General features: G+C 37.4%; 9 protein-coding genes across 9 annotated transcripts; 3 read left to right on the top strand and 6 right to left on the bottom strand.

Moving 5' to 3' along the window:
* Positions 1 to 3729: 3729 nt before the first annotated feature.
* On the bottom strand, positions 3730 to 7685 carry LOC139497406 (PE-PGRS family protein PE_PGRS5-like). The gene is made up of 9 exons (XM_071285621.1): positions 7681 to 7685; positions 7155 to 7345; positions 6897 to 7079; positions 6531 to 6686; positions 6060 to 6239; positions 5451 to 5549; positions 4758 to 4898; positions 4512 to 4643; positions 3730 to 3950 (listed from the first exon to the last, which is right to left on the bottom strand). The coding sequence occupies exons 1-9, from the start codon at positions 7683 to 7685 to the stop codon at positions 3730 to 3732; spliced, it is 1308 nt and encodes a 435-aa protein (XP_071141722.1).
* LOC139497405 (mucin-2-like) lies at positions 7685 to 20389 on the top strand (the record flags this gene model as incomplete). Its single annotated transcript, XM_071285620.1, has 18 exons — positions 7685 to 7859; positions 7998 to 8105; positions 9924 to 10013; positions 10383 to 10652; positions 10749 to 10880; positions 11835 to 11942; positions 13107 to 13382; positions 13455 to 13817; positions 14460 to 14621; positions 15312 to 15608; positions 16194 to 16355; positions 16506 to 16829; positions 17466 to 18319; positions 18662 to 18991; positions 19201 to 19210; positions 19245 to 19388; positions 19623 to 19966; positions 20222 to 20389. Coding segments are annotated over 18 exons (4317 nt in total), but the record flags the coding sequence as incomplete, so codon positions are not given.
* A 313-nt stretch (positions 20390 to 20702) lies between these two features.
* LOC139497404 (collagen alpha-2(I) chain-like) lies at positions 20703 to 23891 on the bottom strand. The gene is made up of 9 exons (XM_071285619.1): positions 23872 to 23891; positions 23409 to 23833; positions 23154 to 23279; positions 22815 to 23006; positions 22302 to 22739; positions 22050 to 22175; positions 21510 to 21692; positions 21058 to 21323; positions 20703 to 20729 (listed from the first exon to the last, which is right to left on the bottom strand). The coding sequence occupies exons 1-9, from the start codon at positions 23889 to 23891 to the stop codon at positions 20703 to 20705; spliced, it is 1803 nt and encodes a 600-aa protein (XP_071141720.1).
* On the top strand, positions 23891 to 25231 carry LOC139497403 (putative uncharacterized protein ENSP00000383309; the record flags this gene model as incomplete). Its single annotated transcript, XM_071285617.1, has 3 exons — positions 23891 to 24002; positions 24342 to 24638; positions 24789 to 25231. Coding segments are annotated over 3 exons (852 nt in total), but the record flags the coding sequence as incomplete, so codon positions are not given.
* Positions 25232 to 25247: 16 nt separating this feature from the next.
* On the bottom strand, positions 25248 to 40202 carry LOC139497402 (uncharacterized PE-PGRS family protein PE_PGRS54-like). The gene is made up of 31 exons (XM_071285616.1): positions 40186 to 40202; positions 39430 to 39449; positions 39105 to 39398; positions 38730 to 38855; positions 37716 to 38612; positions 37446 to 37586; positions 36948 to 37103; positions 36594 to 36779; positions 35985 to 36191; positions 35589 to 35924; positions 35199 to 35432; positions 34518 to 34757; positions 34293 to 34457; positions 34068 to 34193; positions 33528 to 33869; positions 32847 to 33356; positions 31785 to 32489; positions 31530 to 31736; positions 31191 to 31382; positions 30678 to 31115; positions 30426 to 30551; positions 29886 to 30068; positions 29439 to 29699; positions 28980 to 29105; positions 28278 to 28460; positions 27831 to 28091; positions 27399 to 27686; positions 27033 to 27257; positions 25755 to 26612; positions 25309 to 25439; positions 25248 to 25274 (listed from the first exon to the last, which is right to left on the bottom strand). The coding sequence occupies exons 1-31, from the start codon at positions 40200 to 40202 to the stop codon at positions 25248 to 25250; spliced, it is 8208 nt and encodes a 2735-aa protein (XP_071141717.1).
* Positions 40203 to 40438: 236 nt separating this feature from the next.
* On the top strand, positions 40439 to 41986 carry LOC139497401 (mucin-7-like; the record flags this gene model as incomplete). Its single annotated transcript, XM_071285615.1, has 3 exons — positions 40439 to 40513; positions 40988 to 41206; positions 41663 to 41986. Coding segments are annotated over 3 exons (618 nt in total), but the record flags the coding sequence as incomplete, so codon positions are not given.
* On the bottom strand, positions 41985 to 46545 carry LOC139497400 (collagen alpha-2(I) chain-like). Its single transcript, XM_071285614.1, has 12 exons — positions 46509 to 46545; positions 45771 to 46004; positions 45012 to 45179; positions 44736 to 44885; positions 44514 to 44690; positions 43974 to 44369; positions 43764 to 43931; positions 43461 to 43589; positions 43080 to 43208; positions 42378 to 42896; positions 42022 to 42179; positions 41985 to 41990 (listed from the first exon to the last, which is right to left on the bottom strand). Exons 1-12 carry the CDS (start codon positions 46543 to 46545, stop codon positions 41985 to 41987), a joined length of 2271 nt encoding a protein of 756 aa, XP_071141715.1.
* A 31044-nt stretch (positions 46546 to 77589) lies between these two features.
* Positions 77590 to 87711, bottom strand: LOC139499657 (collagen alpha-1(I) chain-like). The gene is made up of 7 exons (XM_071288411.1): positions 87608 to 87711; positions 85547 to 85578; positions 84717 to 84792; positions 82932 to 82952; positions 81791 to 81823; positions 79976 to 80794; positions 77590 to 77691 (listed from the first exon to the last, which is right to left on the bottom strand). The coding sequence occupies exons 1-7, from the start codon at positions 87690 to 87692 to the stop codon at positions 77675 to 77677; spliced, it is 1083 nt and encodes a 360-aa protein (XP_071144512.1). The 5' UTR covers positions 87693 to 87711; the 3' UTR covers positions 77590 to 77674.
* A 23385-nt stretch (positions 87712 to 111096) lies between these two features.
* Positions 111097 to 115902, bottom strand: LOC139497399 (collagen alpha-2(I) chain-like). The gene is made up of 4 exons (XM_071285613.1): positions 115818 to 115902; positions 113170 to 113190; positions 112249 to 112290; positions 111097 to 111617 (listed from the first exon to the last, which is right to left on the bottom strand). Exons 1-4 carry the CDS (start codon positions 115900 to 115902, stop codon positions 111097 to 111099), a joined length of 669 nt encoding a protein of 222 aa, XP_071141714.1.
* Positions 115903 to 121896: the final 5994 nt, after the last annotated feature.

Below are 121896 nucleotides of genomic sequence, written 5' to 3'. Positions count from 1 at the left end.
TCTAAATAACGTTTGTACACAGGCAAAATTTGCTAACATGAATTTCACGTGAATCTCGCATGAAATTCACATGAAAAATGTCACGTGAGATTCATCTCAATCGAGCTTATACATGAAACTCACGTGAAAATTTGTATGTGAATATTTATTTTAAAAATTCTTGTGAATTTCATTTAAAAAAAATTAACGTGATTTTCATGTGAAACTCGCATGAGTTTCACATGAGATTCACATGAAACTCACAAAAACTGATTTCACGTGAGTTTCACGTATAAGATCGTTTGAGGTGAAATTCATGTGAATTTCACGTGAGATTCATATGAATTAAATTTCACGTGAAATTGGTGTGAGTGAAATTTGCCTGTGTACTGTTTAAAAAGTATCAGCTTAATATGAAATGGTCAATGCTATCCTTAATGCGCATTTTGATGAAATAATAGTCGGGTAATGCGGAGTGGTTAATGATCCTGCAGGTGAATTTAAGCACCTATTCAATTGCATGGTCAATATCATCTTTGAGTTTGTTTTTGCACTCATAATATGAAATGGTTAATGGTAGTACAAAATTATAAGCATGATATCTTTTTTCCTAATAATATTTAGTGGTATATTGTTACTGGTTTTTGGTACTTATAACTGGTATTATTCCACTGTTTATACATGTTGATAGTTTTAATCAATATTTGATTGGTTGAGACTATCCCACGTGTCATTGAACAAATCCTCATATCTCCCTCAGGCACAGGAAATAAATGAATAATGTTCTAAGCTAGCACCAAGACAATATATAGCGCAAATAGTTATTCTACCGAATTTGGGAGGATTATAGACGAATTTTTAGAACATAGAATGATGAGTAAAGTCTTTAGAAAAATAAACAAATTAAAATTTAAGAAAGAAAAAGACGAAACAATTCAATACAAATAAAAGAGAATGCTGGTGATAATGATAAAGATAAATAGTAAAAATAATATAAACCAAAAATATCTGAAATAACGGTAGCACAAAGAGGACAATTATCGAAAAGAATGAAAGATATATAAATAAAGAATACCTAATCCCAACTCAATCTAACACCTCTCATATACATACACAAATAAAATATAGGGGAAAAATCGCCGTTTAAAATTCTAAGGAATTCTTTGTACTATTTTCAAAAGCGTTTAACAAAACTTTTTTGTTGGTAAATTTAACCCTTTACAACGGAAAGCCTGATAATGTCGTGATGTTTTGTTCATGGTACAGATAGAGGAAAGTACTAATAAAAGATTAGAGTCTAAAAATACATACAGACTGCATATACAATGATAATTCTAAATGTAAACCAATATATAAAAGTAGCACTCTGGGTAATTGAACAATATACGCCATTGTAAAGATACACATTCTTTGAGAATGTTGTGCATTTGCTTTTACATCGTACCTGTTGTACAACATCGAGGGCCCTCATGGGGTTTTTGATTATGTGATTACTTGGCCGTTTTTTTAATGATTATTTGATTATTAAGCCAAATATTTCATGATTATTTGATTTCCTAGGACTGTATTTTTAGTTTATGATTATTTGATTACTAAAGATAAGCAAATATTTAATGATTATGTGATTATATTGGCCAAAAAATGGTGATTATGTGATTACTAGGACCCCCCCCCCCCCATGAGGGGCCTCAACATCATGGGTATTATCTCAGCGCACGTTATAGTCTTTCAAATAATCATTTAAAGTAAGGTTGGAGTCAAAAATGGGCAATACCATAGAGAAGAGAGGGCCAAAAATATAAAAAGGAGAAATATGGTGTGCATAAATACAAGGAATATCAATAGGCAGTAAAGGAAAAAAAGGGGGAGGGAATAACATATGTCTCGTGTTGCCGGTCATTTGTGTGTAAGTACTCTTAATTCTGTATATTCTCCTTTGCATTCGAGGCAAAAAAAATCATCCAATTAAAATGATGTTTGTTGTCAGTGTCAACTAAGTCAAGAAAGCATACTTTTATATAACGAACATCTAATTCTACATCACCACTAATACTATGAATGTGTAAATTTTAAAACAATATGGATTTTCTATTTTCAGGAATAGAAGTACCTGGTCCTCCTGGGAAACAGGGAGTTGAAGGTAAGACGTACTGTAAATTCATTAAAAATTAATATGTAATACCGGATAGGTAAGACGTACTGTAGATTCAATAAAATTAATATGTAATACCGGATAGGTAAGACGTACTGTAGATTCAATAAAATTAATATGTAATACCGGATAAGTAAGACGTACTGTAGATTCAATGATAATTATCACCGGTAACAACAATGTCAAACGAATATACAAGTTTTTGCTAGTTTAAAAGATTTCTGAATTTCGAGTTATATAGATGTATGGAAAAATAACGTCCAATTTTGAATTATTCATTCAGTAGCTATATAGATGTATTATCATCGAAATTTTAAATGCTGCATGAAAGCATTCAAATGTTTTTAAATACAGACAAATAAGCAATCCGAGTAACTGGTATTTCCTAACTTAGCTACTGTTTCCTATCTATTTACTAGTATGTTTGACATTTTATAGGAAAGAGAGGATATCCTGGTCGAGCTGGATCTCCTGGATCAAAAGGACTTAAAGGAAACCCTGGAAAAATAGGACGTGCTGGACCCCGAGGGTTCAGGGGGTTTCTAGGGGCATATGGCCAGAAGGGTGATTCTGGAAAAACTGGTAAAACTGGAAGAAAAGGACCTGCTGGACCATCTGGATCAATCGGACCCATTGGACACTCTGGTCCCCCAGGACATGATGGAGCACAGGGACCACCCGGTAATGATGGTATCCAGGGAGAACAAGGAGGAAAGGGACCTGCTGGAGAAACCGGATCCGCTGGAGCAACGGGTCCATCTGGACCGTCTGGTCCGACTGGACCTCCGGGAACAAAAGGAGAAATGGGATATAGAGGACACAGGGGAACAAAAGGAGATGCTGGTCGCACAGGAGATCGAGGAAACAGTGGACATCGTGGAGAATCTGGACACACAGGGCCACCTGGACCCACTGGTCCTAAGGGCGATACTGGTCTGACAGGATCTTGTGGTATTTAAATTTAGAATATTTGTAGTGCGGTATGCAATGGTATTTAATAGTATAATGTTATCATAGAATTCTATTATTACAAAATATTATAATCTTATGATTACTAAATTTGTTTTAATTGTTTTATCCAAGTTTATGTTGTTGTTCTGATATTAAAGTAATATGTCTCGATATCTTAAACTCTATCATAATGTTTGTTTTAATGATGCTTCTTCCAACAAAAGTTTTAAAAGAAATAGACGTCCGGATTCTAATGACTAATCACTTTACAATTCTACTTTAAACGTCAACTTCTTTTTATTGTAAATTGAAATTGTTAAGTATCTAGCTAATAATTCAATATATCAAGTTTAACAAATAGATTACACTTAACGCTCTATCATTTCTTAACAAGAACAGTAAATTGCTGACGAGCTTTCTTTCATTATACAATATTGATTTTAAATCGTTTTTTTTTTTAAATAATGCCGTTGTTTTAACCTTTTCTATACCATCTGACAAGTTATTAAAATCTGATAACAAGCCTTTTTCCAAACTGTTATAAATAGAAAGATTAAAATATATAAACAAAAATTAAGGTTCCGTCTGCTTGGTTTCCAGATATAAACCATTGAACATTTTGCTGAAAGTATTCACCGTAGTTTTTCTTACATTAAACACTGGCATATATTTTGTTTAACTTTTCTTTTAGAACCACCTGCTGATACAACCCCGTCAGAACCACCATCTCCTACAACACTATCAGAACCACCATCTGCTACTACATCATCAGGGCCACCATCTGCTACAAGACCATCAGGATCACCATCTGCTACAACACCATCAGGACCACCATCTGCTACAACACCATCAGGACCACCATCTGCTACTACAACATCAGAACCACCATCTGCTACAACACCGTCAGGACCACCATCTGCTACAACATCATCAGGACCACAATCTGCTACAACACCATCAGGACCACCATCTGCTACTACATCATCAGGACCACCATCTGCTACAACACCATCAGGATCACCATCTGCTACAACACCATCTGCTACAACACCATCAGGACCACCATCTGCTACAACACCATCAGGACCACCATCTGCTACAACAACATCAGGACCACCATCTGCTACAACAACATCAGAACCACCATCTGCTACAACAACATCTGGTACTACATCATTAGGACCACCTACTGCTACTACAACATCAGAAACATCATCTGCTACAACACCATTAGGACCACCATCTGCTACAACAACATCAGGACCACCATCTGCTACAACAACATCAGGACCACCATCTTCTACAACACTGTCAGGACCACCATCTGCTACAACACCATCAGGACCACCTACTGCTACTACAACATCAGAATCATCATCTGGTACAACACCATCAGGACCACCATCTGCTACAACAACATCAGAACCACCTTCTGCTACAACAACATCTGGTACTACATCATTACGACCACCTACTGCTACTACAACAACAGAAACATCATCTGCTACAACACCATCAGGACCACCATCTGCTACAACAACATCAGGACCACCATCTGCTACTACAACATCAGGACCACTTTCTTCTACAACACTGTCAGGACCACCATCTGCTACAACACCATCAGGACCACCTACTGCTACTACAACATCAGAATCATCATCTGGTACAACACCATCAGGACCACCATCTGCTACAACAACATCAGAACCACCATCTGCTACAACAACATCTGGTACTACATCAATAGGATCACCTACTGCTACTACAACATCAGAAACATCATCTGCTACAACACCATCAGGACCACCATCTGCTACAACAACATCAGGACCACCATCTGCTACTACAACATCAGGACCACCATCTTCTACAACACTGTCAGGACCACCATCTGCTACAACACCATCAGGACCACCTACTGCTACTACAACATCAGAATCATCATCTGGTACAACACCATCAGGACCACCATCTGCTACAACAACATCAGAACCACCTTCTGCTACAACAACATCTGGTACTACATCATTAGGACCACCTACTGCTACTACAACATCAGAAACATCATCTGCTACAACACCATCAGGACCACCATCTGCTACAACAACATCAGGACCACCATCTGCTACTACAACATCAGGACCACCATCTTCTACAACACTGTCAGGACCACCATCTGCTTCAACACCATCAGGACCACCTACTGCTACTACAACATCAGAATCATCATCTGGTACAACACCATCAGGACCACCATCTGCTACAACAACATCAGAACCACCATCTGCTACAACAACATCTGGTACTACATCATTAGGACCACCTACTGCTACTACAACATCAGAAACATCATCTGCTACAAAACCATCAGGACCACCATCTGCTACAACAACATCAGGACCACGATCTGCTACTACACCATCAGGACCACCTAGTTCTACAACACCATCAGGACAACCATCTGCTACAACACCATCAGGACCATCATCTGCTACTACATCATCAGGACCACCATCTGCTACAACAACATCAGGACCACCATCTGCTACAACAACAACAGGACCACCATCTGCTACAACAACATCAGAACCACCATCTGCTACAACAACATCTGGTACTACATCATTAGGACCACCTACTGCTACTACAACATCAGAAACATCATCTGCTACAACACCATCAGGACCACCATCTGCTACAACAACATCAGGACCACCATCTGCTACTTCAACATCAGGACCACCATCATCTACAACACTGTCAGGACCACCATCTGCTACAACACCATCAGGACCACCATCTGCTACAACACCATCAGGATCACCATCTGCTACAACAACATCAGGACCACCATCTGCTACTACAACATCAGGACCACCATCTTCTAAAACACTGTCAGGACCACCATCTGCTACAAGACCATCAGGACCACCTACTGCTACTACAACATCAGAACCATCATCTGGTACAACACCATCAGGACCACCATCTTCTACAACACTGTCAGGACCACCATCTGCTACAACACCATCAGGACCATCAACTGCTACAACATCATCAGGACCACCTAGTTCTACAATACCATCAGGACAACCATCTGCTACAACATCATCAGGACCACCATCTACTACAACACCATCAGGACCACCATCTGCTACAACAACATCACGACCACCATCTGCTACAACTACATCAGGACCACCATCTGCTACAACACCATCAGGACCACCATCTGCTACAACAACATCAGGACCACCATCTGCTACTACAACATCAGGACCACCATCTTCTAAAACACTGTCAGGACCACCATCTGCTACAAGACCATCAGGACCACCTACTGCTACTACAACATCAGAACCATCATCTGGTACAACACCATCAGGACCACCATCTGCTACAACAACATCAGAACCACCATCTGCTACAACAACATCAGGACCACCATCTGCTACAACAACATCAGGACCACCATCTGCTACAACAACATCAGAACCACCATCTGCTACAACAACATCTAGTACTACATCATTAGGACCACCTACTGCTACTACAACATCAGAAACATCATCTGCTACAACAACATCAGGACCACCATCTGCTACAACAACATCAGGACCACCATCTGCTACTACAACATCAGGACCACCATCTTCTAAAACACTGTCAGGACCACCATCTGCTACAAGACCATCAGGACCACCTACTGCTACTACAACATCAGAACCATCATCTGGTACAACACCATCAGGACCACCATCTGCTACAACAACATCAGAACCACCATCTGCTACAACAACATCAGGACCACCATCTGCTACAACAACATCAGGACCACCATCTGCTACAACAACATCAGAACCACCATCTGCTACAACAACATCTAGTACTACATCATTAGGACCACCTACTGCTACTACAACATCAGAAACATCATCTGCTACTACACCATCAGGACCACCTAGTTCTACAACACCATCAGGACAACCATCTGCTACAACACCATCAGGACCATCATCTGCTACTACATCATCAGGACCACCATCTGCTACAACAACATCAGGACCACCATCTGCTACAACAACATCAGGACCACCATCTGCTACAACAACATCAGAACCACCCTCTGCTACAACAACATCTAGTACTACATCATTAGGACCACCTACTGCTACTACAACATCAGAAACATCATCTGCTACAACAACATCAGGACCACCATCTGCTACTTCAACATCAGGACCACCATCTTCTACAACACTGTCAGGACCAACATCTGCTACAAGACCATCAGGACCACCTACTGCTACTACAACATCAGAACCATCATCTGGTACAACACCATCAGGACCACCATCTGCTACAACAACATCAGAACCATCATCTGCTACAACAACATCAGGACCACCATCTGTTACAACAACATCAGAACCACCATCTGCTACAACACCATCAGGACCATCATCTGCTACTACATCATCAGGACCACCATCTGCTACAACAACATCAGGACCACCATCTGCTACAACAACATCAGGACCACCATCTGCTACAACAACATCAGAACCACCATCTGCTACAACAACATCTAGTACTACATCATTAGGACCACCTACTGCTACTACAACATCAGAAACATCATCTGCTACAACAACATCAGGACCACCATCTGCTACTTCAACATCACCATCTTCTACAACACTGTCAGGACCACCATCTGCTACAAGACCATCAGGACCACCTACTGCTACTACAACATCAGAACCATCATCTGGTACAACACCATCAGGACCACCATCTGCTACAACAACATCAGAACCATCATCTGCTACAACAACATCAGGACCACCATCTGTTACAACAACATCAGAACCACCATCTGCTACAACAACATCTGGTACTACATCATCAGGACCACCTACTGCTACTACAACATCAGAAACATCATCTGCTACAACAACATCAGGACCACCATCTGTTACAACAACATCAAGACCACCATCTGCTACAACAACATCTGGTACTACATCATTAGGACCACCTACTGCTACTACAACATCAGAAACATCATCTGCTACAACACCATCAGGACCACCATCTGCTACAACAACATCAGGACCACCATCTGCTACAACAACATCAGGACCACCATCTTCTACAACACTGTCAGGACCACCATCTGCTACAACACCATCAGGACCACCTACTGCTACTACAACATCAGAATCATCATCTGGTACAACACCATCAGGACCACCATCTGCTACAACAACATCAGAACCACCTTCTGCTACAACAACATCTGGTACTACATCATTAGGACCACCTACTGCTACTACAACAACAGAAACATCATCTGCTACAACACCATCAGGACCACCATCTGCTACAACAACATCAGGACCACCATCTGCTACTACAACATCAGGACCACTTTCTTCTACAACACTGTCAGGACCACCATCTGCTACAACACCATCAGGACCACCTACTGCTACTACAACATCAGAATCATCATCTGGTACAACACCATCAGGACCACCATCTGCTACAACAACATCAGAACCACCATCTGCTACAACAACATCTGGTACTACATCAATAGGATCACCTACTGCTACTACAACATCAGAAACATCATCTGCTACAACACCATCAGGACCACCATCTGCTACAACAACATCAGGACCACCATCTGCTACTACAACATCAGGACCACCATCTTCTACAACACTGTCAGGACCACCATCTGCTACAACACCATCAGGACCACCTACTGCTACTACAACATCAGAATCATCATCTGGTACAACACCATCAGGACCACCATCTGCTACAACAACATCAGAACCACCTTCTGCTACAACAACATCTGGTACTACATCATTAGGACCACCGTCTGCTACTACAACATCAGAAACATCATCTGCTACAACACCATCAGGACCACCATCTGCTACAACAACATCAGGACCACCATCTGCTACTACAACATCAGGACCACCATCTTCTACAACACTGTCAGGACCACCATCTGCTTCAACACCATCAGGACCACCTACTGCTACTACAACATCAGAATCATCATCTGGTACAACACCATCAGGACCACCATCTGCTACAACAACATCAGAACCACCATCTGCTACAACAACATCTGGTACTACATCATTAGGACCACCTACTGCTACTACAACATCAGAAACATCATCTGCTACAAAACCATCAGGACCACCATCTGCTACAACAACATCAGGACCACGATCTGCTACTACACCATCAGGACCACCTAGTTCTACAACACCATCAGGACAACCATCTGCTACAACACCATCAGGACCATCATCTGCTACTACATCATCAGGACCACCATCTGCTACAACAACATCAGGACCACCATCTGCTACAACAACAACAGGACCACCATCTGCTACAACAACATCAGAACCACCATCTGCTACAACAACATCTGGTACTACATCATTAGGACCACCTACTGCTACTACAACATCAGAAACATCATCTGCTACAACACCATCAGGACCACCATCTGCTACAACAACATCAGGACCACCATCTGCTACTTCAACATCAGGACCACCATCATCTACAACACTGTCAGGACCACCATCTGCTACAACACCATCAGGACCACCATCTGCTACAACACCATCAGGATCACCATCTGCTACAACAACATCAGGACCACCATCTGCTACTACAACATCAGGACCACCATCTTCTAAAACACTGTCAGGACCACCATCTGCTACAAGACCATCAGGACCACCTACTGCTACTACAACATCAGAACCATCATCTGGTACAACACCATCAGGACCACCATCTTCTACAACACTGTCAGGACCACCATCTGCTACAACACCATCAGGACCATCAACTGCTACAACATCATCAGGACCACCTAGTTCTACAATACCATCAGGACAACCATCTGCTACAACATCATCAGGACCACCATCTACTACAACACCATCAGGACCACCATCTGCTACTACAACATCACGACCACCATCTGCTACAACTACATCAGGACCACCATCTGCTACAACACCATCAGGACCACCATCTGCTACAACAACATCAGGACCACCATCTTCTAAAACACTGTCAGGACCACCATCTGCTACAAGACCATCAGGACCACCTACTGCTACTACAACATCAGAACCATCATCTGGTACAACACCATCAGGACCACCATCTGCTACAACAACATCAGAACCACCATCTGCTACAACAACATCAGGACCACCATCTGCTACAACAACATCAGGACCACCATCTGCTACAACAACATCAGAACCACCATCTGCTACAACAACATCTAGTACTACATCATTAGGACCACCTACTGCTACTACAACATCAGAAACATCATCTGCTACAACAACATCAGGACCACCATCTGCTACAACAACATCAGGACCACCATCTGCTACTACAACATCAGGACCACCATATTCTAAAACACTGTCAGGACCACCATCTGCTACAAGACCATCAGGACCACCTACTGCTACTACAACATCAGAACCATCATCTGGTACAACACCATCAGGACCACCATCTGCTACAACAACATCAGAACCACCATCTGCTACAACAACATCAGGACCACCATCTGCTACAACAACATCAGGACCACCATCTGCTACAACAACATCAGAACCACCATCTGCTACAACAACATCTAGTACTACATCATTAGGACCACCTACTGCTACTACAACATCAGAAACATCATCTGCTACTACACCATCAGGACCACCTAGTTCTACAACACCATCAGGACAACCATCTGCTACAACACCATCAGGACCATCATCTGCTACTACATCATCAGGACCACCATCTGCTACAACAACATCAGGACCACCATCTGCTACAACAACATCAGGACCACCATCTGCTACAACAACATCAGAACCACCATCTGCTACAACAACATCTAGTACTACATCATTAGGACCACCTACTGCTACTACAACATCAGAAACATCATCTGCTACAACAACATCAGGACCACCATCTGCTACTTCAACATCAGGACCACCATCTTCTACAACACTGTCAGGACCACCATCTGCTACAAGACCATCAGGACCACCTACTGCTACTACAACATCAGAACCATCATCTGGTACAACACCATCAGGACCACCATCTGCTACAACAACATCAGAACCATCATCTGCTACAACAACATCAGGACCACCATCTGTTACAACAACATCAGAACCACCATCTGCTACAACACCATCAGGACCATCATCTGCTACTACATCATCAGGACCACCATCTGCTACAACAACATCAGGACCACCATCTGCTACAACAACATCAGGACCACCATCTGCTACAACAACATCAGAACCACCATCTGCTACAACAACATCTAGTACTACATCATTAGGACCACCTACTGCTACTACAACATCAGAAACATCATCTGCTACAACAACATCAGGACCACCATCTGCTACTTCAACATCAGGACCACCATCTTCTACAACACTGTCAGGACCACCATCTGCTACAAGACCATCAGGACCACCTACTGCTACTACAACATCAGAACCATCATCTGGTACAACACCATCAGGACCACCATCTGCTACAACAACATCAGAACCATCATCTGCTACAACAACATCAGGACCACCATCTGTTACAACAACATCAGAACCACCATCTGCTACAACAACATCTGGTACTACATCATCAGGACCACCTACTGCTACTACAACATCAGAAACATCATCTGCTACAACAACATCAGGACCACCATCTGTTACAACAACATCAAGACCACCATCTGCTACAACAACATCTGGTACTACATCATTAGGACCACCTACTGCTACTACAACATCAGAAACATCATCTGCTACAACACCATCAGGACCACCATCTGCTACAACAACATCAGGACCACCATCTGCTACTACAATATCAGGACCACCATCTTCTACAACACTGTCAGGACCACCATCTGCTACAACACCATCAGAACCACCTACTGCTACTACAACATCAGAATCATCATCTGGTACAACACCATCAGGACCACCATCTGCTACAAAAACATCAGAACCACCATCTGCTACAACAACATCTGGTACTACATCATTAGGACCACCTACTGCTACTACAACATCAGAAACATCATCTGCTACAACACCATCAGAACCACCATCTGCAACAACAACATCAGGACCACCATCTGCTACTACAACATCAGGACCACCATCTTCTACAACACTGTCAGGGCCACCATCTGCTACAACACCATCAGGACCACCTACTGCTACTACAACATCAGAACCATCATCTGGTACAACAACATCAGGACTACCTAGTTCTACAACAATATCAGGACAACCATCTACTACAACACCATCAGGACCACCATCTGCTACAACACCATCAGGACCACCATCTGCTACTACAACATCAGGACCAACATCTTCTACAACACTGTCAGTACCACCATCTGCTACAACACCATCAGGACCACCAACTGCTACAACATCATCAGGACCACCTAGTTCTACAACATCATCAGGACAACCATCTGCTACAACATCATCAGGACCACCATCTGCTACAACACCATCAGGACCACCATCTACTACTACAACATCACGACCACCATCTGCTACAACACCGTCAGGACCGCCATCTGCTACAACACCATCAGGACCATCATCTGCTACTACATCATCAGGACCACCATCCGCTACAACAACATCAGAACCACCATCTGCTACAACAACATCAGGATCACCATCTGCTACAACACGATCAGGACCACCATCTGCTACAACACCATCAGGACCACCATCTGCTACAACACCATCAGGACCACGATCTGCTACTACACCATCAGGACCATCATCTGCTACTACATCATCAGGACCACCATTTGCTACAACAACATCAGGACCACCATCTGCTACAACAACATCAGGACCACTATCTGCTACAACAACATCAGAACCACCATCTGCTACAACAACATCTGGTACTACATCATTAGGACCACCTACTGCTACTACAACATCAGAAACATCACGACCAACATCTGCTACAACACCGTCAGGACCACCATCTGCTACAACACCATCAGGACCATCATCTGCTACAACAACATCAGGACCACCATCTGCTACAACACCATCAGGACCACCATCTGCTACAACACCATCAGGACCACCATCTGATACAACACCATCAGGACCACGATCTGCTACTACACCATCAGGACCACCTAGTTCTACAACACCATCAGGACAACCATCTGCTACAACACAATCAGGACCATCATCTGCTACTACATCATCAGGACCACCATCTGCTACAACAACATCAGGACCACCATCTGCTACAACACCATCAGGACCACGATCTGCTACTACACCATCAGGACTACCTAGTTCTACAACACCATCAGGACAACAATCTGCTACAACACCATCAGGACAACAATCTGCTACAACACCATCAGGACCATCATCTGCTATAACAACATCTGGTACTACATCATTAGGACCACCATCTGCTACAACAACATCTGGTACTACATCATTAGGACCACCTACTGCTTCTACAACATCAGAAACATCATCTGCTACAACACCATCAGGACCACCATCTGCTACAACAACATCAGGACCACGATCTGCTACTACACCATCAGGACCACCTAGTTCTACAACACCATCAGGACAACAATCTGCTACAACACCATCAGGACCATCATCTGCTACTACATCATCAGGACCACCATCTGCTACAACAACATCAGGACCACCATCTGCTACAACAACATCAGGACCACCATCTGCTACAACAACATCAGAACCACCATCTGCTACAACAACATCTGGTACTACATCATTAGGACCACCTACTGCTACTACAACATCAGAAACATCATCTGCTACAACACCATCAGGACCACCATCTGCTACAACAACATCAGGACCACCATCTGCTACTTCAACATCAGGACCACCATCTTCTACAACACTGTCAGGACCACCATCTGCTACAAGACCATCAGGACCACCTACTGCTACTACAACATCAGAACCATCATCTGGTACAACACCATCAGGACCACCATCTGCTACAACAACATCAGAACCACCATCTGCTACAACAACATCAGGACCACCATCTGTTACAACAACATCAGAACCACCATCTGCTACAACAACATCTGGTACTACATCATTAGGACCACCTACTGCTACTACAACATCAGAAACATCATCTGCTACAACACCATCAGGATCACCATCTGCTACAACAACATCAGGACCACCATCTGCTACTACAACATCAGGACCACCATCTTCTACAACACTGTCAGGACCACCATCTGCTACAACACCATCAGGACCACCTACTGCTATTTCAACATCAGAACCATCATCTGGTACAACACCATCAGGACCACCATCTGCTACAAAAACATCAAAACCACCATCTGCTACAACAACATCTGGTACTACATCATTAGGACCACCTACTGCTACTACAACATCAGAAACATCATCTGCTACAACACCATCAGGACCACCATCTGCTACAACAACATCAGGACCACCATCTGCTACTACAACATCAGGACCACCATCTTCTACAACACTGTCAGGACCACCATCTGCTACAACACCATCAGGACCACCTACTGCTACTACAACATCAGAACCATCATCTGGTACAACAACAGCAGGACTACCTAGTTCTACAACAATATCAGGACAACCATCTACTACAACATCATCAGGACCACCATCTGCTACAACACCATCAGGACCATCATCTGCTACTACAACATCAGGACCAATATCTTCTACAACACTGTCAGGACCACCATCTGCTACAACACCATCAGGACCACCAACTGCTACAACATCATCAGGACCACCTAGTTCTACAACACCATCAGGACAACCATCTGCTACAACATCATCAGGACTACCATCTGCTACAACACCATCAGGACCACCATCTGCTACTACAACATCACGACCACCATCTGCTACAACACCGTCAGGACCACCATCTGCTACAACACCATCAGGACCATTATCTGCTACAACACCATCAGGACCACCATCTGCTACAACAACATCAGGACCACCATCTGCTACAACAACATCAGGACCACCATCTGCTACAACACCATCAGGACTACCATCTGCTACAACACCATCAGGACCACCATCTGCTACAACACCATCAGGACCACGATCTGCTACTACACCATCAGCACCACCTAGTTCTACAACACCATCAGGACAACCATCTGCTACTACAACATCAGGACCACCACCTTCTACAACACTGTCAGGACCACCATCTGCTACAACACCATCAGGACCACCTACTGCTATTTCAACATCAGAACCATCATCTGGTACAACACCATCAGGACCACCATCTGCTACAAAAACATCAAAGCCACCATCTGCTACACCAACATCTGGTACTACATCATTAGGACCACCTACTGCTACTACAACATCAGGACCACCATCTGCTACAACAACATCAGGACCACCATCTGCTACAACAACATCAGAACCACCATCTGCTACAACAACATCTGGTACTACATCATTAGGACCACCTACTGCTACTACAACATCAGAAACATCATCTGCTACAACACCATCAGGACCACCATCTGCTACAACAACATCAGGACCACCACCTGCTACTTCAACATCAGGACCACCATCTTCTACAACACTGTCAGGACCACCATCTGCTACAAGACCATCAGGACCACCTACTGCTACTACAACATCAGAACCATCATCTGGTACAACACCATCAGGACCACCATCTGCTACAACAACATCAGAACCACCATCTGCTACAACAACATCAGGACCACCATCTGTTACAACAACATCAGAACCACCATCTGCTACAACAACATCTGGTACTACATCATTAGGACCACCTACTGCTACTACAACATCAGAAACATCATCTGCTACAACACCATCAGGATCACCATCTGCTACAACAACATCAGGACCACCATCTGCTACTACAACATCAGGACCACCATCTTCTACAACACTGTCAGGACCACCATCTGCTACAACACCATCAGGACCACCTACTGCTATTTCAACATCAGAACCATCATCTGGTACAACACCATCAGGACCACCATCTGCTACAAAAACATCAAAACCACCATCTGCTACAACAACATCTGGTACTACATCATTAGGACCACCTACTGCTACTACAACATCAGAAACATCATCTTCTACAACACTGTCAGGACCACCATCTGCTACAAGACCATCAGGACCACCTACTGCTACTACAACATCAGAACCATCATCTGGTACAACACCATCAGGACCACCATCTGCTACAACAACATCAGAACCACCATCTGCTACAACAACATCAGGACCACCATCTGTTACAACAACATCAGAAACATCATCTGCTACAACACCATCAGGATCACCATCTGCTACAACAACATCAGGACCACCATCTGCTACTACAACATCAGGACCACCATCTTCTACAACACTGTCAGGACCACCATCTGCTACAACACCATCAGGACCACCTACTGCTATTTCAACATCAGAACCATCATCTGGTACAACACCATCAGGACCACCATCTACTACAAAAACATCAAAACCACCATCTGCTACAACAACATCTGGTACTACATCATTAGGACCACCTACTGCTACTACAACATCAGAAACATCATCTGCTACAACACCATCAGGACCACCATCTGCTACAACAACATCAGGACCACCATCTGCTACTACAACATCAGGACCACCATCTTCTACAACACTGTCAGGACCACCATCTGCTACAACACCATCAGGACCACCTACTACTACTACAACATCAGAACCATCATCTGGTACAACAACAGCAGGACTACCTAGTTCTACAACAATATCAGGACAACCATCTACTACAACATCATCAGGACCACCATCTGCTACAACACCATCAGGACCATCATCTGCTACTACAACATCAGGACCAATATCTTCTACAACACTGTCAGGACCACCATCTGCTACAACACCATCAGGACCACCAACTGCTACAACATCATCAGGACCACCTAGTTCTACAACACCATCAGGACAACCATCTGCTACAACATCATCAGGACTACCATCTGCTACAACACCATCAGGACCACCATCTGCTACTACAACATCACGACCACCATCTGCTACAACACCGTCAGGACCACCATCTGCTACAACACCATCAGGACCATCATCTGCTACAACACCATCAGGACCACCATCTGCTACAACACCATCAGGACTACCATCTGCTACAACAGCATCAGGACCACCATCTGCTACAACACCATCAGGACCACGATCTGCTACTACACCATCAGGACCACCTAGTTCTACAACACCATCAGGACAACCATCTGCTACTACAACATCAGGACCACCTCCTTCTACAACACCATCTGCTACAACACCATCAGGACCACCTACTGCTATTTCAACATCAGAACCATCATCTGGTACAACACCATCAGGACCACCATCTGCTACAAAAACATCAAAGCCACCATCTGCTACACCAACATCTGGTACTACATCATTCGGACCACCTACTGCTACTACAACATCAGAAACATCATCTGCTACAACACCATCAGGACCACCATCTGCTTCAACAACATCAGGACCACCATCTGCTACTACAACATCAGGACCACCATCTTCTACAACACCATCAGGACCACGATCTGCTACTACGCCATCAGGACCACCCAGTTCTACAACACCATCAGGACAACAATCTACTACAACACCATCAGGACCATCATCTGCTACAACAACATCTGGTACTACATCATTAGGACCACCATCTGCTACAACAACATCTGGTACTAGATCATTAGGACCACCTACTGCTTCTACAACATCAGAAACATCATCTGCTACAACACCATCAGGACCACCATCTGCTACAACAACATCAGGACCACGATCTGCTACTACACCATCAGGACCACCTAGTTCTACAACACCATCAGGACAACAATCTGCTACAACATCATCAGGACCATCATCTGCTACTACATCATCAGGACCACCATCTGCTACAACAACATCAGGACCACCATCTGCTACAACAACATCAGGACCACCATCTGCTACAACAACATCAGAACCACCATCTGCTACAACAACATCTGGTACTACATCATTAGGACCACCTACTGCTACTACAACATTAGAAACATCATCTGCTACAACACCATCAGGACCACCATCTGCTACAACAACATCAGGACCACCATCTTCTACAGCACTGTCAGGACCACCATCTGCTACAAGACCATCAGGACCACCTACTGCTACTACAACATCAGAACCATCATCTGGTACAACACCATCAGGACCACCATCTGCTACAACAACATCAGAACCACCATCTGCTACAACAACATCAGGACCACCATCTGTTACAACAACATCAGAACCACCATCTGCTACAACAACATCTGGTACTACATCATTAGGACCACCTACTGCTACTACAACATCAGAAACATCATCTGCTACAACACCATCAGGATCACCATCTGCTACAACAACATCAGGACCACCATCTGCTACTACATCATCAGGACCGCCATCTTCTACAACACTGTCAGGACCACCATCTGCTACAACACCATTAGGACCACCTACTGCTATTTCAACATCAGAACCATCATCTGGTACAACGCCATCAGGACCACCATCTGCTACAAAAACATCAAAACCACCATCTGCTACAACAACATCTGGTACTACATCATTAGGACCACCTACTGCTACTACAACATCAGAAACATCATCTGCTACAACACCATCAGGACCACCATCTGCTACAACAACATCAGGACCACCATCTGCTACTACAACATCAGGACCACCATCTTCTACAACACTGTCAGGACCACCATCTGCTACAACACCATCAGGACCACCTACTGCTACTACAACATCAGAACCATCATCTGGTACAACAACAGCAGGACTACCTAGTTCTACAACAGTATCAGGACAACAATCTACTACAACATCATCAGAACCACCATCTGCTACAACACCATCAGGACCATCATCTGCTACTACAACATCAGGACCAACATCTTCTACAACACTATCAGGACCACCATCTCCTACAACACCATCAGGACCACCAACTGCTACAACATCATCAGGACCACCTAGTTCTACAACACCATCAGGACAACCATCTGCTACAACATCATCAGGACTACCATCTGCTACAACACCATCAGGACCACCATCTGCTACTACAACATCACGACCACCATCTGCTACAACACCGTCAGGACCACCATCTGCTACAACACCATCAGGACCATCATCTGCTACAACACCATCAGGACCACCATCTGCTACAACAACATCAGGACCACCATCTGCTACAACACCATCAGGACCACCATCTGCTACAACACCATCAGGACCACCATCTGCTACAACACCATCAGGACCACGATCTGCTACTACACCATCAGGACCACCTAGTTCTACAACACCATCAGGACAACCATCTGCTACTACAACATCAGGACCACCATCTTCTACAACACTGTCAGGACCACCATATGATACAACACCATCAGGACCACCTACTGCTATTTCAACATCAGAACCATCATTTGGTACAACACCATCAGGACCACCATCTGCTACAAAAACATCAAAACCACCATCTGCTACAACAACATCTGGTACTACATCATTAGGACCACCTACTGCTACTACAACATCAGAAACATCATCTGCTACAACACCATCAGGACCACCATCTGCTACAACAACATCAGGACCACCATCTGCTACTACAACATCAGGACCATCATCTTCTACAACACTGTCAGGACCACCATCTGCTACAACACAATCAGGACCACCTACTGCTACTACAACATCAGAACCATCATCTGGTACAACAACAGCAGGACTACCTAGTTCTACAACAATATCAGGACAACCATCTACTACAACATCATCAGGACCACCATCTGCTACAACACCATCAGGACCATCATCTGCTACTACAACATCAGGACCAACATCTTCTACAACACTGTCAGGACCACCATCTGCTACAACACCATCAGGACCACCAACTGCTACAACATCATCAGGACCACCTAGTTCTACAACACCATCAGGACAACCATCTGCTACAACATCATCAGGACTACCATCTGCTACAACACCATCAGGACCACCATCTGCTACTACAACATCACGACCACCATCTGCTACAACACCGTCAGGACCACCATCTGCTACAACACCATCAGGACCATCATCTGCTACTACATCATCAGGACCACCATCTGCTACAACAACATCAGGACCACCATCTGCTACAACAACATCAGGACCACCATCTGCTACAACACCATCAGGACCACCATCTGCTACAACACCATCAGGACCACCATCTGCTACAACACCATCAGGACCACGATCTGCTACTACACCATCAGGACCACCTAGTTCTACAACACCATCAGGACAACCATCTGCTACAACACCATCAGGACCATCATCTGCTACTACATCATCAGGACCACCAACTGCTACAACATCATCAGGACCACCTAGTTCTACAACACCATCAGGACAACCATCTGCTACAACATCATCAGGACTACCATCTGCTACAACACCATCAGGACCACCATCTGCTACTACAACATCACGACCACCATCTGCTACAACACCGTCAGGACCACCATCTGCTACAACACCATCAGGACCATCATCTGCTACAACACCATCAGGACCACCATCTGCTACAACAACATCAGGACCACCATCTGCTACAACAACATCAGGACCACCATCTGCTACAACACCATCAGGACCACCATCTGCTACAACACCATCAGGACCACCATCTGCTACAACACCATCAGGACCACGATCTGCTACTACACCATCAGGACCACCTAGTTCTACAACACCATCAGGACAACCATCTGCTACTACAACATCAGGACCACCATCTTCTACAACACTGTCAGGACCACCATATGATACAACACCATCAGGACCACCTACTGCTATTTCAACATCAGAACCATCATCTGGTACAACACCATCAGGACCACCATCTGCTACAAAAACATCAAAACCACCATCTGCTACAACAACATCTGGTACTACATCATTAGGACCACCTACTGCTACTACAACATCAGAAACATCATCTGCTACAACACCATCAGGACCACCATCTGCTACAACAACATCAGGACCACCATCTGCTACTACAACATCAGGACCATCATCTTCTACAACACTGTCAGGACCACCATCTGCTACAACACAATCAGGACCACCTACTGCTACTACAACATCAGAACCATCATCTGGTACAACAACAGCAGGACTACCTAGTTCTACAACAATATCAGGACAACCATCTACTACAACATCATCAGGACCACCATCTGCTACAACACCATCAGGACCATCATCTGCTACTACAACATCAGGACCAACATCTTCTACAACACTGTCAGGACCACCATCTGCTACAACACCATCAGGACCACCAACTGCTACAACATCATCAGGACCACCTAGTTCTACAACACCATCAGGACAACCATCTGCTACAACATCATCAGGACTACCATCTGCTACAACACCATCAGGACCACCATCTGCTACTACAACATCACGACCACCATCTGCTACAACACCGTCAGGACCACCATCTGCTACAACACCATCAGGACCATCATCTGCTACTACATCATCAGGACCACCATCTGCTACAACAACATCAGGACCACCATCTGCTACAACAACATCAGGACCACCATCTGCTACAACACCATCAGGACCACCATCTGCTACAACACCATCAGGACCACCATCTGCTACAACACCATCAGGACCACGATCTGCTACTACACCATCAGGACCACCTAGTTCTACAACACCATCAGGACAACCATCTGCTACAACACCATCAGGACCATCATCTGCTACTACATCATCAGGACCACCATTTGCTACAACAACATCAGGACCACCATCTGCTACAACAACATCAGGACCACTATCTGCTACAACAACATCAGAACCACAATCTGCTACAACAACATCTGGTACTACATCATTAGGACCACCTACTGCTACTACAACATCAGAAACATCACGACCGCCATCTGCTACAACACCGTCAGGACCACCATCTGCTACACCATCAGGACCATCATCTGCTACAACAACATCAGGACCACCTTCTGCTACAACAACATTTGGTACTACATCATTAAGACCACCTACTGCTACTACAATATCAGAACCATCATCTGGTACAACACCATCAGGACCACCTTCTGCTACAACAACATTTGGTACTACATCATTAAGACCACCTACTGCTACTACAACATCAGAACCATCATCTGGTACAACACCATCAGGACCACCATCTGCTACAACAACATCAGAACCACCATATGATACTACAACATCAGGACCACCTAGTTCTACAACAATACCAGGACCACCATCTGCTACAACACCATCAAGACCACCATCTGCTACAACACCATCAGGACCACCATCTGCTACTACAACATCAGGACCACCATCTTCTACAACACTGTCAGGACCACCATCTGCTACTACAACATCAGAACCATCATCTGGTACAACAACAGCAGGACTACCTAGTTCTACAACAATATCAGGACAACCATCTACTACAACATCATCAGGACCACCATCTGCTACAACACCATCAGGACCACCATCTGCTACTACAACATCACGACCACCATCTGCTACAACACCGTCAGGACCACCATCTGCTACAACACCATCAGGACCATCATCTGCTACTACATCATCAGGACCACCATCTGCTACAACAACATCAGGACCACCATCTGCTACAACAACATCAGGACCACCATCTGCTACAACACCATCAGGACCACCATCTGCTACAACACCATCAGGACCACCATCTGCTACAACACCATCAGGACCACGATCTGCTACTACACCATCAGGACCACCTAGTTTTACAACACCATCAGGACAACCATCTGCTACAACACCATCAGGACCATCATCTGCTACTACATCATCAGGACCACCATTTGCTACAACAACATCAGGACCACCATCTGCTACAACAACATCAGGACCACTATCTGCTACAACAACATCAGAACCACCATCTGCTACAACAACATCTGGTACTACATCATTAGGACCACCTACTGCTACTACAACATCAGAAACATCACGACCGCCATCTGCTACAACACCGTCAGGACCACCATCTGCTACACCATCAGGACCATCATCTGCTACAACAACATCAGGACCACCTTCTGCTACAACAACATTTGGTACTACATCATTAAGACCACCTACTGCTACTACAACATCAGAACCATCATCTGGTACAACACCATCAGGACCACCTTCTGCTACAACAACATTTAGTACTACATCATTAAGACCACCTACTGCTACTACAACATCAGAACCATCATCTGGTACAACACCATCAGAACCACCATCTGCTACAACAACATCAGAACCACCATCTGATACTACAACATCAGGACCACCTAGTTCTACAACATCAGGACCACTTAGTTCTACAACAATACCAGGACCACCATCTGCTACAACACAATCAAGACCACCATCTGCTACAACACCATCAGGACCACCATCTGCTACTACAACATCAGGACCACCATCTTCTACAACACTGTCAGGACCACCATCTGCTACTACAACATCAGAACCATCATCTGGTACAACAACAGCAGGACTACCTAGTTCTACAACAATATCAGGACAACCATCTACTACAACATCATCAGGACCACCATCTGCTACAACACAATCAGGACCATCATCTGCTACTACAACATCAGGACCAACATCTTCTACAACACTGTCAGGACCACCATCTGCTACAACACCATCAGGACCACCAACTGCTACAACATCATCAGGACCACCTAGTTCTACAACACCATCAGGACAACCATCTGCTACAACATCATCAGGACTACCATCTGCTACAACACCATCAGGACCACCATCTGCTACTACAACATCACGACCACCATCTGCTACAACACCGTCAGGACCACCATCTGCTACAACACCATCAGGACCATCATCTGCTACTACATCATCAGGACCACCATCTGCTACAATACCATCAGGATCACCATCTGCTACAACAACATCAGGACCACCATCTGCTACTACAACATCAGGACCACCATCTTCTACAACACTGTCAGGACCACCATCTGCTACAACACCATCAGGACCACCTACTGCTATTTCAACATCAGAACCATCATCTGGTACAACACCATCAGGACCACCATCTGCTACAAAAACATCAAAACCACCATCTGCTACAACAACATCTGGTACTACATCATTAGGACCACCTACTGCTACTACAACATCAGAAACATCATCTTCTACAACACTGTCAGGACCACCATCTGCTACAAGACCATCAGGACCACCTACTGCTACTACAACATCAGAACCATCATCTGGTACAACACCATCAGGACCACCATCTGCTACAACAACATCAGAACCACCATCTGCTACAACAACATCAGGACCACCATCTGTTACAACAACATCAGAAACATCATCTGCTACAACACCATCAGGATCACCATCTGCTACAACAACATCAGGACCACCATCTGCTACTACAACATCAGGACCACCATCTTCTACAACACTGTCAGGACCACCATCTGCTACAACACCATCAGGACCACCTACTGCTATTTCAACATCAGAACCATCATCTGGTACAACACCATCAGGACCACCATCTGCTACAAAAACATCAAAACCACCATCTGCTACAACAACATCTGGTACTACATCATTAGGACCACCTACTGCTACTACAACATCAGAAACATCATCTGCTACAACACCATCAGGACCACCATCTGCTACAACAACATCAGGACCACCATCTGCTACTACAACATCAGGACCACCATCTTCTACAACACTGTCAGGACCACCATCTGCTACAACACCATCAGGACCACCTACTGCTACTACAACATCAGAACCATCATCTGGTACAACAACAGCAGGACTACCTAGTTCTACAACAATATCAGGACAACCATCTACTACAACATCATCAGGACCACCATCTGCTACAACACCATCAGGACCATCATCTGCTACTACAACATCAGGACCAATATCTTCTACAACACTGTCAGGACCACCATCTGCTACAACACCATCAGGACCACCAACTGCTACAACATCATCAGGACCACCTAGTTCTACAACACCATCAGGACAACCATCTGCTACAACATCATCAGGACTACCATCTGCTACAACACCATCAGGACCACCATCTGCTACTACAACATCACGACCACCATCTGCTACAACACCGTCAGGACCACCATCTGCTACAACACCATCAGGACCATCATCTGCTACAACACCATCAGGACCACCATCTGCTACAACACCATCTGGACTACCATCTGCTACAACACCATCAGGACCACCATCTGCTACAACACCATCAGGACCACGATCTGCTACTACACCATCAGGACCACCTAGTTCTACAACACCATCAGGACAACCATCTGCTACTACAACATCAGGACCACCTCCTTCTACAACACTGTCAGGACCACCATCTGCTACAACACCATCAGGACCACCTTCTGCTATTTCAACATCAGAACCATCATCTGGTACAACACCATCAGGACCACCATCTGCTACAAAAACATCAAAGCCACCATCTGCTACACCAACATCTGGTACTACATCATTAGGACCACCTACTGCTACTACAACATCAGAAACATCATCTGCTACAACACCATCAGGACCACCATCTGCTTCAACAACATCAGGACCACCATCTGCTACTACAACATCAGGACCACCATCTTCTACAACACCATCAGGACCACGATCTGCTACTACGCCATCAGGACCACCCAGTTCTACAACACCATCAGGACAACAATCTACTACAACACCATCAGGACCATCATCTGCTACAACAACATCTGGTACTACATCATTAGGACCACCATCTGCTACAACAACATCTGGTACTAGATCATTAGGACCACCTACTGCTTCTACAACATCAGAAACATCATCTGCTACAACACCATCAGGACCACCATCTGCTACAACAACATCAGGACCACGATCTGCTACTACACCATCAGGACCACCTAGTTCTACAACACCATCAGGACAACAATCTGCTACAACATCATCAGGACCATCATCTGCTACTACATCATCAGGACCACCATCTGCTACAACAACATCAGGACCACCATCTGCTACAACAACATCAGGACCACCATCTGCTACAACAACATCAGAACCACCATCTGCTACAACAACATCTGGTACTACATCATTAGGACCACCTACTGCTACTACAACATTAGAAACATCATCTGCTACAACACCATCAGGACCACCATCTGCTACAACAACATCAGGACCACCATCTTCTACAGCACTGTCAGGACCACCATCTGCTACAAGACCATCAGGACCACCTACTGCTACTACAACATCAGAACCATCATCTGGTACAACACCATCAGGACCACCATCTGCTACAACAACATCAGAACCACCATCTGCTACAACAACATCAGGACCACCATCTGTTACAACAACATCAGAACCACCATCTGCTACAACAACATCTGGTACTACATCATTAGGACCACCTACTGCTACTACAACATCAGAAACATCATCTGCTACAACACCATCAGGATCACCATCTGCTACAACAACATCAGGACCACCATCTGCTACTACATCATCAGGACCGCCATCTTCTACAACACTGTCAGGACCACCATCTGCTACAACACCATTAGGACCACCTACTGCTATTTCAACATCAGAACCATCATCTGGTACAACACCATCAGGACCACCATCTGCTACAAAAACATCAAAACCACCATCTGCTACAACAACATCTGGTACTACATCATTAGGACCACCTACTGCTACTACAACATCAAAAACATCATCTGCTACAACACCATCAGGACCACCATCTGCTACAACAACATCAGGACCACCATCTGCTACTACAACATCAGGACCACCATCTTCTACAACACTGTCAGGACCACCATCTGCTACAACACCATCAGGACCACCTACTGCTACTACAACATCAGAACCATCATCTGGTACAACAACAGCAGGACTACCTAGTTCTACAACAGTATCAGGACAACAATCTACTACAACATCATCAGAACCACCATCTGCTACAACACCATCAGGACCATCATCTGCTACTACAACATCAGGTCCAACATCTTCTACAACACTATCAGGACCACCATCTCCTACAACACCATCAGGACCACCAACTGCTACAACATCATCAGGACCACCTAGTTCTACAACACCATCAGGACAACCATCTGCTACAACATCATCAGGACTACCATCTGCTACAACACCATCAGGACCACCATCTGCTACTACAACATCACGACCACCATCTGCTACAACACCATCAGGACCACCATCTGCTACAACACCATCAGGACCATCATCTGCTACAACACCATCAGGACCACCATCTGCTACAACACCATCAGGACCACGATCTGCTACTACACCATCAGGACCACCTAGTTCTACAACACCATCAGGACAACCATCTGCTACTACAACATCAGGACCACCATCTTCTACAACACTGTCAGGACCACCATATGATACAACACCATCAGGACCACCTACTGCTATTTCAACATCAGAACCATCATCTGGTACAACACCATCAGGACCACCATCTGCTACAAAAACATCAAAACCACCATCTGCTACAACAACATCTGGTACTACATCATTAGGACCACCTACTGCTACTACAACATCAGAAACATCATCTGCTACAACACCATCAGGACCACCATCTGCTACAACAACATCAGGACCACCATCTGCTACTACAACATCAGGACCATCATCTTCTACAACACTGTCAGGACCACCATCTGCTACAACACAATCAGGACCACCTACTGCTACTACAACATCAGAATCATCATCTGGTACAACAACAGCAGGACTACCTAGTTCTACAACAATATCAGGACAACCATCTACTACAACATCATCAGGACCACCATCTGCTACAACACCATCAGGACCATCATCTGCTACTACAACATCAGGACCAACATCTTCTACAACACTGTCAGGACCACCATCTGCTACAACACCATCAGGACCACCAACTGCTACAACATCATCAGGACCACCTAGTTCTACAACACCATCAGGACAACCATCTGCTACAACATCATCAGGACTACCATCTGCTACAACACCATCAGGACCACCATCTGCTACTACAACATCACGACCACCATCTGCTACAACACCGTCAGGACCACCATCTGCTACAACACCATCAGGACCATCATCTGCTACTACATCATCAGGACCACCATCTGCTACAACAACATCAGGACCACCATCTGCTACAACAACATCAGGACCACCATCTGCTACAACACCATCAGGACCACCATCTGCTACAACACCATCAGGACCACCATCTGCTACAACACCATCAGGACCATCATCTGCTACTACATCATCAGGACCACCATCTGCTACAACAACATCAGGACCACCATCTGCTACAACAACATCAGGACCACCATCTGCTACAACACCATCAGGACCACCATCTGCTACAACACCATCAGGACCACCATCTGCTACAACACCATCAGGACCACGATCTGCTACTACACCATCAGGACCACCTAGTTCTACAACACCATCAGGACAACCATCTGCTACAACATCATCAGGACCATCATCTGCTACTACATCATCAGGACCACCAACTGCTACAACATCATCAGGACCACCTAGTTCTACAACACCATCAGGACAACCATCTGCTACAACATCATCAGGACTACCATCTGCTACAACACCATCAGGACCACCATCTGCTACTACAACATCACGACCACCATCTGCTACAACACCGTCAGGACCACCATCTGCTACAACACCATCAGGACCATCATCTGCTACAACACCATCAGGACCACCATCTGCTACAACAACATCAGGACCACCATCTGCTACAACAACATCAGGACCACCATCTGCTACAACACCATCAGGACCACCATCTGCTACAACACCATCAGGACCACCATCTGCTACAACACCATCAGGACCACGATCTGCTACTACACCATCAGGACCACCTAGTTCTACAACACCATCAGGACAACCATCTGCTACTACAACATCAGGACCACCATCTTCTACAACACTGTCAGGACCACCATATGATACAACACCATCAGGACCACCTACTGCTATTTCAACATCAGAACCATCATCTGGTACAACACCATCAGGACCACCATCTGCTACAAAAACATCAAAACCACCATCTGCTACAACAACATCTGGTACTACATCATTAGGACCACCTACTGCTACTACAACATCAGAAACATCATCTGCTACAACACCATCAGGACCACCATCTGCTACAACAACATCAGGACCACCATCTGCTACTACAACATCAGGACCATCATCTTCTACAACACTGTCAGGACCACCATCTGCTACAACACAATCAGGACCACCTACTGCTACTACAACATCAGAACCATCATCTGGTACAACAACAGCAGGACTACCTAGTTCTACAACAATATCAGGACAACCATCTACTACAACATCATCAGGACCACCATCTGCTACAACACCATCAGGAATATCATCTGCTACTACAACATCAGGACCAACATCTTCTACAACACTGTCAGGACCACCATCTGCTACAACACCATCAGGACCACCAACTGCTACAACATCATCAGGACCACCTAGTTCTACAACACCATCAGGACAACCATCTGCTACAACATCATCAGGACTACCATCTGCTACAACACCATCAGGACCACCATCTGCTACTACAACATCACGACCACCATCTGCTACAACACCGTCAGGACCACCATCTGCTACAACACCATCAGGACCATCATCTGCTACTACATCATCAGGACCACCATCTGCTACAACAACATCAGGACCACCATCTGCTACAACAACATCAGGACCACCATCTGCTACAACACCATCAGGACCACCATCTGCTACAACACCATCAGGACCACCATCTGCTACAACACCATCAGGACCACGATCTGCTACTACACCATCAGGACCACCTAGTTCTACAACACCATCAGGACAACCATCTGCTACAACACCATCAGGACCATCATCTGCTACTACATCATCAGGACCACCATTTGCTACAACAACATCAGGACCACCATTTGCTACAACAACATCAGGACCACTATCTGCTACAACAACATCAGAACCACAATCTGCTACAACAACATCTGGTACTACATCATTAGGACCACCTACTGCTACTACAACATCAGAAACATCACGACCGCCATCTGCTACAACACCGTCAGGACCACCATCTGCTACACCATCAGGACCATCATCTGCTACAACAACATCAGGACCACCTTCTGCTACAACAACATTTGGTACTACATCATTAAGACCACCTACTGCTACTACAATATCAGAACCATCATCTGGTACAACACCATCAGGACCACCTTCTGCTACAACAACATTTGGTACTACATCATTAAGACCACCTACTGCTACTACAACATCAGAACCATCATCTGGTACAACACCATCAGGACCACCATCTGCTACAACAACATCAGAACCACCATATGATACTACAACATCAGGACCACCTAGTTCTACAACAATACCAGGACCACCATCTGCTACAACACCATCAAGACCACCATCTGCTACAACACCATCAGGACCACCATCTGCTACTACAACATCAGGACCACCATCTTCTACAACACTGTCAGGACCACCATCTGCTACTACAACATCAGAACCATCATCTGGTACAACAACAGCAGGACTACCTAGTTCTACAACAATATCAGGACAACCATCTACTACAACATCATCAGGACCACCATCTGCTACAACACCATCAGGACCACCATCTGCTACTACAACATCACGACCACCATCTGCTACAACACCGTCAGGACCACCATCTGCTACAACACCATCAGGACCATCATCTGCTACTACATCATCAGGACCACCATCTGCTACAACAACATCAGGACCACCATCTGCTACAACAACATCAGGACCACCATCTGCTACAACACCATCAGGACCACCATCTGCTACAACACCATCAGGACCACCATCTGCTACAACACCATCAGGACCACGATCTGCTACTACACCATCAGGACCACCTAGTTCTACAACACCATCAGGACAACCATCTGCTACACTACCATCAGGACCATCATCTGCTACTACATCATCAGGACCACCATTTGCTACAACAACATCAGGACCACCATCTGCTACAACAACATCAGGACCACTATCTGCTACAACAACATCAGAACCACCATCTGCTACAACAACATCTGGTACTACATCATTAGGACCACCTACTGCTACTACAACATCAGAAACATCACGACCGCCATCTGCTACAACACCGTCAGGACCACCATCTGCTACACCATCAGGACCATCATCTGCTACAACAACATCAGGACCACCTTCTGCTACAACAACATTTGGTACTACATCATTAAGACCACCTACTGCTACTACAACATCAGAACCATCATCTGGTACAACACCATCAGGACCACCTTCTGCTACAACAACATTTAGTACTACATCATTAAGACCACCTACTGCTACTACAACATCAGAACCATCATCTGGTACAACACCATCAGGACCACCATCTGCTACAACAACATCAGAACCACCATCTGATACTACAACATCAGGACCACCTAGTTCTACAACATCAGGACCAGCTAGTTCTACAACAATACCAGGACCACCATCTGCTACAACACAATCAAGACCACCATCTGCTACAACACCATCAGGACCACCATCTGCTACTACAACATCAGGACCACCATCTTCTACAACACTGTCAGGACCACCATCTGCTACTACAACATCAGAACCATCATCTGGTACAACAACAGCAGGACTACCTAGTTCTACAACAATATCAGGACAACCATCTACTACAACATCATCAGGACCACCATCTGCTACAACACAATCAGGACCATCATCTGCTACTACAACATCAGGACCAACATCTTCTACAACACTGTCAGGACCACCATCTGCTACAACACCATCAGGACCACCAACTGCTACAACATCATCAGGACCACCTAGTTCTACAACACCATCAGGACAACCATCTGCTACAACATCATCAGGACTACCATCTGCTACAACACCATCAGGACCACCATCTGCTACTACAACATCACGACCACCATCTGCTACAACACCGTCAGGACCACCATCTGCTACAACACCATCAGGACCATCATCTGCTACTACATCATCAGGACCACCATCTGCTACAACAACATCAGGACCATCATCTGCTACAACAACATCAGGACCGACATCTGCTACAACACCATCAGGACCACCATCTGCTACAACAACATCAGGACCACCATCTGCTACAACACCATCAGGACCACGATCTGCTACTACACCATCAGGACCACCTAGTTCTACAACACCATCAGGACAACCATCTGCTACAACACCATCAGGACCATCATCTGCTACTACATCATCAGGACCACCATTTGCTACAACAACATCAGGACCACCATCTGCTACAACATCAGAAACATCACAACCGCCATCTGCTACAACACCGTCAAGACCACCATCTGCTACACCATCAGGACCATCATCTGCTACAACAACATCAGGACCACCTTCTGCTACAACAACATTTGGTACTACATCATTAAGACCACCTACTGCTACTACAACATCAGAACCATCATCTGGTACAACACCATCAGGACCACCTTCTGCTACAACAACATTTGGTACTACATCATTAAGACCACCTACTGCTACTACAACATCAGAACCATCATCTGGTACAACACCATCAGGACCACCATCTGCTACAACAACATCAGAACCAACATCTGATACTACAACATCAGGACCACCTAGTTCTACAACAATACCAGGACCACCATCTGCTACAACACCATCAAGACCACCATCTGCTACCACACCATCAGGACCACCATCTGCTACTACAACATCAGGACCACCATCTTCTACAACACTGTCAGGACCACCATCTGCTACAACACCATCAGGACCACAATCTGCTACTACAACATCAGAACCATCATCTGGTACAACAACAGCAGGACTACCTAGTTCTACAACAATATCAGGACAACCATCTACTACAACATCATCAGGACCACCATCTGCTACAACACCATCAGGACCATCATCTGCTACTACAACATCAGACCCAACATCTTCTACAACACTGTCAGGACCACCATCTGCTACAACACCATTAGGACCACCAACTGCTACAACATCATCAGGACCACCTAGTTCTACAACACCATCAGGACAACCATCTGCTACAACATCATCAGGACTACCATCTGCTACAACACCATCAGGACCACCATCTGCTACTACAACATCACGACCACCATCTGCTACAACACCGTCAGGACCACCATCTGCTACAACACCATCAGGACCATCATCTGCTACTACATCATCAGGACCACCATCTGCTACAACAACATCAGGACCACCATCTGCTACACCAACATCAGGACCACCATCTGCTACAACACCATTAGGACCACCATCTGCTACAACACCATCAGGACCACCATCTGCTACAACACCATCAGGACCACGATCTGCTACTACACCATCAGGACCACCTAGTTCTACAACACCATCAGGACAACTATCTGCTACAACACCATCAGGACCATCATCTGCTACTACATCATCAGGACCACCATTTTCTACAACAACATCAGGACCACCATCTGCTACAACAACATCAGGACCACTATCTGCTACAACAACATCAGAACCACCATCTGCTACAACAACATCTGGTACAACATCATTAGGACCACCTACTGCTACTACAACATCAGAAACATCACGACCGCCATCTGCTACAACACCGTCAAGACCACCATCTGCTACACCATCAGGACCATCATCTGCTACAACAACATCAGGACCACCTTCTGCTACAACAACATTTGGTACTACATCATTAGGACCACCTACTGCTACTACAACATCAGAACCATCATCTGGTACAACACCATCAGGACCACCTTCTGCTACAACAACATTTGGTACTACATCATTAAGACCACCTACTGCTACTACAATATCAGAACCATCATCTGGTACAACACCATCAGGACCACCATCTGCTACAACAACATCAGAACCTCCATCTGATACTACAACATCAGGACCACCTAGTTCTACAACAATACCAGGACCACCATCTGCTACAACACCATCAAGACCACCATCTGCTACAACACCATCAGGACCACCATCTGCTACTACAACATCAGGACCACCATCTTCTACAACACTGTCAGGACCACCATCTGCTACAACACCATCAGGACCATCAACTGCTACAACATCATCAGGACCACCTAGTTCTACAACACCATCAGGACAACCATCTGCTACAACATCATCAGGACCACCATCTGCTACAACACCATCAGGACCACCATCTGCTACTACAACATCACGACCACCATCTGCTACAACACCGTCAGGACCACCATCTGCTACAACACCATCAGGACCATCATCTGCTACAACACCATCAAGACCACCATCTGCTACAACACCATCAGGACCACCATCTGCTACTACAACATCAGGACCACCATCTTCTACAACACTGTCAGGACCACCATCTGCTACAACACCATCAGGACCATCAACTGCTACAACATCATCAGGACCACCTAGTTCTACAACACCATCAGGACAACCATCGGCTACAACATCATCAGTACCACCATCTACTACAACACCATCAGGACCACCATCTGCTACTACAACATCACGACCATCATCTGGTACAACACCGTCAGGATCACCATCTGCTACAACACCGTCAGGACCATCATCTGCTACTACATCATCAGGACCACCATCTGCTACAACACCATCAGGACCACCATCTGCTACTACAACATCACGACCACCATCTGCTACAACACCGTCAGGACCACCATCTGCTACAACACCATCAGGACCATCATCTGCTACTACATCATCAGGACCACCATCTGCTACAACAACATCAGGACCACCATCTGCTACAACAACATCAGAACCACCATCTGCTACAACAACATCTGGTACTACATCATTAGGACCACCTTCTGCTACTACAACATCAGAAACATCATCTGCTACAACACCATCAGGACCACCATCTGCTACAACAACATCAGGACCACCATCTGCTACTACAACATCAGGACACCCATCTTCTACAACACTGTCAGGACCACCATCTGCTACAACACCATCAGGACCACCTACTGCAACTACAACATCAGGATCATCATCTGGTACAACACCATCAGGACCACCATCTGCTACAACAAAATCAGAACCACCATCTGCTACAACAACATCTGGTACTACATCATTAGGACCACCTACTGCTACTACAACATCAGAAACATCATCTGCTACAACACCATCAGGACCACCATCTGCTACAACAACATCAGGACCACGATCTGCTACTACACCATCAGGACCACCTAGTTCTACAACACCATCAGGACAACCATCTGCTACAACACCATCAGGACCATCATCTGCTACTACATCATCAGGCCCACCATCTGCTACAACAACATCAGGACCACCATCTGCTACAGCAACATCAGAACCACCATCTGCTACAACAACATCTGGTACTACATCATTAGGACCACCTACTGCTACTACAACATCAGAAACATCATCTGCTACAACACCATCAGGACCACCATCTGCTACAACAACATCAGGACCACCATCTGCTACTTCAACATCAGGACCACCATCTTCTACAACACTGTCAGGGCCACCATCTGCTACAAGACCATCAGGACCACCTACTGCTACTACAACATCAGAACCATCATCTGGTACAACACCATCAGGACCACCATCTGTTACAACAACATCAGAACCACCATCTGCTACAACAACATCTGGTACTACATCATTAGGACCACCTACTGCTACTACAACATCAAAAACATCATCTGCTACAACACCATCAGGACCACCATCTGCTACAACAACATCAGGACCACCATCTGCTACTACAACATCAGGACCACCATCTTCTACAACACTGTCAGGACCACCATCTGCTACAACACCCTCAGGAACACCTACTGCTACTTCAACATCAGAACCATCATCTGGTACAACACCATCAGGACCACCATCTGCTACAAAAACATCAGAACCACCATCTGCTACAACAACATCTGGTACTACATCATTAGGACCACCTACTGCTACTACAACATCAGAAACATCATCTGCTACAACACCATCAGGACCACCATCTGCTACAACAACATCAGGACCACCATCTGCTACTACAACATCAGGACCACCATCTTCTACAACACTGTCAGGACCACCATCTGCTACAACACCATCAGGACCACCTACTGCTACTACAACATCAGAACCATCATCTGGTACAACAACATCAGGACTACCTAGTTCTACAACAATATCAGGACAACCATCTACTACAACACCATCAGGACCACCATCTGCTACAACACCATCAGGACCATCATCTGCTACTACAACATCAGGACCAACATCTTCTACAACACTGTCAGGACCACCATCTGCTACAACACCATCAGGACCACCAACTGCTACAACATCATCAGGACCACCTAGTTCTACAACACCATCAGGACAACCATCTGCTACAACATCATCAGGACCACCATCTGCTACAACACCATCAGGACCACAATCTGCTACTACAACATCACGACCACCATCTGCTACAACACCGTCAGGACCACCATCTGCTACAACACCATCAGGACCATCATCTGCTACTACATCATCAGGACCACCATCTGCTACAACAACATCAGGACCACCATCTGCTACAACAATATCAAGACCACCATCTGCTACAACACCATCAGGACCACCATCTGCTACAACACCATCAGGACCACCATCTGCTACAACATCATCAGGACCACGATCTGCTACTACACCATCAGGACCACCTAGTTCTACAACACCATCAGGACAACCATCTGCTACAACACCATCAGGACCATCATCTGCTACTACATCATCAGGACCACCATTTGCTACAACAACATCAGGACCACCATCTGCTACAACAACATCAGGACCACTATCTGCTACAACAACATCAGAACCACCATCTGCTACAACAACATCTGGTACTACATCATTAGGACCACCTACTGCTACTACAACATCAGAAACATCACGACCAACATCTGCTACAACACCGTCAGGACCACCATCTGCTACAACACCATCAGGACCATCATCTGCTACTACATCATCAGGACCACCATCTGCTACAACAACATCAGGACAACCTTCTGCTACAACAACATTTGGTACTACATCATTAAGACCACCTACTGCTACTACAACATCAGAACCATCATCTGGTACAACACCATCAGGACCACCTTCTGCTACAACAATATTTGGTACTACATCATTAAGACCACCTACTGCTACTACAACATCAGAACCATCATCTGGTACAACACCATCAGGACCACCATCTGCTACAACAACATCAGAACCACCATCTGATACTACAACATCAGGACCACCTAGTTCTACAACAATACCAGGACCACCATCTTCTACAACACTGTCAGGACCACCATCTGCTACAACACCATCAGGACCACCTACTGCTACTACAACATCAGAACCATCATCTGGTACAACAACATCAGGACTACCTAGTTCTACAACAATATCAGGACAACCATCTACTACAACACTATCAGGACCACCATCTGCTACAACACCATCAGGACCATCATCTGCTACTACAACATCAGGACCAACATCTTCTACAACACTGTCAGGACCACCATCTGCTACAACACCATCAGGACCACCAACTGCAACAACATCATCAGGACCACCTAGTTCTACAACACCATCAGGACAACCATCTGCTACAACATCATCAGGACCACCATCTGCTACAACACAATCAGGACCACAATCTGCTACTACAACATCACGACCACCATCTGCTACAACACCGTCAGGACCACCATCTGCTACAACACCATCAGGACCATCATCTGCTACTACATCATCAGGACCACCATCTGCTACAACAACATCAGGACCACCATCTGCTACAACAACATCAGGACCACCATCTGCTACAACACCATCAGGACCACCATCTGCTACAACACCATCAGGACCACCATCTGCTACAACACCATCAGGACCACGATCTGCTACTACACCATCAGGACCACCTAGTTCTACAACACCATCAGGACAACCATCTGCTACAACACCATCAGGACCATCATCTGCTACTACATCATCAGGACCACCATTTGCTACAACAACATCAGGACCACCATCTTCTACAACAACATCAGGACCACTATCTGCTACAACAACATCAGAACCACCATCTGCTACAACAACATCTGGTACTACATCATTAGGACCACCTACTGCTACTACAACATCAGAAACATCACGACCACCATCTGCTACAACACCGTCAGGACCACCATCTGCTACAACACCATCAGGACCATCATCTGCTACTACATCATCAGGACCACCATCTGCTACAACAACATCAGGACCACCTTCTGCTACAACAACATTTGGTACTACATCATTAAGACCACCTACTGCTACTACAACATCAGAACCATCATCTGGTACAACACCATCAGGACCACCTTCTGCTACAACAATATTTGGTACTACATCATTAAGACCACCTACTGCTACTACAACATCAGAACCATCATCTGGTACAACACCATCAGGACCACCATCTGCTACAACAACATCAGAACCACCATCTGATACTACAACATCAGGACCACCTAGTTCTACAACAATACCAGGACCACCATCTACTACAACACCATCAGGACCACCATCTGCTACAACACCATCAAGACCACCATCTGCTACAACACCATCAGGACCACCATCTGCTACTACAACATCACGACCACCATCTTCTACAACACTGACAGGACCACCATCTGCTACAACACCATCAGGACCATCAACTGCTACAACATCATCAGGACCACCTAGTTCTACAACACCATCAGGACAACCATCTGCTACAACATCATCAGTACCACCATCTACTACAACACCATCAGGACCACCATCTGCTACTACAACATCACGACCACCATCTGCTACAACACCGTCAGGATCACCATCTGCTACAACACCATCAGCACCATCATCTGCTACTACATCATCAGGACCACCATCTGCTACAACGCCATCAGGACCACCATCTGCTACTACAACATCACGACCACCATCTGCTACAACACCGTCAGGACCACCATCTGCTACAACACCATCAGGACCATCATCTGCTACTACATCATCAGGACCACCATCTGCTACAACAACATCAGGACCACCATCTGCTACAACAACATCAGGACCACCATCTGCTACAACACCATCAGGACCACAATCTGCTACAACACCATCAGGACCACCATCTGCTACAACACCATCAGGACCACGATCTGCTACTACACCATCAGGACCACCTAGTTCTACAACACCATCAGGACAACCATCTGCTACAACACCATCAGGACCATCATCTGCTACTACATCATCAGGACCACCATCTGCTACAACAACATCAGGACCACCATCTGCTACAACACCATCAGGACCACGATCTGCTACTACACCATCAGGACCACCTAGTTCTACAACACCATCAGGACAACCATCTGCTACAACACCATCAGGACCATCATCTGCTACTACATCATCAGGACCACCATCTGCTACAACAACATCAGGACCACCATCTACTACAACAACATCAGGACCACCATCTGCTACAACAACATCAGAACCACCATCTGCTACAACAAGATCTGGTACTACATCATTAGGACCACCTACTGCTACTACAACATCAGAAACATCATCTGCTACAACACCATCAGGACCACCATCTGCTACAACAACATCAGGACCACCATCTGCTACTACAACATCAGGACCACCATCTTCTACAACACTGTCAGGACCACCATCTGCTACAAGACCATCAGGACCATCATCTGGTACAACACCATCAGGACCACCATCTGCTACAACAAGATCAGAACCACCATCTGCTACAACAACATCAGGACCACCATCTGCTACAACAACATCAGAACCACCATCTGCTACAACAACATCTGGTACTACATCATTAGCACCACCTGCTGCTACTACAACATCAGAAACATCATCTGCTACAACACCATCAGGACCACCATCTGCTACAACAACATTAGAACCACCATCTGCTACTACAACATCAGGACCACCATCTTCTACAACACTGTCAGGACCACCATCTGCTACAACACCATCAGGACCACCTACTGCTACTACAACATCAGAACCATCATCTGGTACAACACCATCAGGACCACCATCTGCTACAACAACATCAGAACCACCATCTGCTACTACAACATCAGTACCACCTAGTTCTACAACAATATCAGGACAACCATCTACTACAACACCATCAGGACCACCATCTGCTACAACACCATCAGGACCACCATCTGCTACTACAACATCAGGACCACCATCTTCTACAACACTGTCAGTACCACCATCTGCTACAACACCATCAGGACCACCAACTGCTACAACATCATCAGGACCACCTAGTTCTACAACACCATCAGGACAACCATCTGCTACAACATTATCAGGACCACCATCTGCTACTACAACATCACGACCATCATCTGCTACAACACCGTCAGGACCACCATCTGCTACAACACCATCAGGACCATCATCTGCTACTACATCATCAGGACCACCATCTGCAACAACAACATCAGGACCACCATCTGCTACTACACCATCAGGACCACCTAGTTCTACAACACCATCAGGACAACCATCTGCTACAACACCATCAGGACCACCATCTGCTACAACACCATCAGGACCACCATCTGCTACAACACCACCAGGACCACCAACTGCTACAACACCATCAGAACCACCATCTGGTACTCCACCATTAGGACCACCAACTGCAACTACAACATCAGAACCACCATCTGCTACAACACCATCAGGACCACCATCTGCTACAATAGCATCAGAACCACCATCTGCTACTACACCATCAGGACCAACTAGTTCTACAACACTATCAGGACAACCACCTGCTACAACACCATCAGGACCACCATCTGCTACAACACCATCAGGACCACTATCTGGTACTACACCATTAGGACCACCAACTGCTACTACAACATCAGAACCACCATCTGCTACAACATCATCAGGACCACCATCTGCTACAACAACATCAGAACCACCATCTGCTACTACAACATCAGGACCATCAACTGCTACAACATCATCAGGACCACCTAGTTCTACAACACCATCAGGACAACCATCTGCTACAACATCATCAGTACCACCATCTACTACAACACCATCAGGACCACCATCTGCTACTACAACATCACGACCACCATCTGCTACAACACCGTCAGGATCACCATCTGCTACAACACCATCAGGACCATCATCTGCTACTACATCATCAGGACCACCATCTGCTACAACGCCATCAGGACCACCATCTGCTACTACAACATCACGACCACCATCTGCTACAACACCGTCAGGACCACCATCTGCTACAACACCATCAGGACCATCATCTGCTACAACATCATCAGGACCACCATCTGCTACAACAACATCAGGACCACCATCTGCTACAACAACATCAGGACCACCATCTGCTACAACACCATCAGGACCACAATCTGCTACAACACCATCAGGACCACCATCTGCTACAACACCATCAGGACCACGATCTGCTACTACACCATCAGGACCACCTAGTTCTACAACACCATCAGGACAACCATCTGCTACAACACCATCAGGACCATCATCTGCTACTACATCATCAGGACCACCATCTGCTACAACAACATCAGGACCACCATCTGCTACAACATCATCAGGACCACGATCTGCTACTACACCATCAGGACCACCTAGTTCTACAACACCATCGGGACAACCATCTGCTACAACACCATCAGGACCATCATCTGCTACTACATCATCAGGACCACCATCTGCTACAACAACATCAGGACCACCATCTGCTACAACAACATCAGGACCACCATCTGCTACAACAACATCAGAACCACCATCTGCTAAAACAAGATCTGGTACTACATCATTAGGACCAACTTCTGCTACTACAACATCAGAAACATCATCTGCTACAACACCATCAGGACCACCATCTGCTACAACAACATCAGGACCACCATCTGCTACTACAACATCAGGACCACCATCTTCTACAACACTGTCAGGACCACCATCTGCTACAAGACCATCAGGACCATCATCTGGTACAACACCACCAGGACCACCATCTGCTACAACAAGATCAGAACCACCATCTGCTACAACAACATCAGGACCACCATCTGCTACAACAACATCAGAACCACCATCTGCTACAACAACATCTGGTACTACATCATTAGCACCACCTGCTGCTACTACAACATCAGAAACATCATCTGCTACAACACCATCAGGACCACCATCTGCTACAACAACATCAGAACCACCATCTGCTACAACAACATCAGGACCACCATCTTCTACAACACTGTCAGGACCACCATCTGCTACAACACCATCAGGACCACCTACTGCTACTACAACATCAGAACCATCATCTGGTACAACACCATCAGGACCACCATCTGCTACAACAACATCAGAACCACCATCTGCTACTACAACATCAGGACCACCATCTTCTACAACACTGTCAGGACCACCATCTGCTACAACACCATCAGGACCACCTACTGCTACTACAACATCAGAACCATCATCTGGTACAACACCATCAGGACAACCATCTACTACAACACCATCAGGACCACCATCTGCTACAACACCATCAGGACCACCATCTGCTACTACAACATCAGGACCACCATCTTCTACAACACTGTCAGTACCACCATCTGCTACAACACCATCAGGACCACCAACTGCTACAACATCATCAGGACCACCTAGTTCTACAACACCATCAGGACAACCATCTGCTACAACATCATCAGGACCACCATCTGCTACTACAACATCACGACCATCATCTGCTACAACACCGTCAGGACCACCATCTGCTACAACACCATCAGGACCATCATCTGCTACTACATCATCAGGCCCACCATCTGCAACAACAACATCAGGACCACCATCTGCTACAACAACATCAGGACCACCATCTGCTACTACACCATCAGGACCACCTAGTTCTACAACACCATCAGGACAACCATCTGCTACAACACCATCAGGACCACCATCTGCTACAACACCATCAGGACCACCATCTGCTACAACACCACCAGGACCACCAACTGCTACAACACCATCAGAACCACCATCTGGTACTCCATCATTAGGACCACCAACTGCAACTACAACATCAGAACCACCATCTGCTACAACACCATCAGGACCACCATCTGCTACAATAGCATCAGAACCACCATCTGCTACTACACCATCAGGACCAACTAGTTCTACAACACTATCAGGACAACCACCTGCTACAACACCATCAGGACCACCATCTGCTACAACACCATCAGGACCACTATCTGGTACTACACCATTAGGACCACCAACTGCTACTACAACATCAGAACCACCATCTGCTACAACATCATCAGGACCACCATCTGCTACAACACCAGCAGAACCACCATCTGCTACTATATCATCAGGACCACCATCTGCTACAACACCATCAGGACCGCCATATGCTACAACAACATCAGAACCACCATCTGCTACTACACCATCAGGACCACCATCTGCTACAACACCATCAGGACCGCCATATGCTACAACAACATCAGGACCACCATCTGCTACAACACCATCAGGGCCATCAACTGCTACAACATCATCAGGACCACCTCGTTCTACAACATCATCAGGACCACCATCTGCTACAACACCATCAGAACCACCATCTGCTACTACAACATCACGACCACCATCTGCTACAACACCATCAGGACCATCATCTGCTACTACAACATCACGACCACCATCTGCTACAACACCATCAGGACCACCATCTGCTACAACATCATCAGGACCATCAACTGCTACAAAATCATCAGGACCACCTAGTTCTACAACACCATCAGGACCAAGATCTGCTACAACACCATCAGGACCACCATCTGCTACTACAACATCACGACCACCATCTGCTACAACACCATCAGGACCACCATCTGCTACAACATCATCAGGACCATCATCTGCTACTACATCATCAGGACCACCATCTGCTACAACAACATCAGGACCACCATCTGCTACAACTACATCAGGACCACCATCTGCTACAACACCATCAGGGCCACCATCTGCTTCAACACCATCAGGACCACCATCTGCTACAACACCATCAGGACCACGATCTGCTACTACACCATCAGGACCACCTAGTTCTACAACACCATCAGGAAAACCATCTGCTACAACACCATCAGGACCATCATCTGCTACTACATCATCAGGACCACCATCTGCTACAACAACATCAGGACCACCATCTGCTACAACAACATCAGGACCACCATCTGCTACAACAACATCAGAACCACCATCTGCTACAACAACATCTGGTACTACATCATTAGGACCACCTACTGCTACTACAACATCAGAACCATCATCTGGTACAACACCATCAGGACCACCATCTGCTACAACAACATCTGAACCACCTAGTTCTACAACAATATCAGGACCACCATCTACTACAACACCATCAGGACCACCATCTGCTACAACACCATCAAGACCACCATCTGCTACAACACCATCAGGACCACCATCTGCTACTACAACATCAGGACCACCATCTTCTACAACACTGTCAGGACCACCATCTGCTACAACACCATCAGGACCATCAACTGCTACAACATCATCAGGACCACCTAGTTCTACAACACCATCAGGACAACCATCTGCTACAACATCATCAGGACCACCATCTGCTACAACACCATCAGGACCACAATCTGCTACTACAACATCACGACCACCATCTGCTACAACACCGTCAGGACCACCATCTGCTACAACATCATCAGGACCATCATCTGCTACTACATCATCAGGACCACCATCTACTACAACAACACCAGGACCACCATCTGCTACAACTACATCAGGACCACCATCTGCTACAACACCATCGGGACCACCATCTGCTTCAACACCATCAGGACCACCATCTGCTACAACACCATCAGGACCACGATCTGCTACTACACCATCAGGACCACCTAGTTCTACAACACCATCAGGACAACCATTAAAATTACATTGTTAGGCAATCTATAATGTTATTTGTGTAATTGAATTAATCTCTGTACTGATTAATCCACACTCCCATAGATTTGTACGTCATGTGCTGCTATTTATAGGCACTTATATATATATATGAAATACTGCACAATGTTTCACAGATTATAAGAAAACGAATTCTAACTTTCCGTCTGATGTGTTTATATTTACACACAATGATATAAAGTATCAGTTGTATGTGTATGAAAACAAATAATCGTTGCTATTGCAAAAAAAGACTACAACCATAACCGCTAATCTTACAGCCATAATATACCAACAGAGCTGAGTATTTCGACAGCTAAACAGCAAACCAAGGACCGTGACCAACCGATTAGTAGTTGTACTTCAATTGAAATTTCGAAAAGGGAATCTCGTGAACTATTCGATTATTTTATATACATGACAAAGAAAACGGTTGCTATTAAATGATTTCTATTGATAAAAACCTTTATCGTTGTGCGTTAAACCATCCGTTATGGTCATCTTTATATGAGTTTTTTTCCAAGTACTAGTATATAACTTATTATGTAAATAAGCAGGTGGAGATCTATAACATGTTATGCTTTCATGTTCTTAGCAATAGTTATACACATGAAAGACATATCAAGAAGGCAAACTACACGGCCACGTCCACTCTTTGTTTTTTTTATAGATGTATTTTTATTTATATATATATATCTTACCTCCTATACATGTCTAGGAATATGATTGGTTAAAAGCGTCCTCGTTGAAACCGTGTATATTTAATATTAGGTTAGTTGGGAGGCGGGGCTTATTTCATACACGGTTAGTAGTGGAGTTACGTCCCTTTATATTCCATATAAGGTAATAAGGAGGCGGGGCTTATTAAATACACGGTTAGTAGTGGTATTACGTCCCTTTAGAAAAACAAAACAGAACTGAGAAAAAATCTTAAAGGTTTCAACAGACGACGAAAATGACGATAAAGTGAAATAAATTCATAAAACACATTTAAATCTAACAAGTTGTCGTTGTTGGCATCTGTTTTTGTAGGATCAAAGGAAGTAGTTTCTTAATCATGTTAATGCGAACTGTATTGAAGAATTGCTCATTTTGATAGGTCACTTGTCTAAATTTTACACGTTAAGATAGTCGGTAAGATAAATTCGTTACATAGTGTGCTAGTGACGTAATACGGTATATATGGGGTCAGTAAATTCCATATGAGGATTCGAGCTTCGCTCTCATCCCATATGGAATTTACTGACCACATATATACCGTATAAGGTCACTAGGAGACTTTGTAACTAATAATATGTAATCATTTGATGAATTGAGCCTTTTTCAACTGATTTTAATAGTTTGTTCTTATGGTGTAGCGTCACAGCACTGTCCAAAGTTAGGGAAGGGTTGGGACCCGCTCACATGTTTAACCCCGCTGATTTCTGTATATATATATATATATATATATGTGCCTTTCCTAAGTCAGGAGATTGTAATTCCGTGGTTGTCGTTTTATTGCTGTGTTTCATATTTGTTTTTCGTTCGTAATTTTGTACATTAATTAGGCCGTTTGTTTTCTCGTTTTAATAGTTTTACATTTGTCATTTGGGAGCCTTTCATAGCGGAATATTCGGTATGGGTTTTGCTCGTTGTTAAAGACAGTGCGGTAAACTATAGTTGTTAATTTCTATGCATTTGGTCTCCTTTGAAGAGCTGTATCAATGGCTATCATACCACATCTATTTTATAAAATTATATCTAGACTAATTAAAAGATGGGCCATGTCAAATCTCGACTCATTGTAACATGTCTTTACAAATTGTGATCGACTACATACAAAAGCATACACTAAGATTCAAAGAAAAAAGAACCCCAGAAAATACGCTATAGAACTGGACAATCTAATAAAACAAATAGCAGGATAAAGATGAGGGAATGGTGATGCTGGGAAAGACAAAAAACAACAAGAAGATGAAAGAAGCTTGATCAATACAATAAATACCGTGATAATTTTTTCTCTATTAACAATTTGAACGTGTATAGTTGGGTCCCATTAAGATATACAATTGAACTAAAGATTGAAAGAATCACAAACTTAAATACGTAGGGAGCTATATCACAATAAGTGACCAACCAAGTAAAGCCAAATCAATGTATGGTAAACTTTACTATTTCTGAAAATATCAAAACGGTGTCTTTTCTTTTGACAGAACTCAAACAGTAAGCAGAAAATTGTTCTAAGAATGCAGCATTTATGATTTCATAAATTTAGATAAAAATTCTGCGTGCAAAGGTTTAACCGAATTAATAAATTGTAATTAATCAATGGCATTCTGAAAAAAAATATATCCATAACACACATAAATATACAAATCAGACAAAAACGGTAATTTCTGAAAATATAAAAATGTGCCTTTTTTTTATGCAATTCACGCATTAAACTATTAGTTGAAAATTGAACATTTAATGTAGCATTTACGATTTACAAATTATGACAAAACGTCATGCGGGAATTGGGTTTAGCGGTTTTTTGAAGCCACTTCGAAAAAAAAACTAAAGAAAAATCAAAAACACACAGAAATTTACAAAAAACAACATACAAAACTAAGTTTGAACAAAATGAACCCCAATAAAAACCCAATATTTCACGATTTACAAATGATAAATGTATGAACAGAAACACAAAACTCCTAGGTCAGTCCATAAGAACTGACAAACCGAGATCAACTACACCCACAACGGAACAAATCATAAATTTGTTACAGATATTTTCAGAAGAATGTGATAAAAAAAGAAACTGAAGATGGAAATGTAAATGGGGAATATGTCAAAGATACAGCAACTCAACCAAAGATATTTAGTCGTGGTTTAAGTGTTAATAAAAGAGAAAAAAACTAATCGAAGTATCGATTTAGACATATTTAAATTTCAATAAACAGTAGTGAATTTGTGATCATTTGTAACTTTGAAAAATAAGTTATTCAAATGATAGAAATAACGTTGATCTTATTTAAATGTTCTATACACAACATAGCCCGGAAAATGAGGATATAAAATTGAGAATGGAAATGGGGAATGTGCCAAAGAGACAACAACCCGACCATAGAAAAAAACAACAGCAGAAGGTCACCAACAGGTCTTCAATGTAGCGAGCAATTCCCGCACCCGGAGGCGTTCTTCAACTGGCCCCTAAACAAATATATACTAGTTCAGTGATAATGAACGCCATACTAATTTCCAAGTTGTACACAAGAAACTAAAGTTAAAATAATACAAGACTAACAAAGGCCAGAGGCTCCTGACTTGGGACAGGCGCAAAAATGCGGCGGGGTTAAACATGTTTGAGAGATCTCAACCCTCCCCCTATACCTCTAGCCAATGTAGAAAAGTAAACGCATAACAATACGCACATTAAAATTCAGTTCAAGAGAAGTCCGAGTCTGATGTCAGAAGATGTAACCTAAGAAAATAAACAAAATGACAATAATACATAAATAACAACAGACTATACTAGCAGTCACCTGACATGCCAGCTCCAGACTTCAATTAAACTGACTGAAAGATTATGATTTCATCATATGAACATCAGGCACAATCCTTCCCGTTACATATATGAGAAGAACATAACCCGTGTCATGCCAACAACTGGTTTTTGAATAAATGTGTTTAGTTCCGATGCAAAGACCCTATAAGTGAATCAATATTAACGCCAAAATATGCAATCTTTAATGACCTGACAACAGTATCGTAACTATATCCCTTCTTAATAAGTCTATTCAAAGGTTTTGTTAGTTTTTAAGGTGAATACTGACACCTTTGTGCTATATAAAGAATATTTCCATAAAAAATTGGATGTGAAATACCTGAACGTATAAGAAGTCTGCATGTTGAGCTATATTTACGAATGATGTCCTTATACCGATGATAAAATTAAGTAAATGTTTTGACTAGTTTGTGATATCGAAAACCCTGGTGTAATAATTTTTCAGTAATACATAAATTTCTCTCGTTAAAATCTAAAACATTGTTACATACACGAGCGAATCGTACAAGTTGAGATATATAAACACCGTAAGATGGTGACAAGGGAACGTCACCATCTAAAAATGGATAATTAACGATAGGAAATGAAAAATCATCTCTTTTATCATAAATTTTAGTATTCAGCTTTCCGTTAGTGATATAGATATCAAGATCGAGGAAAGGGCAGTGGTCATTGTTAGTATTAGCTTTATTTAAAGTAAGTTCAACAGGATAAATTTCTTTAATATACATACTGAAGTCGTCATTATTGAGAGCCAACATATCATCCAAATATCTAAAAGTATTATTAAATTTGTTTATCAGATGTTGTTTCGATGGGTCTTTGCTTATTTTTGTCATAAATTGTAACTCATAGCAATACAAAAACAGGTCAGCAATAAGTGGTGCACAGTTCGTCCCCATTGGAATTCCGATAATCTGACGATATACGGAATCCCAAAAGCGAACAAAAATGTTATCTAGTAAAAATTCAAGGGCATATATAGTATCAAAGCATGTCCAATTGACATAGTTTTTTTGTTTATTGCTACTAAAAAATGACCTAAAAGAGTTTGAACATATATATTCACATTCTGACTTTTTAAATGCCCATTTAATTAGGTGTGTGAATTTTTTCTTAATGAGAATGTGAGGCAATGTGGTATACAGGGTAGAAAAATCAAAACTTTGAACAGATTTAAAATCACCAATATAAGCATGCAATTTATCAAGTACTTCCAACGAGTTTTTGACACTCCAAAAGTAATTAATTCCACTATTTTCGAAGGCCTTATTTGAACAATTTATTATCAGGTTTTTAATTGTACCAAGTGTGCTGGAAGAAGAATAGACAATTAAGTAGTGGAACAATAGCTTGAAGACGAAATAAATCTATATTTGTAAGGTGTTTTGTGTAGCTTCGGAAGCCAGTACATAGTAGGGACTTTCATAGTATTTGCGTGATACATCTGTGAGCTTATTCAAACGACATTTTTTTTAAAGCCAGCAAACAAAAAAACAGGCAGACAACCAGTTATTTTATCCATGAAAGGTACAAAAAGACAGATGGATGCTACCAAAGGGTTTATGAAAATTTATTAAGTCACAATCTACGTATGGTTACCGGTGATATCAAAAACTGAATGTAAACGTTTAAGGGTCATAACCTTTATCAGCTCATTGGATGTAGTTCAGTTTTGCTATCAATAAAGTTTTCGGAACACAATTCATGATTCTACATAAGTTTAGAATATGTCTTTATAGTTCTGCATCGCACAAGTTTTTTCCCTTAACCTATGCCAAGACAGGAATTTACAGTTGCTATCAACTTGTTTGTTGTGTTTGATGTTTTGATTTTGCCATTTGATAAGGTTTATATGGACATGCTTGAAACCATGGTTTATGCTTATATACGTACAGTCAATCACAATGTTTATATGTTTTCAAACCACGCCTCATTTGGGGAGATATATATAATGTTCATAGATAATTTTGTTTACGTACAGGTTCCCAGATATGATCTCTACGTTTCATCTCATAAAGACATAAAAGAGGGACGAAAGATACCAAAGGGACAGTCAAACTCATAAAACTAAAACAAACTGACAACGCCATGGCTAAAAATGAAAAAGACAAACAGAAAAACAATAGTACACATGACACAACATAGAAAACTAAAGAATAAACAACACGAACCCCACCAAAAACTAGGGGTGATCTCAGGTGCTCCGGAAGGGTAAGCAGATCCTGCTCCACATGCGGCACCCGTCGTGTTGCTTATGTGATAACAAATCCGGTAAATAGTCTAATTCGGTCGGTAACTGTTGAATGTTACCAGTAAATTTACATAATAATACAGTCAAATGAAATCTGTGGACAACAAACCTTAAGTCAAGGTAAGGGTAGTACAGAATTTATAGTGCAAGTTCTTACTCTTAAAAGTTCGGGGCAACTGAGGAAAACAAAAACATGTATCTATTAACAAAATAAAGTTCGGGCATATAAACGTTAAAAATATAACTCACAGCACTATAAATAGATAGTAGCGCATATGAACTTTTCACACTATGATTATGATGCAGTTTCAGCCGTAAAAGGAGTTCCTATAGAAAATTATTTACAGAAATACAACTTAAAGGGATGAGACTGTTAACCAAGTTCTGATATAAACCATTCTTTAAATTGTCTCCTCTGTAAACTTCATTCTCCAAGGCAAACGTACCAATCAGATTGAATAACTATTTATAAAAAGTGAAATAACAAAAATAAAAACTGTAAGATAAAATTCAAAACGGCAATCATTTATCAAATGGCAAAAATCAAAACATAAATAACACCAAACGATTGATAAACAACTGTCATATTCATGTCTTGGTACAGGTAAAAGGAAAATCAGCAAAAGAGGGACGACAGATACCAATGGGACACATAGCCCGGCCCCCCTCCTTTCGTGTGAAAAGTTTGGTTGATTTTATAGGGAATCACTGAAGCATGACTGGAGCGGGCCCCCCTTAGGTCAGTCAGCGCCCCCCGGTAAAGTTCTAGATCCGCCACTTGGACATGCAAACACGTAGAAATTTAAACACTAAGAAACACAAACCACATCACAAGGTGGATCTCAGGTGCTCTGGAAAGGTAAAACGATCCTGCTCTACATGTGGTACCCTCGTGTTGCTAATGTTAGTTCAACCCCGGTAGCAAGTCTTATTCTGTAGGTCACATTCGTGGAAAGGGGCGGGATTTTAGTTCTGTCGTTAGGAACATATCTGCTTTCATTTGTGAAACAGATATTCATTACGTTGAACCAACTCGTGATGGCATCCGTAACATTTACAAGTTGTTAATTTAACTTCAACATTAGGAGTTCTTGTTTTAATAGCTTCTTTATGAGAAACAATTAAAAACTCTATCATGATTGGAAATACAAGCCCGGGAATATCGTAACAATCGGGTAATATTTACTCGGTATGCAGGCGCTGCTGGAATGTTGCTACAAACATTTCTTCCACAAATTTGTAGATTTAAAATCGATGTGCTGATATTTTTAGAAAAACTTTGAATATAAAATTTATTTTCAGCCGTCTTAGACATGTCACTTGTTTAGACGTATTTATCAAAATCTCTATTTCTATGACGATCATATGGTACAGATATCTTAGCTCATCTGCAATCAATCATCCATAATCATGCCTAACTTATCATGTCTAACTTATCGTGCCTAACATATCGTACCTAACTTATCCTGCCTAACTTATCCTGCCTTATTTATCGTGCCTAACTTATCGTGCCTAACTTATCATGTCTAACTTATTAGCCTAACTTATCATGCCCAACTTATCAATCATGCCTAACTTATCGTACCTAACTTATCATTCCTAACTTATCATGTCTTACTTATCATGCCTAATTTAAAATACCTAACTTATCGTGCCTAACTTATCGTGCCTAACTTATCGTGCTTAACTTATTAGCCTTACTTATCCTGAATTACTTATCCTGTCTAAATTATCATGCCTTACTTATCATGCCTAACTTATCGTGCCTAACTTACCATGCCTAACATATCGTGCCCAACTTATCGTGCCTCACTTATCATGCCTAACATTTCTTGCCTACCTTCTCATACCTAACTTATCGTGTCTAACTGATCATACATAACTTATCATGCCTAACTTATCGTGCCTAACTTATCGTGCCTAACTTATTGTGCCTACCTTATTAGCCTAACTTATCCTGCCTAACTTATCATGTCTAACTTATCATGTCTAACTTATCGTGCCTAACTTATCGTGCCTAACTTATTAGTCTTACTTATTGTTCCTTAATTATTAGGCCTAAGTTAGTATGCCTAACTCGTCGTGCCCAACGTATCTTGCCTAACTTATCATGCTTAACATATCGTGCCTACCTTATCGTACATAACTTATCGTCAACCTCATAAATCGAAAATAAACTGACAACGCCATGGCTAAAAATAAAAAAAGACAAACAGACAAACAATAGTACACATGACACAACATATAAAACTAAAGAATAAGCAACACGTTATCTCAGGTGCTCCGGAAGGGTAAGCAGTTCCTCCACATGTGGCACCCGTCGTGTTACATGTGTTACTCATGTTATCACAAATCCGGTAAATAATCTAATTCGGTGGGTCACATTCATGAAAGGAGAGGGATTGTAGTAACGACGTCAGGAACATATCCGATAGCATCTGTGAAACGATTATTCCATAACGGTCAACCAACTCGTGATGGCGTCCGTAAAATTTACGAAGGGATGATTTCAACTTCAACATTTGGAACTCTTGGTTTAATAGCTTCCTTGTGAGTAGCAACCCTCTATCAAGAAAATCATGATAGGAAACACAAGCACGGGAATATCGTATCAATTGGGAGATGTATACCCCGTATGCAGATGCTGCTGGAATGTTGCTACTTAGAAAGTTCACAATTGGAAAGCTGAAATCTTCTCTTTTATCGTAAAATTTTGTTTTCAGCCGACCCTCATTGTCAATTTCTAGATGTAAGTCAATATATTAGTCCGACTTAACTGTATCTGTGGTATCCTTTATCTCTAATTCGATTGAATAGATGCGTTCAACATAATCACCAAATTTTGAATTATTTAGTGAGAGAACATACTTATCATGCTTATTTTATCATGCCTAACATATCACGTGGGTGTTACAACTCTATATACTACTGACTCGAAAAGGTAACACTATGCAATAGAAAGCTGAATGTAAACGTTGTTCAGTCTATGTGGTCTAAAGCGATGGACACAGTGCCGGTGGTGTTGTCTCTATATCCAAATCGATTTCCATGATTAAAATCGTCACCAGGAGAAATTATATATTAATCATTTTTTATAAGAAATACTACATTCCTTTTACTCAATTCCAAACAATAATGAGAATTAGACTATTTGCCAAGTTTGAAATAATATGAGAAATACGACGGGTGTCACATGTAGAGCATGATCTGCTTCCCCTTCCGGATCACTTGAGATCACCCCCAGGGTTCGTGATGCTTGGTATTTAGTTTTCTATGTTGTGTCTTGTTTTCTATCTATAGGTTTGAATGTCCCTCTGGTATATTTTTCACCTCTTCTATCTAAAGTATTTGGCTTTAGTTTATATGATAATGACCTATTTCTTGACATTTGTAATGACAAAAGTAAGCCAGAAAATTGCTCAATATGCTCTGTATTATAAGAATGATTTGTGAGTTCATTTACCACGTTTACTGACATTTGACAACCGCTTTCCTCATTATTTTAACGAGTTCATTTACAAGTTCAGGAGCTTTACTTTTGGAAATCTGAATGCAAGTACAAATACTAATCGTTTTGGTCGCGGTCCGCTGTTTCGCTAGCGAATAACAAAACTCTGTTGGTTTTTATCCATAATTTATGAGTGGTCAAGATTCGATTATTCAAAACACTTTTTTTTACAATAGCAACAATTATTCGCTTATCTGAGCATCTAACTGATATCTTATATCTGTAACCATCTTAAATAATTATAATCATATCAGACGTAAGGTGAGATGAAATCGTTTTTCTGTAATCTGTGATAAATTGTGTACATGTAGTATTATATTGAAAAACGCGTTTTTTGTTAATTCTTAAAAAGAAGGCAGACAATCATACATTGGAAGTTCTTCAATAGAATTGTATAAAAATGCAAAATAAAACCAATTAACATCATTAAAAATATTCATTGAAACACGAGAAATCATTCAGACACATGTATATAAAGGCAACAGTAGTTTAACGCTGTTCCTAAGTTATAAATCGATTAAGTGAAAAACGATTACGGGTCACAAACCGAATCCGGATCGTATAACATATAAAGCGTATTGAATTATGAAAAAAAAGAATATTGTTAATGAAACAACCATGACAAAATCCCAAACTGTACGTATAGTCGGCTGTTAAAGACCCTTCATAAAAAATATTAAATCACTCAATGGCAATTGCAAAATCTTATGACCTTATTTATAAGAAAACCATTTACGAAAAAAATAATATGACAGGCATAATCCAACGGCAATCACTCAGCTACAGTCTTTTGACTTGGGACAGGCACATATAGAATGTGACGTAGTTAGACCAGTGGCATACAAGCCTGTACAGGTATTCTTTTACTGTATTGGTAACTGACTTGACACTTATACAATTGTTATCAGTAAAAATGGGAAAACAGAAAATAAATAGATAATAAAAAGTTGACTTTTATTTTATTTCATGCTACATCAATTGATACTGTCAATACATTTTTTAAAGACTGAAGAAACTCGGAACTACTTTCATGGAACTACTTTCATGGAACTACTTTTATGGAACTACTTTCATGGAACTACTTTCATGGAACTACTTTTATGGAACTACTTTCATGGAACTACTTTCATTGATCTGTATCCGTGCCTTCATTTTTGTCTCCATGTCTTGTCGATTTTTTACCTGTTTAAAACAAAAACAAAATGATTGTATAATTGTAATCTTCAGCTACCAGATATAGTTGTATAAGATTGAATACCAAATTATAATTACAGGTCAATACATTACACAAAGTGTTTAAAATACTCTAATAAAAAATATCGCAAATAAAAGTTTAAGTGTATAAAGGTATCATTTCCTTATTATTGTATTTTGATATTCTCATATCATCTATATAACCTCTTGTGAGTTCCACAATTTTTTTCGAATAATCAATTTGTTTGATCTACAGTTCATGGTGTATTCAGCTCAAAAGGACGCAAGTACTATCGTAATGAATCAAAATGTTTTTACTTTTTTGTGATATATTTTTTTGTGTGTAACGAAACCAGTACTTAAAAGTTGGTCATGAATAGGAAAGTAACGAAACCAGTACTTAAGAAGTTTGGGGTGAACAGTAAAGTACAGAAACCAGTACTTAAGAAGTTTGTGGTGAACAGTAAAGTACAGAAACCAGTACTTAAGAAGTTTGGGGTGAACAGTAAAGTACAGAAACCAGTACTTAAGAAGTTTTGGGTGAACAGTAAAGTACAGAAACCAGTACTAAAGATGTTGGTGGTGAACAGTAAAGTACAGAAACCAGTACTTAAGAAGTTTGGGGTGAACAGTAAAGTACAGAAACCAGTACTTAAGAAGTTTGGGGTGAACAGTAAAGTACCGAGACCAGTACTGAAAAAGTTGGTGATGAACAGTAAAAAGGTTTTTTAATTAGTTCATTTGCAACATGTCAATGAAAAACATGAATAACGGTATAAAAACACAATAAAAAGGGAACAAAATTAATATTGAATTGAAATTGACAAATAAAGCACGTCAGCATTCGATGAAACTGGTTGAGAAATAATATTGTATTACGGTTAATCAATTTGTAGCACGTCAACATTTGATTAAACTGGTTGAGAAATGATATTGTATTACGGTAGATCCATTTGTAGCACGTCAGCATTCGATTAAACTGGGTGAGATATGATATTGTATTGCGGTAAAGCCATTTGTTTAACTTTTTTTATTGATAAACAGGTGATTTAATAGTAGCGAGAAGCTTAATATGTATATAACAATAAGAAGAAGTTTGCGTTTAAAATAAAATTATTTAGTACCCTGCTACCAGTATTCGGACTTCTATTACTTTTTATAATCTTGTTGAGTTACATTTTTGTTGAAAGACAATATTTACAAAAAGACAAAACAGTTGAAGCTATCAAAGTGAATTACATCTTTTAAAAAACAAAATCAGAAACTTGGAAAAAAAAATAATCAAATTTGAAATAGAGAATTATTGTGGTTTATCAAATGATTATAAAATTTGGATCAAAGTATTTTTATAACCACACATTTAAAGCATGTGCCTACAGCACTGCAAATATTCAAAATTTTAAATACCCCCAGATCCTGTCGAACCAGTTTCTCATTTTGGACCAGTGGGTCCAGTGGCTCTGTTCGTTCATTTTCTCCACTGTTTCCTTGATCTTCTTTGCGACCAGACTTTCCTTTTTTTCTCCTTTGGTCCTGTTAGTCACATATCTCCTTTTGGTCCTTGAAGTCCAGTCCGACCAGATGGTCCAAATGGCCCTATGTCTCCATCGCTTCCAGCTTCTCCAGCAGGTCCTGTTTCTCCTTGTTCTCCCGGGATACCATCGCCACCGGTTGGTCCCTGTGATCCATCCGTTCCATCATTACCACGGGCTCCATCCATTCCTCTTAATCCAGTTAATCCAGCAGATCCTCTTTCACCAGTTTTACCATTTCCCCAGGATTTCCTTTTTCATCTTTTGATCCTGGAGACCCATTGAACCCTTGAGATCCGGCACGTCCGGTTTTTCCAGGGTCTCCTCAGGCTCTACCTCCTTTTGATCCAGGAGATCCAGCTCGGCCAGGATATCCTCTCATTCCTACAAAATTTCAAACATAAATGGAAGGAAGGATTTGGGAAATACTTTACTTGGATTACTTATTTGTTTATGTTTATTGACAGGCATTTGAATACTTTCATTCAGACTTCCAAATTTTTAAGATAACAAATATTGGTAATACATAAATGAACGAATGATTCAAAATTAGATGTTATTTTGTCTCATATATAACTATACATTTTGAAATCATTAAAACTACCAATCTTCTAGATTATTAAAAAAGAATCGGATAGGCGATGTTCAAAAAAATAATATAAACTTTAACTTTCGTTATATTGATAACAATCGAAACACATGTTTACACAAAACATATTTCCAGTATAACATATTAATTTATAATGAATTATAATACAGTACGTCTTACTTTTAACACCCTGTTTCCCAGGAGGACCAGGTACTTCTATTTCTATAAATAGACAATTAAAATTGTTTTTGTGTTCTTATATTAATTATTAACATTATCATTTTTAATGCATCGACATTTACACCTTTATGGACAGTTTATCCATGTCACTGTATATTAAAAAACTTAAATTTTAAACTATGCTTTGTCGACTTGAAACTGACAAAATCTCTTTTGTATATTTTTTGCCCTCTTTTCTCTCTTGTTTTGTCAATTTTTGACACCGGCCTTACTATTTAATGATTACAGCAGTATTTAGACATGTTAGACGAGACACAAACAAGACCTAGTGATACACATAACCAATTGCAAGGATCAATATATGTTTTCTAGTCATACAGTTTCAGTCCTGCAACAACATATAAAAAAGAAGATGTGGTATGATTGCCAATGGGATAACTGTCCACAAGATACCAAAACGACACAGAAATTAACAACTATATGTCACCGTACGGCCTTCAACAATGAGCAAAGCCCATACCGCATAGTCGGCTATAAAAGGCCCCGAAATGACAATGTAAAACAATTCAAACGAGAAAACTAACGGCCTTATTTATATACAAAAAATGAACGAAAAACAAATTGATAACACATAAACAAACGACAACCACTGAATTACAGGCTCCTAACTTTGGACAGACACCTACATAAATAATGTGGCGGGGTTAAACATGTTATCAGGACACCCCCTAACCTGGGACAGTGATATAACAATGCAATCATAAGAACGAACTATGAACATGCATGCTTTTCGTTACGATATAAAGCGATGTCATCATATTAAGATAAGGTTATAAAAAGTAATAACCAAAATACCACATCCCAACAAAAATCAAAACTTTTCACTAAACGTTAAAGATTTATCCGAGTACTCGAGTACTCGAGTACTTGCGAGTATCATGACCGATTACTTGTGTTAAATTTCAGATCTTTTGACATCTCTAATTTTAATCTGAGATTGATTTCTCATCTTTTTATTTTGTTTTCATTTAAGATGACTGTTGAATGTTACGGTTATTTTTTTTTCAGAATCTTATCTTTTATAACTGCTTTCCTCTATATGTACCATGAACATAACATCAAGACATTTGTAGGCTTTCCGTTTTTCGGGATAAAGCTATCCAATAACAACATTTTGTTGAACGCTTTGAAAATAGTACCAGGAATTAATTAGATTTTAAAACGGTCACTCAATTGCTATGTTGAGACTGTATAAATGTAAATTACAAAGGTTTTATAATAACTCACCAACGACTTCATATGGTTCATCTGTAAAAATAAACAATAAACACAATTCACGTAAATGTTGGAATATTTCTTGATTCAACGCAGTCATCATTTTAATCATTTCTGTAAAAAGTTACTCAAATGTTACTTTTTATGTTACTAAATTGGAATTGAAATGATCTACCGCATTAGACTTATCAATGAGTCTAAATTTATATCTCTGTGCACTAAGTGGGGCGAGTTAGCATACTTTTTAGCTCACCTGGCCCAAAGGGCCAAGTGAGCTTTTCCCATCACTTTGCGTCCGTCGTCCGTCGTCGTCCGTCGTCGTTGTTAACTTTTACAAAAATCTTCTCCTCTGAAACTTCTGGGCCAAATTGAAACAAACTTGGCCACAATCATCATTGGGGTATGTAGTTTCAAAAATGTGTCCGGTGACCAGGCCTACCAACCAAAGCATTTAGAGCAAATCTGACATGGGGTAAAACTGTTTATCAGGTCAAGATCTATCTGCCCTGACATTTCAGATGAATCGGACATTCCGTTGTTGAGTTGCTGCCCCTGAATTGGTAATTTTAAGGAAATTTTGCTGTTTTTGGTTATTATCTTGAATGTTATTATAGATAGACATAAACTGTAAACAGCAATAATGTTCAGTAAAGTAAGATTTACAAATAAGTCAACGTGACCGAAATGGTCAGTTGACCCCTTTAGGAGTTTTTGCCCTATATTGTCAATTTTTAACCATTTTTCGTAAATCTTGGTTATCATTTACAAAAATCTTCTCCTCTGACACTACTGGGCCAAATTAATACAAACTTGGCCACAATCATCTTTGGGTATCTAATTTAAAAAATGTGTCCGGTGACCTGGCCATCAAATCAAAATGGCCACCACAGCTAAAAATAGAACAGAGGGGTAAAATGCAGTTTTTGGCTTATAACTCAAAAACCAAAGCATTTAGAGCAAATCTGACAGGGAAAAATTGTTTGTCAGGTCAACATCTATCTGCCCTAAAATTTTCAGATGAATCAGATAACCTGTTTTTGGGTTGCTGCCCCTGAATCGGTAATTTTAAGGAAATTTTGCTTATTTTGGTTTTTATCTTGAATATTATTATAGATAGAGATAAACTGTAAACAGCAATAATGTTCAGCAAAGTAAGATTTACAAATAAGTTAAATGACCGAAATGGTCAATTGACCCCTAAGAAGTTATTGTCCTTTATAGTAAGTTTTTAACAATTTTCATAAAATTTGTAAATTTTATTAACATTTACCACTGAAACTACTGGGCCAAGTTCATTATAGATAGAGATAATTGTAAGCAGCAAGACTGTTTAGTAAAGTAAGATGTACAAACACAATTTTGTCATGAATCCATCTGCTTCCTTTGTTTAATATTAACATAGACCAAGGTGAGCGACACAGGCTCTTTAGAGCCTCTAGTTTTCAGTTTTTACCCCTTTTCGTAAATAAGTGAGTTGTCAGACTGATTGTTAAATTTGATTTTACACTTTTTTAAAAGTGGTGTTAGTCTGTAGACACGAGTAGGGCGATCTAGTGTGCGCCGCTTGGTCAGTGGGACGAGTTTACATTGTTTCATATTCAATCATCGTGTTCGGGGGCCATAAAGGGTTTACATTATATAGTCATATATAAAGTATATTATAATGGTTGTGTAGCGTTTAAAACTAAAGGAGTAGGTTCAGTAAGACCCCTTTTTGGCCCCAAAATATAGCAGTTTTACAAAATTGGGAAAATGTAATCGTTAAGCTATTTGTTGGAAAGAAGAATGATTCTGCTACATAAATATGGGCTGATTTTGACAATACAATGCACATATACCCAGTATTAGCATCATTAAGTCATGCTAATTTACTGAAATCTTCACAATTTTAGCATTTCAGTTATTTTTTAGACGATTTCCGTCTGAAATGAAAGTGGCCGTATTCGTGTTCATTCATAATATTGAAATGTAAGTTGTATTTGATGATAATACATGATATATATAAAGGTTGAGGATGAACACGGATGCGGCCACTTTCGTTTTTGACAAAAACCATCTGAAAAATTACGATTTTTGGCATATTTAATAGATTTTTCATATTTAAGCTTGCATAGGAGCGTTTTTAATGACTTAATCAGTTAAAATCTGTCACATAAACTAATGGAATCAATTTAAATAGTCACTTAAATGTTTAAAAAGTGTCTAAAATATTTCGTTAGGTAAACTTGAAAATTGAGGCCAAAATCGGCCCTTACCGGACCTACTCCTTTCATGAATTGTAAATGGTTTTTCGTCTAAACTAAAACAGCTGGGATTTTACAGAAATCACTTTATGTCATACAATGTTCTTGATCAGGTAATAATCAATTATGATAAACATACAGTTTTACCCTTAACCTTTAAACATACTTTTAGTAAAATTTATCTTACAAATGTTGTAATTAGATCTTTTAATAGTTGACATTAACAAAAGTATCGATTTTGTCTACAGCAAATTAAAACTTTGTTATTTTTTCCAAACGATGTGTATAAATCTACGTTCATTTTTCTATATAAAGGTTAACTCCTTACTAGCATACAGAATGTCGATACTTTTATTTTTTGCATTGAATAAGCCTTTTCTTCTTCGACTGTCCATGACGTTAAAATACTAAATCTCTAGAATGTGTTTTAGTTGATTTTAGTCTATTATGTATGCATTTTATTATTAATTGTTGTTGGCTTTTAACTAGCTTTCAGTGACTGCGTATACTCTCAAATCGTACTTTTGTGTTATTTGACCTGGAATGTTTTTTTGTTATTTAATGTTTATTTATTCAAGATTATATCTCGTCTTTCTATTTGTAATACTTTGATAAGTGTTTAGTATGCCTATGAATTTTCACTTCTGATCTAGTACTATAAACAGCAAAATTATTTATTTTGTAAAATATATTTTGGTTCTCCATTTATACTGTATACCTTACAACAAAATTATTTTCATTTTCTTGTGTACATTATTCTATTTAGTGGCAAAGTTATTTGTTCAAAATCATGGTTGACTTTCTGAAATCACTTAAAATCTCACAGTGGTATACGAATGTTGCCTTAATTTATTCATCCCTTATCTTTTCGATTTTTTATCAACATTGTGTCATACATCATATATATTTGTTCAGTGTATGTTCACTTGTGTTGATATGTCTTTTGATTGAGTTTCAATTGATGATTCAATAGGTAAGGGTGAAGGTTGGTACCTATTAAAACGTTTACAGGTAAAAAAAAATCCCCCCTTTAATGCGTTTCCCTCGGTTTTAGTTTGTTATCCCGATTTTGTTTTTTGTCCATGGATTTATGAGTTTTGAACAGCGGTATACTACTGTTGCCTTTATTTACACCCGCTGCATATGTATGCACATGTCCTAAGTCAGGAACCTGATGTTCATAAGTGTTTCTCGTTTGTCGTAGATAAACTCATCATAGATACCAGGATTAAAATTTTATATTAACACCAGACGCACGTTTCGTCTACAAAAGACTCATCAGTGACGCTCGAAGCAAAAATGTTTAAAAGGCCAAATAATAAACCGTTAAAAGCTGATCTTAAAATTCCCCCCTTTAACTGGTTTTGGGAGAAGTTAAAGTTGTAGCTACCGAATAATAATAGAATCAATGGTTATAAAGAAAATCATTGATATTGTTTTTTGAGTCGATCACCCTTGGGACAAAAAGGTATATCAAGATACACATAGACCGAGATTAGTGACACAGGAACTTTAATATTTTTTTGGCACAAATAAAATTATTTGATGGATGAAAAAAAAAATGTGTTATCTTAATGTAAAATAAGAAGATGTGGTATTATTTCCAACAAAACAACTTGACATTTTTGTTTGTTGTGGGTTTTGTTGGGTTTGTTTTGTTTTTCGTTCTGTATTGCAAGAGAGTCTCAAGAAAGCTTAGTTATCTACGTTATCGTCGTTAGACCAAAATATTCAACGTCAAGATGCATAATAAAACAATAAACGAAAAACGAGACAGACCCAAACCAACCATCATATAGACTGCAAGTGTGGGGGTATAGCTATATTTAGAACCAAGTTCACTCCAACATTATTTTTTTACAGAAAATCACTGTACCAAGTCATGAATATAACAGTTGTTATCCATTTGTTTGCTGTGTTTGAGCTTTTTATTTTGACATTTGATTTGGGACTTTCCGTTTTGAATTTTTTCATGAAATACTTTGCTAGTTTTTTATTTTATTAATATACATTATCTTAAAAACAAATTCTAAACGTTTTTTTTTCTATTCAAAATCTTAAAATGGATATACTGACATAATGTATACATTTGTAATGAAAGATGTATGTCGTTATCAAATATAACCCAGATACTTATGTAAGCATCTTTGTAGACATAACTCTTTTAATAAAAATATTCAAAAATTTAAAAAGGACATTTGTGTCAGTTATAATATACAACTAGAAAGAGAATATCAAAGCACAACGTGCTGTTATTTTCGTTAATTTTGTGAAACATTGTTTCTTCTCTTTTACGTCAAAATGAGGTCTAGTTTTTATATTCATTTTCGAATCACCAATATTACCTTTTAAAACTGTTGTGAGCTGAAAAACATGCGGTTTTGTTTCTTAAACTTTAAAAGACATTACATATGTTTGAAACATTTAAACACATTTAACGTGCATGTATATGCAATCAAAGCGTAATTTCATTATTTTATGGATCATTTAATACTTTTGAATAGAAATATATATATATATTTTGGGTTTTGTTTATTTCTATTCATTTATATATTTTTATTACAAGGTTATTTGTTTAATGTCCCACACATTTCATCGGACATTATTCTATATTTTTTCAGCCGTAATTGATAATAACAAAATAGCAGCTTTTACAAACTATTTCTACTCTTTTACCTAAAAAAAATGTCTTGTTTTTATATTAATTTTCGAATCACCAATATTAATGTATAAGCAAAGTTCTATTAGAATATATAAGGCAACTCAAAAAAAAATTACAAGAAATTTTTCCAGACGTAAATTCACATAAATATGCAATTACCTGTACTACTAAGTATCTAACGTGCTATAAGTCTATAAAAATTTGAAATGATAAAAAATTAAACGCCGAGATAAATTCGACGTTTGCAGCAAAACCGAATTCTCCAAACAATTAATTCTACAAATAACAAAAATAGTTGAGGAATGACAAAAAACATTAACTGTCAATTACACATGACGAGAGACTTCAACTAACAAGGTGCTAGGATTTGAATGACACTTGACAAAAGCATCAACTGACATGGTGCCTGGATTTGAATGACACATGACGAAAGACATGAACTGACAGGGTGCCTGGATTACAATGACACATGATGAAAAGACATCAACTGACAAGGTGCCTGGATTTGATTGACACATGACAAATGACATTCACAGACAAAGTGCCAGGACTTAAAGACACATGACGAAAGACATCAACTGACAAAGTGTCTGGATTTGATTGATACATTACGAACGACATCAACTGACAAGGTGCCTGGATTTGATTGACACATGACGAAAGACATAAACTGACATGGTGTCTAGATTTGAATGACACATGACGAAAGACATCAGCTGACAAGGTGCCATGATTTGAATGACATATAACGATAGACATCCACTGACATGGTGCCTGGATTTGATTGACACATTACGAAAAACATCAACTGACAAGGAGCCTGGATTTGATTGACACAAGACGAACGACATTCACAGACAAGATGCCAGGATTTCAATGACACATGACGAAAGACATCAACTGACAAGGTGCCAGGATTTGATTGACATATGACGAACGACATTCACAGACAAGGTGCCAGGATTTGAATGACACATGACGAAAGACATCAACTGACAAGGAGCCTGGATTTGATTGACACAAGACGAACGACATTCACAGACAAGATGCCAGGATTTCAATGACACATGACGAAAGACATCAACTGACAAGGTGCCAGGATTTGATTGACATATGACGAACGACATTCACAGACAAGGTGCCAGGGTTTGAATGACACATGACAAAAGACATCAACTGACAAGGTGTCTAGATTTGAATGACACATATATATAACGAAAGACATTTATAGACATGGTTTCTTGATTTGAACAGAACATGACGAATGACAATTCAATAACAAAAAAATCCATGAAACAACTCAAAAACAAAAATAAATAGATGGAATTATTCACAATTGTGTAAATGTCTGTACTATATACCAAGTTATAAATAGTTTCCACTCTTTTGATGGCAAAAATTGGGAATAATAAAAAAAAAAACGCTCGTCATTTGCAGCAAAACCAAATTCTTCAAATAACTCTGAGACATGACAAACGACATTCATTTGACGAGGTTCCTGGGATTTGAACAGAACATGATATGACAAAAGACACCAAATGACAAGGTTCTGGGATTTGAACAGAGCATTACATGATAAAAGATACCAAATGACAAGGTTCCGGGATTTGAACAGAACATAACATGACAAAAGACACCAAATGACAAGGTTCCGGGATTTGAACAGAATATAACATGACAAAGGACACCAAATGACAAGGTACCTGTTTTTGACCAGAACATTACATGACAATAGACACCAAATGACAAGGTTGTGGGATCTGGACAGAACATTACTGAATGGATTTTTCATGTTATGGAGGGGTATTTGCGAAAAATACCAGTCAAAGGACTGTGAAATTTCCCTAGCCGCTAGATATGTGTATATCTCTTACAGTTTTCGGTTTTACTCAATCAATATATTTTAACTTTGTTGTCTTAGTTAACAAAATATGTTGTCTTAGTGGAACATGAAAGTTAAATATTGAAGTAGGTCGTTATAATAATATTCCTAGAGAAAATCGTTTATGTGAATGTTGTAAAATGTGTGTTATTGAAGATGAATATCATTTTGTTCTTGTTTGTCCAGCTTATAGATCTGTACGAACCCAATTTTTACCAAAGTATTATTGTTCTTGGCCTAATGATCGAAAACTACTTAATATACTACAAGCTTCTAGTAAGTCTCTTACGATTAAATTATGTAATTATGTAAAAGCTGCATGGAATATACGATCAAATATAGTCTCATAACTTTATATGTCATGTCATTGTATTATACTATTGTTCTCTGCTGTCTATTCATGTTTTATATTATGTAATATATGTTGTTAATTTTGCCATATCATGTCTATGCTTCTGCAATAAAGATTCATTCATTCATTCATTCATTCAATCGTGATGAGTGAGAAAGATTCCGAATAATTTTGTCGGAAACAGGCTCATGAGGGTAAAAACGAATATCCAAAATGGAGGAGCGGTGAAAAAAGCCAAATTCTTTTGAAATGAGGAAAAAAGTCAGAATATGCAAAAGTACACTGGTTCTCAACCAATCAAAATGCAGCATTCTTACATAAGGTGTAATTAATTACAAAATACACCAACTGATAACGTTTCGGGATTGGAATAGAACATTACACAAAACATCAATTGACAATGTTCCTAGATCTGGCCGAATCATGACACGGCAAAAGACATCCACTGTCAAGTTTCTAGGATTTATGCGGAACATAACATGACAAAAGCACCAAATGACAAGGTTTTTGAATTTATACGGAACATAACATGACAAAAGACACCAAATGACAAGGTTCTGGGATTTATACGGAACATAACATGACAAAAGGCACAAATAACAAGGTTCTGGGATTTATACAGAACATAACATGACAAAAGACACAAATAACAAGGTTCTGGGATTTTGGATTTGAACCGAACATGACATCACAAAAGACACCAAATGACAAGTTTCCTTGATTTGAACAGAACAATACATGACGAAAGACACCAAATTGTAAGGTACCTGGATTTGAACGGAACATTACATGACGAAAGACACCAAATGACAAGGTACCCAGATTTGAACGGAACATGAAATGACAAAAGACACAAAATGACAAGGTTCTGGGATTTGAACGGAACATTACATGACGAAAGACACCAAATGACAAGGTACGTGGGTTTGAACGGAATATAACATGACAAAAGACACCAAATGACAAGGTACGAGGATTTGAACGGAACATAACATGACAAAAGACACTAAATGACAAGTTTCGTGGGTTTGAACGGAACATAACATGACAAATGACACCAAATGACAAGGTTCTGGGATTTGAACGGAACATTATATGACAAAAGACACCAAATGACAAGGTACGAGGATTTGAACGGAACATTACATGACAAAAGACACCAAATTACAAGGTACACGAATTTGAACAGAACATAACATGACAAAAGACTCCAAATGACAAGGTTCTTGGATTTATACGGAGCATTACATGACAAAAGACACCAAATGACAAGGTTCCTGGATTTGAAGGAACATTACATGACAAAAGACACCAAATGACAAGGTTCTGGGATTTGAACGGAACATAACATGACAAAAGACACCAAATGACAAGGTTCTTGGATTTATTCGGAACATTACATGACAAAAGACACCAAATGACAAGGTTCTTGGATTTATATAGAACATAACTTGACAAAAGACACCAAATGACAAGGTTCTGTGATTTATACGGAGCATTACATAACAAAAGACACCAAATGACAAGGTTCTGGGATTTATACGGGACATTACATGACAAAAGACACCAAATGACAAGGTTCTGGGATTTATACGGGACATTACATGACAAAAAGCATCAAATGCCAAAGTTCCGAGATTTGAACAGAACAAGACATGACAAAAGACCAGGTTAATGACAATGACGGAACATTATGTCAATGATTGAACAAATATCAAATATAAATAAAAGTTTTGTACAATGAGGTAGTATAATTCAGAATAATATATATATACTTAAGGTATAGAACTGCTTATTCCGCTTAATCAGGAAAGTGGTGCATATTTCATACGAAATGGTTTCTACATATAAAAGTAACACTTGGAATATTTATAATATTAGATCATTTTTGTACGAAATCAAGACTTTATGACCTAGAATTACTGTTGAACCCTGGTTGAATGTTCATTTTTATCAATGAAAAGGTAATATGAAATTGAATTAGAAGAGCATATTTTCTGTTTTTTGTTGTCCCTTTTATACACTTAAGGTGGTATGGGTGTCTTCCTCCATCTGGGATCGTAAAAAACAGAGAACCAAAGGTCTAGATTTTCCACCAAGTTAGCAAAATTTGATGCAGGAATGCATAGGTTTAAAGAACTGATTTATAGGAATATAACTTATAAATATTAATATTTTTGCAAATGTTAACTATTTTTGGTTGTTTTTAGTTTTTTTTAAATTGGCTTTTTTAAGGGGAGGTAACTCTAAAACAGTGCATTTTCTGAAGGATTCTACATGGAATTTTCCTATTTTGTAGTTTAGCCGGAAAAAACGTACGGTGACCCTAACTTTTCTTTTGATATTCTCAAAGCATTGTCTGAAAGCTATCTTTTCCTATAGTATTTAACAATTTTATCATTTTGTTTAGTTTTTAATCACAAAATGGTGTTTTTCCTGTATAATCCATACATAATGTGTCATTTTGTCCCGTCCTGTAGCTTGAGAAAATGAGCGGTGACCTATTATTTTTATTATATTTTTCGACATATATCAATAGATACTACGTTTTGGCAAAGTATGAACAAATTCTATCATTTTTATTTTAGACTCCCATACCACTTAAGATAAAATTGTAACTCTAACATCGAAAGCATATTAAATTAATCTTCTTTCATACCAATAAGTGTGTGTATGTGTATCTAAATATTTTACACATCTTATTAATTTGTAATACAGCACTTGGTGTTTGTGGACCACCATACACTTAATAGTAATATGAAAGTGAAAAGAAAATAAATTAAAGACCTGTTACAAATGAGTCTGCATATACATGTAGGTCCAATAATCTACTTGACATGCTACTACTATCTTAATCAAACGTGGTTTTTTCATCAGTTGATAAAGCTTTTTTTTATAGGAAATGTTTTAATGATTATTTGAATAAAAAAATGTATTTGATACATATACATGATATAGTATGTGTAATACGGTTTACATCTTTGTAGTCGATTATTTTTGTTATTGTTTTTAACAGGAAGATAAAAGTATAAATAAATAAACTATTTACAAAGAGATATGTCTTGATTGTTGAAATAAAATTCGGAAAACAACAATCTAACGGACAGCAACAATGTATTTTATTCAGTCACCGGACAATGATCTTATGCACATGTCATCAATAGTGTGGACAAACACAGATACACAAAAAGCAATGCAATTTCATAGAACATATTTATTGAAAGTAGCTCTTATCAATCTAACTTCAGCAGAAAACTTAACATTAAAACTTGATTCAAAGTTTCTGGACCATGACTTTTGGGACAGGGCATCAAATAGTCGTCAAACTCGTATTTGTTCTATATAGCAATACAAATTTATATTACCTATAACTGATCTATATCTATTCGCCGGAAGTTCAATACCAATGTTTCGCTTTTCGTAAATTTAGTCGAAGACGAGACAAAAACGATATAAACATCCGTTCGTACTTTACCAATAACTCGTTTATTTTGTTCTATAATAATAATAAAAAAAAAAAAATATAAAAGAATGGGTCATCCATCAAGCTACAGGTTTATGAACAAAAAATGAACTATTAACAAATATGTAACACATCAACAACCATTTAATTACAGGCTCCTGACTTGGGACAGGCATATATTTACAAAATGTGGCGGTGTAATACATGTTAGCGGGATCCAAACCCTCCCCTCACCTGGAACAGTGGTGTAATAGACATTTGCGGAAACTGACATACACCTACGATTAGGATTACAATTACACTTACAGCTAGTTTTTAAATCTTGGGCTTTCTCAAAGTGTAAAAATAAACCGTCGACCCAAAACAATGTAACGATAGTGATGTTTTTCTGTAGTTAAACAACGATTTTCATGGAATTGTAATATAGAGTTCACTGACGACGCAGGGGTCGATCCAGCCATTTTCAAAAGGGAATTTCAACCCAAGATAAGGGGGTTCCGTGATCTCACACTGCGACGTTGATCATTTAAACACAAAGTTTATACGCAAATCCATTCTATTGAATGTAAGGGATAAAATATGCACAAGAGTAGCAGGCGAGAAGAAATTGTTAAAAAAATCACAATCTAGTTAAGTCGGCAAGGCAACAGTTGCGGATACAAAGTTGTAATCGTGCATAATAAAAACGACACCAACATTACTATTTCAAGTGAAACAGTTTGTACAGTATCCTCTGAACAATATTTTTGCTGGTTTTCGTATACTAAGTATTGCATTAAAAGTACCCTGTTTCGCGAGGAGAATCTATTGCTCCTGCTGATAATATATATCATACATCTATCTACACCTTCGGTCCTTATAAATCCTTGTCTTTAAATTTTCGGCTTTGTGCGGTCCTGATGGTAAATCGAGAAAATCGCTTCGGACACATGCAATTTTAACGTGTTGCTTACATCTTTTTTTTATAGACGACACCATTTGCTATTTTGTATCCGTATTGTTGGTTTGTTTTTGTATTTCGAGGTGACCCCTTGTTTTTGTTACCTGTAATCGTAAGTCTAAAGTGTAATCCTAGGTATAGACCTAGTCTCCGCAAATTTCTAATAGTACAATATAAGAGCGAACTACACAAATCAGTTGAAAAGGTTTAACTCATCAGATGGATACATATAGAAATACATCAAACTAAAATATAGAATTGACGAGGCCGGGTACTTGTATATCCAAATACCAATAAGACACTTAGTACTGATACAAGTTTGCGTGTTTTGTTAGTTTGTCCAGTTTCATGAAGTGTTGTTCTGTTATTTATAGTGTATGCTTTTGTACGTAGTAAATCACGATTTGTAAAACCAGCCGAAATCTGATAAAACCAATCCTTCAAATTGACTAGATTGCCTTCTTTTTGGTGTATTTCACATGTGTAATTCATTCTAGTACATGAAAGTATAAGGTGTTACAGATCTTCATCTACTGATTTACATAATGTTCATTATATTTAAAACTAGGCAAAACCAAACACAAACATATCATAGCAGATGGTTTCAAGCACAATGAAAAAGGTTGTGACAACTAGAAATCTGACATCAGAAATCAATTCCATATAAACATTAATTAAAAAAAAATATGAACATATCCATGAAAAACTGACCAATCGACAATATAAACTACATTGCATTGTGGGTAACGTCTGGTTTACTATTACTGTACAAACGTGAAACAGGGTTGAAACTCGTGTTTTCATAATGAATATCAGAATGTCATTTCTATTTTTTTTTTTTTATTTTAGCTGAATGTCATAAATGTTATAAAGAGAAGCGATATAGATTTCGAAGGGTTAAATATTTCGCATTGGTGTCTTGACATGGCTTTGTTTGGACTTGTTTGTTTGTTTTTTGGCCTTGAATGTTTGTCCCTAATATTTTATTAACTGTGCATTTGCATTCAGATATCGCAGATCAAATTTATTCGTTTATAGTGTATTAATGTACGTTTTTTGATTGAGTTAAGCCTGCCAATTGATATTTTGTCGTGTGTTTTTCTATGTTGTGATGTTATGTTATTGTTTCAGAAAAAGGGAGAAGGTTTGGATTCATTAAAACGTTTATTCCCGCTGCAAATATTTGCACCTGTCCTAAGTCAGGAATCTGATGTATAGTAGTTGTCGTTTGTTTATGTAATTTATACGTTGCTCTCGTTTCTCGTTTTTTTTAAATTTTATATAGATTAGACCGTTGGTTTTCCCGTTTGAATGGTTTTACACTAGTAATTTAGGGGCCCTTTATTGCTTGTTGTTCGGTGAGAGCCAATGCTCTGTGTTGAAGGCCGTACATTGACCTATAATGGTTTACCTTTTTAAATTGTTCTTTGGATAGAGAGTTGTCTCATTGGCACTCACACCACATCTTCCTATATCTATATACCACATTAATCATAATCTAGAATACGCATTCACAGATTTTTTTATGTTATGTTCAATGCATGTGGTTACACTAGAATAAGTTATGTTTAATGCACGTGGAAATACAAGAATGTTCTATATTCAATGCATGTGGTAACACGAGAATGTGCTATATTCAATTCATGTGGTAACACTAGAATGTGTTATGTTCAATACATGTGGTAACACTAGAATGTGATATGTTCAATGAACATGGTAAAACTAGAATTTGCTATGTTCAATGCATGTGGTAACACTAGAATGTGCTATTTTAATGCATGTGGTAGCACTAGAATGTGCTATGTTTTATGCAGGTGTTAACAATTGAATGTGCTATGTTCAATACAAGTGGTAACGCTAGAATGTGATATGGCTAATGTACATGGTTAAACTAGAATGTGATATGTTTAATGCATGTGGTAACACTAGAATGTGCTATATTAAATGCATGTGGCAGCACTAGAATGTGCTATGTTTCATGCAGGTGTTAACAATTGAATGTGCTATGTTCAATACAAGTGGTAACGCTAGAATGTGATATGTTCATTGGATGTGGAAACAATTGAATGTGCTATGTTCAATTCATGTACACACGCTGGAATGTGCTGTATTCAATGCAAGTAGACTCGCTAGAATGTGCTATATTTTATGCAGTTGGTAACACAAGAATGTCATATGGTCAATGTACCTAGTAACTCTAGAATGTGCTATGTTAAATGCATGAGGTAACACTAGAATGTGCTATGTTCTATGCATGTGGGAACACTAGAATGTGCTATGTTCAATACATATAGTTACACTTGAATGTGATATGTTCAATGGACATGGTAAAACTAAAATTAGCTATGTTTAATGCATGTCGTAACTCTAGAATGTGCTATATTAAATGCATGTGGTAACACTAGAATGTGCTATGTTTTATGCATGTGTTAACAAATTGAATGTGCTATGTTCAATACAAGTGGTAACGCTAGAATTTGATATATTCATTGTATGTGGTAACAATTGAATGTGCTATGTTTTATGCATGTGGTAGCACTAGACTGTTATGTGTTCAAGGCATGTAGTAACACTATAATGTGTTATGTTCAATGCATGTGGTTACACTAGAATGTTCTATATTCGATCCATGTGGTAACGCTAGAATGTATAATGTTCAATGCATGTTGTAACACTAGAAAGTGATATGTTCAATGCATGTGGTAACTCTAGAATTTGCTATGTTTAATGCATTTGGTAACACTTTAATGTGATTTTTCTATGCATGTGGTAACACTAGTATGTGCTATGTTTAAAACATATGGTAACACTAGATCAGCTATGTTCTATGGATGTGGTTACGCTAGAAAACATCTTATATTTACCACAGATTGTTGTGTTTGTCGTAAAAACAATCCCGTTCCCGTTTCTCAAATGTTGCGGTCATCTCAATACTAGAATTAATGACAAACCAGACGATTTTATTTTTGAAATTATCAATTTCCACAACATTAGTAGCAATGTACCAACTTAACCTGCATATGGTTTACACATTTCCCATCTTATTCGGTATTCAAGAGCTTGCAGCAATTAATCAGACTTCGTAAAATGTCACCAGTGTCTGAGAAGAAAGTGGACGACCCATGGGTATGTCAAAGAACTTCTCGTCCCTTCTTTTAAAAAGTTCATCGGAAGGAATCAATATCTTGTTGATAGATTCCGTATCATCTTCACATATAATACACGATAGTCGTGAAGTATAGATTCTGGATACCGACATTGTTTATCACCTTAATGACATGTTATAGTACAGTGAAACTTGTTAAAACCAAACCTCTGCGGGACTTAGGATTTTGTTCGGTTTAGGCCGATATTGGGTTTAATTAGGTTCACAACGCATTCAATTTGATATTACGATACTTAAGAACATGTTTGGTTTATACAGGTTTTCGGTTGATGCAGGATTCGGTTTAGCCAGGTTTCACTGTATTCTGTTATTTGTCTTTATGAATATTTCTTTTACTGTTCAGTCTGTTTTTAACTGTGATAGGCTCTGTACTTCTACATCCCGTCAATGTGTTATTGTTCTATGATATTTTTTGTATTTTTATCTTTCATTTTTGCTAATATGCTTTGTCTATATGCCTTTTTGAGTTTCGTTTTTACGACGTCAGGGTGTTATTGTATCATGGTAAATGTTTGTTTACATATTTGTTTGTTTTCAAATTGATTAATATGATAAAACAATGTTGACTGCTGTACCCCTTTATTCATATTTTTAATGATTATGTCTGTTTGGTTTTTTTCACACATCGCTGTCAGTATAACGCAATTGTATGCAACTGTTATACAAGTAAGAGGTTTAGCTAGTTATAAAACCATGTTTAATCAACCAATGTCTACTGAAGTCAGGAATATGTCAGTTGTTGTCCATTCGTTTGATGTGTTTGGTTTTTTGATTTTGTCATTTGATTAGGGACTTTCCGTTTTTGTAATTTTACTGTCTAAGAGATTAGACCATTTACCGTTTTGTTTTATATAATATTAGCATCACGACGGTTGACACATGTGTAGCAAGATCTGCTTACGCTGCCGGAGAACCTGAAATTCCCCTGTTTTCGGTTGAGTTTGTGTTGCTTAGTCTTTAGTGGTGTGTACTTGTCTGTTTGTGTTTTTAATTTTTTAGACATTGCGTTGTCAGTTCATTTTCGATCTATGAGTTCGAATGAACCTCTAGTATATTTTGCTCTTCCTTTGTCTGCAGCATTTGGCTTTAGTTTATATCACAATGACCCATTTGTTGACATTTGTAATGACCGGACGAAGGTCAGAAAACAGCTTAATATCCTCTGTGTCTTAAGAATGATTTGGAAGGTGATTCACCATTTTTAAGGATATTTGACAACCGCTTTCCTCATTTTGTTAACGATTTACAAGTTCATGAGCTTCACTTTTGGAAATCTGAATGCAAGTACAAATACCAATCGTTTTTGTCGCGGTCCGCCGTTTCGCTAGTGAATAACAAAACTCTGTTGGTAGTTATCCATAATTTATGAGTGGTCAAGATTCGATTATTCAAAACACTTTGTTTTTACAAAAAGCAACAATTATACGCTTATCTGAGCTGGTAACTGATATTTTATACCTGTAGGTTGCATTTCTGTAAATATTGACAATGCAATTTCCCATAGGAACTCTTTTTACGGCTAAAACTGTACCACTTTTACTATGAAGTTTTGAAAAAAATCTTATCCTAGAATTGAAAGTACATATGCACCACATTTTTTTTCAAAGGTCAAAATATAGGGCTGTGCGGCATATTTTCAACGTTTAAATGCCCTGAACTTCTCAGGGTTTAAACTAACACTAATTTTCTTAACTACCCCTACCTCGAATGAAAAGTTACCACATATATCAATGTGAACAATATGCACATGTTAATTTACTGGTAACATTCCCAAGTGATGTCTCTCTGAGATGGAACACAGAGAGCATAACTGGGAACCAGTATGTAAACACAATTAATTTTCTATGAATATTCAAGATCTCCCCAAAAGAGGCGTGTTTTGAGAAACAGCTGTATTTACAAAGTGCAACCTAGACCCATCTTAAATTATTATAATCACATCAGACGTAAAGGTGAGATGAAATCGTTTTTCGGTAATCTGTAATAAATTGTGTAGTATTTTACTGAAAAACGCGTGTTCTCGTCAATTCTTAAACAGACAGCAGACAATCATACATTGTAACTTCTTCAATAGATCTGTCATTAACCGGTTCAAAAAGTAGTTATGGAAAAACAATTATTTTACATAACCATTAAATAAGGTGTACTTGACCATTGTATGGAAATAGTTAGCTAAATCCGCCCGGAATATCAATTCTATGTATCCAACACGCTTTCCTGGATTACATTTCATCAGGAATATCAACACCGAATATTTGAAGGCTTTTAAAAAATTGCAAAGTAAGACCAGACAACACCATAGAAATTATACAATGAAAGACGAGAAATCATTAAGATGACATGTGTGTATAAAGGCAACAGTAGTATACACACATATAACGTATAGAGAACTGTCAATGAGACAACTATAAACCAATTTCAAATGAAGAGCAAATTATAGGCAATTTAAGGCTAATCACGGCCTCCAATAATGAGAAAATCCCGTACTGATAGTCGGCTTTGAAAAACTCTCCACAGAAAATATTAAAACACTGAATATTGCAAAATGGTATGGCCTTATTTATAAGAAAACAATTTACGAAAAACTCATATGACTGACATAAACCAACGACAATCACTCAACAGGCTTTTTAACTTGGGACAATCACATATACAATGTGGCGTAGTTAGACCAGTGGCATACATTGTTACAAGCCTGAACAGGTATTCCTTTAATATATTTTTAACTGACTTTACACTGATACAATTGTTATCAGTATAAATGGGAAAACAGAAAATAGATAAAAGTTGACTTTTATTTCATTTCATGCTACATCAATTGATACTGTCAGCAAACTTTTTTTTAAGACTGAAGAAACTCGGTACTATGCGGAATCGTCACCTGTTTAAAACAAAAACAAAATAATTGAATTATTGGAATCTTCAGCTAACAGACATAGTTTCATAAGATAGAATTCCAAATTATAATTACAGGTCAATACATTCCACATAGTGTTCATATACTCGGATAAAAAAATATCGCAAATAAAAGTTTAAGGGGGCTCGCGGGTCTAAATCATTTTTTTTTTATTTAATATAAGATTTCGCTAATTTTTTCTATAAATGAACTTTATCTTATACCTAATAGAAAAATAAAATAAAAAAGAGGGGTCACAGATCATTTACGCTCACAAGAAGCATCCATTTTTGTAAAAGTACTTTTTTTCTGTTGAACTAATAGGAGAAAAAGAGGTAATATAAAATAAAAAAAGAACTTAATTACAGAAATCGTTTAATTTTACAATTATTTAGTTAATGTATAGCTTATTTGAAAACAATAATAAAAAATATATGTCACCGATGAGTAAAAAAAAGATATTCCAATTTTAATGCCAAAAAAATAGCATTTTTGCATCAAAGGGAGATAATTTGGAGCGTTTTCAATGATTTTAACATTTTAAAAGTCATCTAGGGCCAAACCGAATCGATTTTTTTGTTAATTTTTGTATCATTTCTTAAAGTAATAACAAATAGTGTAATAAATAAAATTTGTAATGAAAAAACAAATATTTTATTTTTTGCTGAAATTTTTGTACCCTCGAGCCTCCTTAAGTGTGTAAGGGTATCATTTCCTTATTATGGTATTTTGATATTCTCATATCATAGTGAGTTACACAAATACTATTTCGAATAATCAATTCGTTTGATCTTCAGTTCATGGTGTATTAATCTCAAAAGGTTGCACGTACTTTCGTAATGAATCATAGTGTTTCTACCTTTTTGTGATATGGTTTCCACAAATTTTTTTTAGAACCAAGCGTCATTGATGGTTCCACTCTAGACCAGATGCCCGTGTGTAACAAAACAAGTTTTAAAAAGTTGGTCGTGAATAGGGAAGTAACGAAACCAGTACTTAAGAAGTTCGGGGTAAACAGTAAAGTACAGAAACCAGTACTTTTGTGGTGAACAGTAAAGTACAGAAACCAGTACTTTTGTGGTGAACAGTAAAGTACCGAAACCAGTACTTTTGTGGTGAACAGTAAAGTACCGAAACCAGTACTGTTGTGGTGAACAGTAAAGTACGGAAACCAGTACTTAAGAAGTTGGTAGTGAACAGTAAAGTACAGAACCCAGTACTTAAAAAGTTGGTAGTGAACAGTAAAGTACAGAACCCAGTTCTTAAAAGTTTGGGGTGAACAGTAAAGTACCGAGACCAGTACTTACAAAGTTGGTGGTGAACAGTAAAGAAGCTCTTTAAGTAGTTAATTTGCCACATGGTAAGGAAAAACATGAATAACGGTACAAGAACACTATAAGAATAAGGAACGAAATCAATATTGAATTGAAATTGACAAATAAAGCCCGTCAGCATTCGATTAAATTGGTTGAGATATGATATTGTATTACGGTAAATCCATTTGTAGCACGTCAGCATTCGATTAAACTGGCTGAGATATGATATTGTTTTACGATAAATCCAATTGTAGCACGTCAGCATTTGATTAAACTGGTTGAGATATGATATTGTTTTACGGTAAATCCATTTGTAGCACGTCAGCATTCGATTAAACTGGTTGAGATATGATATTGTATTACGGTAAATCCATTTGTAGCACGTCAGCATTCGATTAAACTGGTTGAGATATGATATTGTATTACGGTTAATCCAATTGTGGCACGTCAGCATTCGATTCAACTGATTGTGAAATGATATAGTATTACGGAAATCCAATTGTAGCACGTTAGCATTCAATTAAACTGGTTGAGAAATGATATTGTAATTTTTATAATCCATTTGTTTCACTTTTTTAGTGATGAACAGGTGCTTAACAATAGTGAGAAGCTTAATACGTATATTACAATAAGAAGTTGGCGTTTAAAATAAAGTTATTGAGTACCTAGCTACTAGTATTCGGACTTCTATTTATTTTTATAATGTTGATGAGTTACATTTTTGTTGAAAGACAATATTGACAAAACGACGAAGGAGTTAAAAGATCTTAAAACTATCAAAGTGAATACTTCTTAAAACAAAATCAGAAACATGGAAGAAAAAAAATGAAATTTAAAATAGAGATAAATTGTGGTTTGTCATATGATTATAAAATTTGGATCAAAGTATTTATATAATCACACATTTAAAAGCATGTGCCTACGGCACAACAAATATTTAAAATTTTAAATACCCCTATGTCCTGTTGAACCAGTTTCTCCTTTTGGACCAGTTGGTCCAGGTGGCCCTGTTTGTCCAGATTCACCATCCATTCCATCAATACCACGGGCTCCTGGTTGTCCCTGGATACCATCACCACCTGTTGCTCCTATTGCTCCATCCATTCCTTTTTGTCCAGTTGGTCCAGCAGGTCCTGTTTGTCCTTGTTGTCCCTGGATACCGTCAGCACCTGTTGCTCCTATTGCTCCATCCATTCCATCATTACCACGGGCTCCTGGTTGTCCCTGGATACCATCACCACCTGTTGCTCCTATTGCTCCATCCATTCCTTTTTGTCCAGTTGGTCCAGCAGGTCCTGTTTGTCCTGGTTGTCCCTGGATACCGTCAGCACCTGTTGCTCCTATTGCTCCATCCATTCCATCATTACCACGGGCTCCTGGTTGTCCCTGGATACCATCACCACCTGTTGCTCCTATTGCTCCATCCATTCCATCATTACCACGGGCTCCTGGTTGTCCCTGGATACCATCACCACCTGTTGCTCCTATTGCTCCATCCATTCCTTTTTGTCCAGTTGGTCCAGCAGGTCCTGTTTGTCCTGGTTGTCCCTGGATACCATCACCACCTGTTGCTCCTATTGCTCCATCCATTCCATCATTACCACGGGCTCCTGGTTGTCCCTGGATACCATCACCACCTGTTGCTCCTATTGCTCCATCTATTCCTTTTTGTCCAGTTGGTCCAGAAGGTCCTCTTTCACCAGTTTTACCTTTTATTCCTGGAGACCCATTGAAACCTTGAGATCCAGTTCGACCAGGATATCCTCTCATTCCTACAAAATTTCGAACATAAATGGAATGAAAACATTTGCCTGGATTTAGAAATACCGGTTACTTGGATGACTTATTTGTTTATCTTTATTGACAGACATTTGAATACTTTTATTCAGCCTATCAAATTTATAATACATAAATTAACGAATGATTCAAAATTAGTCATTAAATTTTCTCATATATAACTTTACATTCAGAAATCTTAAAAACTAGTGATTATCTTTTGGATAGGGTGGATTCTAAAAATAATATAGACATATATTTACAGTCTATAGATACATTTATTGCACTGTGTGCCTAAATTATTTGTAAGTATGGAATATTTGATGTGTTAATGAATTAATGTGTATTTTTTGTTGTTTTGGAGAAGACGTTACTAAGTTGTAAAACTTTTGTGCGATCTAATACTCATTTTGAATAATAAGATTTGTTTAAACTAAACTTAGATTGGGTTTTTTTCATGGCAACTATTTATGGGTGTTGATGATGTTTAATTCGTTATTTGTACGTAACGCACGTCTGGCGTATTAATTTGTTTTATTTAACCTAGTACCTTTCGTTGGCGATTATTCGTATGTTTCTCTGTCCTATATTTACTTTTTTTTGTATTGTAGTCCTGTCATGTATTGTTGTCATTTTAATGTTATAATTAACATTGCCATTAAAGCGGGAGGTTCAAACCTCCATTCTTTTCTTAAAATGCCCTGTACCAAGTCAGGACAATGGCCATTGTTATATTATAGTTCGTTTCTGTGTGTGTTTAATGTTAATGTCGTGTTTCTGTTGTGTCGTAGTTCTCTTGTATTTGATGCGTTTCCCCAGGTTTTAGTTTGTAACTCGGATTTGTTTTTTCTCTATCGATTTATGAATTTCGAACGACGGTATACTACTGTTACCCATATTTGCTTTAGTTTCTATAGAAAGAAACATTAGTATATTCGTTTGACATTGTGGGTTCTGGTGATAATTCTCAATGAACCTACAGTACGTCTTACCCTGTTTACCAGGAGGACCAGGTACCCCTATTTCTGAAAATAGACAATTTAAATTTATATTTGTGTTCTTTTGGGAACCTTAGACGAGATAAAGCAACTATTATTCAAAAGCGTTGGGTTGCCTTATCGAAAATACAATTCATAACCACCAGCATTGAACGAGACCACAAAAAAAACTAACCCTAAATGGATTTTTTTCGGGCGTATTTAACTTTTTAAATGAAGGAGAAATTATAAAAAAAAGTATGCTTCTATTTGTATTTTGGATGGCATCACGAGTACTATGGTACTACATACTCTCTGAGATGACCAAGTACTCGGATATTTGTTCGGATTTGATAAATATTATATTTCTCATTATGTTAAGACTCACGTTAGTAAGTTGCCTTTGCAAAATCCTTCGAAATACTAACAAAATGTATCTATTTACAACGTTTAAGATTAATATGTGTTGTAACTTTGTCTCAGGTTTATCTGTATTTGGAAAATGTGTTTTAGCAATACAATCATAGTCCGTTCCTTCCGAGAAGATTTTGTCTAGTGCAGGACATGTTGAAACAAAACTTAGAAATCGACTTTCATCTGAAGTTGTTGTCAGATCATCATATTTCTAAACAAGAACATAATGAAAGTGCACTTCGTTGGACCTCATACCTAAATGATTTGACATGTGTAATAGTGTTTGTACACGGATAAACATTTTCATGAAATAACTACTTAAAAGCCGAATACTTACTTTGGTTTATTAGTCAAGAATTCTTTGTAAACGTGATTGGTATTAAATATATATTTGATGTTAAAATATATATTGGAAAGTTAATGTATTGTTAAATACATTAACTGAATAATGTTTCTTATAATTAATTGGAATTGCAATATTTTTTTGACAAATTATGAGACGTGATATAAAAAATTCTAACTCCAAATGAACAGATGTCTATTAAGTCGAAATACATGAAATTATTGATTTTTTTTAATTAGTAGGGTTTTCTATTGTTCAGAACATAGTTAACCAATTACATCGTTTTATTGAACGCTTTTGTCAATAGTACCCTGAATTCATTAGAGTTCTAACACGGCGAATCAATTGCTATGTTAGTACTGTTTGTTTGTACACTACAAAGGTTTTATAATAACTCACCAACGACTTCATATGGTTCATCTGTAAAAATAAACAATAATACAATTCACTTAATGTTTGTTTATTTCTTGATTCACAGCAGTCCCCTTTTTAATCATTTCTATGTGGTTTTTATGTTACTAAATTGAAATTGAAATGAGCTATCGAATGAGACTCATAAATGAATTTATACTAACATGTGCAATATGTGTATATTTGGAGCAGGATATCATTACTCGGCAGCTGAGATCAACCGAGTTTGTTGGGGAGAGGGGGCATAGTCTTCAGTTTTTCTACATTGTGTTATGAATAATATGAATAATTGTGATTTTCTTTTTTAATTGGTTTTTCCATTGATTTGTCAGCCTTTTTTCATACTCATAAGTGTGAATTAATCTTTTTTTATCTTTCGTCTCTTTATCATATATTCTATCACATTGAAATTAGAGAACATTGGTAGGTGCACTTTACTTCAGATGTATTTTTACTGGTATATATGTCCAACAACCACGTGATTGTTTGCTGTTTGATTTATGCCCAATAGGTATGTACAATGACGAACGTCCAACGAGATGATATTTTGAACTGTCATTGAAAAGTGCGGGAAAATTTGAACAGAACAATCATTAATAAAATTGAGAATGGGAATGGAGAAGCTGCAACGTTTTTTTAATGTGCAAGATGCATGGCGCCCTACTTATACAATTAAACGTTCCCGTAATGACCTGACACTGCTCTATCAAACGGACGCCCAGTTTTGACAAATTTGTTATTGCCGTCCAGACGATGACCAGAGGTCACCATATTTTTCCCTATTTGATCTTTCTCTTGTATAACATGAATGATACGAAATGGAAACTATAAAATGGACCATTGTTGTTTATTTGATAATTGTAAAATGCTTCACGCTCATTATAATTTTTATTAACTTTTTTAATAACATGATCAATAAAAAAATTCAAAATACGCATTTGTATAGGTGTAATACCAACAAATGATGGTACGTCACATCCGGTTGTATACGAAAATAGGTCGAAAAAATATTCCCTTGAATTTGACAGTTGTAGGTAACTAATCCTACATTTCGTTGCAGTAAAATATTTCTGTGTCATAAACATATGTTTTGGGTGTTTCAAAGCACAATCATTTTTTTTGGGGGGGGGTTCTATAGAATATTTTGTAAACTTGAGGTAATATAGTTCCTAGATCTTGTATACAGGTGAAATAAGGTCATTTCTGACTCGTGATACTTTTGGTATATACAGTATAAAGTTATACATATTATAATGCAAAATAACTACTAACATTGATTTTGTTAGCTAGTAAAACGATAAAATGTGAAAAACAGATTGGAAAAAAACATTAAAATCAAAATCAAAAATTCAAATGCAGATAAATTTTCTCTTTCATATAGCAATTCATTTTCCAACAAACCTTTAAAGTTTCTCCTATAGAAAATTACTCGTTTTAATGAATCAAACGTTAAAGGGTCACAATAGGCACAGGAAAAATGATTTTTTTTATGAAGGTTTTTTTTCACAAAACGTTGTCAACTAATGGAATTTAATCAGACTGCCATACAAATGAGAAGTTAAGCTAGCTATAGTCCACCATTTGCTATATCAATAAGAAAAAAAATCACAAAAATACTGAACATAAAATGTCTGTACCAAGTCATGAATATGACAGTTGTGATCCATTCATTTGATGTGTTTGAGCTTTTGATTTTTCCATTGATTTTGGACTTTTCATCAGAGATCAATATTTTGTCTTCACACTTTTTTTAATAAGAAAGAAAATATTTACCTTGTTTATGCTCTTGTCCAAGATCGAAATATACGTAGTCTGCGTCGTTAGTATATCTTTTCACACGATCTACAAGCTGTGTTTTTAATGTAATATTTTTATGTTATAAATATAAATTAAATTTGTAAATTGAAATTTAAGTATAAATCAATATTAAAAAAAAGTACTATCAATGAATTCATTCGCCGCTCTATAAACTTATGTATGTTGAATCAGAAATTTCCATGTGCGTACCCAAAAATGGAAATAACATAACTTTATTTGTTAAATTTAAAACATTTAGGACGCTGTGATCGAATCAAAGAATGCAATAAATTGTTCATTAATATTCCGTATCAACTTCATAGATTATACACGAGGGTCTTGAAGTATAGATTCTGGGTACTGACGTTGGTTATCATCTTAAAAACGTTTTATAGTATTCTTTTATTTTACATTATGCATATTACTTTTACTGTTTAGTCTGATTTTAGTGATTTCCATTTTACGGTACTCTTTTCTTACAAGTAAGAGGTTTAGGTAGCTATAAAACCAGGTTTAATTCACCATTTTTACACACAAAAAATGCTTGTACCAAGACAGTATATGCCATTTGTTATCCATTCGTCTGATGTGTTTGAGCTTTTGATTTTGCCATTTGATTAAGGACTTTCCGTTTTGAATTCAGTATTTTTGTGGCTTGACTTTTTATGTACCAATTGTATTGCTTGCATTACAAATTAAAGTTTCCTTTGAGTAAAATTGAAGTTAAAAGTTACAAATAGAAAAGTGAAGAAATTGCTTAAGATATAACAAAACAAACATGATCGATTAACTAAGAAAAATTCAACCTCATCTTTATCTTGTTGTTCTGTAAGTTTACCTGCAAAAAAAAATCAAAACTCTGAACTTCAATATTTGTCTATGTTGCTATCTGAAAAACTTTCACTAGAACTATCTTATAGTTAGAAATTTTAGATATGCTAAATACAGTTATCATTTGTAAGCACTCGCATCAGCAGCCCAGTAGTCAGCACTTCTGACAGTTCAGTGTTGACTTGAGCTATCATTGATAAATTCATAATCATAAATTAACTGTTTACACAACTTTGAATTTTTAAATACTCAGGCTTTTCTACCTCAGGAATAGATTACCTTAGCTGTATTTGGCAAAACTTTTAGGAACTTTCGGTTTTCAATGCTCTTCAACCTTTGGTACTTTATTTGGCCTTTTTAACATGTTTTGATTCGAGCGTCACTAATGAGTCTTTTGTAGTCGAAACGCGCGTCTGGCGTATATCTAAAATTTTAATCCTTGTATCTATGATCACAGGATCAGTTTATTTGCTATCTGAAAAACTTTCACTATGAACTATCTTATAGATATGCTAAATTCAGTAATTATTCGTAAGCACTCGCATCACCAGCCCAGTAATCAACACTCCTGTGTTGACTTGAGTAATTATTGATATGTTCATAATCATGAATTAACTGTTTACAAAAACTGTGTTTGTTTTAAATACTACGGTTTGTCGACCTCAGAAATAGATTACCTTAGAAAACTTTTAGGAATTTTTGTTGAGAGGTGTCTAATTGGCAATCATACCACATCTTCTTTTTGTATTTATGATGATGCATCGGTTTCACCTTAACAATAGCTGTACCTTTAAAATTCCATATTTTACCATTTACAAGTTTTGAAGTTTCTATTCTTTGCGTTACATTTGAACCGCTGAGTAAAAAAAACAACTACTAAATTCCGTGCTTATTAAAGCAGGACAAAGAGTAGAAAACAAGCTAATGAAATTCAAACAAATAATATCCCTATTGTGTGTTTCCTATGGTGGCGTCATTTAATATCTGTGTTTCAGTTTGTCATGTTCATGCAATTTATATATTTATATTTTATTTAACAGATTAATATCTATATTCAAATTGAGATTAAATAAGTCCAGTCTTTTGCACGTTCGTTACTAAATCAACCAAATATGTTGTTATTTAATCTCTTAAATAGTTAAATTCGTCAATGTTTTATCAACCTTGATCTGACATGGTTAAGATGGTACCCATTACTTACACTAAAACAATTTGGCTCATTTAATTTTCATAAAATTTTGACAAAGTATTTACTTTGACCCTTTTACAAAAATATAAAAAATTCAAAAATTTGAACCAAGCGTTTTATCAGAAAAATTACACTGGTTATATAGCAGTTTGACAAACACTAATTTTGATCATTCAGAAGCTTTATATTGCCTTCACAACGCAACGTAATTAAAACATTAGCTGACATTACAGAGTTATCTCCCTGTAGTGTTAGGTACCACCTTAAGTATTATAAAACCATAGAAAGTTACATTGCCTCTTTCTTTGATACAATCCAATAATGAAGTTTGAAAGCCGTGTTTAATAATGTACAACAAAGAAATATAAATGATGTGGTATCATTGCCAATAACACAAATCTCCCCAAGAGCCAATACCGCAGAGTCCGCTATAAAAAGCCCCGAAATCACAAAGGTAAAACAGTTCTAACGAGAAAACAGCATAATTAATGTACAAAAAACCCACTTAATGAATATGTAACACAGCAACAAACGGCAACCACTGTTACATGATCTTGACTTGGGACAGACACATACAGTTATAATGTGGCGGCTTTAAACATGTTAGCGGGATCCCTACCCCGTCAAGATCAAGATTAACATTCGGACAATTAAATTCCATGATCCAAAGACAGAACAACAACATCAAGGCAAAAAAAAACAACATAAAAAACGACCAAAGAGACAACAGTATACAAACAACTGCAAATAAAAAAAAACTCAGAAAAATGAAGCAGCACAAAATTCAACGTTGACATAGGATAAATCATATGAGAGTAAAAATTTATTTCCGAAAGTTAGAACTTACCGAGTATCTTTTGTGTAGATTTAGCATCAGTCTGAAGCGCAACAAGCACTGCTAGGCAATACCAAAAACACATATACATCGACATTTTTTGGTGTGATTGAAGTCTATGCAGAATACTTCCAAAGTAATCCCTTTAAATACTTCTTCTAAGCATTAAAATTCTTTTGTATAAAAATTGATCCTTTTGAAAAATAATCATTTTGAAGTCTTTCGCAACATGCCCTCTTAATTTTTGTCATTATGAACACATTTTTCGACTTAACTTTCATTTGAAAATATTCAATGAATTATAAATAAAATTTCAACATATAATATATAATGTTATAGCCTTGAAAAATTAAACCATGTCAACAAAAAAATTCAAAGGTACCACGTTAACAAATCAAAGGCATCAAAGTATGCATTATATTTTATCTAATGTGGTTGCGTTGTTAAGTGGGTTTTTAGATGTTTCATGCAGAAAGAATGTATGTGGGCCGATTAAAAGATTCCAAATGCAGTTGGATCTTGAATTAATCAGAGGGTCCAGTATTCTACACTATTTTGTACATATGTGTATTATCACAAAGGACTTAGAATGATGATAGCAATTTATCAAAACTACATTGTCCAACATTATTGTTAAGGACTAAAATTAATAACCTGCCCTATATGAGTGGAGTGGAAATTGTTTGTTAAACACAACGGGTGTCACTTTAGGAGAGGATGTGATAACCATTTCGGAGCACTTGAGATCATCCTTGAGTTCGTGTTGCTTAGTATATATCTACTATGAAAGTACTATTATTTGTGGGGAACCAATTTATTGGTTTTTGTCCATGACTTTATCCATGAATTTAAGTGTCAAACATAATAGAACAACCGTTGTCCAAATTAAGACATGGACAGATACCCATGTAGCTTTGACAGCTGATATGATCTACAGAATATATTGAATATCGTCAAATCTGTGAATACTACAATAATAGTCACAGGGCAAACGTACCAAGCACTAAAACCGCTGGCAGGATTATACCCATTTATTCTTTGAAAACCTAATCAGTATTCTGTAAAACTTTTGATCTTATCATAAAAAATATTTGTGATCGATAATAGTCAGATTTGCGGTATTGATATTCTATGATAAAGTGTTCATTTTATGACCTCATAAATCACCTACCTAAAAGGAATTAATCAAAACTACATTGTCCAACATTATGGTTTAGGACTCAAATTAATAACCAGCCCTTTACGAGTGGAGTGGAAATTGTTTGTTAAACACAACGGGTGTCACCTTAGGAGAGGATATGATATCCCTTTCGGAGCACTTGAGATCATCCTTAGTTTTGATGGGGTTTGTGTTGCTTAGTATATAAAGTTAAATTCTATCTTGTGTTTAGTATTTGGTTGTTTGTCCTTTAGTGTTTTGTTTCGTTTTTAGCCATGGCATTTTCAGTATTTGTCTACTTATGAGTTTAAACTTGTTTAATTTCAATATCCCTCTGGTATCTCGTGAAACCATCAGTAATTTATTTCTTCTCTATGAGACTCAGAAAAGAACCCTGATGATGATTAGTTACACCCGTCGCGCCTTTCGTCATAACCATTGTTTCCTATTGGAAATTAAAAGCATATAACAGTTTAGCCAGTTGTATCATTTTTGTGCTGACATGGGTATTTTGTAAATTCCATATTAGGTTGATTATTGTGTTGACATGTGTAGTAGTAAATATGAGGGATGATTGTTTCTTCTGCATGTTCTAGCAAGGTCATTCCAGATACCCAGCCTTTGAGTAAATACGCTGTACGTTCGTTTCTTCTGCATGTTCTAGCAAGGTCATTCCAGATACCCAGCCTTTGAGTAAATACGCTGTACGTTCGTTTCTTCTGCATGTTCTAGCAAGGTCATTCCAGATACCCAGCCTTTGAGTAAATACGCTGTACGTTCGTTTCTTCTGCATGTTCTAGCAAGGTCATTCCAGATACCCAGCCTTTGAGTAAATACGCTGTACGTTTGTTTCTTCTGCATGTTCTAGCAAGGTCATTCCAGATACCCAGGCCTTTGAGTAAATACGCTGTACGTTCGTTTCTTCTGCATGTTCTAGCAAGGTCATTCCAGATACCCAGCCTTTGAGTAAATACGCTGTACGTTTGTTTCTTCTGCATGTTCTAGCAAGGTCATTCCAGATACCCAGGCCTTTGAGTAAATACGCTGTACGTTGGTTTCTTCTGCATGTTCTAGCAAGGTCATTCCAGATGCCCAGGCCTTTGAGTAAATACGCTGTACGTTCGTTTCTTCTGCATGTTCTAGCAAGGTCATTCCAGATACCCAGCCTTTGAGTAAATACGCTGTACGTTTGTTTCTTCTGCATGTTCTAGCAAGGTCATTCCAGATACCCAGGCCTTTGAGTAAATACGCCGTACGTTCGTTTCTTCTGCATGTTCTAGCAAGGTCATTCCAGATACCCAGCCCTTTGAGTAAATACGCTGTACGTTCGTTTCTTCTGCATGTTCTAGCAAGGTCATTCCAGATACCCAGCCTTTGAGTAAATACGCTGTACGTTGGTTTCTTCTGCATGTTCTAGCAAGGTCATTCCAGATACCCAGGCCTTTGAGTAAATACGCTGTACGTTCGTTTCTTCTGCATGTTCTAGCAAGGTCATTCCAGATACCCAGCCTTTGAGTAAATACGCTGTACGTTTGTTTCTTCTGCATGTTCTAGCAAGGTCATTCCAGATACCCAGCCTTTGAGTAAATACGCCGTACGTTCGTTTCTTCTGCATGTTCTAGCAAGGTCATTCCAGATACCCAGCCCTTTGAGTAAATACGCTGTACGTTCGTTTCTTCTGCATGTTCTAGCAAGGTCATTCCAGATACCCAGCCTTTGAGTAAATACGCTGTACGTTCGTTTCTTCTGCATGTTCTTCATACGACTCAATAGTCACATTCCGGTCAAAACAATAAGAAATTAAAATCAATAAAAGCATTTCACATCATTCATAACAATTTGTTCTTTAGAAGTTGTGAAAAATCCATATTAACGTAGTCAGGATACATATAACATTAATAAATGGGGGTCTGATGGGTTAAAGAGTGTATTTTATAGCATCAAATGGTCAAAATAATGAAGAATGGAGAAAAATTCGCAAACTTCATATCGAAAAGAGAATAATGAGGTGTTAAAACAAAAATTACTAAAGAATAATTGACAACAAGTTGATACTTGATTCAGAAAAATCAAACTAAAAGATGAAAGAATACATAAATAAAGAAACACCCTACCCCTTCCACACCCTAATGAATGTATAAAACTGGCAAAGTTGATGATAATGAAAATTTTCTATATAATGGATTTTGATGCGACTATCATATTAGTGTTAGGTTTAGATAGCTTAAAACCAGGTTTAATCTACCATTTCTACATAAGAAAATGCCTATACCAAGTCAGGAATATGACAGTTGTTTTCTATTCGTTTGATGTTTTGGACTTTTGATTTGCCATTTGATTAGGGACTTTCCGTTTTGAATTTCCCTTTCAGTTTTATCTTTTTTGTAATTTTACTTTTTAGTAAAAGATATTTAATCTACCATTTATTAACATCATACCGTACTTGTTACCAGAATATACAAATATAAGTGCATCTTATCTGAGAAACAGTCATAATATGCGTTCCTATTTCAATTTATTAGTACAAGTTTGTATCGTTTAAAGTTATCAGTCAATATGTGTTCTGCAGTGAGCACCATTCTGCCAACTTTCATTTGATACATACATTGTCAATATATATATGATATATCATTTGATATTTTACACCTATGCGTAGGATTTTTTTTTTATATTATGCATGTTATGTTCAACTTTCCAGTTTGTTCTTTTTATCGAGATTTATATGGTAGTGTTACATCTTACAAAGTCTGCAGGAAATATTTTGTAAAGAATTTCGCTCTGACCATTGCTAGGGGCCATCTTAAGCCTACAGTGAGGTGTGAGTTTTTTGCTCAGTGTTGAAGAATCATTGAGAACTTGGGAAGAAGAACATCAATACAAATGCTCCGTGGCTTTTCGTGTGTTTTTGATTTACATGTTCTTATTTTCTATCATTGATGGATACCCAATATTCCTTGTTTTACTGTTTTAAAAGTCCGTTGAAACAGTGGTATACTAATGTTGCCTTTAATTATGCACCCCTTATCTTGTTGCTTTTTTTATCTACATTGTGTCAAAGATCATATATGTTCGTTTAGTGTATGCTCACTTGTGTTGATATGTCTTTTGATTGAGTTTCAATTGATGATTCAATAGGTAAGGGTGAAGGTTGATACCTATTAAACGTTTAAACCTGCTGCATTTGTTTGCACCTGTCATAAGATAGGAACCTGATGTTTAGTAGTTGTCGTTTGTTGAAGTGGTTTATAAGTGTTTCTCGTTTGTCATTTGTTATATAGATAACAGTTAGAAACTGATTTTAACTAAAATTCCCTCCTTTAAGTGGTTTTGAGAAAAGTTCAAATTATAGCTACCGATTAATAATTGAATCAATGGTTATAAAGAAAATCATTGATATTTATTTTAGATCAATCACCATTGGAACAAAAAGATATATCAACATGCACATAGACATAGATAAGCGATACAGGATCCTTAAACCCTTTCGTTGTAAATTTCAAACGCTCTGATTGCTTAATGCATTAAGATTACAAAAGCGGACATATATATAATTGTTAATGCATATCTGTTTTTGCACAAATTAAATTATGTGATGGATGAAAAAAACAAAAAGTGTTTTCTTACTGTAAAATAAGAAGATGTGGTATTATTTCCAAAAAAACAACCAGACTTTTATAATTCTCTTTTTATGTTTGTCAAGTGTGTGTTCTTTTTTATTGGGGGGGGGGGGGGGAATTTCGTTCTGTATTGCAAGAGGGTTTGAAGGAAGATTAGTTATCTGCGTTATCGTAGTTAGACCAAAAATGAAACGTCTAAATGGATAATAAAACAATAAACGAAAAAACGAGACAGACCCGAATCAACAGTAATATGGACTACAATTGAGAGGTATCGCTATCTATAAAACCAAATTTACTCCAACATATTTTGCCTAAAAAACTCACTCTACCAAGTCAGGAATATAACAGTTGTTATCCATTCGTTTGATGTGTTTCAGCTTTTAATTTTGCCATTTGATTTGAGACTTCTTGATTTTTGACTTTTCGTTTTAAATTTTCTCTTGAATTACTTTACTAGTTTTTCTTTTTCTTCTTTTAATATACACTATCTTAAAAATGAATTTAAAACATTTTTTTTTTCTATTCAATATACTGACAAAATATATAATTAAATCAGCTATGTCGTCATCAAATATAACCCAGATACTCACTTAAGTATTTTTGTACACATAACCCTTTTAATACAAATATTCATTTTTTTAAAAAGACATTTGTGTCAGTTATATACAACTAGAAAAAGAAAAAGCAAACCACACTGTGTTATTATTTTCGTTAATTTTGTGAAATATCATTTCTGATCTTTTACCTCAAAAGGAGGTCTTGTTTTTATATTCATTTTCGAATCACCAATATTACCTTTCATAACTGTTGTGAACTGAAAAAGGTTGGGTTTTGTTTTCTAAACTTTAAAAGACATTCCATCTGTTTGAAACATTTAAACAAGTTAAACATGCATGAATATGCAATCAAAGCGTTATTTCATTATTTAATGGATCATTTAATACTTTTGAACTATTTATCATTGTTTAGAGCATAACTAATTGAAGAAAATATTGAAAAATATTCAACGAGTGACTGAACAACACATTAATTCACAAATTCGCGTAATTAGTGTTGTTCTGAATATTTTTCTATATTTGAATTCTTTAATTAGTTATTCTTTTTTTTTAAATTTAATGTAAAAAATGTATGGAACTATATGTTTTTTGTACGTATTCACAATTTGTTTTGATCCGCCGTAATCGATGTCTTGACAACGACTATTGTTGTATGACTTCAGAGAATGAAATAACCACGTTTATTTCACATGAGAAATTATTGGTTTTTTGTTTAACTGGGAAATCAATGTAATTCATTGCAACCAATGTAATAAAAAAATATATTTACTTTGGTTTTTAAGTTGAATTTATTTCTATTCATTGATATAGTTTTACTGCAGGGTTATTTGTTTAACGTCCCACACATTTCATCGGGTATCATTGTATACATTTTCCCTTTTTAGCCGAAAATGATTGTAATAAAATAACGGCTCTTGAAATCTATTTCTACTCTTTTACCTCAAAAGGAGGTCTTGGTTTTATATTGATTTTCGAATCAGCAATATTAATGTATAAGCAACGTTCTATTAAAATCGAAAAGACAACTCAAAAACAAAATAACAAGAAATTTGTCTAGACTAAGGTTTACATAAATATGAAATTATCTGTACTACTGAGTATCTAACATGCTATAAGTTTGCAGCAACACCAAATTCTCCAAATAACAAAACTATTTGAGATATGACGAAAGACATTAACTGATAAGATGTCTGGATTTACAAAGGCCAAATCTACATAAATGCACATATTACTTGTCAAAAATGCCTGAAAAAGGGACACAAACAAGACAAATGCCAAAACGATTGGGTTTGTAATGAATGTGGAAAAGAAGGGCATAAAGCAAAAGAATGCCAAACTTCTAGTAAACCAGCACCAGACAATGAAACTCCTAGTAAAACAGCATCAGACAATGAAGCTAATAAAACAGATGACCATTCTGATTCTAGTGAAAGTGAAAGTGGGGAAGAGACTGACATTGGTGATCATGTTGATCACAGTGAAACCCCACCTTCACAGTCCATATTGCTACCTACAGAAGCAATAACAGCAACAACAACGGCTATCAGTAAAGTCATTACAGAAATTGATCCTGATTTACAGGAGAAAAAAAAAAGAAAAAAGAAAAACAAAGACAAAACAAAAAGCAAGCCAAAAGTTGAACCAAAAGGACCAATAGACAAATTCATTGTAAACCCTGAATCAACAACACCAGTACAAAAACAGGGGAAAAGACCAGCAACAACCCCTACAGATGAATATCACAACAGACAAACTGATTCCAGTAAATCATCAAAGACATAGGTACAAGAACAGTTACCATATATCATTTCCTTTCAAAATATATTATCCATACAACAATGCCTAAGTCAATGGACATAATAATTTGTACAACTACAAATATCTGTATATACTCCTATTTTATATATATTTATAAAAAACAATTAAAAAAATATGTGGCAGTGTATGATACAATAACATTAGATTGTATATACTCTGCACAAAACAAAATAGAACAATAAACTCTATAAATAGATTGTTGTCAATATAATATGTATAGATCAATGAAACTACTCCTTTTTTTCCATATGAAATAACTAGTATAGTTATATATACATATGTAATAATTTGTGTTTCAATGTACCACAATATCAATATGTGCGCTATGTCATATAATCATGTAAACAGAAAAGCAATAGCACTCTACTATATTTATATAGATATGCAAATTAATTCCATCGCCATTTCCACACACCTGTATACAAAATGTAAACAAATCAGTTTGACCTATTTATACCTGTTTTTATATGCAGATAATTATCCTTTTTTAGTTGTAACCTCAAAAGTTTCCATTCATGCATTATGTCTTCTTTTTTTTAATTATTTGCATCAGAATCTCCGTGTCCTGCTAAATATTTGTATAATTAAAGTCAAGCCCCGTAAACAAAATAGTTGTAATATCTGCATGTACTGTTATCATAAGCACACGAAAGTATTTGATAATAATCTCCCGTTATTTTTGCTACTTGTTTATTAATGTCTTTATTTCTGAAAAGTGTTTTAAAAATATACAATTAACGAAAAATAAATTCAATACTCACCAATTCAGAAAGATATATATTATATCCATCACATTTATATATTTCTATGTACGGTATATTAGTCTATTAAAGTTAATCCTCGTGCGAATTAATCGTTTTACATGTGAAGGTCAATATATTTTACCAGCTAACAATTCTAAATATAGAAATAGGTGGAAACCTATTAAAGTCGGTCAATATGAAATTAAATGTATGTGTGTACATGTAATTATATTTAGTCTAGCAACTCACACAGTCAAAGCTAAAACTGTCATTAGAGATGCACATATGATTGTATTTTTATCTCTAAATTCTGTATATATTTGTATGTATATTCTGCTTTTTATATTTTAAATACATGTATCAAATCCTTTTTTTAAAACAAAATCAAGATGTCAACTAATCCATTGCATATATGTTCTTTAAATTGTCAGGGGTTAGGAAAATATGAAAAAAGAATTAGACTAAAAGAATGGATAAAACAACCAAAATGCAACATAATATTTTTACAAGAAACACATTTTTCGAACAATTCAATAGATAAAGAATTTACGGGCGATTTATATCATAGTTTTGGAAACACGCAATCAAGAGGTGTTTCGATTTATATCAACCAAAAAATTAAGTATGAAATCATAGATAAATATGTAGATCAAGACGGAAGAATTGTTTTAATCAATATAGAAATCGATAAAAATATATTTACCTTTGTAAACCTTTATGCCCCAAACACATGTAAAGATAGAAATATATTCTTTAAAAAAGCTTTAAGTGTCATTGAAAAATATAGTCTTGGTATAATTATCATAGGCGGTGATATGAATGAAACGCTTAATGTAAAAGATAGAAAAAGTAATAAAAAGGATCAACAAAAAATAAAAAATAAGACAAATGGGCTAAAAACTCTGATAAAAAACTAAAAGTTATAGATATATGGAGAGCTATAAATCCAAATAAAACGCAATATACCTGGAAAAGGAAAAATAATGAAGTAGCTAGTAGAATTGATTATTTTCTAGTAAGTGAAGATGTGAGACCAAGAGTACTCAGCACTGATATACGACCTGCAACAATTCAATATACAGATCACTTAGCGATTTCACTTAAAATTAATCATTGTCAAGGGAACAAAGGAAAGGGATACTTCAAATTAAACAACAATATTCTTAACGACGAATCATACAAAATAAAAATAAATACTTTGATAGATAAATATAAAAAATTAAGAAATAAAAAAAGTCTAGCAATCGTGTGGGATCTTTTTAAAATAGAAGTAAGAGAGAAAACTATTGAACATTGTAAATTAAAAGCTAAACATAAAAGAGATGAAATTACAAAACTAGAACAAGAACTTAAACTTTTGAATGAAATTCATGATAACAACCTGGATGGAAAAAATAATTTGCCAAATATAATAGATTCAATAAATAAAACAGAAGAAACGCTACAAACTCTATATTCAGATAAAATAAAAGGGGCACAAATAAGATCACGAGTTAAATGGATAGAAGAGGGCGAAAAAAATACAAAATATTTCTTGGGATTAGAAAAATCAAGACAAACAAGGAAAAACATTACTGCTATAAGGGACAGTAAAGGAGAAATAACAGAAGATCAAGGCAAAATATTAGATACGGGGAGAAATTATTATGTCAATTTATATAAGTCAACTAACCCTGATCTAACAGAAATTGAAAATTATATTGAAAAAACTAAAATAAATTACAAATTAAGTACAAAAGAAGGCAATGAAATTGACGGCAACCTGACAATAGAGGAATGTACACAATCTGTTTTTAAAATGAAACTTAATAAAACACCAGGTATCGATGGTCTCTCAATTGAATTTTATAGAGCTTTCTGGTCAAACTTACAAAACTTTGCTGTAGATGTTTTTAATAATTGCTATGAAAAAAATGAATTAACAAATTCTCAGAAACTTGGATTGATTACCCTTATATACAAGAAAAACGACCCATTAAATTTAGATAATTATAGACCAATTACCTTACTAAATGTAGATACCAAAATTATAGCATACTCTCTTGCACAAAGACTGAAACCAATATTGCATAAAATCATTCATAGTGATCAAAACGGTTATGTAAAAAACAGATATATAGGATTTAATATTAGACAAATCCAAGATATTATAGATTATTCGGAAAAATTCAATGTAGATGGAGCTATCCTATTTTTAGACTTCACAAAAGCATTTGACTCGCTAGAATGGGAATTTATGTATTGTTCTTTAAAGAAATTTGGCTTCCAGGAATCTCTTTTGAGGTGGATAAATACGTTATACACAGATATAAAGGGTTGCATATTAAATAATGGTTGGATTTCAAGACCTTTCAACATTGAGCGCGGAATCCGTCAAGGGTGTCCCGCGAGTTCTATAATTTTCGTAATTGCTGTTGAAATGTTAGCTAGTAGATTAAGACAAAAAATCTGAAAAAATATTTAAAGATTGGAATAAAAGAAATTTAACTATGTTAGGTAAGATAACTCTTGTTAAATCATTAATCTTACCGAATATTACTTATGTTGCATCTGTAACCGAAATTGATAACGAATACCTAGCAAAATTTAAAAAAATAATATACAGTTTTACATGGAATAATAAATCTGAAAAGGTTAAAAGGGATATAATAAGTAAAAATTACCATGCTGGCGGGCTTAAAATGATAAACGTAGATAAATATCTAGAAGCGATAAATATTAGTTGGGTAAAAAAACTCATCGACAACGAAGATCTATCACCCAATTGGAAAGTATTACCAAGATTTTATTTTGATAAATTTGGACAAGAATTCCTTATATTTAAAATGAATTTTACCAATATTAATTTGGTCTATAAACTGAAAGAACTAATTCCACACTTTTACTTAAGAATAATCAAATCATGGATAAATACAAAATCTGAAAAGGAATTGGATCATCTATCATATAAACAAATAAGACAGCAGCTTATATGGGGCAATAAAAATATCAAATTAAACGGTAAATGTCTCATCTTCAAAAACTGGATAAACAGCAAAATTCTTTTTTTAAATGACATTATTGATAATAAAGGAAAATTTAACCAAAACATGATCTTAGATAAACTTTCCTGTCATGCTAACTGGTTTTCAGAATATTCTTAATTAATGAAAGCAATACCAAAACAGTGGTTACAAGAGCTAACTAAAGAAAAATCATTAAAAACAAAAGTCACCATTGACTCCGAATATAAATTTAAAGATAAAAAAGGGAAAATGGATTCACTTAAAAACATTTCCTCCAAAGACATTTACATCTCCCTCTTAAATAGATATTATGAAAAACCAATAGGATTCAAAAATGGGACAACATATTTATCTTGGAAAACAACACAAACAAAAGACAACAAATGCTAAATTATATCTTTTACTATATACAAGATAATAAATTCAAAATGTTAAGATGGAAATTTCTGCACTACATTTTACCAACCAAACAATTACTTTTCTTTTGGAAAATAACTAAAACTCCGCTATGTAATATTTGTGATGTCATCGAAGATTATGAGCACTACTTTTTAACATGCAAATTTCTGAAATCATTTTGGAATCAAATAAAACTTTTACTTGATAAACTTAAAATAGGACATCACATCATATCAATTAAATCACTTTTGTACGGATACAAAATAAACGATACAAGTTACTACAGTATTAATGATTTAATTACAATTATTCTTTTTACTGTATACAAAGGATACTATATATCCGAACAAAAAACAAAACAAATTAATATGCTTGAAATTTTCAAAAAAGAATTTCTTCAATATCATGAAATATTGATAAATAAAGAAGGCAAATACGAAAAATTCCATAATCTGGTTGCAGCAAAAATTAAATTAATTTCATAAATTAGAATTTATTATACATCATGTTATCATATTTCTATTCAGTTACATACATGTCATTATTACTATATATACATATTGTGCACTAACAAGTACTAACTTATCAATAAAATGCTATATACTAATGTTAACGAGGCCGGGATAAGGTACCGGTACTTCTTGTGTCTCTAACAAATGTAAAATTCAAATACAATATTATAACATTTAAAAAAAAAAAAAAAAAAAAAAAGATGTCTGGATTTGAATGACACATGACAAGAGACACCCACTGACATGGTTTCTAGATTTGAACAGAACATAACAAATGACAATTCAATAACAAAACAATCCATGCAACAACTCAATAACAAAACAATCCATGAGACAACTCAATAACAAAACAATCCATGAGACAACTCGATAACAAAACAATCCATGAGACAACTCAATAACAAAACAATCCATGAGACAACCCAATAACAAAACCATCCATGAGACAACTCAATAACAAAACAATCAATGAGACAAAACAATCCATGAGACAACACAATAACAAAACAATCCATGAGACAACACAATAACAAAACAATCCATGAGACAACCCAATAACAAAACAATCCACGAGAGAACTCAATAACAAAACAATCAATGAGACAACTCAATAACAAAACAATCCATGAGACAACTCAATAACAAAACAATTCTTGAGACAACCCAATAACAAAACAATCCATGAGACAACACAATAACAAAACAATCCACGAGAGAACTCAATTACAAAACAATCCATGAGACAACCCAATAACAAAACCATCCATGAGACAACTCAATAACAAAACAATCCATGAGACAACTCAATAACAAAACAATCTATGAGACAAAACAATCCATGAGACAACACAATATCAAAACAATCCATGAGACAACACAATAACAAAACAATCCATGAGACAACTCAATAACAAAACAATTCTTGAGATAACTCAATAACAAAACAATCCATTAGACAACTAAATAACAAAACAATCGATGAGACAACTCAATAACAAGACAATCCATGAGACAACACAATAACAAACCAATCCATCAGACAACTCAATAACAAAACAATCCATGAGAGAACTCAATAACAAAACAATCCATGAGACAACTCAATAACAAAACAATCCATGAGACAACTCAATAACAAAACAATCAATCAGAAAACTCATTAACAAAACAATCCATGAGACAACTCAATAACAAAACAATCCATCAGAAAACTCAATAACAAAACAATCAATGAGACAACTCAATAACAAAACAATCTATGAGACAACCCAATAACAAAACAATCCACGAGACAACTCAATAACAAAACAATCCATGAGACAACTCAATAACAAAACAATCCATGAGACAACTCAATAACAAAACAATCAATGAGACAACTCAATAACAAAACAATCCATGAGACAACTCAATAACAAAACAATCAATGAGACAACTCAATTTTTGAGACAACTCAATAACAAAACAATCCATGAGACAACCCAATAACAAAACAATCTATTAGACAACTCAATAACAAAACAATCCATGAGACAACTCAATAACAAAACAATCTATGAGACAACTCAATAACAAAACAATCCATGAGACAACTCAATAACAAAACAATCAATGAGACAACTCAATAACAAAACAATTCATGAGACAACCCAATAACAAAACAATCCATCAGAAAACTCAATAACAAAACAATCCATCAGAAAACTCAATACCAAAACAATCTATGACACAACTCAATAACAAAACAATCCATGAGACAACTCAATAACAAAACAATCCATGAGATAACTCAATAACAAAACAATCCATGAGACAACTCAATAACAAAACAATCCATGAGACAACTCAATAACAAAACAATCCATGAGACAACTCAATAACAAAACAATCCATGAGACAACTCAATAACAAAACAATCCATGAGACAACTCAATAACAAAACAATCCATAAGACAACTCAATAACAAAACAATCTATGAGACAACTCAATAACAAAACAATCCATCAGAAAACTCAATAACAAAACAATCCATGAGAGAACTCAATAACAAAACAATCCATGAGAAAACTCAATAACAAAACAATCCATCAGAAAACCCAATAACAAAACAATCCATGAGACAATTCAATAACAAAACAATCAATGAGACAACTCAATTTTTGAGACAACTCAATAACAAAACAATCCATTAGACAACTCAATAACAAAATCATCCATGAGACAACTCAATAACAAAACAATCGATGAGACAACTCTTCACAAATGTGTAATTGTCTGTACTATATACCAGGTAATAAATCATTTCCACTCTTTTGATGGAAAAATTGTGAATAATAAAAAAAAAAAACATCAACCGCTCGTCATTTGCAGCAAAACCAAATTCTTCAAATTATAAAAAAAATTTGAGACATCACAAATGACATCCATTGACAAGGTTCCTGGATTTGAACAGAACATGACATGACAAAACACACAAAATTACAAGGTTCCGGGATTTGTACAGAACATGACAAAAGGTATCCATTGACAAGTTTCCTAGATTTGAACAGCACATGACATGGAAAAAGACATCCACTGACAAGGTTCTTGGATTTGAAAGGAACATGACACGACAAAACACACAAAATGACAAGGTTTCAGGATTTGAACAGAACATGGCATGATAAAAGACTATTTTCAATGCATGTGGTAACACCAAAAGGTACTGCATGTGGTATAACGAACATGTGCTATGCTCAATGCATTTGGTAAAACCAGAATGTGCTATGTTAAATGCATGTGGTAACACTAAAATTTGATATGTTCAATGCATTTGGTAAAACTAGAATGTGGTATGTTTAATGCATGTGGTAACATTTAAATGAGCTAAGTTCAATGGATGTGGTTACACTAGAATTTGCTATCTTCATTGCATGTGGTAACAACTAAATGAGCTATGTTCAATGGATGTGGTTACACTATAATTTGCTATGTTCATTGCATGTGGTAACAGAATGTGCTATGTTCAATGTATGTGGTAATAATATATTGTGATATAATCTATGCATGTGTTAACAATTGAATGATCTATTCACAATGCATGTGGTAACACTAGAATGTGCTATATGCAATACATGTTGACACATTAGAATGTGTTATGCTCAATGCATGTAGTAACACTAATATGTGCTATTCACAATGGATGTGGTAAAAATACAATATGCTATGTTCAATGCATGTGATTACACAAGAATGTGCTATGTTTAATACATGTGGTTACATTAGAATGTGCTATGCTCTATGGATGTGGTTAAAATAGTATGTGATATGTTAAAGGCATCCGGTAACACTTGAATGTGCTATGTTCTATGCATGTGGTTAAAAAAGAATGTGACATGTTCAAGGCATGTGGTAATACTAGAATATGTTATGTTCAATGCATGTGGTAACACTAGAATGTGCCATGTTTAATGCATGTGGTAACACGAGAATGTGCTATGTTCTTTGCATGTGGTAACAATAGAATGAGCTGTGTTCTAGGCATGTGGTAACACGAAAATATGCTATGTTCTATACATGAGGTAGCACAATAAAGTGCTATATTCTATGGATGTGGTAAAAATAGAATTTGTTATGTTAAAGGCATGTGGTAACACTAAAGTGTCCTATATTCTATGCATATGGTAATACTAGAATGTGATATGTTTAATGCATTTGGTATCAATTGAATGTGCTATGTTCAAGGCATGTGGTAACACTATTATGTGCTATGTTCAATGCATGTGAACACACTAAAATGTGCTATGTTCAATGAATGTTGTAACAATTGAATGTGCTATGTTCAATGCATGTGTTAACAAGAATGTGTTATGTTCAATGAATGCGGTAACAAGAATGTGCTATGTTCAATGCATGTGGTAACACTAGAATGTGCTATGTTCAATGAATGTTGTAGTACTAGAATTTGCTATGTTCATTGCACTTGGTAACACTAGAATGTGCTGTGTTCTACGAATGTGGTAACACTGGAATGTGCTATGTTCGATGCACGTGGTAAGACTAGAATGTGTAATGTTTAATGCATTTGGTAACTCTAGAACGGCTTATGTTTAATGCTTGTGGTAACACTAGAATGTGTTATGTTCAATGCTTTTGCAACTTTAGAATATGCTATGTTCTATGCATATGGAACCTATAGAATGTGCTTTGTTCAGTGAATGTGTTAACAGTAGAATGTGCTGTGTTCAATACATCTGGTAACACTAGAATGTGCTATGTTCAATAAATGCGGTAAAACTAGAATGAGCTATGTTCAAAGCATGTGGTAACACTAGAATATGGTATGTTCTATACATCTGGTAACACTAGAATGTGCTATGTTCTATGCATGTGGTAACACTAGAATGTGCTATGTTCTATGCATGTGGTAACACTAGAGTGTGTTATGTTCTATGCATGAGGTAACACTAGAATGTGCTATGTTCTATGCATGTGGTAACACTAGAATGTGCTATGTTCTATGCATGTGGTAACACTAGAATGTGCTATGTTCTATGCATGTGGTAACACTAGAATGTGCTATGTTCTATGCATGTGGTAACACTAGAGTGTGCTATGCTTAATGCATGTGGTAACACTAGAATGTGATATGTTCTATGCATGTGGTAACACTAGAATGTGCTATGTTCTATGCATGTGGTAACACTAGAATGTGCTATGTTCTATGCATGTGGTAACACTAGAATGTGCTATGTTCTATGCATGTGGTAACACTAGAGTGTGTTATGTTCTATGCATGTGATAACACTAGAATGTACTACATAACTATATAATGTGCTTTGTTCAATGAATGTGTTAACACTAGAATGTGCTGTATTCAATACATCTGGTAACACTAGAATGTGATATGTTCAATGCATTAGGTTACACTAGAATGTGATACGTTCAATGAATGTGGTAACTCTAGAATGTGCTATGTTCTATGCATGTGATAACACTAGAATGTGCTATGTTCTATGAATGTGGTAACACTAGAGTGTGTTATGTTCTATGCATGTGGTAACACTAGAATGTGCTATGTTCTATGCATGTGGTAACACTAGAATGTACTACATAACTATATAATGTGCTTTGTTCAATGAATGTGTTAACACTAGAATGTGCTGTATTCAATACATCTGGTAACACTAGAATGTGATATGTTCAATGCATTAGGTTACACTAGAATGTGATACGTTCAATGAATGTGGTAACTCTAGAATGTGCTATGTTCTATGCATGTGATAACACTAGAATGTGCTATGTTCTATGAATGTGGTAACACTAGAGTGTGTTATGTTCTATGCATGTGGTAACACTAGAATGTGCTATGTTCTATGCATGTGGTAACACTAGAGTGTGCTATGTTCTATGCATGTGGTAACACTAGAATGTACTACATAACTATATAATGTGCTTTGTTCAATGAATGTGTTAACACTAGAATGTGCTGTATTCAATACATCTGGTAACACTAGAATGTGATATGTTCAATGCATTAGGTTACACTAGAATGTGATACGTTCAATGAATGTGGTAACTCTAGAATGTGCTATGTTCTATGCATGTGGTAACACTAGAATGTGCTATGTTCTATGCATGTGGTAACACTAGAGTGTGCTATGCTTAATGCATGTGGTAACACTAGAGTGTGTTATGTTCTATGCATGTGGTAACACTAGAGTGTGCTATGCTTAATGCATGTGGTAACACTAGAATGTGCTATGTTCTATGCATGTGGTAACACTAGAGTGTGCTATGCTTAATGCATGTGGTTACACTATAATGTGTTATATTTAATTTATATTGGAACACTAGAATGAGCTATTTTATATGTGTGTAGTTACACTAGAAATCATGTTATCCTTACCACAGGTTGATTTTTATGTCGTAACTACAATCCCGTTCTCTTTTCACGAATGATACGGTAATCTCAGTACTAGAATATATTACAAACGAGACGATTTAATTTTGGAATCATCAATTTCCCCAACCTTTGAGCGATGTACCAACTTGACCTGCAAATGGGATATACATTTCTCATCTTATTCGATATTCAAGAGCATGCAGCATCTAATTACACTTTGTATACCGTTACCAGTGTCTGAGCAGAAAGTTGATGAACCAGTGGTATGTCAAAAAACGTCTCGTCCTATTTCTAAAACAAAAGGTCCATCAAAGGGTATCAAGATTTTGTTGATAAATATTCCATATGAACGTCACAAATAATACGCTATACTCTTGAAGTATAGATTCTAGATACCAGCATTGTTTATCATCTTAATAACATGTTACAGTATTCTCTAATGTGTCTTTAGGGATATTTCTTTTACTGTTCAGTCTGTTTTTGGTGGTATACATTTGACGTGGCTCTGTTCTTATACATCTCGTCGTTGCGTTATTGTTCTATGATAGTTTTTGTATTCTTGTCTTTCTGTTTCTTATATGTCTTGTCTATACACATTTTCGTGTTTACTCTTTTACATATGACGTGGCTCTGTACTAATACATCCAGTTATTGTGATGTTGTTCTATGATAATTTTTGTATTGTCATCTTTTGTTTTTACTTTTTTGCTGTGCCTATATGCCTTTTTATGTTTATTTTTTACATAAGATGTGGCTCCGTCATTGTTTTATTGTGCCATCGTAAATGTTTGTTGACAAATTTGACTGCTGTACTCCGAATTTAAACATTTTTACCGATTATGTCTGTTTGTTTTGTTCACAAATTGTTTGTTAATATAATGCAATTTTATGCTAACTATACAACGAGGTTCAACCCAACATTTTTTACTTAAGAAAATTCCTGTACCCAGTCAGGAATATGACAGTTGTTTTCCATTCGGTTGATGTGTTTGAGTTTTTAATATTGCCATTTGATGGACTTTCCGTGTCGAACTTTCCTCGTAGTTCAGTATTTTTGAGATTTTTCTTTTTACCGAATTAGACTATTTACCAGGTTTGTAATAACACGAGCAACACGACAGGTGCCACATATGGAGCAGGATCTACTTACCCTTCCGGAGCACCTGCGTTCCCCCTAGTTTATGGTTGGGTTCGTGTTGCTCAGGCTTTATTTTTCTATGTCGTGTCTTATGTACTATTATTTGTCTGTTTGTCTTTTTCATTTTTGGACATGGCGTTGTCAGTGTATTTTCGATCTATGGGTTTTGCATGTCCCTTTGCTATCTTTCGCTCCTCCTTTGTCTGCAGTATTTGGCTTTAGTTTTTATGACAATGACCCATATATTGACATTTGTAATGACAGAAGTAGGTCAGAAAACAGCTTAAAAGAGGGACGAAAGATACCAGAGGGATAGTCAAACTCGTAGTAATATGCTCTGTGTCATAATAGTGATTTTTGAGTGCATTTACCACGTTGACGGATATTTGACAACCGCTTTCCTCATTATGTTAACGAGTTAACTGAAAAGTTCAGGAGCTTTACTTGTAGAAATTTGAATGCAATTACAACTACTGATCGTTTTGGTCCGCTGTTTCGCTAGCGAATAACAAAACTTTATTGGTATTTATCCATAATTAAAGAATAGTAATGGTTTGCACTACAAAAGTCTAAAAGTCTGAAAAGACCAGTTTTTGTCTTGATTTGCATGAACTTTTACTCGATATTCTCCAAAATTATGACTTATGTCTTAATTTTTCTTGACAAATTCTCATTTATATTAAATTTGTATGAAATTTACTCGACATATTCTCGACATTCTGAATATGGTCTTAAAATTTCTTGACAAATTCTTGACATTTGAATACTGTCTTGAAATTTCTCGACATATTCTCGGCATTCTTATTTTTTCTTAATATGGTATGACATATTCTGAACATTTTGAATTATGTCTTAAATTTACTCGACAGTTCTGAGTTTTACAAATCGTAACCGATATTCATGATATAACTTTAATCTTTATTTCTCTTTATATGATATACTGTTGTTTCCAGTTTCACTTCTTACAACAAAAATGAAAGTTGGGCATGTAAAATAATTGAAAATTTGGGTATCTAAATATTTTTACAAATGCAAATATGGCTATGAAATCTAATGTATCAGATAATTTAAATGTGGGTTTTTAAAAAATTACAAATTTTGATTCCTAAATCTTATAAATTAAATGATTAAAACCAATCATACTGTAGATATATTTCATTCTACATTCATAACATTCAATGTTAATATGGTCAATAATTATTGTACAAAAATGTGGTTTAAATAAATAGCAAATAATATGATGATATACAAATCATTCATTTAACAGAAGAAAATTTTGTGTAATGTCATCTGTTGGAATATATATTAAGTATTACACATGGACAGGATGTTCCCCATAAAATTAAGGTATTCCACACACCAGAGTACACGCAACTGTCAAATAAGAATTACTGATTTACCTGTAATCAGTCATACAACTGATCAATTGATCAGTTAAATCAAAATTAAACTATATTGGGGATTATTCAGGGTACTAAATGATCCAATTTAGTTGCACCAAAAGGGTATCTTACTATACCAAATTAATCCTTGATTCTTCAAAGTTTAGTTTAGCCATAATAAAAAGAAGTATATAAAAGCAATAGAATGTCATAACCAGTGCAGAAGAAATCTTTACACATTTCAGGCGAAATTTATACTGCTGAGATAGTATCAAGACATATTTAAGACTGTCAAGAATGTGTCGAGACATATTCAGATATTATTTAGAATGTCAAGATAATGTCAAGACATATTCAGACATTGTTAAGAATGTCAAGGATATGTCAAGACAGATCGAGACAAATTTAAGACAGTCAAGAATTGGTCGAGACTAATCCAAACTCTTATAAGATGATACAGGAAGTGTCAAGAAATTTTAAAACAATGTTCATACTGTCAAGACACTTGTCAAGAAAGATCAAGAACCTTATTAGACAAATTCATACTATGTCAAGAATTTTTCAAAATTATTCAGACAATTTAAGAATGTCGAGTAAATTTGTTTTGCAAATTCAGACAAAAACTGGTCTTTTCAGACTTTTTGACTTTTGTAGTGTTGAGAATTCCACTTTTTTTTTTTACAATAGCAACAATTATTCGTTTATGTGAGCATCTTACTGATATTAACATCGTTTAACTGAAATCTGCGGTAAATTGTGTAGTATTTTATTGAAAAACGCGTGTTTTTGTCAATTCTTAAACAGACAGCAGACAATCATGCATTGTAACTTCTTCAATGGATTTGTCATAAACCGATTAAAAAAGAAGTACCGGAAAAACAATTATTTTACATAACCATTAAATGAAGTGTACTCGACCATTGTATGGAAATATTTAGCTAAATTCGCCAGGAATATAAACTGTGTGTGTCTTACGCTCTTTCCTGGATTAAATTTCATCAGGAATATCAACACCGAAAGCTTTTAAAAAAATGCAAAGTAAGACCAGACAACATCATCGAAAATATACATTGAAAGACGAGAAATTATTTAGATGACATGTGTGTATGAAGGCAACAGTAGTATAACGCTGTTCATAAGCCATACATCGATTAAGCGAAAAACGATTACTGGTCACAAACCAAATCCGGAGCGTATAACATATAAAAAGTATTGAATTATAAAAATTGAGAAATGTCAATGAGACAACTATCAACCAATTTCAAATGAAGTGATATTATAGGCAATTTAAGGCTAATCATGGCCTCCAACGTTGAAAAAGTCCCATACTGTATAGTGGGCTTTGAAAGGCTCTATATAGAAAATATTAAAACACTCAATTGCAAAATCTAATGGCCTTAGTTATAAGAAAACAATTTACGAAAAAACTAATATGACTGACATAAACCAACGGCAATCACTCAACTACAGGCTTTTGACTTGGGACATGCACATATACAATGTGGCGTAGTTAGACCAGTGTCATGCAAGCCTGAACAGGTATTCTTTTACTATATTTGTAACTGACTTGACACTGATACAATTGTTATCAGTATAAATGGGAAAACAGAATATAAATAGATAATATAAAGTTTAATTATTTTTTTTTCATGGTACATCAATTCATACTGTCAGTAAACTTATTTTTAAAGACTGAAGAAACTCGGAACTACTTTCATGGTTTTGCATCCTTTTCTTCATTTTTCTTCACCTGTTTAAAACCAAAACAAAATTATTAGATTATTGTAATCTTCAACTACCAGACATAGATAGTTTCATTAGATAGAATAATAAATTATAATTACAAGCATAATCAAAACATTCCACAAAGTGTACAAATACTCGGATAAAAAAACATGGCAAATAAAAGTTTAAATGTATAAGTGTATCATTTCTTTATTTTTGTATTTGTTCATTTGATATTCTCATATCATCTGAATAACTTATTATGAGTTACACAAATACTATTTCGAATAATCAATTCGTTTGATGTATTTAGCTGAAAAGGACGCAAATACTTTCGTAATGAATCACAATGTTTCTACCCTTTTGTGATATATTTTCCTCAACAAGTTTTAGAATCAAGCGTCATAATTGGTTCCTCTGTAGACCAGATGCGCGTGTGTAACGAAATAAGGACTTATAAGTTGGTCGTGAACAGTAAAGTACAGAAAACAGTACTTAAGAAGTTGGTGGTGAACAGTAAAGTACAGAAACCAGTACTTAAGAAGTTTGGGGTGAACAGTAAAATAAAGAAACCAGTACTTAAGAAGTTTGGAGTGAACAGTAAAGTACCGAGACCGGACTTAAAAAGTGGGTGGTGAACAGTCAAGAAGCTGTTTAAGTAGTTATTTTGCCACATGGCAATGAAAAACATGAATAACGGTATAAAAACACAATAAAAAAGGAACAAAATTAATATTGAATTGAAATTGACAAATAAAGCACGTCAGCATTCGATTAAACTGGTTGAGATATGATATTGTATTACGGTAAATCCATTCGATTAACCTGGTTGAGATATGATATTGTATTACGGTAAATCCATTTGTAGCACATCAGCATTCGATTAAACTGGTTGAGATATGATTTTGTATTACGGTAAATCCATCTGTAGCACATCAGCATTCGATTAAACTGGTTGAGAAATGATATTGTATTACGGTAATTCCAATTGTAGCACGTTAGCATTCGATTAAACTAGTTGAGATATGATATTGTATTACGGTAAATCCAATTGTAGCACGTTAGCATTCGATTAAACTGGTTGAGAAATGATATTGTAATACGATAAATCCAATTGTAGCACGTTAGCATTCGATTAAACTAGTTGAGAAATGATATTGTATTACGGTAAGTCCATTGGTTTAACTTTTTTAGTGATGAACAGGTGCTTCACAAGTAGCGAGAAGCTTAATACGTATATTACAATATGGAGAAGTTGGCGTTTAAAATAAAATTACTTAGAACCGAGCTACTATTATTCGGACTTCTATTACGTTTTATAATCTTAATGAGTTACATTTTTGTTGAATGACAATATTAAAATAATGACGAAAGAGTTAAAGCTATCAAAGTGAATTACTTCTTAAAACAATATCAGAAACTTGGAAGAAAAAAATTAAACAAATTTAAAATTGAAATTAATTGCGATTTATCATTCGATTATAAAATTTGTTTCAAAGTTTATATATAATCACACATTTAAAAGCATGTGCCTACAGCACAACAAATATTTAAAATTTTAAATACCCCCTGATCCTGACGAACCAGTTTCTCCTTTTGGACCAGTGGGTCCAGGTGGCCCTGTTCGTCCATTTTCTCCAATAGGCCCACTTTTTCCTTGATCTCCTTTGGGACCAGGTTTTCCTTTTGTTCCCTTTGGTCCTATTAATCCCATATCTCCTTTTGATCCGGGAGCTCCAGTCGGACCAGATGGTCCTTCTGGCCCAATGTCTCCTGCGGTTCCAGTTCCTCCAGCAGATCCTCTATCTCCTTTTTCTCCCGGGATACCATCAGCACCTGGTGATCCCTTTGCTCCATCCGTTCCGTCTAAGCCAGGAACTCCATCCATTCCTTTTTGTCCAGTTGGTCCAGCAGGTCCTGTTATACCAGGATTACCAGTTTTCCCAGGATCTCCCATTTCACCATTTTCCCCTGGATATCCCATTAACCCTTGAGGTCCAGCACGTCCGGTTTTGCCAGGGTTTCCTCTACCTCCTTTTGATCCAGGAGTTCCAGATCGACCAGGAGATCCTCTTTTTCCTTCAAAATGTAAAACATAAATGGAATGAAAAACAGTAGCAAGGATTTAGGAAATTCATTCAGCATTTAGAATTTTTACGATAACAATTGTTTGTAATACACCAATGAATGAACGGTACGGTATTTAAAAAATGGGGTAGGGGATATTCAAAATATTTATATAAGTTTAAACTTGCGTAATAAAGATAACAATCGAAACACATCTTACTGGTTTGATTATATTTGTTTATATCAATATGAAGAAACACTTTATAGTTTTTTTTTGTCTTTTCTATGATGAATGCTGTACCCATATTTTGACTATTGTATTTATTCTGTCTGTTTTGTTCACGCATTGTTGTAAATATAACGGAATTTGATGAGACTGTTGTAAAAGTGAGAGGTTTAGCGCTATAAAACTAGGTTCAATCAACCATTTTCTAAATTTGAAAATGCCTGTACCAAGTCAGGAATATGACAGTTCTTGTCCATTCGTTTTTGATGTGTTTTTGTCATTTGATGTTGCCATGTGATTATGAATTGTCCGATTAGATTTTCCTCTGAGTTCAGTATTTTTGTAATTTTACTTTTTACACAAAACATATTTCCAGTATTACATATTAATTTTTAATGAATCTACAGTACGTCTTACCTTCAACACCCTGTTTCCCAGGAGGACCAGGTACTCCTATTTCTATAAATAGACAATTAAAATTGTTTTTGTGTTCTTATATTAATTATTGACATTATCATTTTTAAGGTGGTACCTAACACTACAGGGAGATATCTCTGTAAAATCAGCAGAACGTTTTAATGACGTTGTGTTCTTACGGGAATATTAAGCTTCTCAATGATCAAAATTGTAGTTTGTCAAACTGCTATATAACCAGTGTAATTTTTCTGAATAAACGGTTGGTTCAAAGTTTTTGAAATTTTTATATTTTTGTTAAAAGGTCAAAGTAAATACTTTGACAAAATTTAATGAAAATTAAACGAGCCAAATTAATTTTAGTTAAAGTGTTGGGTACCACCTTAAGGCATCGAAATTTGTTCCTTGCTTGACATTTTATCCATGTCGCTTCATATTATTAGTCTTGATATAATATTCAGTTATTATTTAAAACTGTGCTTTGTCGGCTTGAAACTGACAACAACTCTCTTTTGTATATTTTTTGCCCTCTTTTCTCTCTTGTTTATTAAACACCGGCATTTCTTTACAATGATTATCTAGACATGTTAGACGAGACAACTCAAGTAAGGTTATCTTTTATTATAGTGACATGTGTAATAACAGTTTAACAAAGTACAAATATATTACATAAACAATGACATACAACCGACCCATTGGGTCTATAAGTCACTTTCAAAATCATTAACATATTTCTTTTTTTCACGTATTTCAAACAAAATAATGTAAAAAGAGTAAGTTAAATTCAAAATAATTAATTCTTAATAAGTTAACCAATAACAACGTTATGTTGAAAGTAGTACCAAGAATTCATTAGATTTTTAAACGACAAAGTAATTGACATGTTAGTACTGTATGTATGTAAATGGTGTGATAATAACTTACCAATAACTTCATAAGGTTTATCTGTAAAATTAAACAATAAAACAATTTACTTTAATGTTGGTTTATTCTTCATCGTAGTCAACTTTACAATAATGTATATGTCATAATAATCATTCGTCTCAACTCGGCCGATTCCGTATCCTCATCTGGAGAGAAGTGGATTCTACCGAGGATTGCCGAATGTCATAATAATGTGATGTTAATGTTACTAAATAAAAATGCGGGGAAATTGGAACAGAACAATCATGGGTCTTCAGTGCAGCTAGAAACTCCCGCACCCGGATTAAGACTTGCGCAAGAAGCATGGAGCCCTATCTACACAATTTGACACTCCAGTAATGACCCGACGTGGCTACGTATTTAAAAGAGGGACGAAAGATACCAAAGGGACAGTCAAACTCATAAATCCAAAACAAACTGACAACGCCATGGCTAAAAATGAAAAAGACAAACAGAAAAACAATAGTACACACGACACAACATAGAAAACTAAAGAATAAACAACACGAACCCCACCAAAAACTAGGGGTGATCTCAGGTGCTCCGGAAGGGTAAGCAGATCCTGCTCCACATGTGGCACCCGTCGTGTTGCTTATGTGATTACAAATCCGGTAAATTGTCTAATTCGGTAGGTCATATTCATGAAAGGGAAGGGGATTGTAGTTACGACGTAAGGAACATATCCGATATCATTTGTGAAACGGTTATTCCATAACGGTCAACCAACTCGTGATGGCGTCCGTAAAATTTACGAAGGGATGATTTCAACTTCACCATTTGGAACTCTTGGTCTAATAGCTTCCTTGTTAGCAGCAAACCTCTATCAAGAAACAAATCCTTTACAAATTACTCAAATGATATAACTCATAAACACTTTCCTTTTTTGGCAGCATTTTGTTTAAAATGATTAGCCAAAAATTAATGATTAAAGTATACGATATTTGGAGACGACATAGATTTGCACATATCAAATAATCATATTTCATTTTTGTTGTATTTGCATTTTCTTTGTGTACAGTAAAGATAATATTCATCAAAACCATAAGGAATAAAATAATAATCCGATATAAAGTAAAATATCCGGTAACATAATGATGCATCGGTTTTAACTAAATAAAAAGTAATATCACAAAAATACTAAACTCCGAGGAAAATTCAAAACGGAAAGTCCGTAATCGAATGGACAACAACTGTCATATTTCTGATTTGATACAGGCGTTTTCAAATGTAGAAAATGGTAGATTAAATATGGTTTCAAAGCGCTAAACACAACAATAGCCTTTAAAACTCAATATTTTACCGTTAACAGGTTTTAAAGTATCTGTTCTTTAATTAAGAATCAGACATCAAACAATCAGTCGTGATATTTTACTAACTTATGAATCGTAAGTTATTTTTGTGTCCTTTTAAACAAATTTATCACAAATTTGAACTTGGACCTGAATTAATTTAAACATCATTAAATTATTGAAACTCGGGCTTTATTTGTATAAATTTTCATAAATGCAAATGCGTTACATTTGAACTGCCGATTAGAAAAACCAAATACGAAATGCTTAGCTTTTTAAAACCCAAAAAGAGTAGAAACATGCATTTAAAATTTTAAAACAATAACATATAAAAGCGACAGTAGTATACCGCTGTTCGAAAGACATAAATCGATTGTGAGAAAACAAATCCGGGTTACAAACTAAAACTGAGGGAAACACATTATATATAAGAGGGAAAAAACGAAACAGAAATAATAAAGTGCAACAAAAAAAAACGACAATGAAACACACACAGAACCCCGTTTAATATCTAGTCAATGGTTTGTAAAGTTGAAGCCTTTTATAGCGGGCAAAACATATTGATGTTGGTCATTGCTAAAGGCCATTGTTCATATATATACGACAACTCTCCACAAGAAGTCAGCTATAAAAGGGCCCGCAATCACAAATGTAAAACAATTTATACGCGAAAACTATCAGCCTATTTAATGTACAACAAAATGAACAAACAAAAAAACAAAAAAAAAATATGTAAAAAGTAAAATCACAAAAATACTGAACTTGGAGGAAAATCAATTCGGAAAGTCCATAATGACATTGCAAAATTAAAAAACAAAACGCATAAAAAAAAACGAATGGACAAGAACTGTCATATTCCTGACTTGGTACAGGCATTTTCAAATGTGGATTAAACCTGGTTCTATAGCGCTAACCCTCTCACTTTGATGACAGTCAACACAGCAACAAATAACAACAAACGACAACTACTGTTACAGGCTCTTGACCTTGAAAAGACACATACAGTCATAATGTGGCGGAATTAAACATGTTAGCAGGATCCCTACCAATCAAAAATGTCAAAAAATATTGGGAAAATTAAATTTAAAAATCCAAAGACCGAAAAGCAACATCAACATCAAGGCAAATAAAAACACATAAAAAACGATCAAAGACAATAACAATCAAAACCAAGGAGTAAACAAAGACTCATAAAACAAAAAAACATTTACATCAACAGTTACAACAGTCTACAAAACACTGCAAATCAAAACAAAAACAAAAACAAAATCTCAGAAATACTGAGCAGCAAATATTTAACGTTGACATAGGATAATATGATATGAAAGTGAAAATTCATTTTCGAAAGTTAGAACTTACCGAGTATCTTATGCGTAGATTTAGCATCAGTCTGAAGAGCAACACACGCTGCTAGGCAAAACCAAAGACACATATAAATTGACATCTTTTTTGTGTGATTGGAGTCTATGCAGAATACTTCCAAAGAGATCCGTTTAAATACTTCTTCTAAGCATTAAAATTCGTTTGTTAAAACATTTATCCTTTTGAAAAGTAATTATTTTTAAGTTTTTAGCAACATGCCCCTCTTTGCTTTTCCATTATCAACACATTTTTCAGCTTATTTTCATTTTAAAATATTCAATGAATTAAAAAGAGAATTTAAACCTATAATGTTTTAGCTTTGAGAAATCAAACCATGTCAAAAAAATAATTCAAAGGTGCAACAATTACAAATCAAAGGTTTCAAAGATCAAAGTATACTTTCTGTTTTATTTAATGGGGTTGCGTTGTTAAGTGGATTTTTAGATTTTTCGTGCAGAAAGAATTTATGTGGGCTATTGTAAAGATTCAAAATGCAGTTGGATCTTGAATTAAACGCGGGTACACTATTTTGTACATATGTGTATTATCACGAAGGACATGGATTGATAATCGGACTTTATCAAAACTACATTGTCCAACATTATGGCTTAGCACTGAACTTGATAACGGTCCTATAACATTTATGAGAGTGAAGTGGAAATATCGTTAAACGCGACAGGGGTCAGACTTTGAGAAGAATTTTATTACCTTTTCGGAGCACTTGAGATCATACTTTGTGTTGATGGGGTTCGTGTTGCTTAGTATATATATATATGGTTAAATTCTAGTTTGGGTTGTGTATTGATTGTTTGTCCTTTGGTGTTTTGATACGTTTTTGCCATGGTATTTTCAGTATTTGTTTACTAAAATTTTAATATTCCTTTTATTTATTCCACAACTTCTCCATGAGACTCAGAAAAGAACCTTTCGCCCAACAAATTGTTTTCCTTTGGGAACTTGAAAGCATCTAACAGCTAATAGTTATCAAAGGTTTATCAATATATCAATATATTTATCAAGCCAAACAAGTTCAAAGTTGAAGAACATTAAGCTAAGCTAAGCCACAGTTGTATCATTTTTGTGTTGACATGTGTATTTTTGTAAATTACATATTAAGTAAATCATTGTGTTGACATGTGTGTGTTTTTTTCATTTTTAGCCATGACGTTATCAGTTTATTTTAAATTTATCTGACTGTCCCTTTTGTATCTTTCGTCCCTCTTTTACTAAGTACGAGGGATGATCGTTTCTTCTTCGTGTTTTTTAATTCATTCCAGATATCCAGTCTATATGTAAATACGCTGGGCGTTCGTTTCTGCTGCATGTTCTAAACACGACTCAAAGGTAACCTTCCAGTCAAAACAAAAAGAAGCAAAATTGAATCAAAAAGTAAAATCACAAAAATACTGAACTTAAAGGAGATTACAATCGGAAAGTCCATAAATGAAAACGTATGACATCATTCATAACAATTTGTTCTTTAGAAGTTGTGAAAAATCCATTTTAACGTAGTCAGGATAAATATATCAAAAATAAATGTGGGTCTGGGTGGGTTATAGAGAGTATTGAACTGATATTAAGCATAAAGGATGTTATTGGATTTTTTGCCCATTGACCTCCATTTTTCTTTTTTTAAATCTTTTACATGTATAATTATAAGCCATCTGTAAAGTCTTATAAAATCTTTGTTATTTTTTAATAGCTTTTGAGAACTTAAACTTGTCAATGATAAAGCTATGAAAAACCAAGAGAGAATATTTTCCCGCCAAAATCTCAATGACTAATATCTCGAAAACAAGCACATTGACCTATATATTTGTTTGCTTTTTGGTTCCTTTGTTAACCCCTATCAATATATACTAGTGTCATGAAAAGTTTGTTATTTTGAAACTGAGTAGCAAACCTCCTTTAATGGTCAAAATAATAAAATAATAGAGAGAAATTCGCCTAATTAATAACGCATAAGAATAAAGAGGGGCAAGAAAACCCAAAAACTATTAAAGAATAAATGATCATAAGATGAAACACAATTTATAAAAATCAAACTAAAAGATTAAAGAATACATAAATGAAGAAACCCCTATCCACTTTTACAATTAATGCATGTTTCAAACTGACATAGTTGATGATAATGAAAATTGGTTTTAGAAAGTCAATAAACCGTTATTTCACATCAGACCGTACTGGTTCCCAGAATTCTGGATATACCAAATTTAGTACATCTTATCTGAGAAACAGTCATATTTTTTCATTCTCATTTCGGGGCTTTTCAAATCTGACTATGCGGTGTGGGCTTTGCTCATTGTTGAAGGCCGTACGGAGACCTAAAGTTGTTAATTTCTGTGTCAGTTGGTCTCTTGTTGAGAGTTTTCTCATTGGCAATCATACCGCATCTTCTTTTTTATATATAATATGCTACCATTGTTTCTATTTGTTCGTATAAATTTTATTATTTTAAATTATTTGTCAATATGTGTTCTGCAAGGATCACCCGTCTGTCACCTTTTTTTAATATATACATTACCAGGGTATATATATAATGACATATCGTTTGATATTTACACATATGCGTTTGATGTTCAACTTTCCAGTTTGTTCTTTTTCATCGAGCTTTATATGGTAGTGTCACATCTTACAAAATATGCCGGAACTATTTTGCAAAGCATTTCGCTATATCTATTGCTAGGGGTCGTCTTAAACACACAGTGAGGTGAGAGTTTTTTTGCACAGTGTAGAAGGCATCATTGTGAATTTGAGATGAAGAACACCGTTTAAAATTCTGTTCCGTGGCTTTTTGTGTGTTTTATGCATGATTTAATTTTGTGTCATTAGTGGATTACCCATATTCTATGTTTTTCTATTTTAAAAGTTCGTTGAATATGAAAAATATAATAAAAAAAATCTGATTCACATTACTATAACACGTGTCACGGTACTTATCTATCCCAAATTTATGTATTTGGTTTTGATGTTATATTTGGTATATTTGTTATTCTCATAGGATTTTAACGACACATACGCAAATTGAAGAGAAAGGCTCACTTGGCTGGCGGGTATTCATTTACTTTTGGGGTCCCGACATTTTTAAATTTCACTTTAGGAATCCTGAAATTTGTGGATTTTACTTTCGGATTCCAGGTCTATAAAATTTCTTCTATTTCTTATTTTACTTCAGGGGTCCCACAACCTATATATACAAGCCAATACTATTTTAAAAAAATCAATACAATTTTATGAATATTAAACACACTATATATTAATAAATATGGGACTCTCTCAATTTTCAATAATAATGATTTTACCCCTACAGTAAAAGATGGCCAGCTTTTGGAATAGGTGAGCTAAAAAGATAAATTAATTTTATTGACAGAAATAAGTTAAAAACAAAGTAAACTTAACATTTTCGAGAAACTGCTTTTACTTTCTCGCCTGAAAATGGTTTTGAATGAAAGTGAAAATCGGACCGACTGATTAACTATTGAATCCATGGCTGTAAAGAAATTTGGTGGATGACCTTTGGGACAAAAAGGTATATCAAAGTGAAAATAGACCTAGGACACAATACTTTTAAAACCTCTAGTTAAAAATTTCGAACGCTGTAATTGCTTAACGAATTATGAATAGAAAATCATGTTTATATAGTAGTTGTGTATGCATTTTTTTTTTTGCACGAATTAAACAATATGATTTTTTGAAAAAAATAAAATGTGCTATCATGTAAGATAAGTAGATGTGGTATTATTTCCAGTAAAACAACTTGAATTTTATAATTCTAATTTTTTATATTTTTCTTATATGTTTGTTCTTTCGGATTTTCGGGTTCAGTTTTTGAACAAGAAAATGCCTACACCAATTCACGAATATAATAGTTGTTATTCATTCTTTTGATGTGTAAGGACTTAAATTTTCTCGGAGTTTGTTTGCCATTTTTCTTTTTTTTTTTAATATACACTATCTTAAAAACAAATTTATAGGGTACGGGTTAGGGTTAGGTTTTTTCTATTCAAAAACTTGAAATGGATATACCGATAAAATGTATAATGAGAGATGTATGTCGGTATCAAAAATATACCGCAGATTATTTCAAAAGCTGATAACATTTTAATTATTTTTTTAAAACGCCATATGTGTCAGTTGTATACAACTAGAAAAAGAATATCAAAGCACAATGTGTTGTTATTTTCGTTAACTTTGTGAACTGAAGAAGACTGGTTTTGTTTCTTATATTTTTAAAGACATCACAGATGTTTGAAACATTTAAACACATTTAACGTGTATGTATATGGTATCAAAGCGTCATTTCATTATTTTATGGATCATTTTATACTTTTGAATTATAATTATATATATATATTGGGTTTTAATCATAAGTCGTGTCCATTTCTATTCATTGATATAGTATTGCTATAAGGTTGTTTGTTTAACGTCCCGCGCATTTTATGGGACGTTATTGCATATATTTCTCATTAAATAATAATAGGATAGCAGCTTTTACAAACTATATTTTTTGTTATACTTCAAAAGAAGGTCTTATTTAAGTATTCTTGTTCATATCAACATTATTTCTGAATAAGCAAAGTTCTTTGGAAATCTAAAAAAAACAAAAAATAACAAAACTAACTAGAAATTTGTCTAGAAGTAAATTTACAAAAATATGCAATCTCCGTACAATATAACAAGCAACAAATCGTGTCCACTCTATGAGAATAGGGAATAATATAAATTAGACGCTTCAACATTTACAGCTACACTTAATTCACCAAATAACGAAAAACATTGAGACATGAACAAATATATCCGCTGACACCGGAATATATTTATGTCTGTTAAGAGATTAAATGCATTTGCTTAGATATTATTCTAGTATATAAGTTGAGTTTCTATGAATAGGAATGGAAATGGTTCCGACCGTGCGAGGGATGCATATCCAGTCAAGGTCGTTAAACACTTCCAGTTAGGAATGGAAAATTATGTGACAAAAGACATCCACTGACAAGGTTCCTGGATTTGAATGGAACATACATATGTGGCATAAATAAGGTGTTTTGAATCAGAACGCGACCTCTTATTGTCAGGATAACTTATAAATTAGAGGCAATGATAGTTACCGATGTTCAATTTTCACTAATTCTTTCAGGAATAAAAGAAGAACTCCACCAAACAAAACTGATGAAGGAATCGCATGAATGTGACCAGTTTAGTCAAAGGGACAAGGTTCTTATGATATACATGTTATTATCGTCATGCAAACAGTAAAATAACAAACATATCCACCATCAAGGAAAACGTTTAACGGAATGTATCTTTACAAATGGCAGAATCAAAAGTTCAAACACATTAAACGGATGGATACCAACTGTCATATTCCTGACTTACTACAGTAATTTTTTAATGTGTAAAATGGTGGATGAAACCTTGTTGTATACCTAGCTAAACATATGACTTGTATCACAGTCGCGTGAAATTTGTAAACAGATCAAACATACATAATATATAGGTGAAAAAGACGAAAATTACAAAGCCATATTCAGTTAAAATAACACAATCATGAAACTATTAGGGATTTGTGGTCCTCAATACTTTTCAACTACGTACTTTATTTGTCCTTTTAAATTTTATTTCGTGTATCACTGATGAGTCTTATGTAGACGAAACGTGCGTCTGGTGCAAATATAAAATTTCAATACTTGTATCCAAAATGATTTTATTATTAACAGGATACAATCAAATCAGATAACACCTCTTGTATTTTAATATTTGAGACAGCAAAAACAAATCACCAACAAGTTCAAATAAAGACAGCAAATAGTTTAACAAATTATTCAAGGTGACTGTAACACTTGTACAGTGTCCATTGCAGACGTACATTCTCAAAACTCTAATGGGGTATTTCTATTTAAAGAGAACACCCCTGTTCATGAATTTCTATATTAAGAGCATGCTAAAAGTTAATTGATAAATTGAAATATGTAACCTTCATTCTATGGAGTGGATAGTGAGTTTCTGCTGCTAAAAACGCCACATTTACAAGAAGTAAGTTGAAATCGTCACGATTGAAACACTCACTGAAATGTGC

The sequence above is a fragment of the Mytilus edulis genome, chromosome 12, assembly GCF_963676685.1.
Source record: "Mytilus edulis chromosome 12, xbMytEdul2.2, whole genome shotgun sequence".
NCBI lineage: Eukaryota > Metazoa > Mollusca > Bivalvia > Mytilida > Mytilidae > Mytilus > Mytilus edulis.
The sequence above is the reverse complement of the archived record's forward strand: the minus strand, read 5'-3'. Positions and strand labels throughout refer to the sequence as shown.

Excerpts from the sequence above, each read along its gene's own strand:
- LOC139497406 (XM_071285621.1), bottom strand. Across the intron at positions 6,687-6,896 it reads TGATGTTGTTGTAGCAGATG|CAGATGGTGGTCCTGATGTT; the intron begins GTGGTCCTGATG and ends ATGTTGTTGTAG. Across the intron at positions 4,899-5,450 it reads AGCAGATGGTGGTCCTGATG|CAGATGGTGGTCCTGATGGT; the intron begins GTTTTGTAGCAG and ends ATGTTGTTGTAG.
- LOC139497404 (XM_071285619.1), bottom strand. The coding sequence starts at position 23,891 with ATGGTGGTCTTGATTGTGTT. Across the intron at positions 22,176-22,301 it reads TGTTGTTGTAGCAGATTGTG|CAGATGGTTGTCCTGATGGT; the intron begins GTTCTGATGTTG and ends ATGGTGTTGTAG. Across the intron at positions 21,324-21,509 it reads AGCAGATGGTGGTCCTGACA|CAGATGGTGGTCCTGATGGT; the intron begins GTGTTGTAGAAG and ends ATGTTTTTGTAG.
- LOC139497402 (XM_071285616.1), bottom strand. Across the intron at positions 36,192-36,593 it reads TGATGTTGTAGTAGCAGATG|CAGATGGTGGTTCTGATGTT; the intron begins GTGGTCCTGATG and ends ATGTTGTTGTAG. Across the intron at positions 35,925-35,984 it reads AGCAGATGGTGGTCCTGATG|TACCAGATGTTGTTGTAGCA; the intron begins GTGTTGTAGCAG and ends CTAATGATGTAG.
- LOC139497400 (XM_071285614.1), bottom strand. The coding sequence starts at position 46,545 with ATGACCATAACGGATGGTTTAACGCACAACGATAAAG. Across the intron at positions 43,590-43,763 it reads TGTTGTAGCAGATGATGGTC|TAGCAGATGGTGGTCCTGAT; the intron begins GTGATGTTGTAG and ends CTGATGTTGTAG. Across the intron at positions 42,897-43,079 it reads TGATGTTGTTGTAGCAGATG|CAGATGGTGGTCCTGATGGT; the intron begins GTGGTCCTGATG and ends ATGTTGTTGTAG.
- LOC139499657 (XM_071288411.1), bottom strand. The coding sequence starts at position 87,692 with ATGTCGATGTATATGTGTTTTTGGTATTGCCTAGCAGTGCTTGTTGCG. Across the intron at positions 85,579-87,607 it reads ATCTACACAAAAGATACTCG|GTAAACTTACAGAACAACAA; the intron begins GTAAGTTCTAAC and ends TTTTTTTTGCAG. Across the intron at positions 82,953-84,716 it reads TGGACAAGAGCATAAACAAG|ATGAACCATATGAAGTCGTT; the intron begins GTAAATATTTTC and ends TTATTTTTACAG.
- LOC139497399 (XM_071285613.1), bottom strand. The coding sequence starts at position 115,902 with ATGTCAATTTATATGTGTCTTTGGTTTTGCCTAGCAGCGTGTGTTGCT. Across the intron at positions 113,191-115,817 it reads ATCTACGCATAAGATACTCG|ATAAACCTTATGAAGTTATT; the intron begins GTAAGTTCTAAC and ends TTAATTTTACAG. Across the intron at positions 111,618-112,248 it reads TGGGAAACAGGGTGTTGAAG|GAAAAAGAGGATCTCCTGGT; the intron begins GTAAGACGTACT and ends TACATTTTGAAG.